The sequence below is a fragment of the Papilio xuthus genome, unplaced genomic scaffold (assembly GCF_000836235.2).
Source record: "Papilio xuthus unplaced genomic scaffold, Pxut_1.1 DF827461.1, whole genome shotgun sequence".
Lineage (NCBI taxonomy): Eukaryota > Metazoa > Arthropoda > Insecta > Lepidoptera > Papilionidae > Papilio > Papilio xuthus.
Genome location: NW_013531188.1, coordinates 4,678,770 through 4,822,948, shown reverse-complemented (window position 1 = coordinate 4,822,948; position 144,179 = coordinate 4,678,770). Strand labels below are relative to the sequence as shown.

At 33.6% G+C, this 144,179-nt stretch overlaps 1 protein-coding gene across 1 annotated transcript; it reads left to right on the top strand.

Moving 5' to 3' along the window:
* The first annotated feature begins 36,993 nt into the window (after nt 1-36,993).
* On the top strand, nt 36,994-114,796 carry svp (COUP transcription factor 2). Its single transcript, XM_013314212.1, has 5 exons — nt 36,994-36,999; nt 38,416-38,917; nt 51,232-51,381; nt 70,499-71,044; nt 113,749-114,796. The coding sequence occupies exons 1-5, from the start codon at nt 36,994-36,996 to the stop codon at nt 114,021-114,023; spliced, it is 1,479 nt and encodes a 492-aa protein (XP_013169666.1). The 3' UTR covers nt 114,024-114,796.
* Nucleotides 114,797-144,179: the final 29,383 nt, after the last annotated feature.

Below are 144,179 nucleotides of genomic sequence, written 5' to 3'. Positions count from 1 at the left end.
ATACAAAAACTACGATTTTATTAATTGTATAGATTGATGGTACTGGCCGCATTTTAAGTTACTTTTTTTTAACACAACGAATTTTCTTATCATAATATATTTCGCGTGAACTGCGTAGATACAATATAGATTACAAGTTTTATTGCCTCGCAGTGTTTAGACGGTAAAGATAAAGGGGAATGTCTTTATTTTCCATAAAAAAAGAGAAAAAAAACCTACAAAGTATAGGAAATGTGTCCCTGGAGACGAATAGTCAAGTTATCGCCGAAGATAGCTCGGAAAAAATATTGTGGTTATGAAAATACGGGTTTTATGTTCGTACTGATATGAAACAATCGAAATTACACAATGTGTTAAATTATTGGACTGTTTTGTTGATATACTAGCTGTCGCCTGCGATTCCGTCCGCGCGGCATTAAAAAGAAACTTAATTAGTAACTTATGTGTTCTTCCAGACTTGCTTTACATTTATGCCAAATTTTATCAAGATGCATGCATCTATTATGGAGTTATTTTAAACAATCATCCATCCATACATTCATCCATTTAAACATTCGCATTTACAATTAGTAAGATTAGTAAGAAGTGCGATTTTAGATATTTTTATTACCGTATACTTACGAAACTCTAGTAAAGTATCACGAATTTATCAAATTTCAAATTAATTTTATTAAAAAAATATAACTATAAAAAAAGTTACAAATTGAAATACAAATTACACTTAAACTAATAATATTTTCAGTACTAGCAAGAAGCAAGTCGGTGTTAAATGACGACCACTTATATTTGTTCTTCAAATCCTTGATGTCTCATCTCAAATATAATAAAGTGTTATAGGTGCGTTGCTTACTTAACTTAATTTCACTAATTAAAGATTAAAAACATAATAAAAATAATTCTGCAGTTAATCCAATGCTTGTTTCGTGTTCTTTACTTCCAAGTGGGATCGTGGTCAAGCGCTGGCTTATCAAACATAAAAAAAAGAAACAGTCACATACTTTCTCTTATATACTTGTCTGTATTAACTCATATATCTTTATCATTGGTATTTAAGACAATAAACCATAGGTTGTGAGGGCGCGAAAGGTCGTGTTATAAGGTGGGTGGCATGATCCAACCAATCGCGTTGTCGCGAGGTCATGACCCCGGCCAATAAGGCTAGGGCGCCGCCCGCCCATTGACACCTTAACATGAAAAATACAAGTACTTTGTAGAAATTCACGTAAAACCTTATTGGTTCGTTAAATTACAAAGGAAAGCAAAATCGAAGACATAACATCTCAAATAGAATGCAAACTAACGTCATATTCTCTCAAATGGGTAGTACATTTAACTCTGAATAAAAAATAATTATAAATTAATATAAAAGTCCGGTATCGGCACTGACTAGTTTCGAGCCCATCGGGTGGCCTTTTATCATGGTGAATGGGACTGGTATTATCTCAAAACAACCATCCATTCACCCTGGTGAAAGACCTACGATGGTCTCGTAAACATTCGGTGCCGACAACAGAGGAATATACGTGAGTGTTTCGCCCTTTTTTATATAAGTTAATAATTATGTCTCACGAAAGTTTGAATAATTCAAAATGTAATTAATAAGTATAATAGGTACAATCAGAAGTCTGTTGAAACCAACAGGCTTTAAAGGTAAGGACTATTAAGTCGTAGATGTTTCTCATACTGATATTGCACCGAGGGTAGAGCCCTACAACTTTGAATGCAGTTAAATTGTCAAAGAAATTTCTTGAAAAACATGCATTCGAATTATGAAAAAATTACATACGTTCAAATCATAGACCGGCTGACCTAAAACCTGGCTCAAGGTGAATGCGGGGTGGGGGAGGCTGCGGAGAGGAGCGGGGAGGTGGCTCGCAGCCCGCGTATTGATTTTCAGGACGCGCAAGACAACAGGTTTCCGTTCCTTATCCTTAAGTACTAGCTTAGTTTATTACTTATATATTCTTGAATAAACAAAAATTATAATCTTACTAGTTGTCGCCCGCGACTCCGTCCGTACGTAATTAAAAAGAAACCAAATAAGCAGCCTATGTGTTCTTCCAGACTATGTTCTACATCTATGCCAATTTCAGCGAAATCCATACAGCCATTCTGCAGATACCTTTAAATAAACATCCATCTAAATATTCATCATCAGCTTACTATACATTTCCACTGAGGAGCTGGGAGCCTACCCTATGTTAGATTTACTTGGATAAACGAGAATTAAATAAGCAAGAAACCTATATAAGCGAGAGTCATCCGGTGCCGCCGGACGACCTCCATAAGCGAGACACTCGGGTTACAGAACAACCTCTATAAGCAAGAAAAATATTTTGGTCCCTCAAACTCTCGTTTATCCAGTTTTGACTGTACATTTATTCTTTTCTAAGTTTTCTAGATACGCTTCGCTTTCCTTGTGTACTAAAGGTCTAGACTTCAAATCTTTTAAACAGATTTTGAAATATCTTTATCTTATGATCTTCTTGCTCCTTAAGTACATGTCTTCCTAGTTAAGGAGCTAAGGCAACATTGAATTTCGAATTTTTTGTGAATAACAATAAAGATTTTTTCATTTTTTTTTTATGAAAAGTTTTATAATTGTCAACACAATCTTTGCTTTTAAAGATAAATATCATATTAACTAACCGTTTTTAATAACAAATTGCAATATTTGACGTACATCAAACGGATGTGCCGACAAAAAACTAAGTAATATAAAGAGTCGCCAAACATTGCGACTGCGCCCTCATTAGCGGGGGAGCACTGAGAGAGCCGCCTCTTTGATCTCACCGACCCACACAATGAACGGGGGTGCATTGGAAAAATGTTCTGAAGTTACGGGTAGTTTCATATGTACTCAGATAGTACATATGTATACATTATGTGTTTCATTTATCGTTACACTAGCTGTCGCCCGCGACCCTACCCGCCTATGTGTTCTTCCAGGATATGTTTTAGATTTATGCCAAATTTCAGCGAGATTGATACAATCGTTCTGGAGATAACTTCTTACAAACATCCGTCTATCCATCTAAACATTCGCATTTATAATATTAGTAAAAATTCAAAGCTTGTGATAATGTAACCAAGGTACTTTATGTTTCTGATTTTGAGTTTCTGAAATCTAAATCCCCGTTTAAAACATGTCGTTATCTCTATTTTGTCAAAGATAATGATAGAGACGACGATAACTTGTAGATATTTTGGTCTCAGGAACCCACGGTAAAAAATATTCACTTCATAATTTTTCTTCCATCATCTCTCTTTGTTTACATGTAGGTCGAGAATTACTCTTCTCTGCAGCACTCTTAAAAATTCTAAAGTATAGTTAAATGTTATTTCACGACCACTAAAAACACGAACATGTTAATAAATTACTCAGTTAGTACTCACTAAATGCTAACTATATCAGTGTAACTAAAACACCAAACAATGCGGAGGATTACTTGCGCAATATACGTCAATAAAGTGCCACAAAAGCGCAGTTAATTATCGGGATTGAACCGCAAACCCGCGCTGAATTAGAACCACCGTGTCGCTCCGGTCGGCTTCGCAAACATTGACTAGTAGCTAACCACTTAAACTTCGAACTGTTGTCTAAATGATAAATATTTCCTTATTGTAATTTTCATCTTAAGAAAAATTATCTTGACCTCACTTACCGTGGGTTTTTGAGACCTAAATCCCGGTTTAAAACATATCTTTATCGCAGTTTTGTCAAATGTAATGACAGGGATGGTGATATGTTTTATAGAGAGATTTTGATGTCAGGAACGGTAAATATTTTAAAGAGAAAATAACTTTTTTATGACAATAACTTATCGGCAAGTCTTGGTTCGAATAGAGCAACAACTACACGTACACATTAAAAATATCGAATGATGAATGATGAAGTGATCGAAAACTTTATGTAATGTGTATGTAACGAATTTTGAAGCGCGAGGAAGCATATAATTGTTCTATGAAGTGTATATACTAAAGCTTATTGATTTATTAAATAAAATAATAATTTCTTTGAGAATAGAATAGAATAGAATATTTATTTATTGCCACAAAAAAACTACAAAAAAAAACATTTCTCGAATTGTGGCAAGTCCACAGTTTAGGTGGTTGCTCATCACGTCGTAGTCCGGTTGCTAATTGAACGCGACAGGAGCATACACGAGCTATATTAATTAGAGCCCCATGACGTCACGGCAGCCACATTGATTGCTACAACTATTTGTGCTGCTCTGATTTGTTGTTGATTAACAAATTTAATTAGAATATTAATTATACTAATATTATTAATACGAATGTTTGGATGGATGTTTGTTTGAAGGTATCTCCGGAACGGCTACATTGATCTCGTTGCAATTTCACACAGATGTAGAACATAGTCCGGAAGAACACATGGGCTACTCGTCAAGTTTTTTTTAATTGTGAGCATCCTCTCCTCCGACGAATAAAGGCAACGCATGTGCAATTGCATATGTTTATGAGCAATGGTCACTTCGCTATATCACCGATTTCAGGTGGCCGCTCGCTCGTTTGCCACTTTACGATATAAAAAAGTGCACTTATTTACTTATCTTTCGCCTTTTACTTATAATTGTCTTTAAACATTATTTGAATTCTTAATTCAGTATTGAATTCCTCAATAAATTGTAAAGAAGAAGATAAATTTGATGCGTACGCATCAAGGAATCGACAAATACCTAATACTCTTACAACTTAAATCTCACGAGCAAACATTTTAAACACGAAATCCGATAACGAACGGGGTGGCGATAAGTGGAATGGAACCCCTTATACGACCATTATAATTAGACCTATGTGACTTATATAAAAAGTTGTATGCCGCCTGATTGTAGTGTGACGGGAAGGGGCAGGGGAGGTCTATAAGACTGGTAATCGATTACTATACGAATTGCCGAGTCGTCAAGTGCCAGAAAATCGCATCAGTGATCTGTTACTCCGTGAATAGGACTTTACAAGTGATATATATGTTTATAAGGCACCAGTCTTAGACTTTATCCTCAAGGAATTTAAAAAATGTGATAAATATAAGAAACTAGCTGACGTCCGCGCGTTTAAATAGTAGCCTATGTGTTCTTTTAAACTATGTTCTACATCTATACCAAATTTCAGCGAGATACACGGAAACGCTTTGAAGATGCTTTCTAACATCCATCCATCCATCCATCCATCTAAACATTAGCATTTATAATATTAGTAAGATATTTTCACTTTACTATAAACTAAACTGAATATTTTCAACTGAATGACTGATTTTCATAATTTGGCAAGTTATTACAGTTCATAAACTATCAAAATTAAATTGTTTAATTGTTAAACAAAGTTGAAATCTTTTCGATTTTACGTCATAAAACAAATTAAAATGCATGCGTCAAAATGAAGAGAACTCTGTTTACTGTTATACTTTTAGATGTTATTCGTTAGAATCATTTGGTGCGAATGGCGCGCTTTCGTTACCAAGTCAAGTGCCAGATTGATTAGTGATGGGTCATAAACGTTGATATTTTAATAAGGCTAGTGTTGCGCCGATACACTTGCTAAGTGTCGGATTTTTTCAAAACACTATTTATAAGTAAATGGCGTAAATCTTTATTTAAAATGTAGCAATAAATTTTTAAAGATCATAAAATACGTCCTAATCTCTATGCTTACTGTTTGGTAGCTGGTAATCTAAAAATGGATCAAAACGTTTTATTCCGTCCGACGTGAGATAGCCGAGAGTGCTTCTCGACTCGTGTAGATACGAACTCATAAAATCTTTAGTTTAAAGTTTCAAACTCTACCTACGCATTCAAATTGTTTAGATTACAATATATAGTAATTAGTTTTGGTAATTGATTAGAAATGGTACGAAGAAATTAAAGTTGGAATTAATGAATTTGATACAGGACAATATATATTTTTTTATATCATAAAGTGCCAAACGAGCGTCCACCTGAAATCGCTGAAATAGCGAAGTGACCGCTGCCCATAGACAAATGCAATTGCGTATGCGTTGCCTACCTTTAATCGACGGAGAAGAGGATGCACAGAAAGAAAATATCTTCCCTTTCCATGCATCCTCTCATACGGAAAGTCCACTTCCACTTCCCATCCTTTCCTTATAAGAAAAAGTGGGAAGGGAAAGAGGACTAAATTAGGCCTTCGGGACGCACACTCATCAGACGAAACGCAGAATTGCTTCCACTTGACGCCTGTCAACAGTTGTGTTTTACTGGAATACTTTTACAAAAACTATTATAATCTCTTTTATTCCTTACGAAACACAAATATGTTATTTTACATGTTGCTTGACAGTGGAAACACAATTCTGTTTAGAGCAATTAAGGTTTATTTATTAATATTATAAATGCGAATGTTTTGATAGATGTTTGTTTGAAGGTATCTCCAAAACGGCTGAACAGATCTCGATGAAATTTGGCATACATATAGAACATAGTCTAGAAGAACACATAGGCTACTAATTAAGTTTTTTTTAACACCGCACGGGGTTACAGACGACGGGTAATCTTATATGATCCTGTCTTAACTCTTTTGTATTTTCGACAATACAACGTACGTAACTAGTCATTAATATCGTACTAAACACAACACTAGAATGTAAGTGTCGTGTCCACACATTTTATCTACATACTCAATAAAATTACAAGAATATTGCCTACTGGAATTTCAAATCTAATAGAAACGACATAAGTCACAGAGTTTCTTGTAACTTTAGTAATTAAATCAACTGAAATAGTACGGGCTTTCTTACATTTTAAGATTAGATTAAATATTTTCTATTCGAAAGGAAAGGTTTCATTTTAGTGTAATCTTTTAATTTAAATATTTCTTTCACAAAAACACATTGAATTAAATAGCAATTTGTCACTTGTGTTATTACTCGAAGTCTGTGGATTTTAAGTATACATACAAATTTTCCTCTAGCTTTGATTGAAAAATTTGTGTTAATTGAAGTGACCATTAAATAACCCTAAGTGAATAATGAGGATAAATATAAGTGAGCGTCGGTGGCTCTGGGGTTTAAGCACTTGATTTGCAATCTGCAGGTCCTGGGTTCGAATCCCGCCATGTACCAATGCTTTTTTCGATTTTCGATATAAATATGTACATTTATCCGACGTTCTTGCGGTGAAGGAAGACATCATGATGCAACCTGCACATATCTGAGAAGAAATTCAAAGATATGTGTGAAGTCAACCAACCGGCACTGGGCCAGCGTGGTTGACTATGGCCTTGTCACACATAACTTAGGGTAGGCTCCGAGCCCCTCGATGGGGACGTATAGTGAGCTGATGATGAAGTAGATAATTACATAATCTTACTATTAAAAAAACTTAATTGGATGGATGTTTGTTATAAATATCTCTGGAACATCTCAACACATCTTGATGAAATTTTGCACAGACGTAAGATATAGTCTGGAAGAACACATAGGCTACTAAGTTTTTTTGTAATTTTGCATGGACGGAGTCACGGGCGATCACTAGTGTAGCATAAATTGTTTACGTCTACATTAATGGGGTATCTAGTTGTTCTTCTAACACCCACGCACCCTCCCCTACTCCCCTAGTATGCAGTAATTCATACGTATCCATGATAAACACATCATTAGTGCCCAGATGGCCTGTCTGTCGGTATGTCGATAAAAACCCCGGAATTCAAAGGGGCGGAACCACCTGTGTATTCCGCATACTACTGTCACAGATTCATTTATATACAGAGTGTTTTAAGATGTTATATATTTTTTATAATGTGGCATGAAATTTAAAATGTCATTGTTGTTTTTCCTATAAGAATTCTAAATGCTATGCTAAAGTAACTTATTTTACGAATTTAGTTTAAGTAGAAATTTATACTTAGCCTAAGTTTAAGTCTGAAAGCAACAGTTATAAGCATAAAACTAAACTTAAAGATTTAATCACAACTGACTGTTCACAAGTCAGTCAGTATGCTAAAGTATGAGGCAAAACTGAAACATCATGTATACGTCAAATAACATGACCCCGTGGGAGGATGGGACGGATGATTTCTTCTTATATTCCCATTTTAACCAGGAAACTATAGTTTTTGTTTAATATAAAAACTACAGTACGATTTAAAATATGCTTTTATTATTTATTTTACTTATTCCTATAACAAAGCTATTAATTCTAATAAGAATAGAGATAAATTTGTTATTTTGAAGCATAGCTTTCGCCCACGACTTCGTTCATCCGAGATTTAAAAAAAACACTTATAAATATATTACTGAGTATTATATTTTTTAATGGCATTTTATTTAATCAGTCAAAATAGGGAACTTTACAATATTAGTCTTAATTTAGTTTTACGCAGATGTAGTCTTAAAAGTAAATTCCATCTTAACTCGGTTTGATTTTTGACAGCAATCAAAATATTCGATCTTTTTGGAATGCCGCATTTCAATTGCTCTCTTACTAGGATAATCTTATTAGGTACTTTGAAGATAAGATAAGCCTTTATTCGCTGACCAGTACATCCCTTTTTTTTACATAAACTTAAACTACCCTTTTAAAACAGAAAAAATAGAATTATAGCTTTGTTTTCAGCTCCCAGTTATGGGCAGGATGTCCTTCGACGTAGACCTCCCCTAGATTTTCCTATAATTCCTTGTCCCGGGCTAATATTCGATTAGGTATTTACTGGACATAAAATACTTTATGATTAATATCCAATGAGATTTAATAAAAAAATGACATTTCACATTTGCTTCCTTCTAATTGGCTTTTATAAAAGAATAGCTGTCGCCCGCGACTCCGTCCGCGTTCAATTAATAAAAACTTAATTAGTAGGCTGTGTATTCTTCCAGACTATGTTCTACATATATGCCAAATTGCAGCGAGATTCGTGCAGCCGTTCTTTAGATACATTCAAACAAACATCCATCCATATAAACATTCACATTTATAATATTAGTAAGATTAGCTAAACGTTATACTTTTGTTTAGACAAAAATTGTACTGACAAAAATATTCACAGAATAATTACGTAGATTTCGAATCGACCACTTCCTTAAAATCGGAAGTCCGTGACAAACTTTGCATGTCATTACCACGAGTAATAGTATGGGAATGTGTGGACATTTTTTTCCCTTAGTTCTGTTTCCTGGTTTCGTGATTTGTCGCGGCGAATACGGCTGGTACACACCTGTTTCGCGATTCCCACGCCTGTGTTGGCGTGATTGTTTGTACACACGTGTTATTCTACACCCTGTATAATGATTACATGTTTAACAATCTATATATATAAAAGAAAGTCGTGTTAGTTACACTATTTATAACTCAAAAACGGCTTTACTGATATGGCTGAAAATTGGTGAGGAGGTAGCTTAGAGCCAGGAGTCGGACATAGGATACAATTTCTTCATTTTTTATTTTTTTTTTCGAATTTATGCCTTGATGAGCTGCTTTTTATTTAACTTACTAATATTATAAATGCGAATGTTTAGATGGATGTGATGTGGACGGATGGATGGGTGGGGTGGGCTACACTACTTAAGTTTTTTATATATCCACGCGGACGGAGTCGCTGGCGACAGCTAGTATTTGACATTAATGACTTCGAACAATTCGAAATTCAAACGCAATATTCTACATTTGTTTGAAATTAAGAGTTCATTTAATTTATAGCATTTTTTTTCGTGATTTAAAAATGGAATGAGAATAGACAGCGATTTTAGACACATTTCGTTACAAGAATGAGACAAAAGGTATCATTTGAGGTAGGCAACGCATATGCAATTGCGTATGTCTATGGGCAACGGTCACTTCGCTATTTAAGTGATTTCAGGTGGCCGCTCGCTCGTTTGCCACCTTATGATATAAAAAAAAAATAACCTGTAGGAATAATAGTGAAAACAAAATAACTTTGAAATATGTTTTTTTCAATTATGTATCTATTTTATTTTCCCTAGTACATTTTAATCGTATTTTTCATGAAAATGTAAAAGCAAATTAACGTAAAATAATTAGGGTGCATCATCAAATCCGAGACATCCCCGCAGGCGAAGTCAGCTGATAAGGCATGTCAGTGGGAGGTAATTTATTGCCTTAGTTCCACTTAATTTTCATATTCTCGCCGCGCGTTGTCTTCGCCCTCGCAGATTATAAATGATATGTTATTTTTTGATTAGCTCCAACAATATCTTTGTCTGAAAAGATTTATTTATGTCCTCAGTAATACTAAGTAGCCGTTAAAAGAGTCACTTAGTGTTTGGTATGAAAAATGTACTTAAGAACAGCTTAATTACCAATTAAATGAGTATTAGTTTATGTAAGAAGTAGAAAAAAAATAATTGAAAATCTGTTTTTCTAATAAGAATATTATTTATATGTTTCTGGTCAAGTTTTTAACAGTAGAAGCTTACGGCATCATAGGCAATCAAATAAATATACAAATTCAAAACAAATTAAACTTAAATGATTAGGAAATATTACGCACTGGCTACTGCCAAGACTCCGTCTGCACGGAATTAAAAAAATAATTAGTAGCGTATGTGTTGCCGAAAGATACGCAACCTTTTTACACGTTTTTAATCATAATTTTTATATTTTTGTATTTGGAACTTTCTCTGTATTTTGTATAAGTTGTAATTATATCTTTTAACAGTGCGTGTTTATCTCTTCATTTCATAATTCTATTTTATAATTTCATTTTGTCTGTTTATTTTATTATATAAATTCCAAAATTCATCTTATTCCAACCGCTCTCCCATCCTCATATTGTCCGTCGTCTTTACTATGTGTTCTTCCAGACTACATCTATGCCAATTTTCATCAAGATCCGTTGAACAGTTCCGGAGATACATTTTAACAAACATGCATCTAAACTTTCGCATTTATAATATTAGTAAGAAGTAATATGAACGTTTAATGTTCAATCTTCAATACAATTTAATAAAATAGGCTATGTTATTCAAATTATTTTTAATGTTGGGAACAAAATAAGTAATTTGCTGCGTTACAATCACCCGCCCCCATGTCGGAGAATTTTTTTTCCACGACAATTGTTGCCCACTAAAAGACCATAGAATTAATTGTTACTTATGTTACTTCCACAACCGTGTCATCACTTGAATTACCGTAAACCTATAATGACCAATGTCACTTTGTACTTTTACAAACTTATTAAACAGTCACGTGAATAAAAAAACAATTGAAACTGACTCTTATCTTTAACACCATAAGGGTGTTTTAAATATTTTTCTAGTGTATTCGTATGATTGTCGATATGATGACTCAATGAACGAATTGACAGCTGTTGGTCGGCCATTTTGATTTTGCGCAAAACTGATTTACGTCCACCCGCGCGTGTTCAATGTCACATAAAAGTCGGCATCATTACAATGTCTTTATGCCCTTTTATACAGTTATACAGTATTTAGCGTAACAAATTACTTTTTTTTTATATTAGCACAATAAAATAATTTGTCATTTTGACAGTGACACTAATGACATATGGGTTCACATCAAAGTTGTTCAAAAAACTTCTTTTTTTTTAAGAATACTTATTGATGAAAAATTAAATTTTACTAATAATATAAATGCGAATGTTTAGATGGATTGTCGGATGGATAGATGGATGTTTGTTTGAAGGTATCTCCAGGACGACTAATCGAATTACGATGAAATTTGGCATACATGTAGAACACACTGGAAGAAGACATAGGCTACTTATTACATATTTTATAAACTCTACGCGGGCGGTGTCGCGGGCGACAGCTAGACTATAAAATTTATTACTATACCGTTAAAAACTTTACTAACAATGTTTTCGTGTCATAGTAAAATTAAGCTTTACATTTTTCATATAAATTAATATTAGCGTTGACAGAAACGACACAATATGCCTCAATCCTTTCTAATAGGTTTAACACAGACGATTTATTTCCATCTTAATTTCGCCTACGGAAACGTATAATTTAATTACAAAATAATAACCGACCTTAAAAAAACTAGCATAGAGTTTAATTTTAAATAACAATTTAAAACTTCACATTCACAAACTTCAAGACAATTTCAATTCTATTTTAAATAATGATAGAGTTGAATTTTAATTATTAGCTTAAATGCAGACAAACCATCTCGTTTGAAAATTAGTAGGGTAAAGTTTTAAGTTAGAAGCGAAATTAATCAGCGGTTGGGACAGGTCTGATTTATAGCACCTGGCACAACTTCCCGGGTGACAACTGCGCCCAGTGTCCCCGCGTCCCCGCGTCCCGCGGCTCTACATCCTGGCGTCCCGGCGTCCTAGCGTCCAATAGGAATGGATGGCTTTGGACGCGAAATACAGTCTAATCACACTAATCTTCACTTGTAATTAATCTTTTAGGGCTTAACATAATAAAGTCTTAATCAAATTTGATCTACAATAAAGTTAAGATTGTATCAAATATAATTCGCTTCGAGAAAAGAATGGTTATGTCGTAGTCGCCACACTTTTGGAAATACATTGTCGAACAGACTCAATCAGTTGACATACACCGATCTGAATTTATTTCAGATAGCTATTGCCCACGACTTCGTCCGCGCGAAACTAAAAAAAATTACTTAGTAACCTTAGTCTATTTCCAGACTATGATCTACATCAATGCCAAATTTCTGCGGGATCTGTTTAGCCGTCCTGGAGATACCTTCAAACAAATATCCATCCATCTATCCTATAAGATTAATAAGATATCCTTTTAATAAGATTTTCCTTCGTTTAATGTCGTCCTATATTAACAAGCTTCATAAGATAACAGTTCTCAAATAATTAGCACAATCCTTGTTCTTCGGATTAGTAAATTCGTAAATAAATCCGTACTTAATACTTAAGAATCCTTACAAACATCGCAAAAGCAGTAGAGTATGGTGCGTAATGATAATAAGTAAGAAATTCGTTTTCCGTCTTTTGTGTTTGACTTCCGTTAACTTGCTGGCTTCGAAGTTAGGGATACCATGATTTTTGTAGAATTGGGGACAAAGAATTAAATCCATTTTTAATTTATATAATATTAATTGTTGCTGAAGACCATCACACTTTATAGGATTACAACAAGCAATAGAGAATCTTTTCATTGTCATCTTGTAAGACTAAGTACGTAAAAGTGATTAAACGTACTGTCTTTACCAACAATTATTTTAAAGCCACGTAACTCTACTAGTACTGTCGCTTATATTTCTTCTTAATTTAATAAATGCGAATGTTTACATGGATGGATGTTTGTATGAAGATAACCCCGGAACGGCAGCATGGATATCGCTTAAATTTAGTATATATGTAGAACATAGTCTGGAAGAACATATAGGTTACTAATTAAGTTTTTTTATTCCGCGTGGAGAGAGTAGCGGGCGATAGCTAATAATCAATAAACTGTTTGTAGGGAAATGTTTTCAAAGGCCCCTCTACAGGTGATTTTTTTAAATCTTTTTGCCTGATGATAGTACCATCATCTTGTTAATAATATGGTCACCCTACATCTAAAGAGTCAAAGCCACAATAGCATTAAAAGTGTAACGAAATCCTCTTACCGTTTGCCGTGTGCCGAACGACCGCGTGTCTCTACCTTTGCCTTTTCTTTAACCACGACCACATATGGTTTCCCGCAGGACTCCTGGGGATATGAAGAATACAATATTTTAATATATATGTAAATCTTACTAATCTTATTTATTTCTTTATTAATAAATGCTAAGGTTTAGATAGATGGATGTTTTTTACAAGGTATCTTTTTTTATATAAAATATTAGCAGATTTTTTTTTTAATTTACTAATATTTCTTTTTACCATTCCAACTAAGCTCTAGGCTTGTGCTTATGGTTTACGACAATAATCGAATGGCGGGATTCGAACTCCCAACCTCGTGATCGGAAATCCGTACGCTTAACCATTAGGCTATTGACGCTTCTAACTATCCGTAGAACGGCTCAATGAATCTGATTGAAATTTGGTATTTATATATATATTTTCTGGAAGAACACAAAGGCTACAATCCCATGTATGGTTCTTTTGTGATATGTTTCTTTTGTTTTTACGTATTTACAAACTCTACAACGACATATCTTAATGAACTTAGGCACAGATATAGAATAAAGTCTCAAATAACACGTTAAATACTATTCTGTTATACAACTTCTCGCGGGCGAAGTCACAAGCAAAAGTATTCTATCAAAAAGCAGCTGAGTTTTGAAAGCACAGAGTATTGAAGGTAAACAGAGATCTTAATTAGGTAACTCAATACATCATTAAGTACGCACGGGTTTGACCTAGACCTTAGGACTATTTCTCAAAAGATGCCATTACGCTTAAAATCCACACAAACACAACAACTGCGCCACTTCCAGACTAATGACGGAACTCACCTCGACCTTCCGTTTCCTTTAAACATATTTCTAATACAAACAAAGAAATATAACCTTTATTCCAATGGTATATAGATTATAATTGCTTGAATAAAATATGCAGACGATTGGAATTGTTGACTCAAGTATTAGTAAACTATAAATAAATGAAGTATTTTCGTAAATCAAGTGACTTTAGACAGATATGATGACTCCCAAGTACGTAAATTACTTTAGAAATCTATTTAAAAATAAATTTAGGAGGCCCTTTTTCGTCGCTCAAGTACAAAGTCAAATTAGACAACTTTAGTATACTTTTCAATATTTTATCATAATGTATGTACGTAGTAATCATATATATTGTTAATAATAAAATTCGGAAATGTGTCAGTGTATTGACTTAACTGGTCTTACTAAAAAGGTCGAAGTTTGTCTCCTCACAGTCATTCTGACACGAGACTTTGTAACAAAAGCACGTCATTCGCGCCAAAGTATTGTAATTAATCTTAGATATAAAATTCTCGTGTCACAATTTTCGTTCCCATACTCCTCCGAAACGGCTTGACCGATTCTAATGAAATTTTGTGAGCATATTGAGTAGGTCTGAGAATCGGCCAACATTTATCTTTAATCCCTCGCGGACGGAGTCGCGGGCGACAGCTAGTAAATGTCTAAAAATATGTATCTAAAATTATAACAACTTTAATTTGACCTCAAAGTATCACAAATAATTTCGACTCCCTAATTTCTCTATCTTCCCTTACGTTGTTAGCAACTTGATACTAACCACTACATGCCACGTGCTACTTCCTGCGGACACTACAGACCACTTCCAGCAAAACTTATGTTACACCCTGTATAACTTAACCTCAAATGTGAATAAAGCAACGGTCAACTATTACTTTATTTCATAGACATTCGCTTTAATAATCAAACAAATTTAGTGTAAAAGTGTACATATAGTGTTCATAATTTTATACTACGAGCCACTATTTCGCGTGATTATTCCATACATAAAAGTTAAGTCAAAAAATGAGTTCTTTTTATCAAAAGGTGGTAAACGTTACTAACCACTGCTAACATCAGTATAAAATACTCATTTATCTTTTTTATATTATAAGCGAATCGCCACTCAATCGCTGAAATAGCGAAGCGACCGTTGTCCATAGACATGCGTAATTGCATATGAGTTGCCTACCTTTAGTCGACGGAGGAGGTGATGCACACAAAGAAAATATTTTCCCTTCCCATGCATCCCATTATCCTGAGAGTCCACTTCCACTTTCCATCCTTTCCTTATAACAAAAAAGACTATAATTACACATTCGAGAGTTAAATCAAATTACACATGTTAGACAAAATTACACATTTAGAAGTTTAATCCGAATATATTATATATTGTTATTGTTTCTATAAAGGTTTATGTGAATCGATAAAAATGTTAATCGTATAATAACATTAATTAGAAGAAAATAAAATTAAAAATGTTAAGCAAAGAATGGAATAAAAGCTATTCCAATTTCCGTCCATTAAAATTCATTCGTTCTAAGCGTATTTTAAATTGCCTTCATTTTTTTTAAACGAGACAATTCGTAGGCGAATTCCCGCCATAATATTTCCATATCCTCTAACTCAACAGTCCCAAAGTGTCTGGGTTTCAACACATATAGCTGTCTATATTTTTTCAAAGATAATGTAAGGGATGACGATATGTCTCAAAACAAGTATGACTGTAATCGGAATCCACACAATCTTTTGTTTATTTCATTCCTTAACCGAAAAAGTATTCTTTAAGTATGTTTTCGTTTACTGCAAAAGTTGAACATTGAAATCTTATTATATTTTCATTGAAGTAAAATGAACCTTATGAGTTTGATATTAATGTTTATTATTAAAGTTTATATAAAAAAGAGAGGTAAAGTTTGGTGAATGTTCGAAAGATTTCAAATAATCGGTAAGATATAGGGGTATAGTTGAAATGCGTTAGTTTTATGGGCGCATTATGAGGGCGTTTGTAGCTACACGGGGTTGAAAATACAATATTTTCTGTTATAATATCTATATATCATATTATAGCTTAGCATTTCTACTTACTGACTAAAAAGAAATGGTCCGATAGTCCAACTTATTCTAGGCCAAATAAAAAAAATACTTACTTTTTACTTAACTTTAGGCGAAAAAAAAATTGTGAAGTTGTGTAAAATCTTTTGAATAGAAAAATGTTCGTGCATTAGTGTAATAACTTATGAAATCTTACTAATATTATAATATAAATGCGAATGTTTAGATGGATGGATGTTTGTTTGAAGGTACATATCTCCAGAACGGTTAAACGGATCTCGATAAAATTTGGTGTACACATAGAACATAGTCTGGAAAAACACATAGGCAACTAATTAAGTTTTTTTTAAATTCTAGACGTGATTTATTTTTTTCGTAAAATTAGATAATAACTATTTGTAGATATTTCTTTTTCCTTATACGCAGTTTAAAACTGGTCGAAAATAAAAACGAAAACAAAAGTTCGATTCAATTTTTTTTAATGCACATTCCCTTCTCGTTCAATCTACTTTCACGCGTCATATATCGCGTATAGTCTACATTCAATGCGGTGGAACGCATCCAATAAAATATATTGTATGAATATTACATTTATTATTGTTCTCTCTGGCGATTTTTTCTCAACAAAACCGTAACGAAACTTTTGAATTTTATATTTATAACAATCGCGGTTTTGTAAAATTGCAAACTGAATTGACAAAATGTTGCTAAATTATAAAATATGTGTTTTAACGGTGTTTAATAATTTTATATTGGTCAATTGTGTTTATACATAAAAAGTATTTTATCTGTATTTTAGTACATCACAGAATATATAATAACGAGCTGGTCTATAAAATTCGATATTATAGTATAAAACTGTATAAAAAGTTTTTTTTGTTTTGTATTTTATCATCATCAGCTCACTATACGTCCCCACCGAGGGGCTCGGAGCCTACCCTAAGTTAAGGGTGATTAGGCCATAATCAACCACGCTGGCAAAGTGCGGGTTGGTTGACTTCACACATATCTTTGAATTTCTTCAAAGATATGTGCAGGTTGCATCACGATGTTTTCCTTCACCGTAAGAACGTCGTATAGATGTACATATGCAAATCGGAAATCGAAAGACACATTGGTACATGGCGGGATTCGAACCCAGGACCTACAAATTTTATTTTATGTAGTGTTTTATGAGATATGCGATATTTACTAGATACTCGTAAGTAGAAATACTAAACATATTTAGTAAATCTAAAAGGAAGCGTGCGATCCATTTTCGTTACTCGGAAGTTTATATTTTGCCCGTAAGATAAGCTGGCACATTAACAGCACTTCAGTGGCCGCTATCTGAAATGGCAGCGGATCTCTTTCAGTTTAATGGGAGATATTTTTTTTCTTTCATGGGTGGGGTTAAAGGTTAGCTCGGACCAATGGAGGCAACCCATCCCGGTTGGCTGCGTCTTGCTCTGATAAAGAAGTCGTGGAATTTTCAGAGGGAGATGAAAGATTTCTATTCTTGGTCACAGCGGCTGTTCGATCGAGTACTGGCAGGAACGAAAGTGTAATCAATTTGTTTATCTGATGAAATAACAAAGTTTTAAATATCATAACACTAACTTGTATTCGTCGACGTCTTGTGACATTGGTTGTACCAAGAACGTCGCTGGCCCTAACATATTTTTTTTTGTTTTATATAGTGCCAAATGAGCAAACGGTTAACTGAATATGCGGGGTAAAGTTAAACTCACATTACTGTAGCGTTATAAATATAATTAAGTATAATTCAAGGACGTTTAATACAATAAATAACAGATTAAATATACGTTATTGTAAATAAATATGTGCATGTATGTAACAATTAACTTTTGTAACCGACTGTACTAGATAAGTTTATTCCTGACTGCTGCTTGTGTAATAAATCCACATTGACATTGCAGCCGAGTTTAGGATTACACGAATTTCTACATATCTCTTTAAACTTTTCAAGAAAAAAAACAATTATGTACGAAAAATAAAAATGTTATTATAAACTCGCACTAGCAAACACATTAACAACCTTAAAACTTTCTAAAAAGTAATAAGCTTAGTTTATAACTTTTTTATTTAAAGTAACTCGTAGATAGCTATTAAATTTCATTAAGAATTGATCCCCAATGAATAGTCAATACAAACCGGAGGTGTTTATATGTCTCGTCTCATTAACTGCACGTCGAGCGAGCAACTAATATTTAACGTCGAACAAATCACTCGCTTACGGAAATAAACAGATTCCACACAAAAAAACTCATTCCCCGCAATTAAAAAAAGTCCGTCGTTATTTACATTTCCATAAATACTCGACGCGTCTCCAACCTTTTTTGAGATATATCTTCCTGGTGACTTTTTTATACGACTGCAGTACACTCGAAAACGAAAGCATTTGAAACGTTTGGATACGCAATTATTTGTTTTATTCTATTTTAGAGAGATAGATTAAAAAAGACAAATTCTAGTGTACTAAATTACAGATTTTTGGCACCTAACCTGATTGCAAATCCTATATGTTTGATTTCACTGTAAGAAAAAAGAAATTGGTGGTAACTATTTACTGAAAATATTAAAAAAAAACGATCGAAGTTCTAAATTTAAAATTTATAAAAAAATCAACGTTCAAAATTCGAAATTTAAAATAGAATCGACATCGCAACGTTTCGTTTCGACTGCACAAATCTCGGCTCGTGTTTTACAACGGCACATTGTATTTATTTGGTTTTCAAATCCACGGCTAGAGTTTGTCGACATAAATCGTCAGAGACGTCGCTTCCGACAAATACGTTGCTTGGACTAACACTAATGACATTTTGTTAGTTGGATATTACCGCATTTCGACGCCGACGTCGAAAAAAATATTCAGTTATAACCGATTTATTTCGGATTGGATATTTTTGGTATGCATCTATTGACTAAATTATTGATTATGTTGTTTTAAGTTGTTTTTAAATAAACAAGGTGGCTAAAGCACGCAGGCATATTATAGGCAACTTTATTTATTAAATAGTTGTACACGACTCCGTCTGCGCGGAATTAAAAAACTTAATTAGTAGCCTATGTGTTCTTCCAGACTATGTTCTACATCTATGCCAAATTTCAGCGAGATTCGTTGTGCTATTCTGAAGGTACCTTCTTACAGACATCCATCCATCCAAACATTTATAATACTAGTTAGATTTAATCTTTAATTTTGCGCGAACGAAGTCGCATGTTACTTCTAGTTCTTAATAGAAACATAACTTATTGTTAGCTCCTAAACTAAATTACTACACAGGGCATTCAGGTTTGATCCGCTTGTGCCCGGCGTGCGCTCTCCACGCGACCTCTGCATCTCAATGAGATGAGATGACTGCAAGTCGCGTGGACCAAACCAGTTTAATTTAAATTATTACAGATTTACATACGACAATGAAAAGGATAAAGGTTTAAGGTGTCGAGATGAATAAGTATTTACATTACATTTTGACCATTGAAGGAGAATTGTTGGAGACAATCTGTCTGGTATTACGTATACATTCTTATAAAATCTGAGTTTTATCTTTCCCTTGTAATAACTGACAATGAAATGAAAATCTAAAGGTGCAAGGTCAGCTGAATAACAAAAGATTCATTGCCGAACAAGTGTCATACGAAATGAATTCAGTTCTCAAGATTCGTACAAACTTGAACTATTCATCAATATTCAAGAAATTCCACTTTCCGCGCAACTAGTCAGTCGGCCTATTCACTAAAGCCCCATAAATCGCAATAAGACTCCGCGGTCCGCCATTATCCGCGAATTCTCACAATGCATGCATTAATTATAAATTCCGGACGCGGACTTATGATCTATACATTGTCCGGCAAAGGTCAGCGCTTGACCCGTGAGAACGGACATCGCGTACAAAAAAAAATTAAAAATAATGATGATATTTGAAATCGCGCGACCCTAAAATTTGAATATCCCCTTCAAAACACGTATGGGTCGTAAGAAAACATAGCATTGTGTACGACCGGCCAGTATTCTTTGTGTGCAAATAATTTATTTTGTCGCATGTACGGCGAGCGTTGCACTGACTTATTATTATTAAATTCTGCGCAGGTGCAACACGCCGGACGCAAACAGAACTGACCTTTACCATTTACCGCGCTTTGATTTTCGATTCGATTTAATTATTTATTCCGTTTTTTATTGTTTTTTTAATTTGATATTATTTTTAAATGACCTAATGTCTTATTTATATTACATCCTGTTGTTTATTATTGTTTTAGTAATAATACGTATATTATTTCGTCCGACGGCTGCAATTATAATAGCGTTATTATCAAACAAATAAAGTTATTAGTTGATTTCTGAAATGTAATTTATTCAATAGATAAAAATATTTCAACTTCCATTATCTTATCCCAACTTGTATTATTTTAGAATAGAAGTTCCTCACATCAAATCTCAGACCTTAAATATTCAAGCCCCTCTAATATTTTCCGATAAGGCCATATATTTTCCCCAAAAAATGGGAAATTCAGTTTATCGTCGACAAAGAGCGGTCATCAATCAACTTAGAGGATTACAGATCGGCCGATCGCGTACCGAAGTCCCGAGCTTCTAATCATTATGCCCTTGGGGTGGCCAGCCTTACCAATATCATAAATGTATTAATCTAAAACTGGCCGAAAAGTAATTGTAAAAAAGTTTTTTTTTGTTTTTTTTTTTTAATGGAATTTTATGGCAAATTCTGTTAACTTGATGTTAAGTTATTATTCTTCTGTATGTGGCACAAGAGAGTAATTTACAGAAAAATTGCCTGCCGTTATTAGACAGAGGAGAGGACAGAAAGGTAAAGGATATTCCCTTTTTCTATCTATCCATATTTAACGTGGTTATGGAGTACACAAACAACACACAAGCAGTGGCCCACTGCAGGTTGACTTGACACATATCTTTGAATTTCTTCTCAGATAAGTGCAGGTTGCAGCACGAAATTTTCCTTCACCGTAAGATCGTCGGATAAATGTACATATGTAAATCGAAAGTTATATCGGTACTTGCAGAATTCATACCCAGGACCTGCAGATTACAAGTTAACCCTTGAGCCAACGATATTCAAATCTCGTCCCTCGGTGGGGACATATAGTGAGCTGATGATGATGATGATGATTCTACTTCTGTGTTTTTTTTTCATATTTTAGATACAAAATATGTATTCAGTTTATTTCGCCACTTAATGTTAATCTTGATAGTAAAGTTTACCATTGGGACAGTGTAAATAAATCCTTTAATACAGTTTTAGATGTGCCGATGTTACGAATACATTACGTTAGAAAAATTGCGCGATAAAACTTTACGATATGCGGTCGAAGGGAAGAAAAGATGTCTAAGGAACCTGTTTCCATTGCATTTACACAGTTAAATATTTTTACATTTAACTAATATCGAATCTACAAAATGAATCGATATTTCCTGTTAAATACATTCGACGTTAACTGATTTTTTTAAAAACGATAGAAAATGAAAGCGTAAAAAAATTGAATAAGTCATTCATTCCTAAACAAAAATTAAGATTTTCAATCTTATAAAATTTACAATTTACGTTAATTATTTTTTTTGACTAAGTGAATATATGGAATAAAAATTATTGTTCATTACTGTATAATGCCAATTGAATTTTTTTATTTCAAAACGTCATGACATGACGTCAACGCAAACAATGGATACGGGTCACAAATCAGATCCGTAAAGGGTTAGTTATCCCTTTAAGCTGACGTCCGTTGGTAAAATATGCCATATTCACGCCCTAGGATTTACGCAACCTAACTCTGCGCAGTCCCTTATGCTATTTTTATTTACATTGAACATTTGAATTGGAAATACTTTGGGCTATGTCTAAACAATCTATAACCTATAGCTCTCTTAAAAATTATCATCACCAGCTCACTATACGTCCCCACCGAGGGGCTCGGAGCCTACTCTAAGTTAAGGGTGATTAGGCCATAGTCAACCTCGCTGGCCAAGTGCGGGTTGGTTGACTTCACACATATCTTTGAATTAATTCTCATATATGTGCAGGTTGAATGACGATGTTTTCCTTCACCGTAAGAACGTCGGATAAATGTACATATGTAAATCGGAATTCGAAAAACACATTGGTACATGGCGGGATTCGAACCCAGGACCTGCAGATTGCAAGTCAAGTGCTTGACCACTGAGCCACCGACGCTCGCTTTAAACATTATACGTTATGTTAACCTTTTGAACGCCATTTTAAAAAATCGGACACAAAATACCAAGTTATACCCACAATGTAAACAAATAAATAATTAATAACATTGGTCATAACTCGTGTTGCGAACACAATAAATTTCTATAATGTTAGTGGATGCAGGAAGTATTACTGTTGAATCAGTGATATCTATTTCGCGTGTCCTCAGGCGCGGCTCCGACATACCCGCGCGCAATCTAGTTAAAACTATCGAGCTACGTTACTATGGAGTTGACTTCTTTTAAAGAGATGGATTTTAATTTATCAATAAAGTTCAATTGTAGTTGAGACTTTTACTTTTTTTTTGTTATATCATAAGGTGGCAAACGAGCGAGCGGCCACCTGAAATCGCTGAAATAGCGAAGTGACCGTTGCCCATAGACATATGCAATTGCATATGCGTTGCCTACCTTTAATCGACGGAGGAGAGGATGCACAGAAAGAAAATATTTTCCCTTCCCATGCATCCTCTCATCCGGAAAGTCCACTTCCACTTCCCATCCTTTCCTTCTAAGAAAAAAGGTGGGAAGGAAAAGAGGACATAATTAGGCCTCTGGGACGCACACTCTTTAGACGAAACGCGGAATTGCTTCCACTTCACGCCTGTCTTCTGTGTGGTCGAGGTATTTCACCGGGCGAGCCGGGCCGATTCGTGCGAAGATGTTAAAGCGGGCTCTACCACAGTTGTTCTTAAAAGTCGCACTTAGGATCAATATTTTGGCTTAAACTCAGTGAACTTCTGCAAAATTTAAGGAAAAACCCAATTTGAAATTCGCTACTTGAAGATTTTTGGTAAAGTTGCCTAATTCTACAATAAATGTAGGGAATGTTAGAGAAATAATTATACATTGACTTTTTTAAATAAGCCGTCTCCATGTTAGAATACTAAGTAAAAGCCGATTGCTACTGTCCAAGAAATTTTACAGTGCAATTTTATTTATAGCTAAATTATACGGTGGCCGTGAGAAGGTTTTGAAGGGGACGGGACGCAGTGGTCAGGTAGAGGAGGGACGCAGATTTTTACACAGAATTGAAGATATTTTTACAGTCCCCTCTCTGTTTTAGAGGATTTATTTTTCAATCTACTTGAATTTATTAACTAGTTTTGTTCGAGAAATTCATCGGTTCTAATTTATTTTTATAACAGAAGGGGGCAAAGGAGCAGCGGGAACACCGAGGTCATATAAAAGTGAATACGTAATAATTTTATTGCTGCAAATCTTTAATTATAAGTTATTGAGGTATTTTATGACAAAGACTTATAAAGTTGACTTAACTTATTTACCAAATGTATATTAAAAAAACATACAGACTAATTGGTAACCTCTTCCTTTTTAAAGTCGATTAACTTATTATGTTAGATGTAAGGAAGTGATCGCATAAATATAGGATGATTGAATTTGAGAGTTCTTAATACATATTTAATTAAATAATAAAAAGGTTATTTAAGAGTCCTGCGAACGTTTATTTCTCGGTCCCGTGTAAATATTAATCTCACAAATTTTTGTCAACATTGTACCCTCTTCGTTGCCCTCTTTGATGGATAGGGGTACGATATTGACGTAATATTTGCTCAAAAATATCTCATTCCACCGGAAGGTTATAGTCCTTTATGGTAAATGGGTAGGGATAGAAATGGCCCCTCAGCACGCGGATGGTTAACGCATCAAATTACGTCATGTTTACATACTACAATTAGGTACTGCCTTACCGAACTAACAGACTTTATGCATATGCAAACTAAATTAAAAAAATTATATCAAATCAAATCAGAATTCCAAAAACTTTTTAATTTATAAATCACTAACTGTCGCTCGGGACTCCGTCCGCGCGGAATTAAAAAAAAACGATTGCTCGCAGCGTAATATTAGCCTAAAGCTTTCCTCGATAAATGGACTATACCAACAAAAAAAGAATTTTTCAAAGCGCACCAGTGGTTCCTGTTATTAGCGCGTTTAAACAAAGAAACTCTTCCGCTTTATAATATTAGTATAGATTTTTAAATATTATATAATATTTGCTATCGCCCGTAACTCCGTTCGCGCGGCGTTAAAAAAAAACTTAATTAGTAGCTTATGTGCTCTGCCAAACTATGTTCTACATCTATGACAAATTTCAGCGAGATCCGTCGAGTCGAGGTTTCTGTAACCTTCTAACAAACATCCATCCTACCAAACTTTTATAATATTAGTAAAATAAATAAATTGATATTAGCGTTAAGAAGAACTAACGAATTCGATATGTAATACTGGACGAACGAATAGCATTAACTACTGTTCCATATTTGAACATAATCGAACATTTTTTTTCTTTTTTTCGTTTATAGCGCTAACGGTTTATACAAGAAGTATATCATTGTATTCAGGTGCATTCAAATTTAAAGGCGGTCATAAATATTTAATCTATAAAAAAGATTGTAAAGGGACAAGGGAATGTTTTTTCAGCCACTCGCCGTGAGTGTTGTACAAATTTGCTATTTTGTATAAAAAAATGTAACCAACTGACCACTAACAAGCTCTATTTTAAAAAGAAATCACACGCCCTTAGAATTAACGGTTTGTTAAACGAAGTTGTCACAAAAATAGTTTTTGTTAATAAAAAAAAAACATGAAAGCTTCATATATTTGGATATTTTTTGCAAAACGAATAAAAAGTTTTATATAAATGAATTTCTTTAATTAAAATTAGTTTCGTTAAATAAAAATACGTAACTATTTATTACTGACACTTCAATACAAGGACTGAAGTTTTCTATACGTTCTACTCTAGGAGAAAACTATAGAACGAAATGAATCAAAGCTAATATTTAAATTAGACGTAATTAGAGAGAGAAACTGTTTTTTTTTTCTTAAATAAACATTGTGTACGACATAGTAAAATCTCTTTACAATTCTTATCAAATCCAAAATCATATTTGGTAAGCAAAATACGGCGGCTTACTAAAAGACACACGACCATCCAAGGTGCAGTGAATTCCATTGTTAAATTCTCCCTTTCCAAGCTACTTAGGGAACACGCAATAATTGCCTTTGCCCCTTCGTCCATTCTTATTCATAGACAAACTGGGGTGGTCAAGATTTAAAAAAAAAAATGTCGCTGCAGTATTCAAAACATATGTCATTTTCTATATCTACAGTTTCCGTATCAAATCGAAATGTCCCTTTTGTGGACAGAAATCCCTTATTAGTACACCGTGAACTTGATAACAGTTTCTTCCCATGACGACTAAATTTTATTTTTATATTGCAGCATTTTTTTTTTATTGCAAATTTCATACGATTTCTGGACGACAGATTCATTGTTGTTATTCAAAATTCTGAACTGAGACGGATTAGTTCCGTCAACGTCATAGGAAATTAAAGAAAAAAACGTATGTTATTTCTAATTTATTTAGCTAACTGTATATAACAAAAGGTCCTTTACTTTAGCTATATTATTGAAATTGTGCTACTAGTCGCCTGCATGGATGGACTTGTTTATAAAATTGAGGGACCCAATGATAGCTAAATAAGATAATTAAATTATATAATCTATGCATCTAAAAAATTGGAATGTCTGCATATAATAAAAAAATAATACTTCGTACACATGATTTATTTACGTAGCTGATAAGAAAAAAAATAATTTTAAAAATTTTCTTCCTCTAACTGCAAGGCCGCGTTTGTTGCAGGTAATCTCCGAAATGGCTAGACCGATTTTGACTAATGGCTTCTTCTTTTTTTTTTAATTCCGCGCTGATGAAGTCACGGGCAACCGCTAGTGATATAATAATAACATAAAACACGATACCTCGCTGATTACGTCAGTTACAAGTCTAGCTACAGATAACCCGTGCACAATGCACCGCTGTACACCCCTAGGCGGTGCTAGGGTTGTACCAACATTTAGAAAGAAATTAATTCAATTATTAGTAAATACTAGCAATTGAATGTGACTGTCCACGCAAAAAAAGCCCATGTCACCCTGGAATAGAGTAGCTTTCCAACGGTGAAAGAATTTTTCAAATCGGTTCAGTAATTTGAGAGCTTATTCAATGGAAACAAACAATCAAATCTTTCTTTTCTTTATTTTTATAATATTAATATAATTAACGTTGCTAATAAAGTTGCTAAAAAAATTAAGGATTTCTTATAAAGAATTTATTTTTTATTTTATTGTTGCTAAATTCCTTTACTTTTTTAAATTAAATTGATTTTAACATTAAATAGGTTTTATTTATAAAACATTTGGTTCAACTGTGAATCTCATGTCACTGTGGGTCAATCATCCATGTAAATTACGTTGGCAAAAAGAAAAAAAAACAATCTTAATTTCGTTGCAACATTTTACACAGCCCTACAAACTAACAATAGATGGCAGGAGCTCTGCCTGATCTCCAAGTGACACAATAACCACCGAGCTGATCACAGATAAGCTATTAATTTGGCTCAAGTATCCTATTCTATGTCAAAAATGTACCCACAAACACAAACTTACAATTGAATATACACAAAGATATAATGATCTTTATAGCAAAGCAATAAGTATTATTTTTCTATGATTATTGATGAATTAAATGTAATATAGATTTTGTAATTATACTAAAGAAATTGATATGAAACTGTATTGTGTTGGGTACAATTGTTGTTTTCGCGGAGTCTAATGGCCTTGTAATGAATATGTTGTCTTGATTAGAGCCTGTTTAATATTCCTCGCCCCCGGGACTTGAGGGTGATTGATTAACGACGAAATTCGACTGGCGTTGTTTGTTGCGTTTGTTTGTTTTCTTTTTAATTGGTACGTTTAATTATAGAGTTTATATTATTGTTATTGGCCAGGATTTATTTTTTCGTCATTTGCGTTATAAAATAAACCGTTGATGAAATACTAAATAGTAATATTATAAATGCGAATGTTTAGATGTATAGAACATAGTTTGGAAGAACACATGGACTAATAATGTTTATTCTTTAAAATCCGGACGGACGGAGTCACGGTCGATAGCTAGTAACTTAAGTTGGTATATATCAGTGTTCATAAAGTATTAGGGAAATAAAACAAAATTTGTAACCGAAAATTGGAACAAAAAATTTAACTTATTCAAACTTTCGTGAGACATTATACTAAACTGATATATAAACACAGCTAAACACTCACTGAGTGAGCTGAGGGCCGCGTCCGCGAAACAATACCAGTACCACTCATCCTGATGAAGGGCCGATGGGCTCGAAACTAGTCGGTGCCGCCACCGGACGAATATACGTGAGTGTTTAGCCGTGTTTATATATCAAAAAATTTAACGTTTGCCATGTGATTCGTTTAAGTCTCCAAATCCCTTAGTATACACTAAGTAGTTAGCTATTAAGATAACTTTGAGTGCAGTTAAACATTTGCTATTAGCATGATTAAATGACAATTATATGCAAACCAGTGATGTAATTATAACTCAGTAGAGGTCAGCTGGTTGTTGATATGTAACAGACATAACAAGATCAGAGGTCTGTTTAACTAACGTTATTATGAAGGCGACTGCATTCGAATTTAGATGAGGTGGGGCCACACTGATAGCGGGTAATTGAGGTTTTTCTATTATACTAGTTGTCGCCCGCAATACCGTTCACGCGGCATTAAAAAAACTTAATTCGTAGCTTATCTCTTCTTCAGACTATGTGCGTTCCGCCGTTCTGGAGAAACCTTCAAACGAATATCCATCCATCCATTCATCTAAACATTCCCATATATAGTCATATTAGCGGTCGAACGAGACTTCGGCCTCGCGTTTTAAAAAAAACTTAAATAGTAGCCTATGTGTTCTTCCATTTGTTCTATATCTACGAAAAATTTCATCATGATCCGTTGACCCGTTTTGGAGATGCCTTCCAACATTCCATCCATCCAATCAACCCATCCTCGCGGACGGAGTTGCGGGCGACAGCTAGTTTACATGTTTAATTTTAAGGTTTGGAGAAACGAACTTGCGATCTTCACACCAAATCTCACGAAAGTTCAAGAAATAAACGAAAAAACAAAACCGTAACGATGTTAAGGCGGAGTCGCTTGACAAATTTACGGCGGTTTTTGTCCGACTTTTTCAGACCCATCATCGGTTTTTGTATTTCCCGGTAAGTGCGTTTGTGGATAGTTTTTTCATTAGCGATTTTCGCTAAGGAATCCCGCACTAACGTTGACCGAATCATCAAACCAATATTTCTACATGACATAGAGATTAGTAACCTTAAATCATAACAAAAAATGTTATCCCACACTTTCCATCTGCGTTTTGTTTATCCGTAGTATATTAACTTTTATTATTAATTTATGCATTTTAATATTTATTGCGATATTTGACACAATATGAGATTACCGGTTAATTTGCAAACACAGTTTAATTTATCAAAAACGATTATTATAATATTTTTTTGTAACAAAAAATTAAGAAAAATAAAAAATCTTACGTTACAGAAAACAATCTTATCTACTTCTTTAACTATAATTAAATCAATAAAACTTTATTACGACTGTCAAAAGTAATTACTCTAGCCGTTTATGTAAAAAAATCTTGGATCCTTTTAATCTGTCAAAGGTTAAATACTTCTACTATAAAATACATGTTAAAAGGCAGTTAAATTAACAAATAAACATCTCAGAACTCGTGTGACGAGATGTCGCGTGCTCGCAGCATCCAACCCTTACGTTCATCTTTGGTTAACCCAACGCGTGCGATCCAAACCCACATCGTACCCCACCCTATTGTACCCGTTTATCTCGAGTACAATCCCTTTTTTATCCCTTTTACTTAAGGCTAAAGGGTACACGAATCGTGCGCAAGGATTCTGTAATGTACCACGTGCCCTTTGTCAAGATGAAAAGATACAACCCTATAGATTCTTTTTATCAAACACCTTTTGTATATAAAACGATGTAAAGAGATAAAGTACAGATAAATAAAATTTTACATAGCATGGTTACTTACAGGATGTTCCTTTTTTATTAGAATAAGTCAACGAAATCAAGTCGCGATACGAATTTAATTCTTAGAACACGTTAATAACGTGAATATAAACCGTGGGACCACACATGTGGTATGAATAAAACGACAATATATAGGCAAATCCGAAAACCAGATTTCTTTCTTCATCAATATTCACAATATTAGACGTACGTCCCTTTTTTTACTTCGAGTTTTTTATATACAGGAATCTTAACGACTTTTTTCTACCGTGTAAAAGACGATGGTGAACTATGACCTGTGTAGTTTGGGACCCTTGCTTATTGAACTGTTTGAAATCTGGTTCGTTTGTAAAAAGCATATCTCTTCTTATGACAATCGCTGAATATAAACCGGATTTTGAAGTTATTAATCTATCGCTTCAAAAACGGTTATGTGTCTATGGTGTATGGCGTCTTGAGTCTTGTTGAAGGTTATAAATTTTCAGTTACGACAATGTTATTTTGAAGCATTACAATCGAGTTAACAAACATAAAGTCGGTTGGACAAAAATCGTTTCAAGTAAGTCTATATTATTGTCTTTCTAATTTATCAATTCTTATAAGTTGTAAAATAAAATAAATGTAAATTTATGAATGTTAAATAAAAATCTTACTATTATTATAAATGCGAATGTTTGTTTGGATGGATGTTTGTTTGAAGGTAAGCGTATATATAGTACATAGTCTGGAAGAAAATATAGGCTACGAATTAAGTTTTTTTTAAATGCCGCGCAGACGAGGTCGCAGACGACTGCTAGTAAAGTATGAAATCGTAATAAAACTTGAGAAATTAGTGATAACTCAATGATTCGACTTTATCATTAATAATCGAGAATTATCCATAATCCATCAATAACCGTTAATATTTGCGCAAACATCGAAAACGTCTTTGCGGCACACGTGACCGTAGCACGGACGGTTTTTTTACCGCTCTTTGCGCAAAAAAATATCCCTCAAGAAATCGCACAAAGGACCCTTCGCTCCCGTTAAGTAACCCAATTTTTACACCGTAAATAAAAGATACAAAAATGCTTTAAAAGCTAACGGTCTTCATGTTTTTTTTTAAATATCTGTAGACGTATGAATTAATTTGTATTACGCCCCGATGCTTACATACATAGTGGCTATTGAGATCGAAAATTAGCCCACATTCAAACTTTTTTCGACGTTCCTTTTTTGAATTTATTCATTTTTTTTAATGTTTTGTGACAATATTGACAGCCAGCCCGCGTTTTACTTTTTTACTTGGCTGTCGAGGATTTGTAAATAATCTGCTTCAAGAAATCCTGTGAAACTTTCCTTGACGCCTGATTGGGTATATTGTTGCTAGCTTTATGGCGCTATTGAACAAGAGAATCTTGATTTTGACAAAACAAATGAAATTCGTTTTTCACTTTTAATTTATTCGTAAAGTTTCTATGGAAATCTATTTCGTTGTTTATCAAGGGTTTGTGTTGAATAATAATTTCTTTCAAAAAAACTTAACTTGGATTTGAATTTCGAAAGGATATGAGCTTTTTTTATCGTATTACGTATTACTGTCGTTTTTATGTTTGTTATTAGTATGTTGATGAATTATAACCTTTCCTTTTTGCAATATTGCCAGAATTATTCCATTAAACGTTGATAAAAATACATAAATTTTTATCTCTAATTTTTTTAAATAAAAAATCAATTTCCGCAACACATTTATATAACGATAGCCGACATTTTAAAGATAAGTTAGTGACAATACAATATAATTTAAAACGATAACTTTTTTTTATAACAATAATCTGAAGATGGTTTTGTCATCTGGTACCATTTTAGGGTTAAATGTAGCAACGCGTGTAACCCCTTAATCCCGAATAAGATGAGGGTTAAATAGTTAATCATAAATGACATTATGTGATTGTAAAAAATCTCTTTAGTGTAAAAAAATATCAATAAAGTTCTATTATAAAAAAAAAAATTAATTGGTTTAACTCAAAAACCACTAAAGTGACTGTAAAAATTACTGTGACTTGTCTGTTTAAATCATTATCTATGTCGTTATAAAAATATTCAAAAATCAAAATTTCTCATTTAATAAAAACGGATTTCGTGATCGGTCAGAGGCGCGCAACCGTTGGTCGCGGTCCAATACTCTCCGATGCGATTTCACGCACGGTCGCGCTTTACGAGGCGGTGATTTTGACGCTTCTCCACGGAAAAATAGGCGAAAAACAGACATAAATTGTAAGTTGTAATTTGATTTATACGTTGAAAATATTTAAAATATTATAATTATATGTTCTACAATAATGCAATTTAAAAATCAACACAAAAAAATCCACAAAATTATATGGTCTACGAAGTCTTTTTTGACTTCTGATATCTGATGAGGACTATGTAGTCAGAAACGGTAAATATTGGCCACTGTTTAATTAAACAAGTGTGGTTGTCTTAACTATTTATTGAATAGTTACTTAAAAATAATAAATATAAGAAAAATAGCGTGCGTCATGGTAACAAACACTTATATTGACACCAATGAATAATTGTTGCCAGCATAGGAAAAAAATTGTACTAATTTAAATGTTGCCAATACAAAAACAAATTAATGAAAATGAAATAAAAACTATTTAATAATTTGTGTGAATTAATTGAACAGCCACACAATATTTTTGAAATTAAAACACGTCATTGCGCCGTAACATGTTCCTTTCATTGTATACAGGTTTAACTCACACCTCTGACAATACAAATTCGCATCGCGATCCTCTCAATTACAAAACCCTCTACAAAGAGTCACCCTAATCAGTCTAATAAAACCTCGGCTGATGATTCACAATGTTGCTGCGGCGCCACCGCTGCATTGTGCGGAGGCGACCAATTGTGCAGAACCCCTGGCTGATCACTTAATTGACTACACAGCGAGAGCTTTGCGCTACCACTCCATTTTCCTCACTCGTTACGTAATGCATCCCACCCATAGATGGTTTAATACCAACGCATTACGCTTCTTTAGATGCAAAGCAGCAATGTATGCGTTGCGATAGATTACATACGCAAATTAACATGGTGAAAGTGAGCCGATGATATCGGATTAAAGTGCACTGAAAATCAGATTTGTTGGCAAGCGATAGGATTGCGTGGGAGCGTTTAATACCACTTAATCTAGACGATTAACTGAGGGAGGGCCCGAGGTTGACGGCGTAAGCCCGAAAAGGCGCGTTCGCGTGCATTAGGCTGTGTAAAGTGGCGTGAGTTATTGGATTTGTTGAATAGCAGCTCAGCAATATACTAAAATCCGATCTATAGTAGATTGCACAAAAGATTTGTGTTCTATGCTTATTATACGTCGGCGGATCTCTATAAAAATACGTGTAAAAAAATCAAAATTAAATAATATTTTTTACGATTTTAAGAGCGTCGGTGGCTCAGTGGTTAAACACTCGACTTGCAATCCTGCAGGTCCTGAGTTCGAATCCCAACATGTACCAATGTACCGTGATGTAACCTGTACATTGCTGCGAAGAAATTCAAAGATATGTGTGAAGTCAACCTTCACTCGGCCAGCGTGGTTGCTTAGTCACCCCTAACTTAGGCTAGGCTCCGAGCCCTTAGTGGAGTCGTTTAGTGAGCTGCTGATGATTACTTCCAAGTAAATTCCAGAATAATCCGTAGTGAGCAGTCACAGGTATTCGCAATTGGAATGATAATAATCCAAAAATCAATATGCAATCCACTCCCCACATTACATTTCCCACGAGAGATGAGACCGCTACGAACTGGCCACTCAAAGCTGGGCTTTTAAATCCGTGTAATTAATGACCAATGTATAACCTCAAAGTCGTTTAGGTTTTTTTTTACAAGAGAAGGGGTAAACGAGCAGCGGGAACACCGAGGTGATCAACGACACCCATGGACATCTGTAACACCAAAACAACTGTAGATGCGTTGCCGGCCTTTAAGGAAATGGTATGCTCGCTTCTTGAAGGTCCCTAAGTCGTATTGGTTTGGAAAGTCAGCCCTTAAGTGTAGATTTAGTATAAAAAATCTACAACTTTAGAAACAGTTTATAAGAAAATGTTGGAAATATTCACAACAATTCGTATCAGGTTAATAAAATTTTACGACTAAATATTTAATCATTCTTAATTAAACAAACACATATGCTAAGATAGATACATTTATAACCTATTTTCCTTAGCGATAAGGGACCAGAGGAGGGGTGAGGAGTGAGGAACAGGGTCAAAGGTTTATCAGCACTTGCGTTCGTATGTGTGCGTTATCTTAAACGCTTCTTTATATGTCATCGCGTCTTCCTTTTGAAACCATCTTGTATGTACAAAAACAAACTTATCGAGTTAAAAATATTACGAAATATTAAAAGTCGAAAAAAAATATTTACTGGAATAAACATTAAATGTAATAATAACATTGAGTGAAATAGTAAAAAATGCATAAGAGTTTTTTTTAAGAGAATAACTGTCAGCCACGATTCCGTCTGCGCGGAATTAAAAAAAAATAATAATTAGTACCCTATATGTTTTTCCAGACTATATTCTACATCTGTACCAAATTTCAAAGAAATATGTTAAGACGTTCTGGAGATACCTTCAAACATCCAGCCATCCATCTAAACTTTCACATTTATAATATTAGTAAGATGGAGCAAACGACACAATGGACACAAGCATTTATAGAAGAACTGCAGATGCGTTTTACATTCAAATTAAAATTACTGCTAATTATTTTGCTTAATTGAATCTCCAAAATAGCTTAGTTTATTGGCTATATACAACAAAAGATTGTGAGATAAAAAAGAACCACTGATTCTTCTAAAACTAATGTTTCATACTTACATTGCATTAGAACGATATACAAATCTATATATATAAAAGAAAGTCGTGTTAGTTACACTATTTATAACTTAACAACGGCTTTACCGATATGGCTGAAAATTGGCGAGGAGGTAGCTTAGAGCCAGGAGACGGACATAGGATACTATTTATTCATTTTTTTTTCGAATTTATGCCTTGAAGATCTGCTTTTTTAACTTACTAATAAGTGCGAATGTTTAGATAGATGTGATGTGGATGGATGGATGTTTGTTTAAAGGTATCTAAGAAAGGCTGAACGGATCTCGATTAAATTTGACATACGTATAGAACATAGTCTGAAAGAACACATAGGCTACAATAATTTTTTTATATATCTATGCGGACGGAGTCACGACAGCTAGTATGCAATAAAAACCCACCCTTAGAAAGATTTGCGTCTTAAATGTTAATACGCAATTAACTATTTAATTATAACTACATAATCACCTAGTCGATACGATATTGATGGTGACAAACAAAACAAATAGAGTAGCAGACGTTCCTAATTTATCCGTGCGTAGTATCCGCGCGGATAACGCGACAAACACGCGAACAAAACAACGTTTGATTTAGTTGACGTGTACGCGTTCAACGACTTTTGCTTTTATTTGACTATCGATCTTGTTTTAAATTGTGATGGGAACTGACTGATTTATACCACTCTTTACGGGCCTCTTCCATGCTGAGAGTCTAAAATTGTTTCGTTCAATGTCTTAATAAGTGTTTGTCCTTTAGAATGAAGACATGTTTTGGTATACTTTTTGTTCAACCTTGTCTTGTCTTATTGATTTAGCGATGTTATTTTTATGTTTTCTTTAACATGCCTTTTACTATAAAATTCACAATCTTTATTTGGATTTAAATAAGATCTTATTTATACGTTCGTAAAATTACTTAAAGAATTTTGTTTATTAAAAAAAAACACGTAGATTTGTTTTTATCAATCTTCACGAGTAAAGTCGACAAACAGACAAATAGACACAAGTAATGCATATAAGTAGTTGAAGATAAAGTTCTGTTAAGGACTTGCAGGAAAGTACTTCATCTTACATTGATCGGCCCGGTGTCTGTCGCCGGCGTACCCCCCGACACCCACATCGGGTGGGGGGCGGAAGCCACCCCCCACGCCCCCAGGTCGAGCCTGACTGAGTAATTGGGTGCAGGTACTTTGCGGCTGTTTTTCAAGGAACCTTTCAGTCTGCCAAGTCAATGGGGGATGGGTTTTTTTTTCTTATTTTGTTTTCTATTCTGTTTTGTGTTATGACCGAATTTGAAAATTTTTTATATTCTTTTTAATAAGCTAGCTGACGTATAATCTGCATATATTTACTATATTTTAAATGGCAATTTATACATATTTATGTGTTAGACTAGATACGCTGCGCTACATCAAAGAAGAGAGTGGTATGTTCTCTTCTAACGTATCTTCTCATGTTTGACTCGATTCTTTCGTATTTGATTGATTTCTCTCTTTATTCTCTTCTCTTAGTTAATTTTTCTCATGTTTGAGACAAACTTGTTGAACTTGTAGTCGTCACTAACCAAAAGTCTCGCGCGATACACAAATAATACAGAACATATCTACACTTGAAAAAAACGAAAAAGATTTATTTTTCCAATTAAGTAGGATGAATTGCTTTTAATTTCTTGTTCTATTCGACTTAATAACTCTAAGGTAGGGCTGTCGTTTGGGTAGTGAAGTTGGGCGATCGCCCAGGGCGCCATCGGTCAGCGATTAACATACTATCGCGTAATCAACCATGATACCTTGCCTTGCTAAACCTACGTAGTTTAGTTGTTAAGCGACTTACACAATTTCGCCGATATTTCTATTTGACATTGTCAAACCAGGTCGCGACCTATTTGTCAAGATTCGTAAAAAAAATCGCTACCACTTTCAAAATGACGGATTGAATTTGTACAGTTGACGTGTAGTCACTATGATAGTATGAACAGAATGGTCGACTCTAGTCGATTCATTGTTGTATGGATCCCGTGCAATGGGATACAATATAAGGTCGGAAGATTTACTTTGCCTTGTGTATGAAAGGGCTACAGTAGCATTTTAAATTAGTTGTGTTGGTTATTAGACAACAAAGCTCTGAAGTCTAATTCTGATTATATTTACTGCTATTTAGGTTAACATTTAAAGTTTAATTTGTATGTTTATATATTTAGTACGTAAAGATGTTTGCTGTATGTTACCTTATCTAGCCTAACTTCAAGACCTAATTTATTTATATAAAAGAGGTAGGCGTAGGCGGGGCGGGGCGGCGCGACCTCTGACCCGCCCTGTCTCACCCCCTACACCTCTTCACCTCGCTGCGACTTCACCCCCGCACTTTCACCTCCCGGGGTGAGCGCCCGACGTCTTCGTAATATGGAAACTGCCACCTCCGAATGTTGAAAACTTTATACATTTTTCACAAGTTATAAAATATTTTCTTATTAACTAAAAGGTATGTTGTTACCGACAAATTGTGGTCTTCGTCATTAAACAAAATGACGGTAATCTTAAACACTCTAAACGCAAATAAAACGGTTTATTTATTACGGACATATTAGCAAGACTGTGATAGCAAAATCTTATTGGAATTTTATAAAGCTGTAAATTTCTAAAGGACTATTATATTATATTTCCGAAGCAAATTTACAATTTTATTTTAAATGAAGTTTAACATATTCTAAATACGTATAAAATAAAAACGAGAAATATGATGTAGACACGTGTAAGTCAAACACAAATGTAAAATATCAAGATGTGTCAACAGTGTCCAATTGGCGGCTGCGCGGGAGTGCGGCCACGCCCCTCGCCGCCCACGCACACAAAGCCGCATCTAGATACCATTTTATAACAATGATATATTAAAAAAAATTAAAACTACACGAGTAATTAAATAGAAGTCAAATGCTCTTTAATAAAGTTAATTTGTTTTATTTACATGAATTTTGTACAATTTATAGAGAAAATATAACCATTAAGTTACTAAAAAAAATATTAATTAAAGAAGTAATTTCTTTCAAAAAAACTACGAAATTAAGTCGAAAGTTTTTTTTTATTTAAAAAAATTCTGATACTAGTTACTATTTCATATAATAGTATTAAAATCTTAAATTTATCAGACTAAATGTGTAGTAGGAGTTTGTAGTACGTAGAGCCGGCAGACAGAGTAACTTGATGCCGAGGATTGTGTAGCGTTGGTGAAAATCATTAATTTAAATTTAAATCTCACCATGGGTTTCTAATACCAATATCTTTGTATAAAACATATCGTTATCCCTGTCATTATCTTTGACAAAACAGAGATAACAATATGTTTTTTTAATCGAAGATTTTAATCTCAGTAACCCAAGATCAATGCTTCAGTTATTTATCTATAGCTTTAGAAATAAATTATCAAAGACAAAGGAAATTTGTGTGATCTCTTTTTGTCATATTTTTAAGTAAAATCCTAAAAATCACTGGCTTATTTTTTGTATACACTTATTCTACTGGATATGGATTAATAAAAAAAAAATTATGCCAAAACAATTTTGTTTTTTTTTTTTTTTAATTTCTTTTGCAAAGCTAAAAGTATTTATTGTAAATAAACCATAAAATATATTTATATATATAACAGCGCTGAACTTTTTGTAGCATCTTTTGGATCGATAATCCGTTCTTTAACTAGGTTAACAAAAAGTAATAGAATTTTTAAAATTGGTCAAGTAGTTTTTAAAATACAATTCTTTCCTTTTCGTAGTATTGATAAACGTAAAGAATTAGTTTTATGCCGAGTAGGACTTATGAAACTACGTAAACATTGAAGATTAGTATTAAAAATTCCATGCAAATGTAATTAATAACAAAGTAATATAGATAAGAATAAATAAATATTAAAGTCCGCCCAACAGATTTTCTTACCGACGGTACGCGACTGAAAGATTTCCACCCGTACCCCTCCCTCTGGCCCCCGTGCGGGCGGGCAACGGGCGCGGGGAGCGCGCGTGGGGGGCGGGGGGCGGGGGGTCCCGGTCGAGGTGGCGGGGCCTTCGCTCCCTGCCCCCGGGCCACCGGGCCAATGGCGCCGCGGCGAGGCCTGGCCCGACCCGGGCTCAGTCGCGACACAGCCGCGACCCTTGACACACGGGTGCGCGCCCGCCGTTTCGCGCGCAGTGACATCAACCGGCACCATCACGCACGGCGCGTTAGTGTACGGCGGGGTCGGCGGTCCGGGGCTCTGCCCGCGTGGCCCCGACCTCCCGCCGCTCGAGCTCGGCTTCCGCGGTCCTTGGCGCGAGGACGAGCTTCTGCCTTCGACTCCTGCCAGCCAGGCCGCGTCCACGCAGAGCGGATCCTCCGCCGCCGATAAGGGCCAGAACGTCGAGTGCGTCGTCTGCGGGGACAAATCCTCGGGCAAGCACTACGGCCAGTTCACGTGCGAGGGTAGGTAGTGAAGTGAAAGTGCGGTGTCAAAGGTCGCGACGTTCGCCGCAGTGATTGCGGGCGGGAATGTAGGTTAGCGGTGCTGGGTTCGCTTCTCGAGATCGTAACGATACGCGACTTATCATTAGTGACCGGTACGGTGCACAGAAATAAGTGACGGTCGAAGTAAACTCAGACAATTTACTAGCAAAAATCCTGATTACGTTGAGTCGATTTACCTATCCTTTATAAAGTTAAGTTAGATTATTTTTGAAGACGTGACGATAATTACGATCGCAAACAAGACCAAGCGATTTAGTATAAATATTGAAACCTAAATAATTTTTAATTGATTATTATCTGGTATATAATACCAGGATCCGTTTAGAAAATTGTATAAATTAAATCGACCTACGCCAATCGATATTTTACATTTTTACGCCAAAAAAATCTCAAAAACACACACACAATGTACAAAAATTTGAGGAATTTCTAACTTTTTTAAACATCTAACTAAATGTTAAATTTGTAAAAAATCGCACATTTCAGTGATTTACAAAATTAAATTAATTTATAATAAAATGAAGTTTAAAACAATGAAAAGTAATTAAGTCCCCTCTAACCTGTGTAAAACATTTTCCCGCGAATTTTCCTCTAATGAGAATGCAATAAGACAAAGTTTTCACAAACTGCCTGTCTTCATAGATAAGGGTCGTCACATTTATGCTAATAAGACTGTTATTGCCATGATACGAAGGGAACTTTGTAATTAATAATAACAAAAGTGAAATTAAAAACTTTCTTGGACAAACTCTGATTTAAATTTAACTTTATAGCATGTATTAGTTTAATTTCCCTGGTAGCGAGAAAAAATAAACTTATATCTTAAAATGAGCAATTCTTGTATATATATATACAAGAATTTCGGAATCTGCTCCAACGATTTTCATAAAATTTAGTATATAGAGGGTTTCGGGGGCGATAAATCGATCTAGCAAGGAATCATTTTTAGAAAATGTCATTTTATTCGTGTTTTATCGATAATCAACTTAAACATAAACTCAACTTTTTCTATCGGTAAGATCGAAAAATATTATTCATATTTCATCATTTTATTAGTAATTCGTACTTAAATATAATTTCCAAAAAACACAATTAAAAAAAAAATACCGAGCAAAGCTCGTTCATCCAGGTTCTATTTTTTTAAGTTGAAAAGTTCATATAACAGCTACAAACAGTTTCTTTGAGACATTTTTATGTGGCGATAGTCTTTGCTGTCATAACCTAACATGCGCCGTGATTGATGAGTTTTTTTATACAATGGTCACTATAATTTTTATAACGTAAGAAAACAATTACATCTTTTAATATTTCTTTTATTTAACTGTGGTAAAATATTTATTATGAAATGTACATTTTTAATTGAAGTGATTTAAAATGTGTTTCGTCCTTTTTTTAAATAGTCAAAGGTTAGACGATGGCACAATTACATGTCACTTTTCGGTAGTTACGAATAATAGTTTATTTAAATAATGAGACTGGAAATTATAAATTAATTAGGTTATTTTATGAACAATCTATAAAATCAGATACCAATACCTTTGTCTAATTTAGGGTATAAAGAAATTCGCATAGCAATAAGCTACATATTTAAAATTTTAATAAAATTAGTTCGTGCTCTGCGCTTTTACCGACGCAAGCGGTATCTCTACCAACATAATATTATAGTTATATTGCCGTTAACGATGACTTAAGTAATCCTTAAGTTTATTAAATCTTTATCTATTAAACAAACAACATAACTCATGTCCGTAACCCAGAGGTTTACGCAGAACTACGGACCTCCATTTGGCACGGTTCTGACACCCCTCTCTCGCTTCTTCTACATTCATACATCTGTGCATACATATTCCTCGGTTTCGGATGTCCGCCCGCCATTATACCGCCCTTGTTAAGTATTTTATCAATTTGGATGGTATAAGCCCTTCTGCAATGGCCCCGACCGAAACTGTCGTTCACTTTCGCGCCATAAATCCGTCGTGTCCAAACCATCTAAGCATACCTTTTTTCTTACACACAATCCATCCATTTCTTAGGTCTGCCTCTACATTTGTTGATATCAACAAATCTTATTACTTTCTTGTTTATTATCTTTTCAATAATAATTACGTGAAGAGTTAAAACAATGCATAGATTTTTCCAAGAGACCAAAGATTAAAAGGAAGATGGTTAATGATTGTCCGCGTCTTATCTTGCCGTGGAATTTACCGTGACATTTATTGTCGTCTCTGTTTTCTTCAAAGTGAATGAAAGGGATAACAATAAATCCATAGTTAGTGTTTCATGTTATTTGGACGTTGATTTAATGATTTATCAGATTTAATCCTGTCCCTGATTACTTTCATGACGATTGTTTGAGAGAATTACATGTAGATAATTTTAATTATAATTTACCTTTATTATGGAAACTGGATAAGATTAAACAATGATGTATATTTATAAATTAACACGTAAATAGAAAGAGCTTGTATCTTTCTATCGGCTTTGCATGTATGGTATGTAAACTAAAGATAAAAGATAAACATCGATGAAGGATTAGAAAAGTAATAGATATGGAAGTTCTTAATGACATTTTCAATTACACCTTGTCGTTATTAACATAGTTTAATGTTAGAATAATCTTACTAATTTAAAAATGCAAAACTTTAGATGATTGGACTTCAGATAGAAACTTTTTATATTACATATCTTCAGAACATCTAAGCGGATCCCACTGAAAGGCATCTATTTTAACAGTGGTAGAGCCCGCTTTAACATCTTCGCACGAATTGGCCCGGCTCGCCCGGTGAAATACCACGACCACACAGAAGACAAGCGTGAAGTGGAAGATATTCCGTGTTTCGTCTGATGAGTGTGCGTCCCGGAGGCCTAATTTAGTCCTCTTTTCCTTCCCACACTTTTTCTTATAAGGAAAAGATGGGAAGTGAAAGTGGACTTTCCGGATGAGAGGATGCATGGAAAGGGAAAATATTTTTACTTTCTGTGCATCCTCTCCTCCGTCGATCAAAGGTACGCAACGCATATGCAATTGCGTATGTCTATGGGCAACGGTCACTTCGCTATATCAGTGATAGAAGAAGGAACTGTCTACTTTTTAAGGGGTTTTTTTTAAATTCCGGACAAAGTAACAGAGTATATAGAACGAAAATACATAATATATATTAATAACTGCCTGTTAAAGATTATGTGGTCAAAGATTTTCGCCTACTCCTGTAGAACTATGCGGTATTTTTTTTATAATGATTTGTCAATCAAATTGCGTTAGGCCGACGGCGTTTAGTCCGTGACCTCGACTGTTCAAAGCTGTGGTTAACCTAACCTTACGTTTTTTACATTCGCCTTGCATTCTATAAATATTTTTGTTTTAAATCGATTAATTTTAGAAACAATGATACTTTTTTTTAGTTTTGAGCTATTGATTAAATTTAATGTAAAGATAATATTTAGTTGGTAACTTTAAATTAAAAGAAAAAAAATGTTGACAGTTTTTGTTTTCAAAGTCTTACGAATCCTCTCATTTCTAGCGTATACGATTGAATACTTTATTTAAAAAAAGAATCATAAAAAAATAACGATATCGACTTCCTTTCAATTTTATTAAAGGAACTAAAAAACAAAACAATGTCGCCAAATATCAAACCAAATCGGCGGCCCAAATTAAAATCATTAATTTAAATTTTTTAAAATTCATCATAAATTCCGGCAATTCGTTCATTTGTTATCAAATGCAATGGCCAGTGGCGCCAAAGAGGTTACGACCTATGTCTCACATCATATTTTAGTAAAAATAACGATATTAGCACAAATGCGAATTAAAAATCTCTATAATATAGAGGCGATTGCTTGGAAATGACAGCTTTTGCTTCGTTCCGATTTAAAAGCTTATTACGTCACATTATTTAACAGATTATGCGTATGAAAAACAAAAAACCCGTGAGTTTCTGAGACGAAAGCCTCCGTTTAAAACATATTGTTATCTCTGTTTTGTCAAAGATAATGACAGGGATAACGATATGTTTTATACAAAGATTTGAGTCTCCAAAACAAACGGTACGGTACACGAATAATTTTGTCTTCCAAATTCCCTTTAAAGCTATTGTACTGAACAGTAATTGATAGTAAAAATTTACCTACACATGTAAAATTTAACTGTGGGTTTCTCAGACCAAAATCTATATATTTATATATAAAAGAAAGTCGTGTTAGTTACACTATTTATAACTCAAGAACGGCTTTACCGATATGGCTGGAAATTGGTGAGGAGGTAGCTTAGAGCCAGGAGACGGACATATACCATTTATTCATTTTTTTTCGATTTTATGCCTTGAAGAGCTGCTTTTTACTTACCTTACTAATATTATAAATGCGAATGTTTAGATGGATGTCATGTAGATGGATGGATGGGTGGGCTACACTAATTAAGTTTTTTTATATATCCACGCGGATGGTGTCGCGGGCGACAGCTAGTCTCTATATAAAACATCAGTCATTATTTTTGACAAAACAAATTTAAATTTCGAACATTTAAAAGTTCAAATTACGATAAGCAAATTTTAAAGCTGCAATATTTATTTCGAAATTCAAAGTATTCTATCTCAACATTTTGCTATCGATTCTTGACACTATTTGCATATAAAACGATCGAATTTTTATTTATTAAATTTTAAATGTTAAATGACAAATATTTACAGTTTTTGACATCATCTTTTTAAAATGTACATTTTCTATTATGACATTTAATTTATAACTGGCCAATATCAATAAAGAGAAAGAAAAATATGAAATCGATTTAATTGTGACACATTCGAATATGATCGAGTAAATACATCCCAAATATAAATTAGTGAGGTGCGATATTTCTTTAAAATGTTCAATCTGATAAACATTTTGAGTCAATCCAATAAACATTTTGAGTGAAGAGTTTTTATTTTGGAATAATATTATATTGGGGACGCGTCGACACGGTTGAAGTGCCATCTATGTCTCATTATAGATAATTAACGGATTTTATTTGTCGATACTTAATCGATGTCGACGGCCTGTAATCGATACATTCGTATGATAATATCCAAAATGGATACAGTTACTGACAAGCGTTTATCTAAGCTTTTCGGTAATGTGCGCAGGTTTTTTTTATTCTTAAAATGTATTTATGCCATCGACTAAGATTACTTTATACGTCAAACTTAATGTAAAAATATATCAACGACAAATACCTAAATTATCAAGACATTAAAAAAAACGAAGAAACAATATTCCCGTTGAAATTATTATAAATCATTGGACTTTTTAAAAATGTGAATTTAAAGTGCATTAAGCCATCAAGTAAGCATATATTAAAGTATTTTTTTAGAATTAATATTCTTAACCGTATGTACATATTTTTATCTCTGTTCTTTACAAAGGGAATAAAAGAGATGGTAAATTTTCGGTACTTCCAGTCAAATCTTTAGGCCTTTAATTCATTTTTATTCTTAGCATGACCTCTGTTTCTACAAGTGTGTGATAATTTACAGCTTTTTAACATTTCTCATTCAAAGCCCATCGCTACAAAAAGCGATACAGATTAGCCGCGAACATAAACTGTTATTTTGATGTCGACAAATCCACTTTATTAAGAGTGGGACCTCCCGCTGGTCGAGGTGTAACCTTGTCGCATTATCGTCTCCTGCTGTCTCGACCGACTCGCACCTGATAACTTACAACTGTTAAAACGACAAGGTTCCCCATTCAAATGCTTTTGACTCAAATGCTCGCCTTTGTAAGCCACATTACGGCAGAAGTTTGACACCTGTAAGTAGTGATGTACTTGATCTTTATCGATTAATGTCTCTTTATAATCGAATGATTTTCTTAATCGATAAGCAATGTCAACGTTATGAAGTTATTTGGCATTATTAAGAATAAAAATACTAATTAAGAATAAATATACTTGGATATGTTCTTTATTTCAACGAAAAAAAAATCAAATTAAATTAAATTGTTTTAACAAAACTATTAATATGTCTAAAATATTGAGATTTTTAAAATAATCGACATTTATGAACTTTCGTTTTAATTTAACAGAAAAAAGTTTTGTTTGTAAAAATTATTCAATTGTTTTAATAAAAGTATAATAATTAATATGTACTTTAATTAGTTACAATCTTTTCGTCTTTAATCGCGCTATCATGTGCTTGATTGGTACGTAAACTCATGGTTCGAATTCCATATAAGTCGACATTCAACCATAGAGCTATCATTGTGTAAATCACGTAGACGAAGGACATAGAAACGTTTAGATTGTCGTCTCACACAATTCGGATTTTAAAAGCAATAACAGGTATGAAGGAAAGCTTCGATAAAATTAAAAATGGGCCGATATTAATTTCCGTTATCGCGCGCCGCACTATCGCCTCACAACCGGTCAGTTTATGGTATGTTTTGTCCGACGATACGGTCGCAGTTAACCCTATCTTTACGACCGACTCTAAACATAAGGGTCTCTCCCAACTTATTTATTTTTATGTCATTCCACTTTTTAAATTGAATTCAGCATTCGGCGCGTGTGTGGCGCACTCGTCCGCATCTAAACCTGTCAATAAAACGACCCTAAGGTCCGAATTACGTTGGCTCTTTAATGAAAATTAGATTCCACTTTAATATATTATTTATGTGAATTAAATAAGAGCTATATAATCTTAATAAAGCACGTTAGTGTGCTGTACGTGTTTTTACGATCATATTCAAAATTTAATGCTTCGAATATTGTAACAGAGACAAGACTGTCACGTCGTAAATCCAACATCTATGGAAACCGTTTTATTTTTTATACTTCTCATTTTGTATATGTAGCCGACTCTATCTTGCCAGTGTTAAAATAAAAAAAAATATTTGATAGTTTATATATAAATCTATAAAGACACACCAGCGATACTTATTTAGATATTATTTGTAAAAAAAAAATGGAATACAGATTATACGAGCGTTAAATAAGTCAAATGTCACATCACTATTCCGTATTATCGGCATTTCGATTCAACCTAACAATTATTAAATTTTAACATGTCATTCACTTACTCTTTTATTATCTCTTTAATATAAAATAAGTATTTACTTCAATAAACAATAATTCTAACCAATTACCGATTTGAAGTCAAAAAATACGATTTATAATTTTTCATTTCTGCTAGTCTTCCAAATTCAAAAATTATTATTAATATACTATTGCACATATATTTCATTGAACATTAATAAATACAAAATTAATAATGAATAAAACTCTATGTGTATGTGTGTACGTTTGTGAGTTCAACACAGGACCTAGATCATTAAGGTCCGATCCGTTGGAATCATTAAAGCGGGTAATTTGTCATTAAACTCATTCTTTTGTACAAGCCTGCCTTAATGAAATGATTAAGGGAAGTTATTGATATTCAGGGCTGTCACAAACTTATTACTTATTTTTTTTAAAGCTCGTTGATAATATAAAAGTTCACGATAAACTTAAGTAATTTGTGCCAACCATTACACATTTATATTATTAAAATTATTTTGTTCCAATTAAAATGGAATAATTAGTTTTTTTAAAAGATATTTTCGAAAAATATTGTTCGATTATCTTTTGTTTTTCGTGTTGTGATGCCTTTATGAGCTTTAGAGCTTAATTTAAAAGGTTTAGGTCGAGTTCAAAGTCTTGTTGCTGGTGAGCTAATGATGTTAAGCCGCATGATTGATTACAACATCATTAATATTCGTTTCAATTGATTCAATTCTAATGCAATCTTGAAACTAATTTCTAACAGTTTAATTCGTGTTATTTTCGTACATTGACTCGGTAACTACTTTATGAGATCACATATTAATATTTTAATGATTTTTTTAAATTATTAATAAATATTTTAATTATAATTTGTATTTTTTTGAAGCAAATAACAAAATACGTGAGTTGGCACGTAGGATATAAGAGTAGTCTACAACACTACGTGTCAACTTAAACGCTAGTTATTTTATTAGGTAATTCACGAGGCAAATTAGTAGTAATGAATCGTTATTTGAAATGACCAATAAAATAATTGCAAACCTTTTAGTACCAAGTTGTACATGACCTTAATTATTTATTGCTTTATCTAGTAAAATTCTACGTTTAACGACGCTGTTACGTTATATTGTAAAGTTAATTTCTACCTATCGCAAAAAAATAAATAAAAAATACAGTTTAAGAATCACGACTATAAATAATTTTATAAAAAAGTCTTGATAGACATGGACGGACAACAAAGATTCTATAATTCTGTTTCCTATGAGGTACGGAACCCTAAAAATATTTAAACATCGCACTTCTGTTTTTCATGGCAGAGACGAAAATGCCAAAAATATTTTTCCGTCTGTAAATTATTACATTTTATTTCGTAATTAATATATCACTTTAGTATAAATGTAAATATTTCTTAATTTATAAATATTTCTAACAATTCTAAAAATAAATACGTAAATAATTTTATCGGCAAATAATAAAAGTCAACCAAAGAGTATAGTAAGTATAGTTTAGAATACCAAAGAGTATAAAGTCGACGTGTCTTTAAGAAAAAAAAATTAAATGAGTTTAAAATTAACCAGCCAGTGTTGCATGCAGGTATCAATTCACGGCCTAGTTACAAATAGCTGTTTGAACGGTCAAATATACCGGATAATGAACATAAGACGCTGCGAATAATCGCTAAATTACTATGCCTTTTATTTCAACAATGTACAGACTTTAAATTACTGACCACAATGTCTACTGTACTAAGCAATACCCATTTTCATCTCCCAAATAACCTCACATTTTCGATGATTTTCTAAGCGTTTTAGATTATTTTAGGGTTTCATACCTCATGGGACAAAAACGGAACCCTTATAGGATCACTTTGTTGTCCGTCCGTCTGTCACGTCCCTTTTATTTATATAGACAAGGTACATTTTACAACTTTTCCATAAAATATCTATAAACCCATAGCGATGATTAACTTAACTTCAAAGACTGTGTGAATAAATTTTTAGATTAGTTGATAAAAAATACTACTTTGAAATGTAGAGACAGCATGACTAACATAACATTAACCATTCCTGTTGCAGTCTCATGTAAATAAGCTCCGATAAAAACTTAAAAACAAAGTTTAGACATACTAAATCTTTTCACAAAAGCAACATTACCAAAGTATCTTTTCTATTCTCGTATCTTTGCGTGTTTGTATACAGTTTGTGTAGAAAGTCTACGCTTGCAGTTCGCGGATACGACATAATCTTTTTAATCCCCTCAGCATTGTTCCGCGACTCAAATCTCTATGTCAATGCACCCGCTATCATCTCGCGACGAATACAATTTGCAAGAGTTGATATTCCCAACGATAGTGGTAATTGGGAGCCAGCGTGGAGCTCTAAAATTAGGTGACCGCAAACGTAGCGTTTCACCCGTCTAATATTAAAATACAATACTTTATTAATACTTTTAAGAGACCTTTAAAATATGTATTTATTTATTTATTTGCACAATTTACCTTTGCCGGCAGTTGTGATATAAAATTGTCTTATAACAAAAACCTTAGACAAATATACTATGCAAAAAAAAAAAATAATGGTTAAATATAACACAATATTCTTAGTAGGTTTAGTTTAGGGTAGTTTGCTTTTTTTTTAAAAAAAATCCTTTTAAATTTAATATATTTAATAAAATTTAATGCATAAAGGATTTAATTGAAATACCAAGTGACCTTTGGCACAAAAGGTCATGTTCAATCAATGTAAAAAGTTTTAAATCGCGTACAATTTTGCCAAATCAAAAATATTTTATTAAATTTCTTTATTGTTGATAATATTTGTAAATTTAGTCTTTCTTATAAAGTAGTTCTTATAAATCTTTAGTTAAAGCTATAAAGTAAGTTTTGAAAAGAAATACGTCTTAAATAAAATTTGTAAAAGTTATAAGCGTGTTTAACGCTTCGTGCGCAGGCAGCCTTAGTAATCTTATCTTTCGTACGGAGCTTCTGCTAACGGTATCGGATGCGGCGGGGAAATATGCCGCATTGTCAGCAGCGAAGGCATTTTCAGTTTCGTGCTCGTTCGAATGCGGATATCTTTGCCACGGACCAGATTTATAGAAATAAACGATATAAACGCTTTGCTAATAATTTTACTCTATTCGAGGAGTAGTATCGGTTTAATATATTGATAAAGGCGTTTAAGTTTTGTCTTAAGACACGCGAAAGCTAACAGATTGCCTCCTATATTTTTTTTAATACGAGTCAATTTCCAAAATTAACAGTTGTAAGGTGACTTAAAGTCTTATGAAAATTCGTTAATTTAAAAATATTTTCTATGAAATCCTACAGTTTTGTTACATCACGTTTAAATGTGTAGAACATTTTGTTTTTCACTTTAAAGTTTTCGCGCTAAAATAAAAAACATTTTATTACGTTCATTTCACAAAACTTAAAGCTTATTTTTATAATATACAACTATATTTAAACGAACTTTGTCGGTATCAACAAGTTTTAAACAATAAAAGTAATGATAAAATTTTGAGGTTATGTCAGACATTTTGTTCTAACATAAAATTCATAAAAATATAGACATCATGCGATGTTACCAGTGTAAAGCTTGTAACTCATAATTATTTTAAATAAAACAACCCATGTAATATTTCATATTGTAAGATTTATTTTAAACTAACTCATTACACAGATGTTATGGCTTACGGACACGCAAGTGTGAACGCCACATTAAATATAAAGGCACTTTCTAATATTTAAACATTTTAATTATAATCCTTGTAAATAGTTGTTAACCATCTTTTTTTTTTAATCACAAGCAACTTGAAACATTATGCCAATATAAAGACAAAACTAGTAGTAAAGTTAAATAGAATTTAAATAATATACAAAGATGAAAATTATATTTATTTTCGTAGCCAAAGATAATTTTAAATTATGTTTATGCATTGTATCACTTCATCATATCTTGCTGGCCATAAATATTATTCATTTTTTAATAATCTGTGGTGACAATTTATTTACATGTGTCAAACGTCTATAATATTTTGCCGCCATAACTCGCGGTATTCACGCGCCAATTATAAACTGTCAACTAATCAAATAACGATTTTGAATCTTATCAACACGTAAATAGATATTAATTTGAATAAAAGTGCATTGCATCTTTACAACATTTTAAATTATTTCCGATTTTAATGTTTACGTATAACATATTCATGAGAGTGGCCATAACTATTTTTTAAATCGTTAACTAGGGTATTTTAACTGTTTTATTTCGTTTCGTTTTCGATACTTCCATACGAATTGTCGAATTAACGATCGAGTAGTCAGTGATATATTGGATTATGGTAATACAATTAAACAGTATTAGAGTAATAACACGCTGACATGGGGTACTATGAACAGTTAGACATATAGTTGGACATTCTAAATTGGCTGTTTTATTATTTTATGAAAGTAATAATATTTATTCTGACGTAAAATGCTTCCTACATTTAACTGTTTAAAGCATATGTTGAAAGATTGTCTCTTTTAATTTGTGTTATAAAAAATATAAAAAATAATTGAGTACGTACCGAACAGAGCTGTCCGTCTATCTGTAAGCTGAACAAAATACGCAATGATTTATAAAATACTTCTTATAAAAATTATTATAATATTGCCCTGTCTAAACATGTCCTACATCTATTACCTTTGTGATCTATCATCATCATCATCAGCTCACAATACGTTCCCACCGAGGGGCTCGAAGCCTGGCCGCGGACGAGAGCGAAAGCGTGCCCGTGGTCCCGTCCCGATGCGTTGGAGGAACAGAGGGGTTTAGTGGGTATGCCTCCACTATGGAGGAAAATCCCACATAACTACCGCGTATGCATATAGCATTCCCCACTGAAAAAAAAGGGGCTCGAAGCCTACCCTAAGTTAAGGGTGATTAGGCCATAGTCAACCACGCTGGCCAAGTGCGGGTTGCTTGACTTCACACATATCTTTAAATTTCTTCTCAGATATGTGCAGTATCGCGATGTTTTTCTTCATTGTAAGAACGTCGGATAAATGTACATAGGTAAATCGGAAATAGAAAAACACATTGGTACATGGCGGGATTCGAACCTAGGACCTGCAGATTGCAAATCAAGTGCTTGACCCCTGAGCCACCGACGCTCTGTCTATTTGTGATCTATCATCTTTCGATTATTATGCTTTAAAACTTGTACATATTTTCTTATCGATATTTCCGTTGTTAAATCGATATTTGTTCAACAGGTTGCAAATCATTTTTCAAGAGATCAGTCCGACGAAACCTGACATACTCCTGTCGGGGCAATAGGAACTGTCCTATCGATCAACACCACAGGAACCAATGCCAGTACTGCAGACTCAGAAAATGTCTCAAAATGGGCATGAGGAGAGAAGGTGAGTCGATTTATTATATCGATTTAAAATCGATTCGATTAAAAGAAAATTTTACTAACCAGTATTTTGTTTTTTACTAACATGCCTATATTGAGACATTTGATTATGTTAATAAAGTTTTCTTTTTTTTTGTCCTCCGGTACATAGTTATATCCTGTAAGTACTATGTTATATAAGTTTTCTATTTACTTATGTATGTTTTCCTAGTTACTTCTGCTTATTACATCTGTATGCTAATGTGTGTTTGTGTGTGTATCTTGAAAATAATTAACATTTTAATTTACTGTAAATAATCTCAATAATAATGTACCAATCGGAATGTCCTAAACATAATTTAGGCATACTTTAGTAAACAAAAATCCTAGAATGTCTTAAATCAAACATGAAACATTCTAACCCTATACTACGATGATAATACGAGTACATGTCGTTATCTCTGTTAAAAATAAAAATATACTAACTGTACCCCGCGCCTCCGTCCGTGCTGAATTAAAAAACTTAATAAGTAGCCTATGTATTCATCCAGACTTTATTCTATATGTATGCCAAATTTCATCAAATTCCGTGGAGCTGTTCCGGAGATACCTTCAAACAAACAAACATCCATCCATTCATCTAAACATTTATAATATTAGTAGGATTTTGGTTTAAATATTTCCGTAATGTAAACTATTAAATAACATAGCTATTTTCTTAACATAATTTGAATTCTCTCAGTTGCGTTTAATTTAATAATATCTTATTATTAACAAAAACAAAGTTTAAATTGCTTGTGAATTGTCGCGATGGTAATTAGTGAATTCCATTAATCTTGGCGGGTCATTAGTTGGACATCCGCCCAAGGGCTTATTTTAAATAACTGACGATCAGTTATGTGCTGTAATAGGTTATTATGAAGGAATTAATATAGATGGTTATTGTTTTAAAGACAGATTTGATTAATGGTTTGAATAAAGCGCAAGTAAAGTCATTCTGTGCAGTAAATACTGGTTAAATACAATGTAAATTTATAAAAACTATTAATTAGATAGCAGTTATGATGGTGACATTGATCGGAAGGCGAATAGACATTGTATATTATATAGCTGTCGCCCGCGACTCCGTTTAGGGATTACTAAATAGTAGTCGATTGTCAGAACTACTGAATATGCTTGTATCATTTCATTAAAATCGGTTAAGTCGTTTTTGAGAAGTATGGTAACATTGTGACGTGAGAATTTTGTATAAAAGTATAAAAAAAAAAATAACAACTGATCTTTATTTGTGTTTGAATTAATATTTTTAAAATAGTATAATATCCTTGTCTAAAATGATAGTAATGTCTGGAATATATCAATAAAATCTACAAACAAAACATAATTTTTTTCTGAATAAACATACAATAACATATCAACTAAGCTCAACTAAGTGCTAGTTTAGTATTTCTTAATTCTCTTCCTTTTGGTCACTTAAGTCATTAAACACGAGACCTTCCAAATACTTGATTTTATGTCAAGGTTCTTGTTGTAGTGACTTTGAGCCTCTCAAATAGCTTCATGGAAAATGTCAACCAGTGTACCCACACGTTTACAACCGTGATGTTTTATTAGTACTATATAAAATGAGTATAAAGAGTCTTGTAATTTTTTATGTTACTTTATTTTACATTCTTGATGACAGTGTTTTACATCCCTCTATAAAAGTGCAACTTAGGAAATAAATTTATGCCATAGTTTTATTTACGTAAATTACGTTAATCAATTTTACTTAAAAATAAAAATTAAACACAAATACTAACAGTTTACAAAATCTTTGTAAAAAAACTTAACTTAAAATCTGTAACTTAAATCTGAATTTACAATTAAAGTAGAATACCAAATAACTTAAGTAAAGCGTAATATGCTTCTTTCGACTGTATCTAAACTTTTTTTAATATGTAATTATCAATTTGTTACAAGTAACTATTTCTTCTTATATTATCATATTTCATTCTTTGACAACCTTACTGTGGGTTTCTAAGACCAAAATCTCCGTTTAAAACAGTCTTTCCCAAAGTGGGCGATAACGCCCCCTTGTGGGCGCTGCAGGTCTCAAGTTGCGGGTTATAGTAAAAGTTTCGTTTAGAATTCTCCGTTAATATACATATATAGGTCCCAATAATTCATTAATTTAATTTGAAGTTATAGTGGTTTTTAAATATGTGAAAATATGGGGGCGCTAAAAAATTCTCAAAGTGGGCAGTAGACAAAATTTGGGAAACACTGGTTTAAAACATATAACTGTTTTGTCAAACATCATGACGAGGATAGCGATATATTTATACAGAGATTTTGCTACAAACCAAAGGTTAGACAACTTATAATTTGACAAACATTTTAAAGAAATTCAAAAAAAAAAAGGTAAGACAAACAGTAATTTAGAAACAGGTGTGATATTGTGGTAATGGTTGATACGTCCAAGCCATTAGACGGGGTAAAGGTTGTGTATATCGCCCGCTGCGTCCCACGATTATCTCTGCTTTTGTACACCTGTCAAGAATTACCTTAGTGTTATACTAGCTGTCGTCCGCGACTCCGTCTACGTGGGATTGAAAAATAGATAGCCGATTCTTAGATCTACTGAATTTCTCTTTCTCTCTCTCTCGAGATTGCATCCCACAAGGTGGTGGGGTCAGCTTTCCCAATCCTACTACTGAATATTAATATGAAATTCATAAAAATCGTTCAAGCCGTTTCGTAGGAGTATGGAAATAAGAGAAAATTTTCGTAAGGGACCTACGAAAAGGATATGGGTAGAGAACGTAATTCTCTCTTTTGGGATTTACTAAATAATCCATAAGTTATATTGATATTTATTTTATAATTTGTTATCACGCAAATGCGCTCTAAAAGTTAATATGCGGAAAATATCTTAATTTAAATTAGTAAAAATTATATAAATCCATAAAATTTTATGTGTATTAATTATAAAAAAAATGTTTAAGTTCAAGAGCTACAATTAAAGGAATAATTTTTTAAAATTAAACAATTTAAAAAGCCAAAATATATTTCTTTAAAATCTCTAATAATCGTGTGATATCTGAACAACGTTAGTTGGTGCAAAACATTAACAATGACCCGAACATAATAGATAAAGCAGCGGAAAGGACAAGGTAACCCATTGCTCTCAATTCAACCCTTAAGCACCCCATTACACGACCCCGACACATCTCCTAACAAACGATTTGTTTGATGTCAACAAACAAAAGAAAGGTGAAATCATATCGTGCTTCTGACACCTTTTGAGATTAACCAGTAATAGAAAGGAGGAAAAAACCTCTTTTGTCCTTAATCGTCTTACGAGAACTGGATATTTTTTATCTGTGCTGTATTATAGAAGGTGTTGCATTAAACGTTTTAAGTTCAAAAGGTCCATTGATATGCGTTTGAGATGTTACCGATAGTTTTTTTTTCTTGTTTCACGATGTTTATTTTGGTACAACCCTAAATAGTGGACTCAAGTGGTCAGTTTCATTCTGTCTTTTGTAGCAAAATAAAAGTTGTTTTTTCTTGGTTTTTTATTGCATAACATATGAAAAATTTTCTTAAATAAAAGACCTGTTTTTACTTTCAGACAAGTTAATTCAAACGACTAACTGTTATGTTACTCGGAAATTTTTAGCTAACTAAAAGTCTAGAGTACAATTTTACAAATCGGTACTATTCAACATTTGTTTTAACTTAGGTCACTTCCAACTTAACAATATTAAATTTATCATCATAAATTATCATCATGTATATTTTTATGCAACATTATATTTTAGACGGTTAATATAATTAATATTAAAAAAATATTCAGTTACAAATCAAGCAATGTATACTCAATTGATTAATTAAGCACATTAAGGAACCAGTATATTTAATAATTGAATAAAAAATATGTCTAAACAAAAGGTTTGGGGAACGTCACTTGTACAACAATGGCGGCGATAGCTTTTGTTCTCGGCCATCAATCACTCTTTTGTTTGTCAGTATCTTAATAACTTTTATACTGGACCGGTCATTTAGAAATATTTTACGTGCTTTATGACAACACATAGACAATTATAAGAAGGCATCTGAGGTTCCTCTGGCGTTACGGATGTCCATGGGCGTCGGATCAAATAATTTTAGGCGATACATTGCTCGTTTTCCCCGTCTTCTATAAAAAAATGGTGTTCTAGTTAGTTAAAAATTAATTTAAAAAAATGCACTACGATAAAAAATACTGACGAATTGATAAACTCCTTTTGAAGTCGACTTAAAAAAAAACATGAAACTAACATAGAAATATCACTACAGTCATACTAAATGTACAATTATATTTAAAGTGTCAGATCGACACTTAGCGGCTGCTAAGTGATCAAATAACGAACTTGAGTACGACAGTAACTAATAAAACTAATTTCTTACTCTACGAAAAACAATATACAAAATTTTTCATTTTACCAAATTCTTCACAGATACAAAAGACTTCAACGGTAGTGTATAGGAAATTGATCAAAATAATAATAACCTCAAACTAAAGGGCTTAACTAATAGCAAACCGTGTACAATATGTAAGAGCTGTCAAAATCGTCATCGTAGTTCCCAGGGGCGCAAATTACTACAATGTTTGCATCACACATTATTCGTAACAATGAGAGCTTCGCGCACGCCTTTGCGGCAAAGGGCACGTCAAAGGAATTCGCGTTGAATTCTGAGCAGGGTGTATCTTCCAGGTGCGATCATTGTTGACCAACTGACCATACGCCGTAGGGTATGTTTGGGTCAGCACAACATTGTTACACCGTGAGAAATGCAACGTAATTTTGTGGATATACCGGACACCACTTGAATTGACGTCTACTTTTGTTATAAGAGTAATCAAGCGTACGCGTGATAGTGAAATAAAATCTCTATTTTTACTAATTGAAGTTAGTCCATCATAAGATCTCGGTTTCGGATGAAAGATTGCATGAAGCTGAAATACATACGTATACTATAATGGATTTGTGGTGTGACAAGAAATGATAGTTAAGAATGTGTATATTAGAGGAAGTTTTAAATTAGCGTCAGTGATCGAGAAATTGAGAAGCAAAAGGTTAACGTGGTTTGGACACAAGCGGAGGGATAAATAAAATAAAAAAAAAAAGTAATGAGACTGAATGTGGATGGCTACGAAGGTAGCGAAAGACCAAAGAAAGTATGGATACATTGTGTGAAAGAGGATATGCGTAAGAAGGAAGTTGATTCAGATATGACGGCTGATAGAGATGTATGAAGGATAAGGGTAGGTTGATGATGATTTTCACTGACTGCAGCACTTAGAATTTAATTGGTCACTAAGGGAGTCCCACCAATAGACATGAGTATGCGGTCGATCACCGAATGTAGTTCTAGGATTACGCGGTACAATCGCGTCGACAATCAGCGGTACAGTCACAGTTAAAACAGCTCCGTGAACACGATACACCGTCACTTACCAGATATTATCGTTTCCACTGAGTATATAACTGTGATGTCTACGGGCCTCGGAGTTTAATGGTCGAAATTCTGGGAAAAACAGAGCCGACCATCGTAAAGATACAATCGTACACACATAAAGACACACATTCCCACGATATAAGTTGCGAAAAAAAACTTGTGTAAATTTACCCCAACATACCCTTTGCCGGACATCGGTCAGTGAAAACATTAATTATAAAATAGACAACAAATCGACCCGGTTTTGCCGACGTTAAGCTAATTATATTTCTGCACGTTTTGTATTCATTTGCATATGAATTGGGGAAGGGCGTAATAGAAAGGAAGGCAGGTAATAAACAAATATGGTCGCTCCACTCAATAGTAAGAAACTTGATAGTTTTACATAACAACTATTAGAGAAGACAACAATTAACTGTATTAAATATCAAAAATAAAACTGCGGTTTTGTTCGATAACAAATTTTAAAGAAATAAAAAAAACGCATGAATTTAACTTAGTTCTTTTGGCTCAGCTCGTTTGCCTCTATCTTTTATAAAAACAAATTCAAGTTCAATTGCATACAAAAACATGTCATATCTTTCATTTGCTTTAAAGAAATAGAGATAGGATAGTATTTTATATTGATGATATCAGTGGAAACGTACTTTAAAACTGTTATATTATAAAAAAGGAAGTAGCAAACAAGCGTGAGATATCCAGCGCTATCAATCAAGCTGTGATTTATATCCAGTAAGATGATGTATGAACCCGCTCTGAGCCCGTCCTACCAATCCCTTAATTAACTTTTTTTTACATCAAATTCTGACAGACGCCTTCATTTTGAATATTAACAAAGATATTAACTACCGTATTAACAAACTACATTAATTAATTGCAAATAATAAGGCGTTTCATGTTTAGATCTGCTTAGACTTGCTTACAGTTAAGTCGAAAACACACCTCAATAGTTGAATTTTAAAGTTAACCGGGCGTTTCAACAGATGACATTCTCTACAAACTATCACTTATCTACTTTTTATCAGAGACTTGCTATAGCCGGTGACACCGTCCGTGGGGAATTAAAAAACTATAATAGCCTATGTATTATGTGTTCTTCCAGACTATGTTTTACATCTATGTCAAATTACAGAGAGATCCATGCATTCGTTCTAGAGGTTACATACATCTAAATATTAGTATTTACAACCATTTACATTTATTTATCATATTTTCAATATAGTAAATTTCATATCCAAAAAAAATATATACAAAACATATATTAAAAACAGAACACCACCGGCTGCGGAATCCCATGAATCAAACAACCAGTGGTCAGGGCTGCAGAGACAGGAACCTTCTCACGATGCGCGCGGTTTCTAGGATACCTTTTGTATCGGGCCCTTAATCCAACTGTGTAGCGAGAGCTTCTTGATATGTTGGTCGAAGCTCTTCGCTATCAGTCCATTTACCGATACGACTATCGGAATAATGGTAGTCGATTTCATACGCCACATGGCGGTAACCTCGTGAGCCAAATCTCGGTATTTTAACACTTTTTCCTTTTCAGCTTTCACGAGATTCTCGTCATGTGGAATAGTGACATCGACTAACATTACACAACTCTCAGACCGGTCTATTATTATACTATATCGGGCCTATTGGCAGCAATAGTCCTACCCGTAATGAAAGATCGATCCCAGTAGAGCGTGATATCGCTATTTTCCAGAACGGGTGAAGGTTGGTACTGGTGATACGGTACCTCAGCATCCACAAAGGCATATTTAAGGGCAAGTTGGCCTTGGCGTATATTGGCATTTATAATATTAGTAAGATATTAATAAGATAACAATTAGACATATTTTTATTTTATAACGTAAACACTTTAACTTTGAAAACACACGATTATTAATCAAAAGTTAAAAAGCTCGATAAATATTTAAATAACTAACACTGACCGAAAACAGACATCGGAAAAAATTAAAAAACTAATAAATTGTTATAATTTAGACATGAAAGGCAACAAAATAGTGGAATCCGAATCAATGAAACTTGTTTTATAAGAATTTCACACTTCGGTATGCGGAATATCATCAATAAATAACAATCTTATACAATCATAGAAAACATTTCATCTGTTTATTAAATTAAAGTGTTAGCATATTATTTGCCTACATTTACATAAATATAATCGAACTGAGCGTCGGTGGCTCAGGAGTCAAACACTTGACATGCAATCTGCAGGTCCTGGATTCGAATCCCGTCATGTACCAATGTGTTTTTCGATTTCCGATTTACATATATACATTTATCCGACGGTCTTACGGTGAAGGAAAACATCGTGATGTTGCACATATCTGAGAAGAAATCCAAAGATATGTGTGAAGTCAACCGACGCGCACTTGCCTAGCGTGGTTGACTATGGCCTAATCACCCTTAACTTAGTGTAGGCTCCGAGCCTCTCGGTGGGGACGTATAGTGAGCTGATGATGATGAATCGACCTGTATAAAATTACGTCTTAAATAATTTAATCGACATCAAGAAAATATTGACTTATGGAGATTAACATTTTTATAATATACAAATGTAACATGGTTCTAATTGGGTTGTTTAGAAAGGATTTATTTAAATACTAGCTGTCGCCCGCAACTACGTCTTAATAAATAAACTATGTGTTCTGCCAGACTATGTTCTACTTTGTCAAATTTCTTCAAGATCAGTTAAGCTGTTCCGGAGATATCTTTTAACAAACCTCCATCCATCTATGTATGTAAACCTTTGCATTTATAATATTAGTAAGATATACTAAGTAGAATATTCGAAGCAAAAAGAATGCCTCAATTCAATGAAAAATAATCATCTATCATAGGTATAAAATAACGTTAGCACTATCAAATCTACTGATAGGTTTCTGATGTCCTTCAAATATATACAACCTCTTTTTTGTTATTATGAGTTTTTACTTTACTTCGAATCATAAACGCAATCATTACACAAATCAAAAAGTTCAATCCGTATCATTATCGCGAGTCGAGATAAATTCTAAAGGTTCATCATTCAAACGCACTATATAGCACGTCAAAATACTCGCCTACAGGGGGTTCGTTCGATTGCCAGCACACGAGGCGGGAATCGAAGCCGGACCCCTGGAGAGCCGCTGCGCGCCTAACGAACTATGGCCGTGATTTATGCGCGCGCGCACCATTACCTTACCGATTCTAATTCGTTTATGACGTGTGATGGTGTTCCGAGAAATATTGCTGTGTTATTTTTAGTGTTATCTTAACTATTAAAATATAGGATTACATTATACGAAGTGACGATATGTAGACATTTCTAAAGAGTGTTAAGTACTGTTAGGAAGAAAATCCGACACTGTGCCGGTGTACTGGCACAACACTAGCCTTACTAAAATGTAACTTAATTAAGAGAGTAAGATTTTTAATACCATGCAAAAGAAGTCGCTGGCGACAAGTATAATATAAAAGAAGAGTTTGAGATAATTTAAATAGCAAAAATTAAAGTTCGATTTAATATAAGGGAACATACCCACACTACGTGTCCTATTTTTAGTTTTTTCGACCCCTCCCTCCACTTGGTGATCACTCGTAGAACATGCCAAGACCCCTTTAGTTAAATTCATAATTATGATTTTTAATCATTTCACAAACATGAAAAGAAAATTGGCTCATACTCATCTTTATTGCATAAGACTGCATGCATACTTAAATTACTAGTGAATTATATATTATGATAAATAACATCTAAGGACTACGTGACAAAAACCTGAGCCACCCCCCCTCTCCTGTGACTGCCCGTACTATTTTAAGGACCCCCCCCCAAACGTGTCACGTAGTATGGGTACGTTCCCTAAACTCACTCTATAACTTCTAAACGCGGTTTATATTTCAAAGAAATTCCTTACAAGTGAAACTTTCTCACAGCGGAGCAAAGTTAGTCTATCGTACTAAGTTTGTATATACGTATATTAAATACTATACTAAGTTACTAGTTCTTACAAACCTGTTTGGTCTTGCCCTCTGTACCGTACCTTTATAATATCCGAAGACGCGTTTAGAGATTGGTCGTTTTTTTCGTTAACAAAGCGTTATTTGTCTACACGTTATTCAAGTAGTTGATCTAGCCTAAACGTCGGTGGCTCGGGGGTCAAGCAATTGACTTGATCAGCAGGTCCTGGGTTCGAATCCCGCTATATACCAAAGTGTTTTTCGATTTACATATGTACATCTATCCGACGTTCTTACGGTGAAGGAGAACATCCTGATGCAACCTGCACATATCTCAGAAGAAATTCAAAGATATGTGCGAAGTCAACCAATCCGCACTTGGCCAGCGTTCCAAGCCCTCTAGGGGACGACTAGTGAGCTGATGATGAATTTGTCTTTTAGTTGATTGTCTTGTTTAAAGGTGGTCATCACGTTTAATAAATAAAAGCGGTTGTCAGGAAAATTATGAATATCAGTGACTTCTATATTTATTTGATTCAACTCTACGTTTTTAACTAGTTAAAAACGGTTATCAGTTGATACGTTGATTGATAAAGTAAACTAGAGAACATTCAACTAGTTGAATGTTCTCTAGTTCACTCCGACTGTCTAATTTAAATGGAACTTGAAACACGCAATGCTTAAGCATTAACGGGAGTTTGTTTAAATTTACGATACATTTATTGACGAAGAGTGACTTTTTAAATACATTAAAATACATTTTCAGATCAATAGCCGATCAATATCGCATTAAGTGCAATAAAAATCGAAATTTATTAACGTATAATGAAACAAAACACGATATATCGATCGAACCTCCAACGACGAATACTAATTTACTATTCTAACTTGATGATGGCTCAATAAAATATCAACCGTTTCTATTCCTGAAATATACAAAAATATTATTGTTTCAGTTTTTTTTTAGAAAATTGAAAGAGAACACAACATGTTTACGATTCTATCGATTGGCAAAACTCAAGTGAAATTTCTAATTATATTTGCGACGCATAAATTAAGTTAGATCCGAGTTCCGCTAATATTTTTTTGTATGTAACCGTATCCCTAATTTCAATGATCTTAAATCTATAATATTATTGAAAAATTATAGTGTTTGCATATGTGATGCAACCTGCACATATCTAAGAAGAAATTCAAAAATATGTGTGAAGTCAACCCGCACTGGGCCAGTGTCGTTGACTATGGCCTAATCACCCCTAACTTAGCACTCCGAGCCCCTCATTGGGGACGTATAGTGAGCTGATGATGATTATATTTAATAGGATAAATGGCGGGAAGATAAATTAATGTATGCCAGAATATTAGAGGTTAGTTTTCATTGTTTTAAATTTATGTCGGAGTCGTGTGCATCAGGTTCCCGTTGCTCGTTAGCCTTATAATAAAAACAATGTACAGCGTCAATAGCCTAATGGTTAAAGGTACGGATTTCCGATCACGAAGTCGGGGGTTCGAATCCCGCCATTCGACTATTGTAAACCATATCTTAGCACAAGCCTAGAGCTTAGTTGGAATAGTAAAAATAAATATTAGTAAATTTACAAAAAGATCTGCAAATATTTTATAAAAAAAAATTGTAGTTACGCTTACTCTTTCTGTTTACTTTTATAATAAACTAAACATTATATCGTTTTGGAATTCATCTGACGTCCATCAGTGCGTCAGTCTGTCTGTTATACTGTCATGAGTCATCAACATATCTTGAATTTCGTGAGGTCACAGTTTAGTATAGCGGTTCAGGCGCCCTGCAATCGTTAGACAAGGTTAGCTGTATTAATGGTAACTGTTGTTAGAGTGGGATAGTTGTAAGCTGATGGTGACCGCCGACCGTTCCATGACCCCGCTTAATCACATATCTGCAAGCGTATTATGATTATCACAGGCCTTCGTTGCTTCGTGGTCAGTGACTTATTGCACACACATTGTTTAATAATAATAAAAAATACAGCTCAAGTTAATTTTAAGTTTTACCTGAAATTTGTATTAGGGTAGCGACACATGAAGAAATCTTGTCTATCTATGGGTTACTGAGATGAAGGTATTAAAAATTAGTTTGTGCTCACGATTAATTTCGCGCATATCTGTATATTAAAAAAACTTAATTAGTAGTCTATATGTTCGTTCAGATTATGTTCTACATATATGCAAACCTTCAACGAGATCTGTTAAGCTGTTGTAGAGATATCTAGTTACGAACATTCTAAACATTCGCATTTATAAAAGAAACAAAAATGTTTAAATATGTGTTAGATTAAGTCTACCTATAAACTGTTTAAAGTATTATTTATTTATTTATTTACATGGAAAACTTACAGTTATAATCGTATAGGTTTTTTGAACAAGAAGTTTTATCAACTATGAGTTACCACTGCATTTGTTAAAGAGTTAAGCATAAAATTACACGAATTTAAATATAATTTTAATTTAAACTAACATATAGATTTAATGGTCAATTTATGCACATATACGTTGACTTCCGTGTTCATTTTCGATATCGCGGTGGGCGGTACAAATTGTCGTTGACACCTACTTTTATGCCAAACAGTTTTTTATTAGCATATTATTTCGCGTCACTAATTCATTGTTTGGTTGAAGGTAAGTTGCGCATCTAAGGCGCTTTACAGACTAGCAACTTTATTAGCAAATGACAATTTTATAATTGTTAAAAGTTAACTTTGCGGTTGCTACTTCGAGCATTCAGAAATTAATCTTACTTCTTATGATATTAATGTTAAATGCGATTGTTTTGATATATGGATGGAAGGATAGATTGATGGAGGTTTGTCAGATGATATTTCCAGAACGGCTGCATGGATCTCGCTGCAATTTGTCATAGATGTAGAACACAGTCTGGTAGAATACATAAGCTACTAATTAAGATATATCCTCAGTTAATTTAGTCATAATTTGTAGACAATAAAAACAGTTGCTGATTCAATTGTTATAACAGTTGGTCCGTCTGTAAACCGCCTAAAGAATGAATGATTTAAAATTTCAAAACGTCGCTTTCTCCTAAACACAAACGAATCTCTAATCTGTGTATTAGTGACGATATTTCTAGCTGTCGTAAAATACGAGAAATTCCTAATGACATCAAAACACACCGTTAGAGGAACAAAAGACGATACGATGTAACATTTGTCGTGTTAGGCGACATTGGGTCGCGTGCTGCGCCGTATGAAAAATGTCCAACATAAATAACGGATTATCAAGTTGTATCGAGACGTAATAAGATACCGTCTAACAACTAAAATAAATAGGTGAGCGGTAAATGAAGCTGTGTAGCGCAGCGCACTCACAAATCGAAACGTCGGCATTCGGTTTGGACATTTTCATGTGTGGTTCCATTTTAAGCGATTTTGTTTTACCTTAAAAGTTCTATTAAAATCTTTTATATCGTTAACTAAACACAGAATAATTAATCATTGGTTTCTGAGACCAAAATCCCCTTATTGTTATATCTGTTTTGTTATTGATAAGGATGACGACATGTTTTACATAGAGATTTGAATCTTAAAACCAATGGCAATTGTAAACCGATTTAAAACTAATTAAGTACTCACCAGCTTTTATTTCTTAAGGCAGCAATAATAAATACTCCATCTACGACAAAAAAAAACAAATTAGTGATCTTTTTATTCTTAAAATGTTAAAAAACATAAAGTAAAAACGCACATTTTTTAATTAATATTCCGCTTCCGCTTATGCTATCGTTCTGTACCCACTCTTTTAAGATATATGGCCGCGCATGCCTTAATGTATCTTACCAATCTCTTTGAAGTAATCCTGATACCACGGCTTCGGGGATGTCCCTTTTAATGGACCAATTAATTCCCCCTCTTTTTTTAACCTTTTCGAACCTTATAAAAACTTATATTTAACCTTAAACATTCTAGTTTGTATTACAATGTAATTATCAAGATATTATAAATGTTAATTGGTCGATAGATATGTATTTTGCACACTGATTTTTCTGATTAAGCGTCAATAGCCTAATGGTTAAGGGTAAGTATTTTCGATCACGAGGTCGAGGGTTCGAATCCCGCCATTCGACTATTGTCGTAAACCATATCTTAGCATAAGCTTAGAGCTTGTTTGGAATGGTTAAAGATATATAAGTAAATTAAAAAAAACTGCTAATATTTTATAAAAATAAGTGATTAAGTACAAAATGTTATTATATACTTATACATATAAAATATTTATAATAAAAAAAATATTTTTGCCTATTTATAAGGCCAATTAATTTACCGTACCTAATTCGTATGAGATTCTTTTATACATCTTTTTAATTAGTCAAGTATGCCTATACCAAATCATATCCGAATGTTTGGATGTATAAATGGATGGATGTTTGAAAACATCTTCAAAACGGTTGCATGGATGTCGTTAAAATTTAGCATAGATGTAGAACATAGCCTGGAAAAACAGATAGGCTAAACTTTCGAATTTATAATATTAGTTTGATAATACACAGATATCAGTAACAAGTCTTAACTAATTCATCGGCAGTTAACGAATGCGTGAGTAATTATTAGGAAGGACCGTTCTAAGGAAACTGGTTTTAGCAGTAACCATTCGTTAGTAGAACTATTGACGTGCTTTGAATATATCGACCCTGTTCTCATTTAAAACGCTTCGGTTATTAAAATGTTTAATCAATAAAATAGCGCACAAATGATACATTATTAATCTTTACTTACTAATATTATAAATGCGAAAGTAACTCTGTCTGTCTGTCCTTCTTTCACGCAAAAACTACTGAACCGATTTTAATGAAATTTGGTACACAGATAGCTTAGAGCCTGGGAAAAGACATAGGCTACTTTTTAACGCGAAAAACGGGTTGTAAGGGGTTGAAAAGAGGGTAAAATGTAAGGTGTATAAGAATGTTTTGAAGTTTTATATGTTTTGTTGTTATGTTTTATAAGGGTTAGTAAAATAAGTAGCCAACATAATTAAAATTCTACTTAAAGACAGTATTTCACGGGGACAAAGCCTAGGACACAGTTAGTTAAATATATATTTACTAGCTGTCTCCGGTGAATGCGTTCGCGTGGTATTACTACATGTTCTACATCTCAAGATCAATTGAGCCGTGTTACAGATACCTTCTAACAATCATCCATCCATCCAAACATTTGTTTTAATATTAGTAAGAAGTTATGGACAGTATTAATTACAATCATTTGGCGCTTTCGTTACAAAGTCAAGTGTCAGAATCATTAGTGAAGGGACATAAACGTCGACATTTTAAGTAAGGCTAGTGTTGTGCCAGTACACCGGCAGTGTCGGATTATCTTCCTAACAGAAGTAATATAAGACAAGTATTAGTGCAATGGAGTTCTGGGGCTACAAAAGCCCTGTTAAAGTTAAACAAGGTATGTCAAACTAAACAGTGATATTATTAATGTACTAAGACATCTCTAAAATGAAACAAATCGTTTCCACCACGAAATCTATGTCAAGAGCAAAATTATGAGCTTCTCAAATAGCTTCTTTTTTTATAAATGAACCTTACTGTTTTGTAACAAAGTTGAATTTACATTAAGGATCATTATTTATCTCAAATAGTTGTCGATTTTGTACGTGTTATGAATTACACCAATTTTATACCATAAACTTGTAATTTAGTGGCCAGTCCACGTAAATGGGTCAAGCATGATCTGTTATGTAAATTCTTTTTAAATTTTCATATTTTTATCTTATTAATAATATAAATGCGAATGTTTGCATGTATAGATGGATGGATGATGGTATGTTTGTTACTAGTTATGTCTAGAACGAATCAACGGATCTCAATTAAATTTGACACAGATATATAACACAGCCTCGAACAAGACGTAGGCTACTTACGACGTTTTTTATTTCCGCACGGACATAGTCGCAGGAAAAGCTAGTCGTCATAAACTTGTTACTTTAAAGAAAAAACAGTAAAAGAGCTTACATTCTACTGAGATAAAATTTTAAAATTTAAAAGGCGTTTTAAAATTAGTATTAGTAGTAATATATTAATAATATAAAATAGTGTTGTTTAGTAACTGATCGATTTTATCGATTTCAAAAAGTTAATTTAACACAAATATTAATTTCAACAGATTATTCAACTGACGAGGTACAATATGAGCTTTCAAAACTATTTAAAAGATAATTAGTTTCAAAGAGATGCAATATAAAACAATAGCTATGACCGTGCGACCATGCGGTCATCGATTGTAGACTGTGACTATTAATAGACAGGACCTGTCAACCGTAACCTTTTGTTGTTAAATAAAAAGAACAATAAGTACTCACGCAGATATTTGTGTGCGTTGTATGCTCGCTGCATTTTCGATGGTGTAAATTTGAAATCAATATGCGTTCATAAAGACGTTTCAATCTTAATTAACAATCAGTGTCAGCGAATTTGTTTGGCACATCACGACTTTGAGCTTAGTCCTTTTTTCTATAGTCAAAGTAGATTATAGATAGTGATGTCCCGATCCGAGTCGAGATGTATCGACAGATAGTGTAATGACGCGCTATTAGCGAGGTGTCGACGCGGCGTGGGAGAGAACGCGGCCTACATTCGTTAAGCCGGACAATAGGGATGTACAAACCGTCGATTATTTTTTGATATCGATAATATTTTTAAAGATATATTACACTAATTTACGCAAAACAACATTTATTATAAACTGTTTTTTTAATGCTAAAAATATTTAGTAATTTTATAAAGTAGATTCTTTTTACTGTCCAAGAAAGTTATACTATTCGATACTTGAATTGTTATTCGATTGTTTTATTAAGATAAGTAAGAAATACTACGATTTAACTGCTAAAGTTTAATAACTAAACTTTAATTAATATCGATTTTGTTAATTTATAGTCTGTATTTCCGTTTACATTCCGGACCGATATCTTACATCACTATTGTCCAATCACAAGCGCAATTACTCTAATTCAAGCGGAATTATTCTGTAACTACGTAACACTTTAATTGAATTGTGAGACGAAGCTATAACTTGTGGAGGCATGTCGTTTTAGATATACGTCTTTATATTAGAAAGGTTACATCTCTAACCTTCAAGAATATACTTTTAGACTTTATTAGTTATAATCCTTTGGCGCGAATTGCCTTTTCGTTACTAAGTCAAGTGTCAAATTTATTAGTGACGGGACATAAACGTTGACATTTTAATAAGACTAAAGTTGCGCCTACATCGATACAGTGTCAGATTTTCTTCCTAACGCTACTAATCTAACTTCTTACTAATTTTTTAAATGCGAATGTTTAGATTGATGGTTGTATGTTTGAAGGTATCTCCAGAACGACATAACGGATTATGATGAAATTTAGTACACATGTAGAACATAGTCTGGAAGGACACATAGACTACTAATTAAGTTTTTTTTTAATTCCGCTGACTTGGTGCTTTTTATAATTTTGTAATCTGACCGACAACATGACTTTGGACACGTACTCTTTTTATTTTACATGAAACTTAAAGAATAAAATTAATATAGTGTTATATTCGCATATAACAAATAACTCAGCGTAAACATTATTAAGCGTTACCTTTTTTCATCATCGGCTTGAAAAACAAGAAAAAAAATATCGAAGCGCGTGCCTCACCATTCGAGTCGGCGCGCTTTGTCGGTCGTTCCCGCCAAAAAACGTGTACACTTCAAATGCCAGACATTTCAGAAATTTCTTACGTTCCGGTTTAGTTTAATTCATTTTAATGCTTCTTAAGCTATCGTATTTAAATGATACGATATATTTTTAACAGCTATGTATTGTCCTAAAGATTATTCGTATTTGAAATTGACGTTTCGTGTAAATGGAAAATTTTAAGACAAATTTTTTAAAACTAATTAATTAAGAAATAATTGAAAGTCAATCGTCGGTTACACTTTAAAGTAATCAAAAACATTATTTAACTTGATTAATACAAATAATAAAATATATTTTATTTACCAATTAGTACACTAAATTGAGCCGGTAACATTTTTAAACGAAGCCATCTTTTACACCTGTTCAACGAGATGCAAGTCGTGACATAAAATTAATCGATTTAGTACTTCACTTGATCTCGACGACACGACGCGATGTCACGGCTTTTAGTGAAAAAAAAACAAACCATAGACGTAACAAAAAAGTATTTACTGTGTAAATTGCTAAATATTTTCGTAGCTTCACATTTTTGAATTTATTTCTGAACGTAAAGTCTTTTTTTTTGTAGATTTTCATCAAAATATGCTTCGAGTTATGTAATGGAATAATTCTAAGGCGTTGCATGTTCGTAATTTGGTTTACCTTTCACTTTTTGTCCACTCAAGTTATATTAGTAAAAATACTGCTTCTGTTTGTCTTAAACATTTTGTCACTATTCAAAGAAAAAAAAAAATGAAAGCAATTATTCAAACTAATTATTTGTATATAAATTAAATATCGATATTTTATGTGACAAAAAATCTCCTAATTAAAATTAACAAATGACATGGCCTCTTTTAACATTTCCGAGCATAGACAACTGAATGACATAAAATATTTAAAAAAAAAACCGTGCGATACCGCGAGCCGTTCTTATACCGGACAATAGAGGTCAAATTCTAGCCGGTCACCAATTTAAATCGCATTAATAGAAATTATAGCGCACTGAAGCTATCTTAAATTGTTGCATCAACACACGATCGGACAACTGTAGTCAAATTCGTTAACAACATAGTTTAAGATACAGTTATTTTATACAACTTTAAACTAAATAATAAAAAAATAAATTCTCTGAGTATGCAGAGATTTAATAAGTAAAGATATCGTTTGATAAGATGAACCTTCCGTCATATTAAATTAGCATTTTAAAGTAGAATTATTGATAAGAATGATCACTAAGCACAGTTTAAGCGGGCTAATTCGGTATACTTTTACATGAGAAGAAATTAATAATACGTTTTTTATTAAGACAAACATAATTTATAAAAGTATACGCTTTTAATTTTATTGCAAAAAAGAAAAACTAAATTTATAATAATTTATACTTAATATTCTTTTGTACATTATTTAACATAATGGAGAACGTTTATAATAATACATTTATCGAGAGCATTGACCAATCAAAATGCATTTTGTTATCAATCCTTTACTGCGTACTTTGAAACATCGACTCAACAAACAACAATAAAACTTTAGGTACCTTTTAAGTCAATAATTATAAAACGTAATCAAATATTAATTTTATTCCAAACTTGATTATTATTTGTCAGCAATGTAAATTCATTTACGAACCTCACAGGCAATCCCCTAACACATAAAATAATTACAAACACACAAAAGTGTCTGAAGACGTCACAATGGGACGCCATATTATGCCGTTTCTCGCCATTCGTCTGACAGTTGTTAGGAGGCCATAAACCGCGCCATTACGTGGCCGCCATAATGACGTACTTGCATGCTAATTGCCAACTACTGCTTCGAACACTTCGATATTGTTGGACACGTATTTTACTATTATCATTTTAGTCATTCTGTGCTATAACACATGTAAATTGTATTACTACTAAATATTAATTTAACATGTGAACTTGACCTGACATTTTTGTAAGAAACCAGATTTTAGTGTATCAGTGTGTAATAATGAATCCTAATATGTGATTTTCTATTGTTTCAGCGGTACAAAGAGGCCGAGTGCCACCGACGCAACCCGCGGGACTTGCACTGCCCGGCCAGTTTGCCCTCACGAACGGCGACCCGGCCGGAGGCCTCAACAGCCATCCCTACCTCTCCTCCTACATATCACTCTTGCTCCGAGCCGAGCCCTACCCGACCTCGCGATACGGCCAGTGCGTCCAGCCCACCAATGTCATGGGCATAGACAATATCTGCGAGCTGGCAGCGAGGTTACTCTTCTCCGCCGTCGAATGGGCGCGAAACATCCCCTTCTTCCCCGACCTCCAGGTCACCGACCAAGTCGCGTTACTACGACTCGTGTGGTCGGAGTTATTCGTCCTAAACGCATCCCAGTGTTCGATGCCTCTCCACGTGGCGCCTCTGCTCGCCGCTGCGGGCTTGCACGCCTCGCCTATGGCGGCGGACCGCGTGGTCGCCTTCATGGACCACATACGAATCTTCCAAGAACAAGTGGAGAAGCTGAAGGCGCTTCACGTGGACTCGGCGGAGTACTCCTGTCTGAAGGCGATCGTCCTCTTCACGACAGGTAAAATTTTGGACAGTCTTTTCGGGGAAGCGCGGCTGTTGCTTTACAGGGTGGCGGGCGCTGCTGGTTCTGTGACTAACTACGGTGAGCTCGTTGTGTTAGTGAGAACGCACCTCGATGCTTACGCCGAGGCCACTCGCGTTCAGCAACCGCCAGCGCCGCCGCCACCCTCGGCCGCTTCTTCGGGGTACTATTCAACGCTTGACACGTCTTTGGGCGTCAACTCTTCCCTATCTTACGGCAGCTTCCTCTCCACACCTACCCGTCTGCCGCCTAACTACACCAGTAGTCCGCGAATACCTGAGCCAAGCACATCGTTTAAGATCTGGGATGGTGGGAGCGGCAAGCCTAAGTCAGATCAGGGAGGTTGACGATACGTGTAGGGATTTTGACCATTTGGGGTGGTGGATGTTTGCGTTTGCCGTTTGGCATTACGAGTAGATCTTTTTCGGTCGTAGGGCGTTTAACAATCGAGTTTTACACGGGAATAATAACTCACGCTCCTTGGAATCCAGTTAAACTGACGTCACGGGGAGTCAGGGACTTATTGTTTTCACTACGATACGGAATAATTGTGATAGTGATATTATTTGATATTTAATTTGATAAGTGATAAATATTTAATATGTAAATATTAGTCTGCGTAAATAAGTTATATTTGTATTTAATTCGTGTATATAATTTCTTAATTTATTATTTCCTTAATATATTTCGGTAATTTATTAAAACTAACATTGTTTCATTTCTCTTTCTACTAATTCTTCCTTTTATTTATTAACTTACATAATAATTATAAATCACCCTGTATAAGAGCGTGTTACATCGTATAACTGACACGGTGATGCCTAGATTCAATAACGAGACTTGTGAAATGAGCTAATAAGTTACGTAAACATTTGATCCTAAATTACTACCGCAATTTAAATAATACTAAGTAAAATAATCGAATGAATATTTAAAACACTTCAAGAATAATATCAAAAAATCGATATTAATTGACGTAATAGTGATGATAGTATCGATTAAAGTTTATAATTGATTTGACATTTCGTTACTACAAGTTCTCGAAGTCATAAATAATGAATGTATGATAATCTAGAATACATTTAGTCGTGTGGTGTGACGGTGGAGTTGGCCGTCACCGGAGAAAGTTACTAGCGCGGATAAAACTACATTTATTGGCATTGCATATTCATGGTACCCTCGGGCGTATACCTGGCCAGCGTATCTGGATACTCGCTTTTATGTTGAAATTAACTAATACTGCGGATACTGGGGATCAAGTTAGATCGGTCGGTGTTGTAGTGAATGTATTAGTAACTCCTTTCATGAGTTGGATATCCAGTGACAGCGTACAATGCTTTGAACTACTGTACAGAGCTTTTAAATATTCTCTATTTTATGTTCATATATTCGTATTGTGTTCCAGTTTCATTATATAACGTTGTTTTAACATTATTATGAGTGAGATGTGTATTTTTATTCAGCTTTAAAAACAATTTTTTCTTGATCGAGACATTGGTTATTGTTACGTGACTTAAACAAATAATTACTTAAAAAAAAACGGTATCTTTTAAATATTTTAGCAAATATTAAATGAATATTAAAGCGACACATTTATGTAATTAGCTATCTAAATTAATCAAAAATAAAAGAAAATGCATATACATATGTCAATCCAATATTACGTCGAAAAATGTCAATAAATTCAAAGAGTCTATTGATATCCAAGTTGCATGTTGGCGAAAGTGTCGCTCGTCGGAAACATTGGCAGACGTCCTCTGTGGACAGATAATCGCAACCTGTCGAGTTTTATGTGAGAACCGATAGAAGGGGACATAGTGTTCGCAACTTTACGATGTGAGCGGTTTATCGTAGAACTTTCAATTTAATCTGGATTGTGTAACATTCAATCGTTAATTTAATTATTTTCAAATAATAAATCTTACATTTTGAGTCACTTTATTAAAAGAAAAATAAACATAGATGTAATATTATGTTATAATTAGTTTTTTTTTATAAAATATTAGTAGTTTTTTTTTGTTAATTTACTAATTTTCTTTTACCATTCCAACTAAGCTCTTGGCTTGTGCTAGGATATGGTTTACGACAATAGTCGAATGGTGGGATTCGAACCCCCAACCTTGTGATCGGAAATTCGTACCCTTAACCTATTGACGCTTATAAACTCAAATGTTATTAAATTGCAGAAGTTAATGTTTTCTACAACAATTAAACTTATTTTTAGTTATTTTTAATGTATAGGAGTAATATAATATGCATAAAACCTTTTTCATTAAAGATAAGATATTATCTATGGTCGAGTGTCAAGTAGGGCAGAGACAAATGCGCCTTCTTTCGGTCCGAGTCAGCAACAAACGAGATAATTTGTTCCATTGTGTTCCTCTCATAATATAAGCATTACTGACATCCCATAAATGAAGACATTCATCTATTTAAAACAGGTTTTATATTTTTTTAATTTCATAGTTTTTTACTTTGATAATAGATTTAAATTTTCAAGTATAAAATAAAAATAAATAAAGAAAGTTGTTTTATATTAATAGCCTAAACTTCCTCGATTTTGCTACATGAGTCAATCGGGTTTCTAGATTTTAAAATTAACTCCTATCGCCTGGGACTCCGTTCGCGTGGTATAATACGAAAACTTAATTACTAGCCTATATGTTCTTCCAAACTATGTTCTACATCTATATCAAATTTTAACGAGATCTATACAGCCGTTTTGCAGATAACTTCAAACATCCATCCAAACATTCGTATTTATATTAGTAAGAAGTAAAAATACTTGCTTTATAGTTATCTTTATAATATTTCGCCTTATCAACCGTTGTATATTAAAGAATTTTCAACATAATAATCATAGAATTATTTCTTAAGAGTGTTGCATAACAATATTGTGGGCACATCCACGTCTAGAGTTGCCAGGTCGACAAACTTAATAGCCCGACAGATCAGTCAATTTGGCAAGACATATTGATAGAAAGGCCGGACATGCGACCGACAATCGTCTCTCGTCGCCTCCACTCGAACAGTTTCGTTTGCGAAATGTAAAAAGCCGGACAACCCGGACACCTTTTATTTTAGCCGGACACGCGATTACAAAACCTACCGATGTCCGGCTTTTTCTGGCCAACATTACATCTCAAATTGAGTAGCTACTAAAAATCTAGGCACAAAATCATAATGCGTCATGAACAAAAAAGCATTAGAGATGCGGGATTATCCTTCGGGGTCTTTTAAACGGTCTTGCACACATCCGTCTCTTTCACGCTTATTAAATAGCACATGGGAGAGAGCAGGAAGTGCGGCGTGTGTTGTGCTGCTAACGGTACAGAGGTCGTGACGGTAAGACTCCGGGCGAGTCACGATTTTGAAAAAGTGTCGGACGCTCGGGACCTGGGCGCTTGCGTTCCGAGATATTGCCGCGTGGTGCAAACCATTGAATTTTATTTTAAAACTATTGAAGAACTATGCCATTTGCGCGGAATTAAAAAAATAATAAGTAACCTATGTGTTCTTGCTGACTATCTCCTATATCTTTGCCAAATTTCATCGAGATTTAATGAGCCGTTCTGGAGATCTTCTAACAAACATCCATCCATCTATACATTCGCATATATTAGGAAAGTCTGAAGACCAGGTTTTTCAATTGTTATTTTAGTCTTAGATCAATAAAAAATCAATAGATTAAAAATGCCACTGAACTCAATCGAATTATGTATCCAATCGTAATCCAACTATCGTAGTACATTTATGACAACCCTATCATTATATCTATTTATTTCAAAGACTTTAGGGATGTCAACATTATATTATAATAACATAAACTCTATATATATGCCCTTCAGTAGTACCAACATTGACGATATAATTTCGTAAGCTCCTTACAATTATTTCGTAAAGTTTAATCAGTACGGCAATAAAATCGCTGTTGCCTATAACATGAGACTTCAATGCATAATGCATCCTGTATATAACAATTTATTACATGGTGTATTTTATATAGTGTCGCCCTTCCACAGTAACAAAGATGTTAAACATTTTCTAAAGCTTATGCCCTTACCTTCTGTGTATCTACGACTATTCAAAGATGATTTAAACACCCTGTAAGCATAATATTACGTAAAGAAAGTGTAATTTGACATATTTAATGTGAAAAAGTGCACGAAGCTGATGATGGATGGATGTTAGAAAGACTCCAGAATGGCTGCGTGGATCTCGTTGTAATGTGGCATTTAGAAAAAAAAATAAAAAACCTGGAAAAACACATAGGCTACTAACTATGTCTTTTTTTATTTTACGCGGATGAAGTCACGGGTTACAGCTAGATAAACTCCGTGATTTGCTTCCCAAAGTGAGCTTAAAAGGGGATGAAAAATATAACAATATCCCCAAAAGTTGAGATTCAATTTGCTATTTGTATAAAAATGCAAATCATCGGTCCACCTTGCCGTCTTAATTTGTTACATTGTTATTTTAAAGTAAGAAATCATAGATTTCGTCTCCTACCAAAATTAACTTCCCATTGTGATACAATTACTTGCAAATTCCAAAGCAATTTGTACAATATCCATTGAAGCGTAAAAGGCGAAATACAGTGTACAACACTTAACTTAAGCATCGATGTATTGCGGCATGAAATTGCGTGGTGCGATTGACGGTCAAGATGTATGGACTTGATATGACTTTGTGTGTTTATATAAATTGAATTAAACGTCACAAACAGACGATAAGTTTATAAAAAACAAAAACCTATCACCTTAGGTTTCCACTGCTGATACACTTGGAGCAAAACATAGTGTCGTATTTCTTATTCACTTTATGAAATCTGAGATAGCTATATGTTTTCCTACCATTCTTTCGACAGTGGAAGCTCAAGGTTAGAGCGAATATCAAATCTGGATAAGCGAGAGACCACGTTCGTCGGAGCCGTACAAAAGCTCGCGTTTCTCACTTATCCAGGTTCGGCTATAAAGACTAACCAAGAATATAAAAATCCTTATCTGTGAGCGCTGCAATCAGTTTTTTAATTACATCATTTTGTGAACGCAAAGAAATGAGTTAATTTTTGCAATAATGCGAAGATTTTTATTTTCCTGGCCAGGCTATACTTACAACTTATATTTAACATAATAACGTTTATATTGTGGTTACTTTAATTATACGACTGTATTGATTTTGGCGGGAATTTTATATCATCGCCCACCCTAATACAAAACGTACAAGATTATAAACAATATTGTCGAATAGAAGGGACAAAGACCTCAAAACACCAATAAACTGATCACAGATGCGTACCGAATCACCCGGCAACGACATTTTGTGTTAATAAAAAAAAAACACAACAAATATTGCGAAAATTGAAATTCTGCCGATTGGAAACGGAGGCTACCCTTGTCATAACCGCGCGTGTCAAATGAACAAATATCAAAACATCTTGCGACAAAACGCGATAAATAAAAGGATGTTTTATTTATTTTTCTCGGCAAATGGCTTTATTTTGTGTCTACATTTTAATACTGTCAACTTTGAAATTAAAATTATACTTTTAAAAACTGGATTCAAACAATTACTAATACAAAACAAAATAAATACTTAGAACATAAGAGAACATTATTATTAATTATGACAATTGTGTCAGTATAATGCGAAAATGGATTCCTTAAACCTAAAAGGATAGGCTATTCCTTTTAAAAGACAGCTTCTGATTTGTTCCGATTTAAACACGGTTGTTTATAACGTGAAAAGATTCTATCTCAAATTATTAGTACGAATCCAAACCGCTACCATCAGCGCCATGATGACGAAAATCAATTAGGCACAAAATACTAGGTCTCATAGCCAGTCCATTTATAGAGTCAATGTTAGGAACACTGCTCATTGTTAACCAGAAAAGGTTGACCTCTTTACAGTTTATATTACTTACAGAGCCAGAGGTCATAGTAATCTAGGTATTTTAATGTCCTTCATAAAGTTACGTCAACCTACAGTATATTAATTAGCAGATGATAATCTTTGTTCACAGGCGATTTGTGCGGTCCGACTTAGTATTGCACCTTTATTGCTCTCTGTGATAAACGAAATTACACTTTATTCCTTAGAGACAACGGATCATTTTCCCTTCAACTTATTTCCCATAATTACACAGGTGAAAGTTCGAGACGGAGTCGCCAATTCCACGATTCAAGTGAAAAGGGCGGAAAAATAACATCCTAAAACTTTCGAATCAATAGAAAAGTATAAAAGAATCGCTTCTTTAACTTATTTATCTTTTAAAGATATATTATATATTAAAAAAAAATTCAAAAAATAATATCTTACCTCTTACTAATATTATAAATGCGAATATTTAGATGGATGGATGTTTGTCAGAAGGTATCTCCAGAACGGCAGAACGGATTTTGTTGAAATTTGTCATAGATATAGAACACAGTCTGGAAGAATACATAGGCTATTAATTATATTTTAATTTCGCGCGGACGGAGTCAGCGGAGACAGCCAGTAGATAATATAGAAAGCGTGGTCACTGTAGTATTAAAGTGTAATAAAATATTTCTTAATGTTATTTTCTTGAGAACAATACACAATAAAACATTCGATATATTTAACTTAACGCCTGCCTTACCGTGACCGATTCAATTCAATTTATATATTATCCTTTGTATAAAAAAAATAAAAGAAAATCTCACTCAAGTGTGTAATAAAACACAAATTATTGAAATCAATAAGATGTTTTGTGAAATGCATTTTAAATTTGGAACTTAAAGGTCATCGAACTTAACCTAAACTGTGATTTGTTTATAAACTGTTAGGAAGAAAATCCGACACTGTGCCGGTGTACTGGCGCAACACTGGCCTTACTAAAATATCGACGTTTATGTCCCATCACTAATCATTCTGACACTTGACTTTGTAATGAAAGCGCGCCATTCAAGCAAAAGGATTATAACTAACAATGTCCAAAAATATATACTGCCATCCCGTACATTTTCTTTGAAAATAACAGAGATAGAGAACCCACGGTTAGAGCACCACTTTCCTATCAAAATCGTTAATAAACGGTCAGACATAATATGACGTTTAGGCTTAAATGTAATCTATATTCTATTTATGTCCATCACAGAAAATCTATACAGATAAAAAAATGCTATTTACTCATCGAAACCGGCTTTGCTAGTTCAAATAATCAATCCATTTAAATACAAATATAACATAGAGTAAGATCCATTTTCCACTAGCGCGATTATGCGACTGTGACTGACATTTCTACTGCTGCATTTAGTCACACCATTCCACTGCTATATAGCAAGGTATCTTTTTTTTCTAAGAATGCGTGTTTAAAACCTTTTTAGTTTGTTTTTTACTTTTTATTTTCCTGTAATTAATTATCTTGTCTTATTTATATTTTTAGGAAATAGACCTATATTCAGATTAGATTGTAAAATTAACATTTATTAAAATTATGAGTCAGATCATCTAATAAAGCTAAGCTAAAACATCGCACTACAAAACTAAACTTTTAATTCTGTTTTGAATTAGAGTTAAATGGTAGAAACAGAAGTCGCATCAAGACTTGCGCGGCTGATAGCTTAGTGAAAAAGGGGTCTAAAAACAATTGATTGCGTAGAGATGTTACACAAATAAAGAGATCTTAATTGATATGCTTTCGAATACACATTGACAAGCGCTGCTGATACCATCTGTTACGCGTTACAAACTATTACTATTTCTGATTTATTTTTTATTCACCTCCACTCAATCATTTTTATGTTACGTTTTATTTGTTAATCATTTGTTTTTTCTTTTTATTTGAAGGCTAGCGTTGCCCGAGATTCTTTCCGCGCGGTAATAAAATGCATTATTTGTAGCCTATGTGTTCTTCCAGACTATGTTCTATATGTATGCCAAATTACATCGAGATACGTTGAGACGTTCTGGAGATACCTTCAAACAAATATTCATCCATCTAAACATTCGCATTTATAATATTAGTCAAATAATAGGATAAGTGAGATAAGATATTAAGATATAAAGTTCTCGTGACACAATGTTAGTTACCATACTCCTCCGAAACGGCTTGACTGATTTTTATGAAATTTTATATTCAGTTTCTAATGCCGCGCGAAAGGAGTCGCAGTTAACTAGTATATTGTAATCGTTTTCATTTCCGCCATTCTGTTCATTTTGGAGCTAAAAAACAGGTCTAATTTTAGTGATATCTCTATTGTAAACTCATCTTTTATAATATTAATTACCTATTTTTATATCTTTTTTATTATTTTAGAAATAATTATTAAAAAATAGTCGTAAAAAATATGTTAATATTTAACCACAGCACGTGCATTCGTGGTCGCAAACACGAGCGTTGCCGCGTCCGCAGATGTGTGGCCACTGCCGTCTCATCTTTAACCCTCACCCTATACCTTCTAATGTACATATTTTAATAATAATGCAACTGGCTTTTTGATTATTAACCTATTTTGTTCTATAAAAAAATTATAATTAATTTTTAAATCAAATTGATTTTAAACACGCTGTATAAAATCTAGAGTAGTAGACAGAATAATATTATTATAAGTATGTTAAAATTAATAATATCATTTTTTTAACTATCCCGATATATCTAATAGTAAATATATTAGCTGTAGACATTATTAGTTCATTTAAACAAAAAACTAAAATTAATATATATTTAAATTAAGACATTAGCTAATAATTTATACTATATACTAAACCAAACTAAAAATAAAACTTAATAATGTAATCGGAAAAAATACGTTTAATTCTCGGTTTAGTACCTAAATAGGAAAAAAATATCTCGTATTGTACGTATTAATTCAACACATGTTGGCCACCATTAAATCTTACGAATATTATAAATGCGAATGTTTAGATGGATGGATGGATGTTTGAAGATATCTCAAAAACAACTGAACGCATCTCAATGTAATTTGGCATAGCTGTAGAGCATAATCTGAAAGAATATATAGGCTACTTATTAAGTTTTTTTTTTAAATTCCAGGTGCACGGAGTTCTATATAAATTAAATCAATAGTAAATTTCAGTTGCATCATTTTACTCCTATAGCGTGTCCTCTCAGTAAGAGATATGCAAATAGCCGGCACACGAGATGTGATAAATTTTTGTGCGACCACCGCTGGGGCCTGGGGATGGGTTAATTGAATTACGTGTCGCTACCAATTATGCGCTTCTATAGCTTACCAATGCTACAGCCCTTTGATATTTACTATATTTAAGAGGCTAGTGAATTTATAATAATACTAAATATCACTCGACTCCGTCCTCGTATTGAAATAAAACTTAATAAGTAGCCTATATGTTCTTCCAGACTATAATTTACATCTTTGTCAAATTTCATTGAGATCCGTTGAGACGTTTGGTACTAACAAACATCCACATTCGCATTTATACTTAATATTATTAAGAGCGTCGGTGGCTCAGGGGTCAAGCACTTCACTTGCAATCTGCAGGTCCTGGGTTTGAATCCCGCCATGTACCAATGTGTTTTTCGATTTCCGATTTACATATGTACATTTATCCGACGTTCTTATTGTGAAGGAAAACATCGTGATGCAACCTGCATATCTGAGAAGAAATTCAAAGATATGTGTGAAGTCAACCAACTCGCACTTGGCCAGTGTGGTTGACTATGGCCTAATCACCCTGAACTTAGGGTAGGCTCCGAGCCCGTCAGTGGGGACGTATAGTGAGCTGATGGTAATAATAATAATTATAATTAAGATAGGAATTTTAATTATTATATATTTATCTAAAAAACTGTAACTGTAACTTATAAAAAACTGTATTTTGAGTATGTTTTTAAAACTTTATTTTTTGTTTATATACTACATAAGAAAATCATATTATGATATTCAATACTACTATAAAATATTTATGAAAAATTATTTTAATGATATCGGTAAAATTTGGTAAATATCGATAAGAATTTCTATTTTGAAAACATATTATTTGTATTTCAAATCCATATCGTGCATAAATATATAATTTTTTATCCATTATCGGTTTTATTCAAAAAGTCGATTAAACCTATTGAAAAATCAAACACAATATCTGATTATATGAAAACATCAGCACATAAAATCGATTCAACATTGATATAGGTTGACGGTTGCGACGCATTCAAATCCGTACCTACAGACTTGGGACCTATCCTTTGTGTTCCTGTCACCTTATCTGCCACAACTTCTGCTACAAGAGAATAGCAAGACGCGCCGACTGTCATACGTTCGGACTTTGATGCTTGAATCAAACGCCTTTGTCGTCATAGATACAATTTTGTAAATCACGATAGGTCTCGTCTATTGGTCATTTCGATTACAGAGTAAATTCGATTTAGTGAGGACTTAACGTGGGTTTCTGAGACAAAGTCTGTATATAACATATCATCATCTATGTTCTGTGACAAAACAGAGATGTTAAAACGGGGGTTTTGGTCTCAGAAACCTAAGGTTCGTTTTAGTGGAAGATATAACCAGAATCACTTTATTCTCGCTTTAATAGTATTTATAACTGTTTTAAATTTAGTAAAATAATTGCGAATATTAAATGCAGGTCTGTGCTTGTGCACCATCCTAAAGCTTTTTATCTTTCTAAAAGATTTTAACTCGATTTTCGTCTCCAAATTGTTAAAACTAAGTAATATTGTGGGACTCAAATTAAACACGTTCGCTGACGGCACCCTGGTGTGACATTAACATCGATATTACTATCGGTTACAACCATTTAATAACCACTAACAAGACCCCAAAGTCATCATTTAATATACACGCAGTTAAACTAAATTACTAATATTATAAACCAAATGACTGTTTACAAAGGTCATTTTATACTGGTTATATCAGTGTTGCTACACTTTAAAACATTTTATATTTCTGACAAATAATAAATTTATTATCTTATATAACTGTTAAACAAATTCGAACTGTTATGATTATAATTAAAAAAAAAATTGTAGTGTAAAAAAATGGCGCGTATTTTTCGTAAGAAAACTTTTTTATTTTTGTTTATTACAAAGATGTTCGTAACTTATCAATAGTAAAACTTATTTTTTAATTAGTTATTATTTTCTTTTTATAAATTTATTTTGTCTTAAAATGTGTATAACGATAGTGTGGCAACCCTATTGTTATTGAACAAGTCAGCGTTATTGTATCGCAGTTTGCATAGGTCCTTGTTTAGCTGACCCTTTGCTTTGTGCCTCAATGGTCTTCAAACTATTGTTTTATGAACATTGAATAGAAATAATAGTTAAGCGTTAATTACTATAACTAATTTTACTTTTATTAAATACCTAGCTGTTGCCCACGTCTGTTCTCGCGGAATTAAAAAATAAACATAATTAGTAGCCTATGTATTCTTTCAAACTTTGTTCTATATGTATGCCAAATTTCATTGAGATCCGTTCAGTCATTCTAGATATACCTACAAACAAACATCCATCAGTCTAAACATTCGCATTTATAATATTAGTAAGTAGTGTTAGGAAGAAAATCCGACACTGTGCCGGTGTAGTGGCGCAACACTAGCCTTACTAAAATGTCGACGTTTATGTCCCCTCACTAATCATTCTGACACTTGACTTCGTAACGAAAGCGCGCCATTCGCGCCAAATGATTCTAACTAATAATGTCTAAAAGTAGTAAGATATAGTCATCACTGTTTTTCATCTTTGAAAAAACAGAGATAACGATATGTTTTAAACGGCGATGTTTGTCTCAGAAGTCCATGGTAGGTAGCGAAAATGTTGCGACGTCGCCGCCGGTGTGGCATTTCCCTAATGAATATCTATTATTCGATTATGTTTCTAGTATAATTATTGAACTCGTTATTCTCTATAACAATAAACAACACCAATTTACTTTATAATTTTTTCGCAATTTGTAAAATTTCGCAGTTTAATAAATGTGTCTGGCTACTTGCATAATTTCAACATATTGTATCAAAGTTTATTTTAATTAATTAGAATCAGAAGCTCTAAAGATTATATCTATGTATAATTACTTTATATGTTTGCGTTAACATTTAAATTGATTTAAATTATCATAGCACTATGCGACGGAAACTTTTATCTTATTTGATAATTTTCGTATAATAAATTGTAATTTAAAAAGCAATACACACAAATCTAAAAGCGTGTTAACAAGTTTTTGGTAGCAGTTTTTAATCTAAAAATAAAATTATTGCTTTTTCCAGTTATATCGAATTATGTGCAAACATAGAAATATTTTTATTACCATCTATTGCTAATAAACTCCTGGTACTGGATTCGAGAGAGCATCGGTGGCTCAGGGGTTTCAACACTTTACTTGTAATCTGCAGGTCCTGGGTTCGAATCCCGCCATGTAATATTACATATGTACATTATATACGTCGTTCTTACGGTGAAGGAAAACATCGTGATGCAACCTGAACATATCTGAGAAGAAATTCAAAAGATATGTGTGAAGTCAACCAACCCGCACTTGGCAAGCGTGCTTGACTATGGCCTAATCACCCTGAACTTAGGGTAGACTCCGAGCCCCTCGGTGGGGACGTATAGTGAGCTGATGATGTTCTAATAAACTAACAATCAGACGCTTCTTTGTATTACACGATACCTATATCTCTCTTACTAATATTATAAATGCAAAAGTTTGGATGGACGGATAAATGGATTTTTGTTACAAGATATCTCCAGAACGGCACATTGGATCTTGATGAAGTTTGACACGAATCTAGAACATAGTCTAGAAGACATGTGGTACTAAGTTTTTTTTTAAATCAGCGTGGACGGAGTCGATGTTGACAGTACTAACTGTAAGGACAGCTTAAAACTATTGAAATAAGGCTTTATATTCGATATACTTGCTTGATCGGTTCGTATATTGTAACTATATCAAAATTTAAACCATTACAATGTGTTTACAAAGCTTTAGCACGTCATTAAGTACAAATCCACCGTAACCGAAGGGTTCAGGTCAAACAAAACCGAACGCAAACAAGGAAGCGCACAAATCAAGCGAGATATTCAATCTCAGTTCTAAGGGCCACAATAACATTAGAATATCGCATCTGATACGCCACAAACTAAAGGGCTTAGCGACATTACGCCCTTGAAAATACACAGAACTACTGTAACTAGATGCGTCTCGGAATATTTTTTTTTTGTTAATTGCAGGATTTAAGTTAATATTTATTGTAGAATATTGTAACAAAATAAATGATTATTTTCTTTGCAACTGCTCCATATAATTGTTACAAATTAATTTATCTTATTTCACCATGAATCGAAAAATAGATATCATTATCGTATGGTAAATTTAACGTCAACTCTGTTGTGTTTTAAATTAATAAGGATCAAAGAGCATTTCGTATTTTACTAAATTCCTCGACAACAATTCAACATGTGACATATTTATAGCTTGCAACATTTTGTCATATTTATTGGCACGTTTTATAAATACGCAATTACCATATTATTTATTAAAAAAAAACAATTAAGTTCACCATTATGTCTAACTTTGTTTAATATTATGTTAGCCTTGAATTTTTGCAAAGATTTCAATCTTTTTGGTATACAATATACATAAATAAAATACATAGAAAAAATAAAGGTTAAATGCCAATTTTATTCCTAAGATACTAATTTAATTAATTTAACGATAAATAGTTTAAAAAACATGGAAGAAAACCATCCAGTAAGCATTTAAGAAAACTTTATTCGACAATAAAAGCCACATCCAGTATCGTTAATTCCACGCTTAACGATTTGTAAAGGGATACGGAAGGGATAGGTGAAGGGCCTGGCGAACAAATTAAGGGATCCTAATGGTTATCGGCGGTATCTCGGTGTTAGGCAATGTTTAAGCATGCCCTTAGTGACGTGCGGGATGAATTTTAATGTCCCCAACCGATGTCGCAGCGGTGTTAGTGCCATATCTATTTGTTGATACATCTTGAGATTGTGGTGTTGACTATAGATAGCTCGTATTAAAATTTACGTACGTGTTACACGATGCTATGATTTTGTAAACTATGTGACCGATGAAAAAGCGTACTTTTTAGAACTTTGTGGTTATTTTATTACGTTAATGTTAAAGATTTTTTACTTGATATAATTTTTAATACACTCTAAGATTATTGTAATTAAAAAATACATAGAAATTCTTATAAAACATTCCTATTTAACTTCTATAACTTACTGTTTATTTAATGTTTTTATTATAACTGAACAGTTTATGTGTAGGCTATTAACCGTGGGTTTCCGAGACCAAAATCATTGTATAAATATATCATCATCCCTGTCATAATCTTTGACCAAACAGAGATAACAGAATGAGTCAAACGGGGATTTTGGTCTAAGAAACTTACGGTAAGATCTGCATAACTTAACTGATAATATTGTACACACGTACGTTTTAATTGTACAGTCAGACTATTCAGTTTAAATTGAAGGTACAGTTGGCTTAAAAGTACAAAGTTATTTAGTATTATCTTATTTAAGGACTGGCTTTAAGTCGTGATACTCGTGACAAATGGACTACCGATAACTGAATATCGATATAAAATCGATATACGAATATTGGATATCGATAAACAAGAGACAATCGATTAGATTGATATCTTTGCAGCTGAGTGAAGCGAATGAACACGAGTAGAAATACAGGATGTGATTTATTAATGTTCAAAATAAATGCTTATCATCTTACTAATATTATAAATGTGAACTTTTGGATGGATGGATGTTGGATGGATCTCGCTGAAATTTGGCATAGATGTAGAACATAGTCTGGCAGAACACATAGACTGTTAATACGTATAACGTTTCTTTTTTAATCCCGTGCCGACGGGAGTGACAGCTCGTTATTAAATTAATTTAGAGAACAAATAAACATATGAATGATCGTCAAGTATTCGACATTTAAAACATCACTAATTTTTTTTTCTACCATTGATGATTTATGTTTGATTATATCAACAAAATTATGAATATAGCAAAATATCTTAGATGTATAAAAGACGATTCAGATCTTCAGCTTTGTTTAGATACCGAATCGATAACAGGCTATTGTTTGAGTTCGAATGATTTATGCATCGGTTGCTTTTATTAAGGCGGGAATGCTTCGTCTATTACCTTTTAGGTATAAATATAGCTCCGCACAAGGGAAGAGTAAGAACGTATTATAATTTAAGATATATTATTTTGACAATTCATTTGACAGTTCACTAGAAATGGGTTGATTAAAATCGGATATGAAAATTTTCGATAGTTTTCCTCATATAATTTGCAACTAATTTTTTTTATTAATTATTGTTTCTGATTTACGATAATAATAGAATTGTTTCTTTTTATGACAATTTTATTCTTCAAAACTATGTAGAAAAAAAGTTATAGTATTTATTTCTTCTAATAATATTTTTATAAAACCGACTCTCGATAGTTCAGAGTTATTCGTAATGCGCGTATGGTCCGACACTATACCGTCTATTAAGTACAACATTAATCCTCATACAAAATGAATTCGATAATTTATAGACGTCAGTTGTCAAACTAATCTATCTTAAGTCAATAGCCCAATGGTTAAGGGTACGGAGTTCGAATCCCGCCATTCGACTATTGTAAACCACATCCTAGCACAAGCATAGAGCTTAATTGGAATGGTAAAAGAAATATTAGTAAATTTACAAAAAAATCTTCTAATATTAAAAAAAAATACACTCACTATAGTATAGCACTTTGCTTTTGTGTGAAACTGACATTAGTGACGTAATTATATTAAAAAAAAATAAAAAAGTTCTTGTTAAAGTATATGAGAACGTTTTATACTTTCTTGACCCTTGTTACCGGGTTGTGTGCTGTAAGGAATGTATTCTTTTAAGCCAATAAACAAGTGTTGTAATCACTATACAAGACTCACAAGTATGTAAGTAAACAGATTTTACTAATGGTATAATAGTGTAAAGAGGTTATTGAACTCAGAACTTAGTGACGTGTTAGAAATTTCTATTAGCTTCATCGTTATTTTCCGCTACGGAAGAACAAAAATCTTTTTTTTTATATCATTTGATGGCAAACGAGCGACCTAGAATCGCTGATATTGCGAAGTGACCGTTGCCCATAGACATACGCATTTTCATATGCGCTGCCTACCTTTGATCGACGGAGGAGAGGATGCACAGAAAGAAAATATATTCCCTTTCCATGCATCCTCTCATCCCGATAGTCCACTTCCACTTCCCATCCTTTCCTTATAAGAAAAAAGGTAGGAAGGGAAAGAGGACTAAATTAGGCCTCCGGGACGTAATCTTTCGTTAAATAATAAGAAACATATTTTAATAAAACGAAAAACCTACGGTTATTGACTTTTTTTAGAAGGGAATGCTTTATGCATACTCCACGCCCCCAGGGTGGGACGCGGTAGTTATGTGGGATTCTCTTCCGGATCGGAAGCATACCCACTAAACCCCTCTGTTTCTCCTACGCATGGTGGCGAGGCCACTGGCAAGCTTGCGCTTTCGTCCGCGACCAATGGTTACGGTCTAGGTTAGGTCTAGTGAGAGGTAGGGATGTTTTCAGCTACCATTATGTATACTATATAATATGGTCTTATTCAAAGTTGTTTTTTTATGTATTTTACATATTAAAATATTACGTAAAAGTCAGGATTATTAAAAGATTTATTATTTGTTTTCCTTGAATTTTATTCCATGTATTTCACTTCCACGTAATCATTTCTGGGTGTTACAAAACGAGATAACTCACTGCTAATTACTCAAGATGTATCTTATCTTTTCTTGATCGGAAGATGGTGCCAGTGTTCTACGTTTTACGTTCTATTGGCCTCCTAAGGCATAAGAGATAGCGATTATCAATAAATTAAAAAAAATGGCTTAAAACTAAACAAATTGCAAGCATACAGTTATAGGATGTTTAATTTTAATGTCTTTTTTTGCGAAAATGTTTGACGATAATAAGAAAATTAACATATCTAAACAAATACGCTCTTCCACATTTTTTTTATATCATAAGGTGGCAAACGAGCGAGCGGCCACCTGAAATCGCTGAAATAGCGAAGTGACCGTTGCCCATAGACATACGCAATTGCATATGCGTTGCCTACCTTTGAAATAAACAATGAACTATCAATAAACAATGAATAGAAAATCCTTACACTATGTAAACATACTAATCGCGACTTAAACGTATTCAATATGTGTGTTTAACTATAACGTCCATCTCAATGAATCAGATAACAGCTGTCAATACTTTAAAACTAGCAACACTACGCTACGTCAGAGCGACGTTGACATGTGTCTATGTCCGGGGAAGGGGAGGGGACGACACAATCAGTCGAGTCACGGCTATTAAGTTGTGTACACACTAGTTTTATAATCACTATAATTATAACAATTCAATATGGACTACAATTAAAAAATGTCTTTTGACTTGAATTATACTTTAATATAATAGTTTCCTAAACAATGCTTACATTAAATAATCATTATCAGCTCACTATACGTCCAGTCTGCGGGGCTCGGTGCCTACTCTAAGTTAGGGGTAAGACGATAGTCGTGGGCCAGTGCGGATCGACTTCACACATATCTTTGAATCTCTTCAGACATGTGCAGGTTGCATCACATTTTTCTTCACCGTAAGAACGTTAAAATGTTCATATGTAAATTGAAAACGAAAACACATTGGTACATGGCGGGATTCGACCTGCAGATTGCAAGTCAGGTGGTTAACCCTTGAGCCACAGACGCTGTTAAATAATGGTAGCTAATAAAAATCTTCACTTCTCATAAATGAACTTCTAAAACCATCTCTTATAAATAAAGTGTTGTGAGTAAACTAACTTTAAGTTACTACGTTAGAAAACCCATACAAACCACAGTACTGTCAAGACAAACAGATGTTCAAGTAGACGCATCATGCATTTTCTAGACATTCACACTGGCTCTCTACTAAATCAATGTCTACCATATACGCCTTCTCATAGAGCAATTGCAATACTGCATTACTGTAAAACATATTACAGCATACTAATAATCATACTGCTTATTTTACTATTAGAAATCTGTTCTATATCAATGCAAAATAGTGGGGTTAGCAAAGTGCATTCACATCGAAGCGATTTCATAGCGAACATCAAAAATGTATAGAACTGACGCGCGACATTCACGTGACTTAAGTTATTGTCAATTCTATACATTTTTTTAAGGTCGTTATGTAATCGCTTCGTATATCCGCTTTGTCTAACCCTAAGGGTCGTTTTAATTAATTGTTCTTAAACCCATTAAATTGTTTGTTAAAAGATTACCTTTTAAACAATATTCTAACAAAGGTCTCAAAGTTAATTTACTGATACTTGTTCAAGTATTAGTAAATTAACTTCAAAGAATTAGTTACCGCACGCTCCATAACTTCTCAACATTTCTTAACGCGTCCAATTAAAATAGTCATCAGCGTTGAAACCTTTCGATACACCTGATTCTACATCTTAATTTAGCAGGTTAACGTCGATTCACACGTGAACCCTGAGGTGAGAGCGATCCACCATCGGCAAGGTCAATATTTACTTGCATTTAAAAATGAAATCTAACACAATTTAATAAAGTCAATAATCCTATGGCTAAAGTCTAGAGTACAATTAAGAAAGTATCTGATAAGCTTTCTAATAAGCTATAGAATACAGGACTTTATTTATATAGCAATAGAGTCTAGATTATATTGTCTAGGGTTAGTAGACCGGTTGGCCGGTCGCGAACTTTTACCTATAAATTTGTGTCGGCTCGCCTCACGACGCGCTTATGTAGAGAAGCTTAATCGAGTATGGAACAATACGAACGACGCCTTTACCACATTCCTTATTAATATACTAAATGTATACTTTAATATTTATGATACTTTAGGTTTGTACATAGGTTAACGACACAGAAACGACATTAAACCTTTTCTGTCTAACATTCTAGCTCAATAGCTAGAATGGTATAGGTTCTCAACCTCAATAGGTTCGTGCTTTTAGCTAAATGTACATATGATGCATTTTTAGGTAGGTATATTTTTTGTTTTAAGAAAAGCTATGCCCTCGCTAAGGCTACAGTCACACTTTTGGCAATTTTTACTTATTTAATTCAATCCGAAAAGGTGCTACATGAAAACATGGCCGAATATAAATTGTCGACATTAGCTTTTTGCTTAACAAAAAAATACAAAAAAAGCAAAGTGCGAAATTGTATAAACGGCTCTTAGGGAGATTTATAGTTTAGTATTACTTATGGATGTAGTGTGAAAACGAACTTACATTTGAGAGCTTATTTTTTATGCACCCCGAAGTAGAATACGTGCGTCGTTTCACTTTGGCCCACTGGTTATTTATCGCGACACGGTGTGAGGGGCGGTCGCTAAGAGATTGTATAAAAACATAAATTGATCCGAGATTTAAGTAACTGATTTAGACAGTTTTAGTTAGAATCCTTTGACGCGAATGCCGTGCTTACGTTACAAAGTCCATTGTCAGAATTAATAGTGAGGGGTCATAAACGTCGATATTAAGGCTAGTGTTGAGTCAATACACTGGCTCATTTTCGAATTTTCTTCCTAACATTGTATACAGGTTACTGAATCTTACTAATATTATAAATGAGTTTTGACATATGGATGGATGTCTCACTACAATTTGGCATAGATATAGAACATAGTCTGGAAGAGCACATAAGCTTACTAAGGTTTTTTAGTACCGCGCAGACGGAGTTGCGGGCGACAGCATGTTTACTGCAATGCTTTATGATTTGCTTCTATCCCTTTCGAGCACACAATTCTGGCACACCTCTTAAACATTAAAATTATAAATAAATATAAAAAGAAGATTTATCTTTTCTAGAAAATAACAGTAAAATGTCGAACAAAAGATTATAATAAGTTGTTCATATACTTAAGAATGATTTAAGCGCGAACATTTCTAAAATGACAACACCAGTTTATCGTGATATTTACATAAATATTAATTTCTCGGATTAAAATGTAACTTTAATATTTATTTATTTTTAAATTTCTTGATATAAATCATCAAATGATTATTATCTTACTAATATTATAAATGCGATTGTTTAGATGGATGTTTGTTTGAAGGTATCTCCAGAACGACTGAACGGATCTCGATGAAATACATACATATAGAACAAAGTTTGGCAGAACACATAGGCTACTAATTATGTTTTTATTTAATTCTACGCGGACGGAGTCGTGGGCGACAGTTACTATAAACATAAAAATGTCGTTACGTTCAATTTAATTCTACCGTTAAATGAATTAATTCAAACCGATTGATTATTATAAAGTTATTTTTAATAGCAATTAAAATAGTTTTTTAATAGTTGTCGTTAACGTATTCAACACCTACCGAATGAAATCGATTGACCATTATAATTTGACCTCTCATAGAAACTACTTACAAAGATTTTTTAGGTTTTGTTACAGTGGCATGTTTTATATCGTATTAGTTAAGTTAATGGTTGAAAAACGATAGTTCAAGTCGTATCATAGTTTATTTGATGGGTATTAAATGTACCGATAAGTATCCAGTTGTTGAATTAATTCCGATGTTATTTATTATGGTTGTTGTTAAGTTGAATGGTCGCTTGAATAACGTGTTAACAAGTTTTGGACAGTTGCGATTTAAAAGAGATTTGATTATTGCAAACTCTATTGGTTGTTAAAGTTAACCAAATTAACTCTTGTAGTTTAGATCTACGTACTTACCATAGGTTTCTGAGACCAAAATCCACGATTAAAACATGTGATGTCTGATTTGTCAAAGATGACTGAGATGACGATATGTTTTATACAGATTTTGGTCTCAGAAACCATCGATTACTGGATTCAATTTCCTACTTCTTATTTTAAAACTTGTATCCCATTTAGCACAATATCTCGCTTTCCTAAAACAATGGAGATAAATGTGGTGCCTATATCGGTCGTTTTTTATTCATCCTGGGGGTTGGACCAAATAAATCAGCGTATTGGGTGTCGGTAGCAAATTCAATGGTCAAATGTTTGGCCAAACATTGGCGTAATTTCATAGTTAAACAAGTATTGTTAAAATTTGTACCAACTGCTTACTTTTACTCACATAAAAAAGATTCTTTTATGAGAAGAAGTGAGAGTGGACTTTCCGGATGAGAAGATGCATGGAAAGGGAAAATATTTTCTGTCTGTGCATCCTTTCCTCCGTCGATTATAGGTAGGCAACGCATATGCAATTGCGTATGTCTATGGGCAACGATCACTTCGCTATTTCATCGATTTCAGGTGGCCGCTCGCTCGTTTGCCACCTTATGACATAAAAAAAGAAGTCGCAATTGAGATTACTTGAAACGACAAATTCTTAACATTTTAACGTTATATTTTTAATAAAATGTCATAATAGAAGATTAGATGTACCGTTAGTCATGTTGTACCAAATCGTTTGATCACCATTAAAATTGTCAGCATCGAAGAAAAATTACAAACGAAATTCCCAAACACAAGAAAAGATTAATAACAGAAAACACCACAAACATTGGGGGCAGCAACCGCACACATCCTAAAAACTATTTCACCCCCAAACATAGGAAACTATTTTCGTCGAACAAAAAAATGTTTCCGCCATAAGATTTATCGAGTGCCTCGCTCACGGGCCCTATTTTTCGAATAAAACGCGTGAAATGAAGTGTTGCCAGATCCCCCAATTCGACTTTTTCGCTTTTAATGTATAGTGTTTTTTTTATTGCTCAATTAATCTAATAGCGTTTAATGGTCGGTTTACTTTTGACATTTTGTATTTAAGGTTATGATTGTTTTTTTTTTAATTTTGTAGAAAGACAAAGGTTATTAACATTCTGCCAAGAAAGCTGTTTTTTATTAATTTTTTCTATTTAATTTAATATGTAATAATCAATTGTCTTTATGACAATGTTGTCTTTTATTTTATTAAAAACTTTATACAATTGAAACATATTTAAATATATAACAAATATATTTCAATTGTTTTCAAATTTCCTGAATAGTGATGTTCTTACTTTACTTTAACGTAGTCAAAAAACAGTACCACTCGTGTATATGTCTATGAAATATGTCTTAAATACCAGATGACTAAAAAAATACTTTTAAGTTTAGGAACTAAAAATTAATAAAATGAGTTGGCATTTTTAAATGTTACTACATTAAAACTGACAATTATTACCTAATGTTAAAACGATTGTCGACAAAGCGTATTGAAGGAAAAAAATCGTATCGATACGTAAATCGATATCGATAATTGTCCCATGCCTATTTTCGCGGTCACTTAACAATAGTGAGGTCCGCCAATACAGATTCCTGTCACGTTCCCTCCGCTTCGTCGCCGTACTACTGAAATTGATATACATTAACCATTTACAAATTACAAACAGTCACATAGACCTTATCACAAAGCTATAAAGTTCATTTCTCTACAAATCAACAGCACTTATCATCACATATGCCTATCAGACGACCAGCAACCACTGACCTCTGGTATAGACGACAAAGTTATTCGATGTATTAAGAAATGTATTCGCGATTCGTGCAACGTAGGTCTTTTTATTTTGGTGATAATCGTTTCAGCATCTTGACCGAAGAATTTTATTTGGTCGACTCTTGTCGCCTGGTCCCAATTGCTTCAGAAATATTATTAGTGTGAAAGCGTGTAGGGGATGTCCAATATCATTTGAGTAAAAAGGCGGATATTCGATCTTAAGCTTTTTGCTCTCCGGGAAAGACAAGGACAAAGACAGAGTAAAGTATTATAATATATTTTTTAGAAACAAAGTACTATGAGTGAATTTTCTTGAAAATGTCTCTGTTTGGACTTCATTTAATTTCTATTCAAGTAAATCTGTGAGTCAAATCAGACAGATGTGAGGCTAAAGTAGACTAATTAGTGAAGTGGTTAATAACCTAGTTATTATTGACAAAAAGTTTAGACAATTTCGATTAACAATTTGACGTTAAACAGCAAAATTATTAAACGTACAAATTATAAACTACTAGCAGTAGTCTGCGACTACGTCCGCCAGGAATTAAAAAAACTTTATAAGTAGTCTATGCGTTCTTCCAGACTATGCTCTATTGTACCAAATTTCATCGAGATCCGTTCAGCCATTCTGGAGTTCAAACATCCATCCATCCAAACATTCACATTTATAATATTAGTAATATATACAGTTTTGTCCTTCAATCTTTAAAAACGTATAATGGCGTCGTTTAAATCGATCATTCTATTCACTTCGACAATGATATAAAAAACCTAACAAATCCTTGTTCAGTATCATGTACGAATTATCGTTAGATAAATCTGCGAACGTGGTAGGCGGCGTCTAGGGCGTAGCGTAGTGATATACGATACGGACACGACACGGGAACGATAAGATCAAATTAATTACAATGGTTGTACCTTGATTAATTTGTTAAATTGGTATTACTGTTAATAACTGTGTGTTGGTAGTATTGATTTTAACAAGCGATGTAAATATGAGTTTGTTTATTAAATATTATAAATACGAATGTTTAGATGGATGATGGATGTTTGTTACAAGGTATCTCCGGCACGGCTTAATGGATCTTGATGAAATTTTCCATAGATGTAGAACAAAGAACACATAGGCTACTTTTTAAGTTGTTTTTTTTTAATTTCGCGCGGCCTTGAACAATTAAAAACGGATCGGAACGGAACGGATGTCTGTAGTTTTCCATATTTTTAAGGCCAGTTTAAAGTTTACATGAAAATGTCATAATACAAAAAAATTAAGTATTAAGTAAATATTTCTTGTTTTTTTTTTGTATCCTCGTGTGATTGGTGAAGGTTAACTTAATGCTTACAAAAGTTTGTGTGTTCATTGTTTGTTAAGGCAGATGTTAAAAATACAATAAGCCTTTTTTGTATCATTTAGAAGGAAAATTGCTAACGAGAAATCAATATAACGTTTGACATAATTGCTTTTAGCTTATAACTATGTTATATCCCAGGTTTGTATGTTTGACTGTTTTAAATGCATTGTTTTAAAAAAATTAGCTATAAATATGACATGTACTAATATAGTATAACTTCGTTCCGTTAACCATTGGTCTCTGAATCCAAAACCTCTGTATAAAACATATCATCCCTGTCAATATCTTTGACAAGACAGAGATAACATGTTTTATATGCAGATTTTGAGCTCGGAAACTCACGGTTAAAGAAGTAAATATGAAAGTTAATACTTTATTATTTCATGTTTCATGTTATTTATGAACACTTGCTTTTTGTGTGGTTTTAAGTCAAGAAACTTTCATATAGAAGGAGAGATGACATTTTTTGCATGTTTTTCTGCACTTGGCATGTCTATAAAATGCACGAATACTTGCTTTTGGGTTATCGGTGGAGGTTACTATTGTCAATTGGTGTCAATCACCGTTTGTATCACCTTACTAACATTTCATTTCTTTTTCTGAGCGTATTTACATCCAAAAGTAACGGCCATTTAACCCTTTTTCACTGTCACTAATCACCGAGAGATGGCGCATGGTATCGGCACAACACTGCTTTCAACATGTAAGTATTTTTAACCTTTTATTTGTTCACTTTATCTTTTTTCATTTTGTTGTTAATGTTATAATCATATTGTCACAATATAATAAATTCGATTTATTAACATCGTTATTTTTTAATATGAGTTAAAGCTTTTAGTAGTAAATTTTTGGATTATTAATTAACAATTAATTAAAAATAATTTGGACTGTTGTCAAAGTTAATTATATTGTGAACAAATTTTATAACATAGATTATTTTTTAATTAATTTTAGATTAATTCATGCTTTTTAACTTTTTTTTTATTTTACTACTTAAAGTGTAGCTACGCTTTAAATTTTTTGACAATTTATGTCTGTAGAAAAAAGCAAAAATTCTTAACCTTTTCATCGCCACCATCGTTGTCAAATACTAAACAAATTTTGTACAACAAACTTTGTCCGAGTGGCTTTCGACCCGCGTAGGGAAAAGGGGCTAATAAGTGAAACAGAGATTTATGTTAGCAGAGATATGCAAATAGAAATTTGCGGTCCCCCGCCGATAAAAAGACGTCCCCCGTAGAGGGTTTGTCTGTCTGTAGGGAGAAGTAGTAATTATTTCGTATCGTATTCCTCTTATGACAAGACTAGCTTTTCGACGCGTATTAATTGTCATATCTGACAGACTTTTTTTTAATTTTCTATTTAATTTACCAAGAAGTTTAATTAAGTAATAGTAACCCTGGGTTGACTATGGCCTAATCACCCTTAACTTAGGGTAGGCTCCGAACCCCTCGGTGGGGACGTATAGTGAGCTGATGATGATGATGAACCCTGGGTTTCTGAAACTGAAATCTATATTTAAAACATATTGTTATCTCTTTTTTATCAAAGATAATGACAGGGATCACGATATTATACAGAGATTTTGGTCTCAGAAACCAACTGTTATGCATTTTATACGAAAATCTTCATCTATTCACCTTCTCTATTTAACACGTAAACATTGCATGCAGCTGTCTCGTTTAATATCTTTCATTTCTCAAAGCACTAACTAACAATTTATTTAAATAGATGATGAAATTATTATTTGTTTACAAGTTTTAAAGATCCTACGCAATTAACATTAATATTTGCATTACCAAATGATTCCCTTTTGGTAATATTGTAATATATTACCATATTACCAAACAGAATTTGTTATCATACTCCGCGGTGTCTTGCGGTGGAATAATTATCTTCAAGGGGACGATGTCGGGTTTCATATAATTGAAAACATTATGATGCTTAATTCATTTGTCTCTTTGAAAACAAGATTATAAAGTTTTAAGAGGAACAATTCTACGACTTTGTAATATGAGGTGCATTTTGAAATTAATATTAGGTAAATATAAATTAATTGCTAATTAATTAGCGTAGGTGTCGGTTATATGCCCGATTTCTGAAGTCAATTGCAGTCATCACCGGAAAGAGAAACTACTAATCGACTCCAAAACTATTGATCGGTTTGATATTCAGAAACACAACTAAAGTTAATATTATAGATCTAATAAGATTCAATTGAATTACTTGATCATCATCAGCTCACTATACGTCCCCACCGAGGGACTCGGCTATCCTAAGTTAAGGGTGATAAGGCCATAGTCAACCACGCTTCTTCTCAGATATGTGCAGGTTGCATCACGATGTTTTCCTTCACCGTAAGAACATCAGATAAATGTACATATGTAAATCGGAAATCGAAGAACCCAGGACCTGCAGATTGCAAGTCAAGTACTTGACCCCTGAGTCACCGACGCTCTATTAATTACTAAATAATGAGACAAATAATAGAAACTTTAGAAACCGGGCATTAGTTAATCCGAGTTTATTTTAACTGAGAGTTTTCGCGCCTAGACCGTTGTCATTTTTGCTATCAAAGGCTATATGATATTCTGTATCGGCTCCCTATTCGGACCCTCTGTAGGGACAGATTGTTAATACTGACCACGACCTAACGAGCTGTGCCCACATGAATATTCAACGTCCCGCCCCGACAACGAATTAATTAATAACGTTGACACTGGACAACTGATGCGTACTTCAAATATTTGATACATGTCACTTTTTATGATATTGGATTTCTTTGGAAAAATGACGTATATAAAAATCTAAGGACATACGAACATAAGGCTTAGTAATTCTTCGATACTTGCATCACAAGTTTGAGGCGCAATTGTTAAGGGCTTGACTGGACCGGGTAAAAATCTATACGATCCCCGCTATGTACCAATGTGTTTGTTTTCATTCATCATTTATCCGAGGTTCTTACGGTGAAGGAAAACATCGAGATGCAACCTACGCATATCGAACGAAGTAATTCAAAGATATGTGTGAAGTCAACAACCCGCATTTGTCCAGCGTGGTTGACTATGCCCTAGTCATCCTAACTTGGGTAGGCTCTGAGTCGGTTCGGTGGTCGGACCCTGAGCTTAAATTAAGCGTCAAATAAAAAAAAAGTCTTATAATTTTGAAATAGCGACCAAAACAATCGATTTTTTTTACTCTTTTTCTCTCAACTTCTATCCGACATATGCAATTTTGTCACCTACTTGTATATTATTTTTATTTTCGAAATAGTGGGCGAGTTTATTAATTCTACGTTGCATTTATTCATATAATCATTGCTAAATAAAAGTAACAATTTCCTTGTTACCAAAGAGTGACAATTTGCTCTTTGGTGTCGTTTTACTGATGACCGGTTTGTGTGGTTTTTGTTATGGTTATACGTTACATTCGCCCTCACGCGTTCAATTGAAAATGAGAGCGTTGACGATTCTTTTTAAGCATTGATTAGTGGTCAGGGGTGTCGCGTGTTGCAGGGGTGTGCATTGCCGCAAGTGACGTCGCTGATACGATTATCCCAGCCCTTGGCTATAAAAAGTTACGCACGCGAGATTTTATTCGACGAATAAATCTGATGATAGACAAGCTATTTATTTATAAAATGTTTAAATAATTATTAAGAATAAACACTAGAACAATTAGAGAATCAAAACTGTCAATATCACAGGAAACTTATGTTTTTTTTCTAAAATCCAAAATAGTTTTGCTTTGGAATAAAATATTTTCATGCTTTACAATAGGGATGATTAACTTAATACGTTTGTTTACAATAAAACAGTATCAATTTTAATTACTCGTTCAGATATCACGTGATCTTAAGACTCATCTTGCTAGTGTCATAGGGCTGCGTCACACTCGCAAAAGTCGCGGCTGCGATTGCGGTCAGAGATAGGGTCGTCCCCTAGCGTTAGGGTTGCCACTACGTTTTGTTGAGATTGCTTATCGGATTGCCTAACTTAACCCGTGACGTTTCATCTTTGTTCACGATAAAAAAATCTTTTTGAAATATTAAATTTTATAAGGTCATGGGTACAATTTTTTTTTCAATAATTACATACAACAGAACAAATAATTTTACTATAAAATATTTTTTTTTATTTCAGAAACGTACGTTCTTTACTAGGATAATTAAAAGATGCACCATAAAGGTAGCACATTCGATTATAACGAAAAAGCTCATTAAAAAGTTGTGGCAATTGTTAATTTGAGCCGGTCGTGATTTCCCGCAACGCGCGACCAACGCAAAGTTTTTCTTTTGTCCTTGTTCCTGTTTAATTGAGGATCTGAACAGAGACTGAATTAACCAAATGAGGACGAACCCGCACTGTACTAGTCTACCTGTACGATTGGTACAGTCGCACGCATAATAAATATGTGACATTTTTTTTATTAAAAATTAAAATAGACAAGACATTAAAATAACCAAACTGCATCACTGACTTATATGAAAATCTACCTGAATAATATTTAGACATATCATCGTCCAAAAATAGTAATATTTAAATAACTACGTTACACACTGTCGTGATTTCATTACTTGTCGTTTATTTTGTTAATCACAGTATCAGTTTTAAATTCATTTTTAATTTATATACTAAAATAGGAGCTCGAAAACAAAAACACATTCACAAAAAAAACCTTAATTGAGACCATATAACGAAAAATGTTTCTCTAAATTTAATGCTACTAATAATTAACTGGCAAAAAAATCATTTACGTGCACAACTGTACACTACGACAAACATCGCGATCGGTCGCTCACGAAGCGCTGCCATTAGCGCTCCGTGGGCGTAATTAAAACCTACAGGGCTCGCGAATTAAAAACAATTAACTGGGGACCCGAATTGAGCACAATGGAGCTCTCGGCACGACTTGCAGCCGCCGAGAGGACAACACAACCGCGATTGATGCTTCCAGATATACAATGCTTATACTTTCGAAGAAAAGAATTAACTCGTTGCTCGCATAGTGCTCACATAAACAGTCTCATAGTGTAGATTTTCTGATATTAAACGACACTTAGCGATTCTAGCTATCGTCTGTGACCCCGTCTTCGTTGGATAAAACAAAAACTTAATAAAATAGCCTCTGTGTTCTTCTAGACTGTCTTCTAAATCTATACCAAATTTCAGCGAGATCCATGCCGTCCATCTTTTAAGTTTTATAAGAATTGATAACTTAAGTTTTAATATAATTACATACTTTTTATCTCAATACGTATATTTCTTTCTTTCTTTTATAAAGAAATGCTATAGAATCAATCATAGCACCTAAATTCTAGATATAAACGTGTTAATCGGTCCGTCAAATTGGGTTTTCAACGTTTAAGCTCGTTCAGAAAGCGCTGAGTCTTACAGAGGGTGCGACGCCATTTTTTTTTTGTCACGGCCTCGCATTTCTATTACATTCTCTACCCGCATGCTAGCCAATACCACGACGCTTCGTTACGTCTGACATTTATATTAATTCTAAACGATATAAAAAGCCCTATTGATTTATTTCCTTATTTTTTTAATTTTATGTTCTTAAATTTCATTTTCCTATTGTGATTTCAATTATTTTATTTATTAAGTAAAATAGTATTTAATTAGAAGAGAATATTATCTTTAATGCCCCCATTATTTATTTTGTTTTTTTTTCTCATAGGTAAAATATTGATTTTAATTTAAATTAAAGATAAGTTTGTGTTTGATTGTACTTATTAAGTCTAACATTATGTGTGCTCTAGAAATATAACAACATAATTTATTTAAAAAAAATTAACACAACTCAGAAAATTTAAGAGTACATTAAATAATTATGTACAACCCTAATGAGGGAGTTGTTACAATGGTGTCATATTACAACACGCGTCAACAAAAAAAAATATTTCGGTTTTTGATTCCCGCAGGCGAGTCCATTGTGGCGACCCCAGTTTGAACAATCGATTAACTATCATTACATCGCTTTATGAACACCGCACTGATTCTTAGTTACGATAAAACTTGTAATCATTTTATCATATCGTATTTAACATTTATAATATACAAGGATATACCAAAATCTCCCTTTCTTTATCCCGACTGTTTTTAGGGTTGGCGCACCATGTTTGGGACGTCTAGATCGATCCATCTTTTATTTTTCTTATTTCTTCTTAAATTTGTCACCTAAACACAACTTTTTATCTGCTCTTCAAAACTGTGTTTACCAAACCCATTATCTTACTAATATTATAAATGCGTATGTTTCGATGGATGGATCTTTCTTAGAAGGTAACTCTGTAACGGTTGCATGGATCTTACTGAAATTTGGAATAGGTGTAGAATATAGCCTGAAAGACCAAATAGGCTACTACTTAAATATCTTTTCAATTCCGCGCCAACAGAGACGCGGGCGACAACTATATGTATCCATTAGTGTACGTAATTTACAGAACTGTAATAATTGTCATTTAAAATATTGTGTTACGTAAACACAGTTTACATAGAGCAGTTAAATTAGTCAATTAAAATTCCAGTACAACAAAATATAGTTCAAAAAGTAGCTTAATATATTCAAAATCCCAAATCCTTTGCAATATCTGTGTGCACTCGTGTTCAACAGAACATTTTTTAGTCTGTGACAAAAAACTCATGCGTACATATATCACCGCATACATGACAATGGGGACTTTTTGCCAGAGGCTGCCGTGGCTTTTTGAACTGGAATTTTTTCACTCCATTCGTCCATGACGTGTAGGCGAGGCTCTATTTCACTCCATTGCCGTGTTAGGGCTGAACAAAATAGGTTTAAAAATAAAAAAAAATTGAATTTCTTGCTCATATTTAAACTTTAGCTCTCTAGTATTTTTACTTAACTCTACTATTATACAAAATAAAAATTAAGTCTTTTAAGTTTCGTTGCATTGATTCCTTATTTTATTTCAGCTGTATTAATTTTCAGTCTTTATCACTGTTTAAGTAATCAAATGTTATAAGAGATAATATTTATAAAAATCATAAATATATTTTTTATCTCCTAGGTGACAACCCTAGAGTGATCATTATTTTGCAACTCGGACCACAGTCGCCCTCCCGTTAGGTGTATTCCTCTTTATATGCTTTCTATGTATCTATGTTTCTCTATGACCTGTTCGGCTAAACCAGATGTGTATTCCAAATAAAATTTTATGTAATAAATACATGAAATAAAATACTAAGAACATTGTCTTATGTACCATATCTAGGTACACTTTGACGTCACTGATATACTTCTATCTATAATAAATACTCCAAAAGTCACTTGAAAAAATTACAAACTCCTTTATACACACATTAACCGAAAGTTATTTATCCATCGATCCAAATCAAGTAGGTAACTAAAACGAAATAATCTATTAAATAAACCCTTCAAAATATTGTGCTTCAATCGCCTCCATTAACCCTAAAACTGGAAAAAAGCGACGCCATAGACAATAGGTCGCGATGAGCATACTCACCGATATCCGTGCTGAGTGACGTCGAGTGGTATTGTCGATGGCAAGAGCCTCTAGTACGTGATTATATCGCGAAATGTCAAAGTGCAAAGATCGGCCCTTTTGTTGTACGACGCTTTGCGATCTCGTTCATTCGCGTCATTCAATGCTCCCCGCTATGATGTGTTCATTCATCAAAAAACCGCTCCCGGCTTGTGTAACTTGAATAGTGTGATATTAAAATTCAAAGAATGAATGGTATGTAACTATAAATCTTAAAACATTGATATATTTTCTAAACAATTATAAAGAAGAAACTATAAAGATTGTTTTTTTAGATTAAAAAAAAATGATAAAGATCAGTCACCTTTTAATGATACAAACAAAAAAAACGTACAAACACGATCAAAACTCAATTTATTCACACAAAATCGTATATGGTGTCGAATGAAACGATTTAACACATCCATTGAAGCTCGCAACCCTTCACATGCGTCTGATAAAATTGTAAATTTAAAATCCAATCAGCTCTTTAAACACTTATCCTGAAGCTCATCCCCTCCCCCCTATCCTCCGCAACCCCCACAACCCCCTATGTGTCAATCTTTCTTTTTCCGCTACATACAGCGGTCAGCTCTCTCTTTTGTTATTTAGATGAATCCAACCCATCTGGCTACAAGAGGTGAATAATTAGCCAAATTTTCTGCTTTAAAGTGCTACATGTTTTTATTAAAATGAAACAAAGAGTAACAAAATAAGGAATTATAAACATCTTATAATAATCTACCTAAATCAAACTTTACCATAGAATTTTTTTTAAACATTAATAGAATTTTATAATATATAATTACTAGATGTGGCACACGACTTAGTACGCGCGGGATCAAAAAATAGATAGAAAAATCCAACTTTTTTTTACACTAGTTTTTTTTATGCTTTTTGTATATAATGTTCGAATAAACTGTAAATATTTGTTTAAATTTTTTTACTTACCAAAAAAAAAGACTTAAGACGCGCTTGACATCAATCGGAAAAAAAGGGATCCCATTTAAATTGCTGGTTACAAAAAAAATTGATAAGTTTAATTTAATTATTCTTTTTAATTTTTACCTACGATTCAAAATCAACCGTAATATAAAAAAAAACATGATGTATTGTGTCCCATATTGAATTCGCATGATATACAACCACTAAACGCAATCGCCTTACGCTAATCAGATACTGGCATGTGATTTACTCTCGTAGTTATAATGTTAATTCTTCCGCATTCCTATATTCTCCATCTCTCTCCGAAGCTTAGTTTACGGCGTCATTAATGTTATCACAAGGATGCGCCGACGGTACGCTCACGTTGGATCTAGGGTTGACACGACGCAAAGGGATATAAAAAATTGTAACAAAGTCTCTGTTATTCAGTGTTAATGTAGCTTTATAATGGTAAAGGAATTTTTGAATTTATTCCTTCACTTACGACTTAAACGCCTTTTTTATATCAAAAGATGGCAAACGAGCGAGCGGCCACCTGAAATCGCTGAAATAGCGAAGTGACCGTTGCCCATAGACGTACGCAATTGCATATGCGTTGCCTACCTTTAATCGACGGAGGAGAGGATGCACAGAAAGAAAATATTTTCCCCTTCCATGCATCCTCTCATCCGTAAAGTCCACTTCCACTTCCCATCCTTTGAGAAAAAAGGTGGGAAGGAAAAGAGGACTAAATTAGGCCTCCGGGACGCACACTCATCAGACGAAACGCGGAATTGCTTCCACTTCACGCCTGTCTTCTGTGTGGTTGCGGTATTTCACCGGGCGAGCCGGGACAATACGTGCGAAGATGTTAAAGCGGGCTCTACCACTGTTGAACGCTTTCAAGAAAATAGCATTTAATTCCCTTAAAGGACGGCATTCAGTGGTTAATCTTGTGTTACGGATGTTTTCCACCTTATCCTAAATAAAACCTACAAAAAGAAAACCTCTTTATTATTAATATAGACATTAATACAGTTTTAAATTTTGCGTATATAAAAAAATGTAAATGCGATAATTACTTAGAATGTAGCAACCCTAACGTCCAGTTCAAGTATCGCGGCGATAGTCTGCAAGTGAGACGAGTCGTTAGTGTTTATGCGATTTCGATAGTTCCGCACTTTATCGTCCAGTTGCTGGTCGCTCGTATTTGTATTCGTTTGTATCGGAATGTCGGCCATTTTGAATCGCAGACATTTGCAACGCGTAAATCTAAAAATGTAGTTACACGGATCGTGTGAAGTTAATTCGGTGATTAAGACAAAAATCTAAATCATTGCATGTTACAATCGTTGTTCTTCCTCTAATTCTTAAATAAATTTCTTTTTTAATCTTTTAAAAAGTATCGACTGATTTATTGACCACTAATCTTACTGATATTATAAATGCGAATGTTTAGATGGATGGATAGACGTTTTTTTGAAGATACCTCCGGAATGACTGCATAGATCTCGCTGAAATTTGGCATAGATGTAGATCTGTCTGTCAGAACACATAGGCTACTTATTATGTATGTTTTTAATTCCGCGCGGACGGAGTCTCGGGCGACAGCTAGCTAGATATACAAATGACAAAATTAATTCATAATCCCGAACAACTGCGAGTTAAAAGAATAAAAATTATTTTATATTATAATAAAGGTGTGCACAGACAATCCCAGTTGCACAAGCAGATAAGGCACATGACAAGGTATTATGCCTGAACTCGGACACTATCTGACACCTTGACACTTGTGTCGCGACACTATAACCCAGTTGTTGCCGCCTCGCATTGTTCTTTTGTCGAGTGAAATTGTATGTAGACATTATAAACATGAGACGCATTTTTAAAGTTGTGTATGACAAGTTTTAAATATGTTTATGCGCCTTTCTAGACAATGAATTGCAAAGAATATTACATTTTTATATGACGACTGTGTTTTTATGGTTTTGCAAACTCACTACAAACAATTTAATGTCTTTTTGTTTATTCGAAACATCGAACATTTAGTATTTTCTAACCTAAATAGAAGACTATTATCCTGTTTATTTTCTTCATAAACAAACACACCATTGTATAATTATAATACAGGTGAAAATAATCTGCTTCGTGTCTGAGAAAATATTTCTCCGGCGCAGTAAAGTAACGGGTCGCGAATCGCCCGGCGCGTTGTTTACGCGACGCGATGTCGCGATAGCGCATGTATTGTGTGAACGCACCTTAACATTTAACTTCGCGCCTTACACGGAAACATTCCTTATTTAAATTTATTTTTGCAAATTGAGTATTTTCAGCCAGTTAGTTACATCTAAGGTTACTATAGTAATTTATAATTTAACTAGCTGTCGCCCGCGAGTTCATATGCGCGGAATTAAAAAAAACTTAATAAACATATGTGTTCTTCTAGACTATGATCCATGCAGCCGTTCTGAAAACCTTTAAACAAACATCCATCCATCTAAACATTCGCATTTATAATATTAGTAAGAAAAATGTGTAGTTTTATAATCTTTTCGGGGTAATGACGTTGATCTTTTTCAATAACATTTTCGACACCGCAACCGTTGTAAAAATTAAAAAAAAAATGTTGACACATGCATGGACCGTTGTGCAAATTCATTGTAATAATTCAACAAAAGCTATTTACAAACACCCGCTCGCCCGCCCACTCAAAAGGTGTTTATTTAAAATTTCGCTACACAATAAGATCGTCATCTTTTATTTCGCGCCATTTAATGCTATTTCAAATCATTATAGAACGCATCTCGATTTTTTCAAATGTAAAAAAATATATGTTTAATCTTAATTTCAACTTTATACCATTATAATAAGGATATTTTTACTTTAAGTACTATTTCTGACACCAATTTTTTTTGTTTTTAAATTTTGGAATTCCGTAACGAACAAACAAAAAGACCAGTAATTTTGACACAAAATTCACTATATCAAAATTGTAATTTTGTATTAAAATCTTTTAGACACCATTAAAGCATTATTTTATATCATTAATATAATTAAAAACAAGAATATTTTTATTAATATATTTCGATTTAATAATGTACCGAACCCAAGTAAACATCAAATATTACTCCTGGCTATACAGCGTACCTTGTGTCTATGAACACGTGTTTATAGCGTACAATTTGTGCCTATTGACTCATTGTTAGATTTAAGAATTTATTGCTCTCCAATATGTTTACTTTCAATTAAATATCAAGTTTGAATAAACAAAAATAACAACAGTCAATATAAAATTGAATACGATTCTTTAACATCATTAAAACTTAATAGCTTTTATCCGCGACATAATCCGCGCGGAATTAAAAAAAAAAGATAATTAGTAGCCTATGTTTTTCAAGACGCGGGTGAACGCTAGTGTATAATAACATTTGCCATCTTGTATATGCGTTTCTGCGTTAGTCTATGTTTCGTTCCATATAATTGACACAAATAAACATCTCCTATCACGATTAGGGCTCGGGGTCTTATTCTGAAGATTGAAATCTTGGCGACAAACAGCGGGCTCCTATTGTGGTCTCTAAATTTGTTTCGCTATTTCCGATCTGCTTACGAGATTATTTTACGATTGTAAAGGCGGCATTGTCGAGTGAAATCGGGTCGGGTATACAGGGTGCTACTGTTCGCGTGTTTGTTTAGTTTGATTAACACCCTGTGAAGAGATAAAACTAATTTGTAGCACACTATGGTGTTATAACAGATTTTGTTATGCAAAATTAGTATTATAGTAATTTAAAACTCAGACTCTAACTAATAATGTCTAGTTTTAGTGGATTTAAAATATTTTATCAGGTAAAAAAGACATATTTCTAACAAAATTATTTCCTTTTTTCAAAGCTTTTACGTTTTAATTACTTAAAAAATACTTTATCGTAAAATAAAATTTGTTTCACAAGAAAAAATCATTTATAATGTATAGATGGATGGATGGATGGATGTTAGAAAGTATTTCTAAAACAGATGCATGGATATCACTGAAAATTTACATAGATGTAGAACATAGTCTAGAGGAGAGGTAACCAATTAAGTGTCTTTTAATTCCGTGCGAATGAAATCACGGTCGACAACTAGTGTTATAAATTTAAAATCATAATTCCTTACCGATATTCATGTACGCGTCACTTTTAATAAGATTCGGTCGAACAGAGCGGCATTATGTCCATTCGTTCATTGTTCGTCAAATATTCATACGTTTCATTCAGCGCAAACATCTGCTTACAGTACACGCCTCTTGCAAGTTTTGTTCGACCTTTCTTCGCCTTTTCTTATCTGTGTCAGCGATTCAATGTTGATTTTTATCTACGTGTCCTCTTATTTTGATTTTTAATCTATGAATTTTCTATATAATTAAAAATATATTTCTATCATAATATTATAAATGCTAATTTTAAGATAGATGAGATGAAGAATGGATGAATGTTTACTTAAAGGTATCTCCAGAACGGATCCGGCTGAAATTTGGCATAGGCGTACAGCATAGTTTGAAGGAACACATAGGCTACTTATTAAGTTTTTTTTTTAATTCGGCGCGGACGCAGTCGCGGGGGACAGCTTGTTCTTAATAGTTTAAAAACTCGATTCAAAATAACGATTAAAAAGTCAGTCACACTTCAAACCCGCATATGTGTACTTTAATAAGTGGCAATTATATTTTTTTCTAAATAAACATGGCACCCGATAATGCGGGCCACGATCACCCTTTACTTTCAATAAATCGTAATCAAATTCGTCATGCGTACTAAAATCTGAAGGGGAATCAATAAATTACTGCATTTACTCTTTATCAATATTCTAAAGATAATTTATTATTCCGTCATCAGTTTTAAATTACTGAAAAAATGGATGATAAAACTGGACTTCATACAATTTTTTTATAATAATCTTAACGCGAAAAACCTACGACACAACCAAAATAAGTACTTAATTATAAAAAGACTAGCAATCGCCCGCGACTCCGTCCGCGTGAAAAAAATTTATAACCTATGTGTTCTTCCAGACTATACTCTACATCTATTGATTTCATCGAGATCCATTTAGCCGTTTCATCTAAACATTCGCATTTATATTTACTAATCTTAATAATATTATAAATGCGAATGTTTAGATGGATAGATTTATGAATGGTATTTTTGAAGGTTTCTTTAGAACGGTTGAACTGATCTCCATGAAATTTGGCATACATATAGAACATAGTCTGAAGGAACACATAGGCTACTAATTATGTTTTTTTTTAATTCCGCGCGGATAGAGTCGGGGGCGACAGCGAATCTTTTTATAATCGTTTTTTCGTTGTCGTGTCATTCCCATTTATTACTGGTCAGTACTTATTAGCCGACTTCAAAAACAAGGAGGTTATTTATTCGTTCGTATTTTTTTTTCTTTAATCGCTAATCATGTCAATGACGTTTCTATGTGGCCAGTTATTCAATGCATTAATTCCTATTCAATGTTGGGGCACAGTGGCGCCGCGACGTCACCGCATTATGAACGTTCATTACTGCTGATGGAACATTGATTTAACGGGTCAAATCTGTTGACACCACCATCAATACTATTTAAGCTACTAAATATTGTTCTTCATGAGATCTGATTCGTGAAAACATATTCTATATTGCTTCGATGAAATTGGAGCGGAGTAATTCAGAATATTAAAATATTTAGAGAATATAATTTATAACTAGTTATTGCTTATCGTAATTTTGGAAATAGTTTGTGTATTCTTAGTTTTCGTTATATTAGTTATTGTGTTTAATATTTAGACATATTCATTTATTTTCTTATATTAAATAGAAATTAATAATAAACCTTCTTACTAATATAATAAATGCGAAAGTTTAGATGGATATTTGTTTGAAGATAATGTCTGAATCGATCTCGATGAAATTTCGCATACATTTAGAACATAATCTGGAAGAACACATAGGCTACTAATTGTTTTTTATTTACGCGCAAGCAAATTCGGAATCGACTGCTAGTATTATATATAAAAAAAGTGCACCACTGGCTGAGGAATCCCATGACTCAATAAGCGGGCTGTTTCTAAAATAACTGCCTTTTGTATTGGATCCTTAATCCAACTGTTTAGTTAGTGGTTAAGATGTTGATCGAAGCTCTTCGATATCAGTCCATTCACCAATACCATTATCAGAATAATGGTAGTCGATTTCATCTACATGGTGGTGTTTAATTTAGCAAAAAGTCTGTTACTTGCTTTACTGGTTTATTCCATTCATTCAATGGTCGCGTTCATTCATTAATTCATCGTATCATTCAGTTCGTTCAGCGCGTGTTTGTGGCACCGTCGGGGTCGTTTCAATTAAACTATATTACAATGTTACGTCGTCGGTCGCTGGGCGCAGGGTTAATTGCTATTGGGCCGTCTTAGAATGATCTTTGGTCTCGAAAAATATTGTTTATACACCTTTTTATTTCTTATCTTTGTTTAGATTGACGTCATTAATTAATTGTTATTTAAAGCTACGTATTTAAATAATACCTTTATCATACTAGAGCAGATTGTCAATGATTATATTAAATATATTTCTACATAAAAAGGTTTGTTACCTATTAGGAACTTTGATTAGAATAAAGTATACATTTACTTCTTACTAATATTATAAATGCGAATGTATAGATGGATGGATTGATGTTTGTTTGATGATATCTCCAGAACGGCTCAATGGGTCTCGATGATTTCATCATGCATGAATTTAGAACATAGTCAAGAACACATAGTCTACAGCTATTTATTTTATAAAGTAAATTTAAAAAATAATTGAACATCTCGAAGACAACATAAATAAAATCACATAATTAAGTTCAATTAAACACATTCAGGTCAAAATAATAAAAGCGTTCCTATTAAGTATAATTATTCCTTTTAAAAAGTTCCTATTACGTGTCATAGGATGTGTTCCCATACACGGTAAGTCATTTAGACGCGTTCAGTTCATCAATTATGAGGTTTTATCAAAAGCAGCTGGCAGTTAAGACGGTCATAGCAATTAGTTGGAAGTGAGCGCAATTACTATTGCGTCACCCACTACCAGGGGGCGTGGTCGTGTTACAATTGATCCAGGACTCGAAGATGACAAAATTTGAGTCGTTCTATTCCAGGGTTGGACTCTTTCACTTAGATTTTTTTTTTATCTATTTTAATATTTTTGTTACCTATTTAATTTTTTCTAAGTATGGCCCTGTAGATTACTATTCCGTAAGGAGTTTTAGTTTCCACCCTGATAGCACAAAAAAATTCTATTCTATTCCAAAATGGTCAGAAATCTTAGAATTTCTTATTAAAACTTACTAATTCTTTATAATCAATTCTGAATAATGATTCAAGTTTTATTTTAAGCACTTTACTTCACCTTTAATCTACTTTTAAAAAAAAATTGAAAATTATTTTCTAACTGTACTTTATATTTTGCTGTCAGTACAGCAAGTGGTTTAATTTAAATGACGCATCGGTTGTCCGATGCATTGTGTAAGGAGGCCACTCGATTGTAGCAATTGTAATTAGTTGTGTTGCCTTGAAGACTGATTCCTTAATCTAGAACATTCGTTATTATATGACATTGTATATTAAAATATAAAGACAATTCTTACACCAAAATCTCTGTATAAAATATATGGTCATCCCTGTCTTTCATCTTTAATAAAACAAAGATGACAATATGTTTAATACGGTGGTTTTGGGCTTAGAAACCCATGATAAGTGTTTATCCTAAACGCAAAAGCTTCTACCAAGAGAGGTTCCATTGTCATTAAGCTTGTATTAATACGTGGTTTTTTTTTTAATAATGATAATTAACTTGACTTAAAGTCCTATTTCCCCGTAGTGGGGCACAGTGCGTCGCCAGTTCGCTCTATCTTGGGCTCTGCGTTTGGTCTCGGGCTCCGTAAGCGATTGCCTTCATGTCGGCAGCTACTGTGTGCCGCCATAATGATATAATGACAATATATTTCTGTACAATCATCATCAGCTCACTATATGTCCCCACCGTGGGGCTCGGAGCCTACCCTAAGCTAAGGGTGACTAGGCCATAGTCAACCACGCTGGCCAAGTGCGGGTTGGCTTAAATCACACACATCTTTGAATTTCTTCTCGGATATGTGCAGGTTGCATCACGATGTTTTCCTTCACCGTAAGAACGTCGGATCAATGTACATATGTAAATCGAAAATCGAAAAACACATTGGTACATGGCGGGTTTCGAACCCAGGACCTGCAGATTGTAATCTGTGTGACAAGTGCTGAAACCACTGAGCCACCGACGCTCTTGACAAGTACTTTCTGTACAAGTATTTAGTTATTATTATTATGAATTATAACATACAGTAATTATGAAAAACAAAACACTTAGTGACATCTGCTTTAGATCATAATGACCCTTTTGTTTGCTCGAGTCATTTCTTCCTTGTGTATAACAATAAAAAAATATTAATGTTACCTCAAATGTCAGCCAAATGTACAGAGGGGTACACTAATCGCATTAAGACGGTCTGCGTTCACGGACTATTATGTTGATACGTTTATATTCCGCTACGTGGCGAGGGTAGGAAAGGATTGCTGGAATCTTTCTTTGGTATTTCCTTCCTTTCTTATAATATGCTTTATTGTTATGAAATTTTTATAGACATTATAAATACTTATTTATAAATTAAGCCTGGAAACTTAATTTATATTTTATATAATTAATGATAAAAGAATAAAGTTGCAAAGTTAATGTACTTAAAAACTACATATGAATCGAACTTTCTTTTGTATGTATTTGATTACAAAATTAGACTTTATTAGAACTTTATTAAAGAATATTGGTAACAATAGTTTAAGTAAAATTAACACATTCAACGCTTTAAAAAAATATTAAAGTGGCGCATGGCGAGTCGGCATTGAAAGTGTTAAACATACTTTGTACCTCCATTGCAATAATATTGTAGGTCAATAGGCCAATTAACACAAAACAACGAATCGTAAAACCACGTTACTATAAAGCTATAAACACTTAATATGTCATGAGGCTAATAATTTGCCACGTAAGTGTTAATAAGCTTTCGTTATAAACAATACTAGCTGTCGACCGCGACTCCGTCCTCGCAAAATAAAAATAAAAATTAGTAACCTATGTGTTCTTCCACACTATGTTCTATATTTGTCCCGGAGGCCTAATTTAGTCCTCTTTCCCTTCCCACCCTTTTCTTATAAGGGAAGGATGGGAAGTGGAAGTGGACTTTCCGGATGAGAGGATGCATAGGAAGGGAAAATATTTTCTCTCTGTGCATCCTCTCTTCCGTCGATTAAAGGTAGGCAACGCATATGCATTTGCGTACGTCTATGGGCAACGATCACTTCGCTATTTTAGCGATTTCAGGTGGCCGCTCGCTCGTTTGCCGCCTTCTGATATAAAAAAAAATATGTATGCCAAATTTCATCGCGATCTATTATATACCTTCAAACAAACATCTAAACATTCGCATTTATAATATTAGTAAGAAGTAATATGTCGTAGTAATTATTACTTAATACAAGTATTCCAATGATAATGAATATCGACAGTTTAATGTTGCGCAAATTTTTTCTATTATGTTACGTCTTGTTTTTATCACGACCCTAATGGGTAAGGGAAACAAATGATCATTATGTTTCCAGGAAAATGTTCGCTGCAACTTTAATATTTATTATCATCGTTATTGTTTTTTGTTTCTTTTAATCTGATATTCAGATTTTTCTTTCATCTATCATTCTAGTCTACAATTCTTAGTTTTTAAAATTAGTTTACTTAGGCAACTATCAAATGAGATACATATTACTAAATTACGACCTTTAATCTAAAATGTTCTCCCAATCAATACTAGAAGACCAAAAAAGTATGGATGGACTCTGTGAAAGAGGATATACATAAGAAGGTGATTCAGATATGACGGCTGATAGAGATGTTTGGAGGAGTACATACTGTGCCGACCTTTCATACGGATAAGGGCAGTGATGAATCAATACTAGTAATTTGTCACTTCAAAATGTTTACCTTAACTTTAAGTTAGCTTTTAAGCTTTAGAATTAAATACATATTAAATAATCTTATCAATGTAGGGAAGAATGTCCGACACTGTGCCGGTGTACTGGCGCAACACTAGCCATACTAAAATGTCGACGTTTATGTCCCCTCACTATTTATTCTGACACTTGACTGGGTAATAAAAGCCTTTGCGTGCCAATGGATTCTAAATTATTATGTCTTAATCAATTATTTTAATTTGTTTTTATTTCCTTTGCAGATGCGTGCGGTTTATCCGACGTGCCGCACATAGAAAGCTTACAAGAGAAATCACAATGCGCTCTAGAAGAATACTGCAGAAGTCAGTATCCCAACCAACCGACAAGATTCGGCAAACTCCTGCTCAGACTTCCCTCTTTAAGGACCGTCAGCTCACAAGTAATAGAACAACTATTCTTCGTCCGTCTCGTCGGGAAAACTCCTATAGAGACATTGATAAGAGATATGTTATTATCCGGAAGTTCATTCTCCTGGCCGTATATGGCGACCATGTGACATTCGATGTGGCGACAGCTCGCGGCGGCCTGATCCTCGCCGTACGGCTTCTCGCCGTACCTGCCTCAGTTCAACTTCCAGAGATATAGTGAGGCGCAAGAGGACGCGGTGACGTCATCCACCGAGCTCCACGAACAGTCGGAGGAATACTTTAGAAGAGAGAAGGCCGATTGTCCGACTTTTGAACAGACATTCTACGCGTCAAAATCGACGGAGTCCGAAGTGTTCGAAGCGACGACATCGGAGTCAAAAAACAAGACGTCTTTGATGATTGACAACCTATTGAATCTTAGGCAAGAATCTTGCTCTTTAACGGACATTAAGTAAAGTGGGTCAGTAGAGTTAATTAGTTGATTTTGTTCCTTTGTACAAAAAAAAATTAAATTAGGTTAGTTGTAATATTTAATGATGTAAATAAAATGTTTTTATTATTGTAAATGTACCGAATGTAATATAATGATTAGGGTACGAGAGACGTGTTCTATAGATATCGTGGTTTCGACAAAATGTTTCCTTCTTAGGAATTGATTTAGGTTTCGGAAATAAAAACTTTTTATACGCAATACTTTTTAGTGATTGTTTCTTTTTTTAAATCTAAGAGCAATTGTTTGAAAGCAATGAAAATCGATCGTGCAATCTTGGTGTGTAGTTATCTATTATAATATAGGGGTAATAGTAATTTTGGAGGTCTTTGAAAACCTATTTTTATTTAATTAAAAAAAATCTGGAAGAAATTTATTTGAAATTGAAAATACATTCAGTTTGAATTTAAAAGTTATCAAAACGGTTACAATTTTATGAAATTAATAAAAAAAAATTATTGAAAATTTTTTTTAGTAAATTTAAAAAACATTTTTTGTACTGGTGCTCTATATTTTAAAACAAATAATTTTCTGTACAAATTAATTCCTTAAAAGCATTTAGTGTTTTTTCGATTCTTCAGATACTTTTATATATTATTTATTAAGTATTTAAATCTAAAAAAAAACATTAATATGAGTTGTAAACAAAAAAAAATATTTTATTGTTTTTTACGTGTGTCGTGTAAATTTTAATTACTTGAATTAATATTATTTTAGTGCAAATATATATCTTACTATCGAATACAATCAAAATTTATTTATGTACATTTTGGTTGTTACAATTGTGTTAAAAGATTCCAAAGAAAAATTTAATTCTTTGACATTTGATGACGAAAAAAAAAACTGCTTATTTAAAATACATTGCAGCAAATACTTTTCTAATATATTATCAGGAGCAGTAAAACAATTTACATATGTATTTACATACCAAAATAATATGTAACGAGATAGTAAAAACAAAAGGAAACGATTCATGTAAATATGCATTCAGCATAATATTTTTGTTCTAAATTTGTAAAAATTAGACCTTCTTTTCACTAACCCATTAACAGTAGCGTTAGGTTAGAGCGAGATTGGGCGACCATCAAGGGCACCGGGGATACGGGGGCGCCACAGGCGCCATAATCTGATATATAGGGGCACCTCTGGCACCCCCTAAGGTACCCTATCTCGCCGCTCGAAAAAATCTCGCCCGAGGCCTCAGAAATGCTACCCAGACCACTAAATGTGTACTTTACAGTAACCAAAAAAAATAATCACGCATTTTATATGACTTTTCTGGTACATGTAACCGCCGGTTTCCATTGTCAAAAACTAATACAAAAACATATTCTTGTCTCTTTCATTCTTGTTTTTTGTATCGTAATTTTTCGACACTGGAAATACAGGCTAATTTCACTTCTCCTGCCAAATCTATAAAAGCAATGTATTTATTTGCATATAATGTACAGAGATGGATGTAATTAGAGTGGGTGTGTATGGGACTGAGCGCTGTTGTATGGCGCGTCGAATTCAACAATAAAACAAGTCTCTTTGAATAAAACAAAGTATTTCATTTCATTCCATTCCGTTAAAAAAGCAAATATGAAACCAAAGATTTATTGAAAACTAGATGCCGCCCGCGACTCCGTCGCAGCAAAATTAAAAAAAAAAACCTTAATAAGTAGCCTTTGTGTTTCTCCAAACTATGTTCTACATCTGTGCCAAATGTCATTGACATCTGTCAAGCCGTTTTGGAGATACCTACAAACAAACATCAATAATCATTCGCATTTATAATACTAGTAAAATAGTAAGATTTATTTAAATTTTTACATTACTCTATCTAAGTATGTTTGTTTGTATTTTAAAAGACGAACGTGGCTATAGCACACAAAAGTACATCTAATATTAAGTGATGGCTACTCACAGACATCTGCAAGATACCTTAAATTAAAATTGCCTTTACCACTTTTATTAAACAGAGAAATCCATAACAAAAAGAAAATAAATATCACTCGCATTTCTATCCTTCCATTGTAAGAAGTATTGCAAATCCTGTCTGCCTCTCTATAAAGGTGATGTTATATCACATGTGAAAGCGACTACAAAAGGGTAGCGATGCTAAGTAACTGGTGCGATATTATAGACGAAAGTATAAAGGTAGTACCACACCATCGTGGGATCACATCGCGTGCGTCAGCTGTGTTCAACACGCAAGCCGAGATTCGCGCACGTGGGAATTTCTACATGAATATAGTTTCCGTAGTAATTAATTGCTACAAAATTACATGTTTATACGAAATTATGATTTTACTATGAATTGTGTTGCTGATATTTTTCATAAATAAAATAGATTATTAATCTTGTGTGCCCGTTACTAACAGCGAAAGTATTAAAGAGATTTAAACTTTCCAACCTTTTTGGTAAAATAAATAAAATGTAGAGTCTTAGATTACGAGAAAGAAAAAAGATTTTAAATTAAAATTAGTCAAGCCAAATTACTCAAGAATCTTAAGTCATAGAATATTCTAAAAGTTACGTATGTAACGGTACAGTAAATTTTAAGTATGCGACCTGTTCATTTAGAAGGAAACAAACTCTTTATTTTCTTCTTTGAAGCCAACGCATCTGCGGTTCCTTTGGTATTGCAAATATCCATGGGCGTTGATGAACACCTCGTTGTTCTCGCTGCTCGCTTGCTACCTTCTCTTATAAAAAAAAGTTAAAAAGAAGACCTAGAATTCACTTTCTTGACCAAATTTACAAATCTGCTGCAAATATTTAAGATTCGGAAGCATTCGAAAACTTATAAAAAGTAACTAAAGTTATCTTCAGGTCTCGTTTAACTATTATTGAGTTCGCCCTGAACATTATATGTACACTTAGGTGTACTCCGTAGACATTTCAGTTATATACAGGGCGTAGCATAACTTTAGGTACAAATCAATCGTATCAGTCGCGAGGCTTCACCTTAACGCAAGTATCCGCGGGTCGTGACCTCCGACCCCATTGGGCGACCCCTGCCCCGCCCAACGCCCTTTACCTAACTGAAATACTACTGAAGTGTCTACAAATTGATTATGAAAACGTCTACTGAAACGAACCTACAAATCATACAACGCAATTCTACAACGGATGTTTTAACTTTAGAATTATTTTGTTACTGGCTGTCGTCCGCGACACCATTCGCACGGAATTACATTATAATAAAAAACATAATTAGTAGCCTATGTGTTCTTTCAGACTGTGTTCTATATGTACGCCAATTTTCATCGTAAACCGTTCAACTGTTCTAGAGATACCTTCAAACAAACGTCCATCCATCCCTCTATCCATATAAACATTCGCATTTATAATATTAGTAAGAAGTAAAATTGTAGTTTAATAATTTTCTTACACCTCGGCCACACTAATGGCTTCAGTTTAAGGAACGTACGAGTATTGTGATGTGGAAGATGCGCCCGATAACACAACGGTATCCACTGATGCCCGTACTATTAAAGATTCTATAGAACAGGAAAAGATGCGGAGTAGCCATTTAATTAATAAAATATTACTACTATCGTATTAACAGTATAAAATCAATTTCTTTTTATAATAAAATAAAGAGAATCTTTGTTGACTATTAATCTACGAGATATTGTATATCAGCATGAATTCGACTATATGAATTACTCTGGATTAAATAATTTTGATACTTGTTAACTAATGTTGTTGTTGCTTTGAGTCAACTACAATTTTTCACAAGAAAAAACATATTATAACACCTTTGAGTATGACATTTTCATATAAATATACAATTTTCGTATTTCATTGAATAAATTTTCTTTAGTAAAAAACGACTCCCTATAATTTCTGTTCTAAAACATCGCCTAATCGCGCGGGTGGTCGAGCCTGATTGTGATTGACAGTCGCACGTCCAACCTTCACCACTGACTCAAAATATAACCTTTATTCATATTTACACTCTATCCATTACTGACTTATAATGCGTTACAAACGCCCCTCTTAGTAGTAAAGCAGCAATGAATGCGTTGGAATTGAAATGGTTGGGAATTTTGTTACCATGGTAGAGACATCGCTAACTAGAGTTGGGTGTCTGAAGACACCATGCTATGGTCTTCTTGGACGTTTGATGGGGATGTATGGAACGGCTGACAGCTCTATGTGAGAATGGATGTTGTTACATCAAAAGATTTTGATGGCTCGTATCTTCTCTGATCGTAATTTTTAATATTTTATCGTCTGTTAATGCGAACGCCTTTTTTTTACACTATTCATCATTTTTAAAACGAAAATTTCTTTTTTCGTAGTTCTATAACTTTAGGACTATTTAAACGACTTTAAATTCAAAGGATAGTTATTTAAAAACTGTGGGCAATGCTTATCAGATAATCTTTAGCGTAATTAACTAGAGCGTCAGTGGCTCAGTGGTCAAGCATTTGACTTGTAATCTGCAGGTCCTGGGTTCGAAATCCACCATGTACCAATGTGTGTTCGATTTACGTTTGTACATTTATCCAACGTTCTTACGGTGAAGAAAAATATTCTGATGTAACCTGCATATATCTGCGAAACAATTCAAAGATATGTGTGAGGTCAACTGTCACTGCGTCAGCGTGTTTGACTATGGCCTAGTCACTCCTAACTTAGGGTAGGCTCCTAGCCCCTCAGTGGAGATGTATAGTGAGCTGATGATGATGAATGTTAACTTGTTTAAGTTGCTTTCAGTTCTCTTTATAATTTTAAAAAGCCATCAACCATTAAATAAACAGTCCTGGCCAATAGTTTTCTCATAGAATGAAATAGATAAAAAACCGCAGTCCCCCGTCGTTGTCCACTAACGTTGGACAATTTATCTAAAAGTATCGGCTCCCAACGCACATTGTTTTAGCAACTGCCACCGAAATACCGACCCTAATGAAATTTACGAGCGACGGTTCCACATGAGACAATTTGGACAAGATATATCTGACAATAACTCGGTTATTGACATCACCTTTACATTCATTATTCAAGCTACTAGTGTTTTTTCTTTAATTTTAAATACTTTAAATAAAATTATAATTTTAACATTTAAAAAGATTTTATAAAATTCAGCTTATTAAAATTATTGAGTATTAATCCTGTGAATAAAGTCAGGTCAATGCGCCTAATTGTAAAATTTCTATGAAATATCTAATTACATGTAAATTAAAAAAAAATCTATTGATGCCTGGTCTTTCTATTTATTCGTATATTACATTTAAGGATTTTTAGCTTCATTTTATATTCAAATTTTTTTAGCTTTTTATTGTTATTTTAGTTTTTATTAGTGTAATCTCGTGTGCAGCATGTAGGCGTCGGATTGACTTTGGTGAAAAAGTGTGGCGATCCCTCTCACCGTTGTCCACACATTTTGCGGACCTGTCACCTCATTTTTCTGAGCAAGTATATTACCACAGTTATTGGCCTTGTCGTTACAGTTGGTACTTACACATTTAATGCCATCAACTGGCTTTTAGTATATGAAGATCGTAATGGCATTCAACGTGTTAATACTTCAAATGATGTATTGATTAACCATGGGTTTCCGGGACTAAAATCTCTGTATGTAATATATTATAATTCCTGTCATTTCACAAAACAGAAGAAACAATATGTTATAAACGGAGGTTTTGGGCTCGGAAACCCGTGGTAAAAGCATTAATTACTCATATTTATTTTATAAATTACAACAAATATTAAAGTGAGTTTCGACTTAGATATAATATACAAATGATTATCTTAACTGATATATAAACACGGCTAAATACTCACGTATATTCGTCCGGTAGCGGCACCGACTAGCAAGAGTGAGCGACGGGCCGCGTCCGCGGAATAATACCAGTACCACTCATCCTGATGAAGGGCCCCCGATGGGCTCGAAACTAGTCGGTGCCGCCACCGGACGAATATACGTGAGTGTTTAGCCGTGTTTATATATCAGTTTAGTATAATGTCTCACGAAAGTTTGAATAATTTAAATTATTATCTTATTTTTTTTTGGGAAAAACATAGATAATATATTTTTGTACACAAGTAAAGAAAGTAGAAACTAACTGCAACAAAATTTCTCTTTCAAAAATCATGTCACAAAACGTCAAGATGTCAAAAACAAAGTAGGTTACAAAAACAACTGTCACCGAAAAGTAACCAACATTTCGCGAATTTAGAAATCAGTACAGAATTGAACCAATTTACATAGTCATAAATACATTTTGTCGGTCTGTCCGTGGGGTGAGAAGTCACCCCAAGGGTTTTTTCACCTCCCTAAAGATAAGACGTGTCTCCACTTGACAGATGTCGCTTCGTTCGCAGATCGCGTAAAACAAGTGAATGCGCTTTGTTACTTTTTTTGTGCGGAATAAAAAAGGTGTCACGTTTTATCAATTCCTTTAAACGTCAACAAACTGCAGATTATACACAAATCCTGTGTGTAGTCAGTAATAATATTGTTAAGCACTTTCGTATGTATTTTCTAATATTAAAATGTAACTTTTGACCTTAACTTCGTCCGCGCGGAATTAAAAATAACCTAACGAAGTAGTCTATGTGTTCTTTCAAACTAATTTCTACATTTATACCAAATTCGACATCACAGGGGACTGAAGAGCTGGCAGCTACCTCGGTCAAAGCATTAGTTTAGCTGTACAGAGGGGGAACGCTGCCAGTATCTTCGGGACCTTGCCTAAAGGGACTCCTTTTAATAACATATTTTAGTGAATTATTCGGTTTTTTTTATTTTATTTTATATCATAGATTTAAAACTATTTGTAATTATAGAAATAAGGATCTACCAAATTACATCGAGATCCATACAGCCATTCTGAAGATACATTCTAACAAACATCCTATCTAAACTTTCGCATTTACAATATTAGTAAGACTTCACTCATGTAAACTATTTTTTTTTTATAGATCAATTTCATGTAGTTAAAAAGAATGAAAACTTAATTTAGTTAATTTATAATACAAATTATCATTACAAAGACAAGTCAAAAACATTTCATAAAAATGTCGCTACTGACCTAACTAAAAATTACAATTAATCATTTCAAATTGAGAAGGGTACAAGATCAGCATTCCATCTTATACCGAAATCATTAATTTAACACCCTTACCTAAGTAACACAAAAGATATCCCACACAACCTACAACATACAGAAATTCTCATATTTGCTTTAAACAAAAAAACATCAAACTTTTGTCACTTTAGGCTTGATAAATGATCGCGAGGAAGCTTATAAAGAAAACAAATATTAACATCTACTAATGATACGTCTAATGGTGCTGAATAATTGTCGTTTAGTACAATACTAACTCTCCCCGATATATCACAATGACCTATTTGTATAAATGACCAGTTTCCAAAACTGTATCATTAATATTATTCGAAATATCAGGAAGACTTTTGTAACGGAAATGCAAACAATATTCATGTTATCTTTAGGAAATTATAAACAGCTGAAATCTGTTCTTTGCGAACTTCATGAAGAATTTCTGATTTTAATTTCACTCAATCTAATATAATGAAGAGCATCGGTGGTTCAAAGCACTTGACTTGTAAACTGCAGGTCCTGGATTCGAATCCCGTCCATGTACCAACAAGTTTATATGAATATACATCCGACGTTCTTACGGTGAAGGAAAACATCGTGATGTAACCTTCATATATCTGAGAAACAATTCAAAAATATGCGTGAAGTCTACCAACCCGCAGTGGGCCAGCGCGGTTGAAAATGGTCTGACCTAGTCACCCCTAATTTAGACTAGGCTCCGAGCCCTGCAGTGGGGACGTATAGTGAGCTGATGATGTTAATGATGAAGACATATCTTTATTTATAATAATATAATTTTTGTGCTAACTAAAGTATTGTAAATATATAAACAATTGAAGGAAGATTCAAAAGAACAATTTCTACGGAATATCTCAAGTATCGCATATGTCTAATGCCTTAACTTACATCGCTATTACTTCAAGCTGTTTACATTAAAATATCACAATACTATTCATTGCTGGTTTGTAACATCATCTAATTATATTCTAGATATGAAAAGAGTAATGTATACCGAAGTAAACTCAAGATTAAAGTGCAAAAGAGCACGTGCGCAAAGTCGGTTCTATTACGAAACAGCTAAAGTTGTCATCAAATACGCATCGTGGGGCGGGAATCAGTTTTAAAAGCCATTAGGATGGGTGGCCGGGGGTTGAGGGTTGGGGGTGTAATTAGAGTGCGTTAATATTTAACAAGTGGTGGAGATTAACGCAACTCAGGCCCATCTGCGGCCAAACACCTCCTGCGACTTTAAAAAAGCCACTTTGTACGTCACATCGTCAAAAATTAATTATACTGTGTCCTGCTTAAAAAAGAGATTTTTCAGACTAGAGTTAATGGCTTTGTAATAAGTTAAAGTGACATTATGGATGTGGTATTTAGATGAATCATTTCCCATAGTAATATTAAGCGTCTTAAAATTGATTAAAAATATCTGCAGAAATCTTACCAATATTATAAACGCAAATACTTCGATGGAAGGATGAATGTTTGTTAGAAGGTATCTCTAGAAACGCCGAATGGATCTCGGTGAAATTTGGCATAGACCATAAATTGGAAGAAAACAAAAGCTAATTAAGTTTTGCTCAATACCGCGCAGACGGAGTCACATGCGACAGCTAGTATAGTATGACAAAAACGTACCTAAACCTTGCTTTAATATGAACACGAAAGGCAATAATAACATAAAATAAAATTAAAAAGAAAGCCTATTTAAATAAAATCCTTTAATTTTGCACCAAAGTATATTTTCAATATTCATTTTCATGTCAAAGATAAAAGAACGGCTCGAAAATGTAAACAGACCCTTATATCTCTTGAGTGTAATCCTTTCCGGAGCCATTCTCTTCAATTAGAATTAGCGTAAGATGTGGCATCTGTGGGTTAACTAATGGCCAATGCATTATTAAAGCCCGTAGCCAACATGCCAACCAACCAATGAGCCAACGCGCCAACAAACCAACACACCCGCAGGCAAGGGTTGAGGACAGATTATATTTCACATTTACATTGATCCAACTTCACCAAACTTTTCGTATTTTCATTCCATATATTCATATTATAATACAATCTTACTAATAATATTATAAATGCGAATGTTTGGATGGATGGATGTTTGTTTGAAGGTACCTCAGGAACGGGTAAACGGATCCCGCTGAAATTTGGCATAGACGTATATAGTTATAGTCTGGAAGAACATATAGGTTACTCACTAAGTTTTTTTTTTAATTCCGAGCGGACGACATCGCGGGCGACAGCTAGTTTAATAACAACGAAAAAATTCAATTGTTTCAAAACATTAGTGTTCCAAATTTAAAAAAAAATCGAATGCTTACTTCTATAAATATTACTGGTCATTAATAATTATAAAAAATATTTTTAATAATATTATGCAAATCTAACCCAACTTCCCATACATTCGTTAGATGACCGGGACCCACGGCGGAGGTATGAGAAACTTTTGCAAACCAATCAGTCACAGTCCGGGATTTCCGGGACAAAGATTAGCATAAACAAAAATCACAATGGCCAACTCAAGAAGTTAATGGACGGTCCGTGCATAATTTTAACTTCGGTCACAAAAGGGTTAAACAAAGGTGTTGCAGTAAAAAGGTTTATTAATGTCATAGATGAATCATCAAAATCCACCGTTAGACCGGTCGCGACCACTTTCAGTATATTAAAAAGTTTTAGTTTTTACTCTATGGTAGACGGTGGCGCGAAAATGATTTATCCTTTCACGTTTTATTATCTTAAAATTTCTAAACACGTTAATTTTATTAAAAGATCGATTGGAACTATTTATCAAAGCATCGTTTTTCATGTTAACACATCGTAGTAAAATATTTCTTTTTAAGATTTTATCTGTTTAAATAACGAAATGTCACTTTTGTACACATATGTTTTTTTTTCTTCTTTTTTTCACACGACGTTTATTAATCTTGATGAGTTGTGTTGTGGCCAGTGTTATCAGTTAGACTAATGATTTAAGAAAAAAGAAATAAATACCTATTTTTTAAGGAAACACATTTTGGGATGAAATTCTTTAACCAATCAATTCTTATCTGTAAAACATTACGTAATGATAAAGCGAACACACAACGAAATATTTCTAAGAAAAGATTTAATTGACTAATACCTTAAATTCTCGTATCCCGGACAATTCTTAACTTAACCGATTATAATACCAATGTTGTAACCATGTCACTACTAAAATCTTATTAATATTTTAAACGCGAAACTGTAGATGGATGGTTTGTTAAGGTATCTCCAGAACAGCTAAACGGATCTTGATGAAATTTGGCATAAATGTAAAACATGGTCTAGAAGAACATATACTCGTACTCTACTAATTACGTTTTTTTTTTAATTCCGCGCGTGTGACATCCAGATGGGTGAGCGTCGGTGGCTCAAGGGTCAAGCACTTGACTTGCAATCTGCAGGTTTTGGGTTCGAATCCCGCCATGTACCAATATGTTTTTCAATTTCCCATTTACATATGTACATTTATCCGACGTTCTTACGGTAAAGGAAAACATCGTGATGCAACCTGCACATATCTGAGAAGAAATTCAAAGATATGTGTGAAGCCAACCAACCTGCACTGGGCCAGCGTGGTTGACTATGGCCTAATCACCCTTAACTTAGGGTAGGCTCCGAGCCTCACGGTAGGGACGTAGACGTATAGCTAATGATGATAATGATGATGATGATGACATCCAGAAATGTTATTTTATTTAGTTAGTCTTAATAATTAAGTACTTACATTACTTATTTATTTTATAGCTTAGAATATCGCAAATTTTACTAGTTACACAAAACTCGTGTAAACTTATTTACTGCACAAGCCGAATATCATTAAATACCAACAATATCAAGTATCATTATAATAAGCAATTAGACACGCGAAACCAATTTAACAAGACCCGCATTCATAATAAACTTCCCATCTACTTTCAGAGTATCTGATGCCAAATTATAACGGTCGTCTTCGTGGTATGAAGGTATAAAGAAGAGCTATTTGTTTTCTGCCGTCACCTCTCTGTAGTTAAACAAACAATAGAAAATGTAAGGATAGTTTTGTTAGCTTCCCATAGTTCCCATTGTGTGTATTGTCACCTTTATGCCCCTACTATTGTTGTTTTTTCTACCGTCTTTTGTATTCCTAGTTTACAGTATGTCCAGTTTTTTTTTTTAATAGTAAACGGCATCTGCATAATCCTTAAATTATGATAATACCACAGACAATGTATGAAATTTTTATTAATATTTATCATTAAGCTATCGGGCCGCAAAGTCCTAGAGTTCAGCCAAGGACAGGACGACGCAGCGCGGGCTGGCCTCCCGCAAAATGGACCGATGACCTGGTCAAGGTTGCGGGAGCGTCCTGTATGCATGTAGCACAGGACCGGTCATAGTGGCGATCTTTGGGGGTGACCTATGCCCAGCAGTGGGCGTTAAAATATAAACTTCTGGATGAACAAAAAATCTAAATAAATGTTGATAAAGAATAAGATCTCCTCCTCCAGCAGGGTCAAAGAAAGATGTATTTAAGTTTCGATCTGTTAATAATATAGTAATTGCACCTGCTAGGACTGGTAAAGAAAGAATAAAGCTGTAATTCCTACTGCTCAAACAAATAAAGGTATTTGATCAAATGACATATTATTAATGCGTATATTAATAATTGTAGTAATAATTTGTGTAATGTTAGTCGATGTCACTATTCCACATGACGAGAATCTCGTGAAAGCTGAAAAGGAAAAAGTGTTAAAATACCTAGATTTGGCTCACGAGGTTACCGCCATGTGGCGTATGAAATCGACTACCATTAATAAAATTAATTGCTCTAAGAATTGAAGAAGAAGTAGGCGACTTATGATTGAGAAAGAAAGAAAAGCAATCGTATAAAAATATAATCGTTAATTAACTGTAAATCGTTTAAACCGGGGTCAAAAACCTCACTAATTTATGTTAAAAATAAATTAACATCAATAAATAACATAGATAAGAAACATTTCTTACAGAATCCGTAATTCCGAAAATTTCTCTCACAGCGACTCAAACGAAAATGTCAATCAAAAGAACCACACAACTAGAGGTCGTAGATCACCGATCATCTTCAAACAGTCAACAAATATACATAATACAACAAACAAACTTACAATTAAAGTAAAACACACCTTAATTACAAAGCCCAAATACAGTATTACCAAAGAAATCATTTTACTACCCGCAAAAATAAGTTTGTCGCGTCAACCCGTTACATCTTGTCTTTTTTTCTAACTCTACGCATTCGTGTCATTCCATCCAGTACATACACGAAGGGGCCTCAACATCCCTTTTTTATTAATATCGGTGGCTAACAAAGGGTTAGCTGTTCATTATGCACAATAATCAGGTGTTTCGTTCAAGGTATAATGCGCTTACTGGATGCCGGATGATTTCCATTGAGCTAGAAAAATTATATTTGATATTAAATTTTATATGAACATGAATTCCGCATATTTAAACATTCATTTTAATTATTAAAAACTAGCTGTCGCCCGCGACACCGTCCGCGTGAATATATAAGAAAACTTTATTACAACGACGCCGATGGACATCTGCAATACCAGAGGAACCGCAGATGCGTTGCCGGCCTTTGAGGTGGTGATAAACTCGCTTCTTGAAGGACCCTATGTCGTAGCGGTTTGGAAATACCGCCGCTTAAATAAAATAAAATAAAATTGACTCACAAAATGTTACAAATCCAACATTATTTAAAACATACATAGTTTTATAAATACAGATAATAATTTTTTTTTTATTTTTTTTTATTAATTTATTTAAAAACTGCATAGCATCATTACAGTATACAACCAATTTGACACTATACACACTTTACATAACAGTTTACACGATAACATATTTTATAATAACAGTAAATAACATATAACAATGATAAATAAAAAGAAAAAAAAATACATATAATACAGTGCAAGAATATATAAACGCGTAACTAAACATCAATATTCAAACGTCTTCCACACATCTGTACGCAGCCTCTGTGAATTTCGACTCGCTGCAACTAAATAAATCTATATCTCTAGATATGATATTGAGAAGCCGTAGATAAATATTCCATTCTAGACAAGATTACTTATAGAATAGTATTAAAATTAACATACGATTACAAAAATGCCTGCTGTTGTGCAACGTTCATAATATTGTTATAAAAATTCTTTTAAATTAGTTTGTATTTAATCGTTAGCATAGATATCGTCCAATAAGTTCAGCTTTGCATTCATATTATTACCAAAAAATATTTTCACACTAGCTGTCGCCAGCGACTCCGTCCGCGCGGGATTAAATTAAAAATTCCTAAAGGGTTGGAAGAGCAAATATTTTTCTCGAATTTTTCTCATCTTTTAAACCTTAGCTAGACTTACACGAACATATTAAAACCCAGGTAAGATAAATCTGTTCAACCGTTTGAGTTTTAGTGAGACCAACAAACAGCAAGTTTTTTTTATATATATAGATTTATAGAAAGTAACTTAATATCATAGAGTTAAGCTCTTAACAATATTTCGATACGTAGGGAATAAATTACATAACAACTATAAGGCAATCGAGTATCATTTATTAAAATGTATTGGATAAAATGAATATGAGTTAGATTCGTTTCTTGTAATACGACGGATCAATTCTTGAATATATCTTAATAAAATTTATGTTATAATATTTTCTATTATTACTAACAACTTTACTTCAAATCACTTAATTATTTAAATAAATTTGAACCAATTACACTAATAACTTTGAAAGAAAGTATTTAAAAAAATGTTACAATCAAACAAGCTGCCGCCCGCGACTCCGTCCGAGCTGAACTAAAAATAGTAGCCAATGTATTCTTTGCCAATTTCTACATCTATGTCTAAATCAAGAGAAATTCATTTATCTGTTTTGGAGATACCTTTTAGCAAATATCCATCCATCTAAATCTTTCATCATCATCATCATCATCATCATCAGCTCACTATATGTTCCCACCGAGGGGCTCGGAGCCTACCCTAAGTTAAGGGTGATTAGGCCATACTCAACCATTGGTTGGCTTCACGCATATCTTTGAATTTCTTCTCAGATATGTGCAGGTTGCATCAAGATGTTTTCCTTCACCGTAAGAACGTCAGATAAATGTACATATGTAAACCGGAAATCGAAAAACACATTGGTACATGGAGGGATTCGAACCCAGGAACTGCAGATTGCAAGTCAAGTGGTTGACCACTGAGCCACCGACGCTCTCGCATTTATAATGTAAGAATTATAATCAATAGTAGACCAAAAAAAGACGTCACCAAAAAAATAATTATTCCTAATTTAAAAAAAAAATCCAACCAAAAATCAAACTACGTTACAACAAATAGCTAATTCACCTTATATTACTACAAAGCAGTAGTATCTTATTAAAAAAAACCATCAATCATTATAAAAATAACCCAAAAGATTATTCACAATATTATAAAGTTAAAAAAAAAACATAAAAACATCTACAATCCATCCCTTATCGTGTTATACGAAGTTCGTCGCGTGCTGGGCTTGTGTCATGATGACACCATTGACCCCGGTCACTTCGAGGGAAGCTGTGGTCATCACAAATTGTCATGTTAATCTGACAACGCACACGCGCTTAAAAAATCTTATTTATGCTAATAATATTAATAGAAACTTTCGTATAAATTGTAGTTAACTGGTTTGTATGAAATAAATTTTGATGAAAAATTTAGACGTAAAAACTAAAAACTAAATAGATCCTTGTTTATTTGCTCATCTATATATATAAAAGAAAGTCGTGTTAGTTACACTATTTATAACTCAAGAACGGCTTTACCGATATGCCTGAAAATTGGTGAGGAGGAAGCTTAGAGCCAGGAGACGGACATAGGATACTATTTATTAATTTTTTTTCGAATTTATGCCTTAAACAGCTGCTTTTTATTTAACTTACTAATATTATAAATGCGAATGTTTAGATGGATGTAATGTGGAGGGAGGATGGGTGGGCTACTCTAATTAAGTTTTTTTTTAATATCTACGCGGACGGAGTCGCGGGCAACAGCTAGTTTTAGATATAATATTGTTATAAGTGAAGACTTGTCATTGGCTCTCAGACGTCTAGTCTATAGTTAATAAGATTAATATAGCTGTAAGTTTTCCATGTTGTAAATAAACAAATAAATTAATCCGATCCGGTGACAATAAAAAAAGTTTCTTTGGAAACTTTAAATAAAGATTTACAAATAAATAGATTAGTTATGTTTTAGTATATATTTCTCTACGTTATCATCAAATTGGCATGTTTTTTTTTAATTTAAAAAGTATTCACTAATAATAATTTATTTATATTTAAGACAAAATCAATCAAACAAACAAACATATTATAAAATTTTTGATTAATCAAAACAAATGAGTAATTATGAAAACCGCATCTAAACAATTTTACTTTTATAAGTCTAGAATAACATAGTATTATATAATAACATAATAATTTTTAAATCTATTTAAATGCTAAAACTATCCAAAACACATGAAATTCTAAGCCAGTAAATATAATATAAATTTCTATTAAATTCGTCTGTACGTCTTACCATCAAAATGTCGTTTTTAATTTCAATGAACCAAGGGGTCAACTAAGATAACCCAACATTTCTAAATTGATAATTTTATGGGAACCCGAATAGGTAATAATTCATAAGCTTTGGACATCGGACCTCTGTCCAGTGCTCAAAATCAATACGTTAGGAGACCGGTAGCCCTTAGGGTGAGATCCGCCATTAATACGAACATGCCTGCACAAAAGGCGTAGAGTTCGCCCTTTAGAGTTGAAAGTCTACAAGGATAATAGCGGATAGTCTACACTCGTTTAAGAATGATAAATTACCTAAATGGAGTCGGTATGTCCATTCCCACAGATATTAAAGACCGACACAATAGACAGACCCCTAACTCGAGCGGACTCCATGCGGCGGTATTGAAAATATCGCAAAACACAAGGTCTTATTGTTTGGTACGCATGCAAATCCTTTTGAGGGTTTTTGGCGGGAAATTGGAAAAGTTCTAGCTTTGATGTTTTTTTGTATATATCGATAGATCCTCTTCGGTAGTAATATGTTTTAATTCCTTTGGTACTGGCAACCAATATTAATTTAAGCTATATAACATGTAAAAAAAATCTCAAGGTCTTTGTAAAAACTTAAAAAAAAACTAGGTGTGTTTTACAATAAGACTTACTGTGTCTAATCTCCGTAAAGAAAAAGATAGGAATCTGACGATGTATCTTTGATTGTGAATCAATAAGTCGAAAGTGTGTAAACAAGGCATTAAAGTATCCATTGGTATCACATGCAATCAGCTAAAAGGCCACCTAGTGATTGGTGACAAATGATATTCCTGACGTATTCCCGCGGCGAGTTGACGCACTAATGAAACTATTATACGGAAATCCAGCACGACACTGACGCCTTTGACGTGACGTGACAATGGACACCAAGAATGTTTATTTATGATAAGTTCGAGAAAAAAAAAGTTTAAAAATCTACAAAACATCAGAATATAAAAACATATAAAGACATTTGAATATTAAGTAATATTTGGTCAAATATATATAAAAAAATTAAATAGGGAAAGTAATTCTTTGAATTACTTCTTCTATTTATGCTTTTTACTAGCTAACACCCGCGACTCCTACCGCGCAAAATTTATAAAAAATACTAAATTAGTAGCCTATGCGCTCTACCAGACTATGTTCTATATCTATGCCAAATTTCAGCAAAATCCATACAGCCTATTTAACGTTTCTTCCAACAACCCTCCATCCATTCATCCATCCAAACATTCGCATTTATAATATTAGTAAGATAGTAATATTTATTCATGTTCAATTGTTTTTAAATTAACAATTTTTTTTGATTCAATATATGAAAGTATTAGCTCTCCGATAACGCAAGATTTAAAAGCAAACTCCCAGGCCTTTAGTTGCACTATAGACGTTGTATAAGCCGATCTAAAGATTAGTGCACAATACATCGACAATCCATTCTATCAATATACATAAAAGGCAAAAATTTATGAACAAATATTGACTTAGCTACCAACAAGATCAAAAATTTCATACCGCCATCGGCAAGGTAAATCGCATTCTATCCAAGGATTATCTCAGGTTATCTATAATCGATCTTTGCTAAAACCTTTAAACTTATCAGTGAATAACTTAATTTCATTATACATTGATGCTTTTGTTTGTCTTACTCTAGATGTATACCATTGCAAGCGAGCAATGGATGATAAAGTGAGTGATGTTATCGTTTGTAAGCAGTACATTTAATAGATATTCGATGAAGAGGAAGCGTGATCGTGATTGTTTAAGCTATTTATGCAGAATTTAAGTCTTACTAAGTTATTATGTCTTTTTATGTAATACCATAAAAAGAAAGTTGTCAAGTAAAATGTACATATTTTGTCTATTTTGAAATTGCTATCCCTAAATATTTAGTATCTTTATTAATTATTATAACAGATTTATGCTTTTTATTATGTTTGTCCTCGCAAATATAAGGGTCCCTTTACACGGATCAATATAAAGAGCTGTTCAAATTTTACGTCGCAAGTAAAATAGAGCTTTATATAATAACATTTGAGAAAAGGTTTAGTCACTTTTCACGTATTTTTTACGCTTGCTCAAAAAATCTGCTCTGCCTTCCGCTCTTGTCTTTCTGACCGACCCTTAACACGTTAGCTGCCATGTCGGACTATGTGTCCGACAAGCCATACTTACATTCATATGTAAATAATAAGTATATGAGCAATGTAATTACTATATTTTTAGGTGTTTTCAAAGGGTTTTAAAAAAAATATAATAATTTTTTTTTTTTCGTTTTTCGAAAAATTATTCTGACAGCTAACGTGTTAATCTTTCTAACATTTTAAATTATAGCATATCGAATTTAGAGAACATTTTGTAAGTTTATTTATCTATGTTACTTGCGTGTTGTAATTCAATAAACATTATTCAATTCAACAGTAATCGTACTTTGTAGGCCTACAGTACAACTTAAATAATAAATAACTTAACACTAGCGGGAAATTAATAACTTAAGCTTAGCTCAATAACTTACAGATTGTTGTGCGATTTTACAATGCATATATTAATGGCTATAAGTATGATTATAAAAATATGAAATATTTTTAATTGCAACAATTATAACTTAATGGTTGTTTAAACATTACTTAACTGGTCATTAAGGATTTTCCTAACCGTGGGTTTCTGATGCAAAAATCTCTCTATAAACCATATCGTCATCCCTGTCATTATCTTTGAAGAAAACAGAGATAACAATATATTCTAAACGGAGATTTGGCCTCAGAAACTCACGTTTTGTGTCTAATTCTTGAATAATTAACAGCTGGACTTAACAATGTAATCGTTATACCATATTATCTTTACAAAACTAGACGTGAGCTCAACGGCTATAATCTAGACTAGGATGAAATAAAAATATTACTTATAAAAAACAAAACAGACATAAATCTTTAGATGATATAAAAAAACTTTTAAAGTCACATCTGAAGTTGTCAAGAGTTGTACTTAGTGGTTAGATTATAACAAAGCTTATATAATCAAGAGAAACAGCTATTCTGTGTTTAAAGACTTAAGGGTGGTCATACACGGACCGCGTCAAGTAGTCGACACAAAAAAACCTGAAGGGGATAAGAATACAGCTGGCTACATTTTAATAGCGGCTGTAAACTACGAACCATGTAAGGCGATTGTCAATTGTTTATGGCACAACGGTCATCTTGTGTCTGTCGATGCAATTCCTTAATGCAGACCATGTACAGCAGCCTTTATTCAGCCCACCATTAATAGTTATCGATTGAAAAGCGAGTGTCGTTTCACGCGACCACACTCGAAGCGACCGCAAGGCTATAACTCATACTATATCCGACACCTTTATAAAACAATTTATTACATTGACGCGCATACATTACCGCTCAACAAAGTACAAGTTAACTCTTCGTATACTAAAGCAGCAATGGTTTGTGTACATGTTTTTTATTTCGTAGGGTAAAGTGACACGTTGTCGACCGGGCTATTAATCTACGCGTTTTATTTATTCGCCCGCTGCGATCTTGCCGTATCGCAACCACTTTGCGAGTCAATATCACGCCTTTAATTCTAACATGTTTTATTACGCCAACTGATTTATTTAAGTTTTCAACAAAAAAAAAAACACTTTTTTAATCGCTCTAGAAATTGTTGAACCAATAATTCTGTTTGAGCAAAATACGCTTGCTTTTTGGCATTCAAATTTTATTTTATGGTAGCTGTCGTCCGCGTGAATTAAGAAAAACTTATTTAGTTATGTGTTCTTCCAGATTTTCTGCATCTATGCCAAATTTACACATGCAGCCGTTCTGGATATACCTTCTAACAAACATCCATCCATCTAAACATTCGCATTTATAATATTATCAAAATAGGATTTATTACGAGTTATTACTTATGAGGTGGTTCTAAGTTGGTTAATCTATTTTAAGTTTTTTTTTAGATATCTTACCAATGTGCAAAGTTACTTTTTGTATAGACGACTACAAAATGATTTATAGTTCATCTCATATAACACTCATGCGAGCAAATTAATTTAACGTTTCAATTTGATTTTTGTAGTTCACGCGAGTCCGGTTATCAGTAGGATTTACCCTCTCACTATTAATTGGGTTACGACCGCGAAGGGTTCTGCCTCCAGGGACCGAAGGGTTCCTCCTCAGGGAGTACAGAATTGATTGAGATGGATGTTGTCAACGGGCGAGACAATTTTTTGTGTTTTTACCCTCACCACCGCTTTGTCTACCATTGTTTTGGCGTTTTTTATGTAGAAGGGTTGAGTTTAATCAGTTGTCTAAAGAAGCTAATTGTTTTTAACTTCTTGAAAGCTTTTTCGATTGTTTTATTTCTTTTTAACTTTTTAAATTAGTATAATTATCTTTTAACAATCTTATTTCGATAAAAATATATAGGAACTTCGAGAAAAAAATTGCATTTAAAATTATTATAAAAGTATTCAAATAATTTTAATTAGCATATGTTTAAAAATATATTAAATAGCTAGCCAGTAACATCGACCTAATAAAGATTCTTCGTGGTACAGATTAAAAAAAAATATGAATGTCGCGAGATCTCGACACGGTTGTAAAAAGACGGGCTCGTTTCAATAGGAGTTTATTAGAGATGATTGAAACGCGGAGGCGCGGGGGTTGCGGGGCAGTCGGGGGGGACGCTGACCCTTCTCCGATATTAATTATTCAAAATACGTCGTGGGACGAGCGAGCTAGAAAAATGACAGTTTTCAAAACGTCTAGTTACAAGTATGTTGTTTGAAAACAAAACAAAATAAGTTTTAAAGCAACAAATAAATTAATTATTACTTCCTATCAACAAGGAAATGTCCCAAAAAAGGGAGATTTGTATGTATTTTCCTATATTGCTTGCACATTAGTTACTTAGTCAATTTATAATAAGTCAATTATGAAGTCGCGGACAACTGCTAAGCGAACTAACTAGCCTATATGTTCTTTCAGACTATGCTCTACATCTGTCCTTAATTTCATCACAATCTGTTGAGGTGTTCGGGAGATACCACAAACATCCATCCATCCATCTACTTTTGCATTTATAATATTAGTAAAATTTATGCAACTAAATCGAATTCGTAAAAGCATAGTCATATAGTTCAACAAAATATACAAAGGTAATCTAGACTTCTAAATCAGGAGACTACAGTTTTACAATAAACTCATATTCAGCGCACCCCAGAGCCACAAAGCGATGAAAACTCAAAGAGAAAAAGACGGCCATATTAAAAATTTCCTTGAGAATAATCCGAACACAACACAATATCAAAATTTAATATCATTTTAATCTTAATTCTCCTTATTAATGCTACCCAAGGAGGGTTGCTCGACATCAAAATATGTACCTAAAAGCTAAAACACAATCACGAATTTAGACTCTATCCCATTGTAATAAGATCTATAATCTCAATTAAAGTTGTCATTAATGTGATATTTTCGTATGAAAATATCAAAGGATAAGCTTAAATCCTCTGAAAGCAAGCAAGTTCAAAGATAACGCTTTCTATCCATGAAGTTTAATTAGGTCGAATTGAAGATATACTAAAGGTAAAATAATCCAATTGAATTAAAAAAAAGATAGCCAATCTATCATGAATCATTCAACTAAAACCAAACCTCACACAAACATAGTAAACATCTCAGTAAAATTATAAATGCAAAAGTTAAGATGGATGGATGTTTATTTGAAGGTTTTTTTTATATCATAAGATGGCAAACGAGCGAACGGCCACATGAAATCACTGAAGTAGCGAAGTGACCGTTGTCCATACACATACGCAATTGCATACGCGTTGCCTACCTTTAATCGACGGAGGAGATGATGCACAGAAAGAAAATATTTTCCCTTTGCATGCATCCTCTCATCCGGAAAGTCCACTTCCACTTTCCATTCCTTATAAAAAAATGGTTGGGAAGGGAAAGAGGACTAATTTTGGCCTCCGGGACGCACACTCATCAGACAAAACGCGGAATTGCTTCCACTTCACGCCTGTCTTCTGTGTGGTCGTGGTATTTCACCGGACAAGCCGGGCCGATTCGTGCGAAGATGTTAAAGCGGGCTCTACCACTGTTAAAGGTATCTCCGAAACGGTTCAGTGGATTGATAAAATTTGGTACACATGTAGAACATAGTCTGAATGAACACATAGGTTACTTTTTGAGTTTTTCTTAATTCCGCGAGGTCGGAGTCGCGGGCGACAGCTAGTAAATATTATCTTTAGGTGGGCTTAACAGAAATTATTTTGGATACAGAGCACACCAAGCTAATTTTTTTCACAATACAAGTGGAAAAATAAACTAATAATATAGAGTGAGCTAAATAATTGTTTCAACAAGTTTAAGAATTATATCCCTTAAAAACAAGTCACTCATAATGGGTTTCCGAGATCAAAATATCCGCTTAAAACATATTTTGTTAAACTCTATTTTATCAAAAATAAAAGACAGGGATGATATGTTTTATACACAGATTTTGGTATCAGAAATCCACGATAAAAGGTCTATGTATTATATCATATACTTATATTTAGTATTATTTCTACACAAACAAAGTCCATTAATTAACTACCGGTGATCCATCAGGCAGCGTTTTCCAGGCATTAATTAAATCCCCCGGACACGAATGTATTCGCGTATTGCGTGAATTAACGCGTTCATTAATCGTTGGCTTCTGAGACCAATATTCATGTATAAAACATATCGGCATCGCTGTCATTATCTTTGACAAAACAGATAACAATATGTTTTAATCGGGCATTTTAGTCTCAGCAACCAACGATTTAGATTAACGATTTAGTTCAGGAATATTACTACATTTTCTTTTAACCCGCGCGGACGAAGTCGCGGACAAGTGAAGTGTTTCTTTGGTACATTACAAAAAATTTCTAGAAATAAAAAAAATAACTAAGTTTTCAAATTACTAGATTGAAATGAAAGCATTAAAATCTAAACATTTGAGTATTACTTATGTCTAATACTAGCTGTCGCCAGCGACTCTGTCTGCGCGGAATTTAAAAATAACTTAACTATGTGTTCTTTAGGCTATGTTTTACATCTTTGCCAAATTTCAGCGAGCTCTTTGCAATTGTTCTATAGATAAATTCTAACAAACATCCATCCAAACATTCGCATTTATAATATTAGTAAGATAAAACAGCAATTCTAATTATCAGAACAGAAGGTACTAGGGCATTATTAACAGCGGTTGAATCCCGGGCGGCGACAAACCGCGCGTTATTAAAGAACCCATCACGACACAATGCCTCGATGACAAAACTCTTACTTTGAACTCCTTCCTAATCGCGGGGAAAACTTTATTTTCCTCTACCATCACTTACGCTAATGTCACCTTATTCAAACCACATATTTTCTTTTTTTTAAGTAAATAATCAGGTCTTTATCAATGCCTTATCTCTAGTATCAATTATAATACCAAATTAAATATTTCATTTGTCTGGTAACTTTCGACTTTCGACAACCAAAACGCCCTAAACATATCAACCCAAAGAAATATTACTAAATGTTAAGTTATTTAGACAAGAGAATGGTCAAAATTAAACTTAAGAAATAGTTCAGTATAAGTTTAAATGCATCATGATTAACGAGAGTACCCCGCCACCGCACGGTTAAGAGACAAAAGGCGCGTTCGTTTTGTTGTTGGGGCACGAGGAAGGGAAGGGAAGGTAATGAAAAACTCGACGATTGCCATCCCTGACTGCCACTGACTCCTGCACCCTACATACAAACGAGTCAACCGACACGCGAATTCTTACATTTGAGTAATTACACGATATTTGTTTGTTGAATGACACAATTCTTAACAAAAACAAATCTTTAGAAGTACGGCTCTTGGTAAAATTACTCTACATCTGATGATTACTTAAACGGTTGCTTAGTGTAGATTTCTAGGACTAAACCTACTATTAAGGGATACGGAATCAATCTAGGATTGAGTTAGGTAGAATCGAACGTAAATTATCCTTTAGAATCAATGTGTATCATTTAACAGACTCGCGAATATCTTCAAAAAGTTTTGCCTTTTCAGTCTCTACATTTATATTCTTGTTATGTACAGTGTACAGTTGTTATGTGTAGTGTATGAAATAACCCTTAGTAATGTTTAAAGCGATATATCACAACGTGGACATTACACTGAGTAAACAATGTCCCTCAAGTGTCCGCAGCCGGCGCCAGCGCACTATACTACGAGAAACATCTTGATACTTCTTACTTTATAAGTAAAATAAAATGTCATATACACTGTGAAGCTTTATGACGACATTTTAATCACAATGAAATTTAGTAGCTACTATTAGTAACTACAAATTAATTCTAAAAAATATTATACTACATTGAGCAATTAAATACATATCACCTTTTCTAAAAACCCAAAATAGACAAAAATAAGATCCTACGCAATTAAACAGACCTTCAATTAATAAAATTAAAAAATTAAAAAAAAAAACAAAAAACAGGACTACAAAAATTACAGCTTGAAACTTCAATTGCTAATATACATGGATAACTAACTGTCGCCCGCGACTCCATCCGCACGGAGTTAAAAAAAACTTAATTGTAACCTATGTATTCTCCCAGGCTATTTTCTACATCTATGCCAAATTTCACCAAGATACCTTCAAACAATCATCCATCCATCCATCCAAACATTCGTATTTATAATATTAGTAGGAAACTGGTTAATAGTAATAAGTTAAAAGTATCAAGATGAATAACACGCACTATACAATAAGAATAGCACTTTAAATACCTTGATATTAAGTAACCGCTGTCTTGCGGTCAATATAAAACTTTTGAAAGCGAACTAAACTGTTGTTCACTTCCCAATTCCCACGATATTGTAACTTAGACAATTGAAAATGTACTAAAATATTGTCAACACTTACAACATTAAAATTAACTGAAACGACACACCCACATAATCTTATTCCAATCCAATAAGGCACATATTCCGATATATTTTGTTTTTCAAAATGCATTTCTATTATTGTTTAATACAAAGGTCTTTTGTCGATTGTCTCTTAAGTCCAAACATGGTTTGCGGTATTATTTCTGTATTTAGGGGTCAACCTTTTAGTTATCAATGCGAATTATTGAAAACGAATCGAATATGGATGAAATAGTATAAAGATATGGCGGATTTAACTATTATATCTTTAGCAAATGATGGATCGTGGGAAGAGATTCAAATACGACTAGAAGTTTAAAAGAAGCTTTCATTTAGAGAGATAAACAAAGCTTACTAATATTATAAATGCGAATATTTAAATGGATGTTAGAAGTTATCTTCAGGACGGCTGTATGGATCTCGATGTTTGGCATAGATGTAGAACATATTCTGAAAGAACATAGGCTACTACAAAAGTTTTTTTTTTCAATTTCGCGCGGACGGAGTCGCGGTCGACGGCTAGTCTGCTTATAGTTGAGACTAGTCAAAATGACCAAGACAACAGCATTTATTTTAAATCAGCTGGTGTGTTAACTACGAAATGAAATTATAACAACAGTTTGCTTAGAAACCTACTATATTTGCTATTAACTTCATTCCCTAAAGATTTGTAAAATTAGTAAAGAATACATAAAATAAAGATAAAACATAGAGCGTGGCACAGGGATCAAGCACTTGACTTGCAATCTGCAGGTCCTGGGTTCGAATCCCGCCATGTACCAATGTGTTTTTCGATTTCCGATTTACATACATTTATCCGACACTGAAGGAAAACATCGTGATGCAACCTGTACATATCTGAGAAGAAATCCAAAGATATGTGTAAAGTCAACCAACCCGCACTTGGCCAGCGTGGTTGACTATGGCCTAATCACCCTTAACTTAGAGTAGGCTCCGAGCCCCTCGATGGGGACGTGAGCTGATGATGATGATGACATAAAATTCTTTACATAAAACATTGAATAAGAAATTGTTACGTAGACAAAATAGTATCTGAATATAAATTATAATAACTTTCCTTTGAAGACAATAGACGAATGAACGTCCCGTTGTTTATCTGACGAGATTAGGAAGCTGCAAGAGATACTGTTCACCATTTGTACAAAGAAAATGATATATTGTCCGTCCGTGCGTATGACGACACGTATGTAACGTACAAAACATACCACAAAGAGACAAATTAAAAAATATTTTGTATACCTTATTCCATGGACACAAAAGTCATTTTTGTACCACCCTGAATAAGTTTTACCGCAAATGTATTTTGGTATAAAGAAATAGAATGCGTAGAAAACTACGTAAAGAGAATAAAATACGACAGAAAGTGGACCCCGGACGCAATAAAATATCAATTTTTTTATTCACTCAAACTAGTGAAAAAATTCGAATCATTCCCTAAAGCGACTTATACATTGCTCGCTATATATTACAGCTACTTTTATTTTTCCTAATAAAAGAAGCGATGTATTTAAAACATGTTACAATTATTCGTAATAGAAATTTCGCGAATAATGTTATAATAAGAAATAGGAAGTCCCCTTCGCATAGTTTAAGTTTGGGATACGTGGCTCATAGAATATTGTGGTGTGTAACGCTAGGGGGCGTCTTTTTGGATTGTCTTTTAAAACCACAAGACTTTTTATTGCTACACCGTTTATTTATTACTTGATACAACAAATAACCATAGACAATACTGTTATTGGTCCATTTGATTAGTTATCAATATAAATTTTGTGATATTTTAACCAGCGGTAGACGCCAGCAACAAAAGTCTGTTGCACGATTGGGCCGTCTCGTTTGATACTACCACGACCATGCAGGCGGCAAGTGGAAGTAATTCCACGTTGCGTCTGATGAGTTTGCATGCCGGAATTCTAACTTTTCTTTCTTCATTTCCTTCCCACCGATTTCTTATAAGAAAAAGACGGAATGAAAATTAACGGTGAATGGAACGTAGGAAGGGATATATCCTCATTCTACGCGTCCCCTACTCTGTAGATTATAAGTAGGCATCAGCAATTGCGGATTCAGGTGGCCACTAACTCTCATTTGTCACGTTATGATTAAAAACAAAAGTTTAATGCTAAAAATCGAACTTGGAACCGACAGAATCTTTGCCATCTTACTATTAAACTTAAAGTTCGTAACAATGACATTATCGAACCTCATAAATCAACATAAATTTCAAATCCTAAAGAGAAACAAAACAATTCTTACGTTAACTAACTTCATACGTCCATTCCCAAGGGTTTAGTATCCGGGGATCGTAAATCAACCATACGGGTACGTACACTAATATCGTATTGCTTACAACAAATTTCACGGTCCATTGCCATCGTTAATACATCCGAAAACAAATCATATTGCGAACACGATTTTATTCTTATTGGAAACTGTTGCCCGTCACACCGTCCGCGCTGAATTAAACAAAACTTAGTACCTTTGGCCTCCGACAACAAGTCTCCGCTTTCCCCGATCCCGGACATGTAGCCGAAGATATTTATCCGTCTCATCCAGCTACACCACGGACGGTCAACTGGGTCGCTCCGTCAATGTAATTAGTAGCCTATGTGTTCTTCATCTATGCCAATTTTCAGCGAGATCCATCCAGTCGTTCTGGAGATAGATTCTAATATGAGTAAGATAACTCATATCAACAGTTTGTCTACTCCTATATAGCTCAAGTGCAAACAAACTAATTAGATTAGGTTAATTTGCATCTTATAGTCTGATTGTCACGTCTTATTTATATTTCTTAATATGAACAAGATCAAAAGGAAATTAAAAGAAAAAAATAATCTGTTTAGATCTTTAGATCAGATGGGTTTCGTATTAGATGTAATTAAATTTAATTATGTTTATAAAATATATCAGTTGTATGTAATTCTAATAAGATATTGAAGAAGAATTATTCAACTGTAAGTTTCAAGTAAGCCTAGCTGTCGCCCGCCATTCCGTCCGCGCCGAATGCCTATGTGTTCTTCCACACTATGTTCTATATGTACACCAAATGTCATCGAGATTCATGCATCAGTTCTAGATATGTACATCCATCCAAATACTCCCATTTATAATATTAGTAAGCTATTACAAATCTAATTGGACATATAACATACATATGTTGAATGCAATATTGTTTACTTTGGCGTTAAACTATTAATCCTTCCTGTGATAATAGGTTCCGAAATAAAAGTTTAAATATTATCTACAGATAGTTACAAAATATGTCTAACGAATGCGTTATTCAACCTATCGTAAATAATAAAACTCTATCCAATCAAATTGTGTTAACGGAACCGTCTGTTCGCATAGATAATAAATTTGCATGCTACCAACACTACGTATAAAGTATGAACATTTCAATGTTGCCAACCTAAATAGATATCCCACAGCCTTCGGCAAAGTCGGCGTTCGTGTTTCCCAAACCAGTACCTTAACATCTCACCCGAGAGCGTTCACCCTTGACCCCTAACTGCCGTTGGTCATCTTACTGCCGTCCTCTTCTATCATACTTCTATTTGTATATAACTGTCCCGTTCTACTTGCGGTGCACGATCCGATCAGCCGTATGGATCCTCACAGAATTGCATTCGATTACTCGGTACACAAATTAAAGATTTAAAATTAATAGTTTAAAAGTTAAATTGAAATAAAAAAATTAGACGTGCGTGAAAATAAAGCGAAAACGCTAGTGGCAAAATTAATTTGTTTTTCGTTCCAGCAATTTTAGTGTCGAAGATGTACCTCGTTATGAAAGGCTAGTTAAAGCTAATAAAGGTTACGACAAACCACACGTGAAATTCATTAAGGTCATTAAGAGAAGTTAAATTTATCGCAATTAGTATGAGCAATATTTAATTTAAAAAAAATATTTATTCATTTTACGAAAATTTTCATTGATGTTCGCACGAAAAAACGATATTACTATTAAATTATTTTATCAGAAGAAATCCAGCTATTAGTGATCCGTGTTATAATCTAAGCGAGGAAGATGTATGAACGTTAGCGCACTACCTGTTCCATACAACAGAAACTCGAATTTACATTGTATTAAATATCTACCCACATAACTATTATTATATAAATAATAATTTTTACATTAAAATTATGAAAAAACAAAAAACTACCCACCACTAATTCTACGTAAATAATACTAGTACTAAAAAACTTAATACTTACCCGTACTCAAAGCGCAGGTCGTTGTGCCGATTTCAAATGTTATTGGGGCAGTAAAACAATGTTTGATAACTGTGCGTACTTTAAAAGGGCGTACCTTCAGGCTACTTTCTATTACCTTATTTATTTCGCGTACATTCCAACACTATTATAACAATATTCACCTTTTTACGACGTAGATTATGACGTTATAAAGAGTGGACGTTTATCATCACCATCATCAACCCTCGGTGCGTAGGGCGTACTGTTTTTTTTTGTTTTTAAATATGTCAAAAATATTGAACACAATTATATTCAAAGACAACAAGATTTTCGAAATAAATTAGCCATAAACTCTAGAGGTGTCAACTCAAATCTATGGTTGGCAGGGATATGTTGCCATCTAAAAAAAATCTACTAAAATATAAGCAACAGAAAATGTTAATATTTCTTTGAAGTATCTATGTATAAACGAAAAGAAGCCTAATATTAAAAAAAAACTATATGTGTAGGTATTTTTACACAATTTTACTTTACTTTTGTGTTGCCTACAGATAAAAAAAAACAATAACAGCTAACAAGAAATTCCCTCCAGTCAATCACTACTCACCGCAAATTATACATTACTGTGTGGCAAGGGGTTGAAACAAGGGGAGATTGAACAAAAGGGTTTTATAATGATTTTTATGTGTTCTTTACGCACCAACGCCGCTACTGTTTTTGTAGACGATTCTATTTGAGGTGACTTGAAGTGCGAATATTGTTGATTTATTTATATAGAAATATCAAGCATATTTTTATCAAAACTGTCACGCATGTAATCCACATACCTATTTTATATAATTGCACTAAAGAGACAACTAATAACTTGAAGTTTTAAACGCGTGAAAAAAAAATCCTTTTACATTTATTTAATCGTAATTCAAAATTGCAAAATCAA

Coding starts and splice junctions, on each gene's coding strand:
- svp (XM_013314212.1), top strand. Junction 38,918..51,231: donor CGGCCAGTTCACGTGCGAGG/GTAGGTAGTGAA, acceptor TTTGTTCAACAG/GTTGCAAATCATTTTTCAAG. Junction 51,382..70,498: donor AATGGGCATGAGGAGAGAAG/GTGAGTCGATTT, acceptor CTATTGTTTCAG/CGGTACAAAGAGGCCGAGTG.